We start from the raw sequence: 144,179 nt of genomic DNA on the forward strand, positions 1-144,179 counted from the left end.
AGAAAGGCACTAGATTGAGCAAATTTGAGAAGAAATGTGATGAAGGGTTCTTACTTGGTTATTCCACCACAGGCAAGGCATATAGAGTTTGGAACTTGATAAGTGGCACATAGGAAGAAGTCCATGATGTTGAGTTTGATGAAACCGAAGGATCTCAAAATGAAGCTCAAAATCTTGATGATGTGAGAGGAGATCAATTGGCAAATGCAATGAAGAACATGGATGTTGGTGACATAAGGCCAAGGCAAGTTGATGATAATGGTGACATTCACATGATCAATCAAGAAGTGCAAATTGATGCAAATGAAGCAAGTGCTAGTGGCTCTCATGATGATGATCAAAATCAAAGTCAAGCAAGTGGAAGCAATCAACTCCCAATACTCCAACCTACAAGCATAGCAAGGGATCATCAATTGGATCAAGTCATTGGTGGTATCCAAAGTGGTGTACAAACAAGATCAAGACTAGCATCCTTTTGTGAGCATTATTCATTTGTCTCTTTTGAAGAACCTAAGAGAATAGAAGATGCATTGAAGGATTCTGATTGGGTAAATGCCATGCATGAAGAATTGAACAACTTCACAAGAAATCAAGTGTGGGAGCTGGTTGAGAGGCCAATGAACTACAATGTGATTGGTACAAAGTGGGTCTTTAGAAACAAGCAAGATCAAGATGGTGTAGTTGTGAGAAACAAAGCAAGATTAGTAGCACAAGGCTACACTCAAGTTGAAGGTCTTGACTTTGGAGAAACATATGCACCGGTTGCAAGATTGGAGGCAATTAGAATATTATTAGCCTATGCTTGTGCCCACAACATCAAGCTCTATCAAATGGATGTGAAGAGTGCATTTCTCAATGGATACATCAATGAGTTGGTTTATGTTGAACAACCTCCTGGTTTTGAAGATGACAAGAAACCCAACCATGTGTACAAGCTTAAGAAGGCATTGTATGGTTCGAAGCAAGCACCTAGAGCATGGTATGAGAGATTAAGAGATTTTCTTCTCTCTAAAGGGTTCAAGATGGGAAAGGTTGACACTACCCTCTTCACCAAGAAACTAGGCAATGACTTGTTTGTGTTGCAAATCTATGTTGATGATATCATCATTGGATCAACAAATCAAGACTTTTGTGAAGAGTTTGGGAGAATGATGGCAAATGAGTTTGAGATGTCCATGATAGGAGAGCTTAGTTACTTCCTTGGACTTCAAATCAAGCAAATGAAGGATGACACTTTTATAAGTCAAGGAAAGTATATCAAGGACATGATCAAGAAGTTTGGATTGCAAGAAGCTAAACAAATGAGCACACCTATGGGTATAAATGATCAATTAGGTAGTGATACAAGTGGCAACATGGTAGATGAAAAGCTATATCGGTCCATGATTGAAAGTTTGCTCTATGTCACCGCATCAATGCCGGATGTGATGTTTAGTGTGTGCAAATGTGCAAGATACCAAGCTTCACCTAGAGAGAGTCACTTGAAGGCAACCAAATGAATATTGAGATATCTCAAGGGCACTCATGATGTTGGATTATGGTATCCCAAGGGGTCTAACTATGAATTGATTGGATATTCGGACTCCAACTATGGTGGATGCAGGATTAATGGAATGAGTATAAGTGGCACTTGTCAATTGCTAGGAAGGTCTCTAGTTTTATGGTCATCAAAGAAACAAAAAAGTGTTGTACTATCAACCGCCAAGGCCGAATACATTAGTGCATGTAGTTGTTGTGCACAATTGCTTTGGATGAAAGCTACCTTGAATGACTTTGGATCAAATTCAAAAATGTGCCTTTGCTATGTGACAATGAGAGTGCAATCAAGATGACACAAAATCCGGTTCAACATTCAAGAACCAAGCACATTGACATAAGGCACCATTTCATAAGAGACCATCAACAAAAGGGTGATATTAGCATTAAAAGCATCGGCATCGAAGATCAACTAGCCGACATCTTCACAAAGCCACTTGATGAGAAGAGATTTTGCAAGTTGAGAAATGAATTGAACATACTTGACTTCTCCAACTTGAGATGAGTGCACCCCCACATTTATATATAACATGCCTCTCCTCCAACAAAGCAAGGTAAAGTTGGTTGACATAGCATTCATACTTTGCTAAGGACATGATTAGAACATGGAGACATGTTTGCATGACAATAGGCTCATTCATGAAAATCAAAAGAATTTGATGTATGTATGGTACCACTATTTCTTCTATGTGTGATTGATCTAGTGGTAGCATATGACATGTTTGTAAGCTTGCAAGCCTAGTGTTGAATCTAGAATATGAGCTTATGATGTGTAACTCAACATGGTCAAGATAACCCTTATACTTTATGAGGTGTGAAAAAGCTTGTCCTTGGATCAAACCGAATTACATGTTCTAGGCAAGTGATCTAGATTGAACCATAATTTGACCCTCACATTGATTGACTTAATTCTCATTAAAATTTGAACCTTTGTGGTCATTGATGATAAAGGGGGAGAGAAACAAAGATAAGTCATAAAGGGGTAGAGAAAACTTGAGCACACAAATAGGGGGAGCAAGCTCATGAACCATTTGTTGCATTTGAATGTGCACTAACATAATGAGGTGCTGCATTGCAAGTTTAAATTCACCACTCTTGTTTGATTGGTGCTTGCTAGAAATAGAACTTGAATGATGTTTTGAATTCTAGCATAGAGTATTTATTTACTTGTGGTATCTAGACATATAATGTGATCTCACGAGCTATCTTGAGTTTTTATGTATGTCTAGCTACATTGGTGCTAAGGATGGTATATTGGCAACTCCGATTGGTATCACGCTTCAAAGGTCCATTCTATATACCTTAGCATTTTCTGGTAGTAATAACTCTCCCAAAATTCCAATTCATGCATATGTGCAAGATTGAACCAAACTCATAGAAGCACATATGTAGGGGGAGCTAGTACTACCAAAACCAAAATTGAAGTGTTTGTCCAATCTTGTCTCATGATCAAAATGCTTTGGACAAGCAATTCAAGTTCATTATGATTTCATTTCATATCTTTGTGATGGTTGTCATCAATTACCAAAAAGGGGGAGATTGAAATCTCAAGTTTGGTTTTGGTAATTAGTGACACCAAGTTGCTAATGCCTTGTGTCTAAGTGATTTGAGTTAGGCATAGCAACACATGTGATGAAGGTGCATGGTGGCATGGAAAGGTGGCCACATGATCACAAAGGGATGAAGCATGAAGTGGAGATCATGGTGATAAGTGAGGAGCAAAGTGATCAAGGCAAAGGTATAAACATAGGGTTTTACTTTTGCCGGTCGAAGTTGAGTTGAGAAGTGATTTACTGGGTTTAGGATACATAGCCGACTATCAAGAGGGGAAATCACGGTCATCTCTCGAATCAAGTGCTACTAGGTCCATATCTTGAGCATGTGCATTAGGATCTAGTAAAGTGCTAACCTAACTCCTTTGGGTAAAATGTTTGTGAAAACCTAACACACTGCACTTTGGTGGTATACACTTGTTGGTGTTAGCACATTTACAAAGGAGGTGGAGTTCCTAGGGTTGAGAGGGGTGCGGGTTCCTCTCTCCCTCCCACCGAGCTTGCAAGGCGGGATTCAGCGCTTTTAAGAAAATTAAGTGTATATTTTCTATTGCATCGGTGGGAATTTTGGAGAAGTCGTGGGAGTGTTTCTAACTGAGAAACACTGACCGAACGCAGTGCACGGAGGCACCGAACACTGTCGTGAGCGTCCGGTGTGCTATCAGTGCTTGGCCCTATTAGGGTTGAGCACCAGACTCAAGGTGCTCCCTGTTCATGCATCCAATGTGGCCTGACTTAAGTAGAGGGCGTCTGACAGTGTTGACACCGTTTTTGGACACGTACCCAGGATTGGTAGAGTATAGATCGGCAAGACAGAGCAACGGTAAGTGGTCTGCCGAAGAGTTGCCGATGAGGGTGGTTACCGATGAGGAGACGGCTGGCTGTGGCTAAGTCCATGGGTGGTGACGTGTTTGTGCTGATGACCAGCAATAACCTTTGCCGATGGCTACGATGGAGAGTCTGCCGATGATGCGGAAGGAAGACTTAAAAGGTTGCCGATTGGTCTGTCGTGGCGTCCCAGGTTGTCATCGGGGGATAGTTTTATGTTTTTCCTTAGTTATTTAAATTGTCTTGTATACGGATTCTGTTTAATTTGGAATTCGAGTCCTAGTCATGTATAATTGTAGCTCTTTGAGCAGGGTATAAATGTAGACCCTAGGGCTTTGTAGGGAATCAATCAATCAATCAATCAATCAATCAAAAACAAGTTTTTACTCATATTCCAGCATCTACTTTTTCGACGACTTCGTCACACTTTTTCCTTTTTATTACGAGTTCGTAGGAATTCGTCGACTTAAGTTCGGCGTATTCTCGAGTTCCGCGTGAATACCTCTTGGCCGTGACATCCGGGCGCATCGCCTGTGTCAGGACCAAAGTATTCGAGTTACCACCTTTGTCGATAGTAAGGTCAAATCGGCTGGCACGCCTTGACGTTCAAATCGGGTATTAGCCCTTTGTGTTTGCAGATCCACCTTTGCATCAACACATCTTTTGGCACGCCCAGTGGGACAAGATTCAAGATCAAGATCGACATGTCAACTACTGAGTTTGATCAGAAGAATGTCATCCCTGTGACGGAAGCCAATCTCAAGGATGAGCAGAAGCAAGCTATTGCGAAAGCCATGGAGGATTACAAGCAGCAATGTTTGAGATCCTTCAGTATCAACAGGAGCGGTGAAGTGATCCAGAAGGAAGCACTGCCAATGCCTCGGTAGGTTACCTTTGATGCCAATCCTGGTAAACTTCAAGACATGGTTGATAATGCTATTAATCGTGCCTTGATCAATCAAGCTGGTGTGTTGTCCAATACGGTTTTCAATGCCGTGGCTAGAACTTTCAAAGAAGGACAATTGTCACCAAATTATATGGGCCCTGCCTATCATCAACCAGGATCACCAGTGGTTACGGCTCCATCGGCTGCTACGGCTACTGCAGGCACAGAAACTACTACGCCCCCAAGCACGCTAGGAGTTTCCAATGCGCAATCCATGCTGATGCCGTCTAATCCATCAACGTCAGATGAGTCGATTAGGCTTACTACAGATCTATTGGCATCGGCAATGTCGGGATCTATTCCTCCTAATTGGTGGGGTTTTGGTATGCCCCCGGAATACTCGTTGAGGACACCTGGCACATCTCAGGCAGCTGACATGAGAGGCAAGGCTCCTATGGCATCGGCAGCTCCGAATATGCCAATGAACCAGAGTCCCCAGTATACTACAACTACTACTGCCAGGCCTTACACTGGGAATTCTCAAGCTCCAACATTCCAGATGCCTAATGCATCGGCAGATTCAATGCCGACGCAACAGAGATTTGTGACTCAGCCAGGGTATGTCAACTCAATGATGACGCCCAATTATCAGTCATCGGCAGGGCCTATGTCGATGAATGCTCATGGTGGATGGATAGGACAGCAAGTCTTTCCACAAATGCCCCAACAGAATCATTAGGCTACAGGGTTTCAACAAGGCCAGATCTACCCTGGGTTCCAGAATCAAGGATTGATCAATCAGCCGATGAATCTCGGCCAGCAGATTGGTGGTCAGCAGGTTGGTGGTCAACAGATTGGCGGTCAGCAGATTGGTGGCCAGATGATTAACCCAATGTTCCATGCAGACCGCGCGCCGCACAGACACGTGGAAGCCTATCAGCAGATGACAGATCCGCAACCGCCTCATCGGCAAGATGCCGATGCTTATTGAGCCGATAAGATTGCTGAAGTCATGAGAGACCAATTTGGGATAAAACCCAAAGTCAACACTTACTCTTATCGGACACCGTATCCTCCTGCATATGATTTGATCCCACTCCCAAATCGGTACAAAGTGCCAGATTTTACTAAGTTTTCTGGGCAGGATGATACATCAACCATGGAGCACGTCAACAGGTTCATCATCCAATGCGGAGAAGCTGCTAATAGGGACGAGTTAAAGGTTCGCTTATTCTCGTCATCATTGTCTGGATCGGCTTTCACTTGGTTTATATCATTACCTCCCAACTCCGTGATTACTTGGGCCGATCTGGAGAAACAATTCCACAAATACTTCTTTTCTGGGGTCCATGAGAAGAAGATCACCGATTTGGTCAAATTGAAGCAACGCAATGATGAATCGGTTGAAAGTTTTGTGCAGAGGATACGGGAAGTCAAGAACAAATGCTATAGCCTAGTTCTGGATGATCGGCAGCTAGCCGATTTGGCTTTCCAGGGTTTGTTGCCACACATCAGGGACAAATATGCATCTCAGGATTTCGAAAGCTTAAGTCATTTGGTGTAGAGAATTTCTGATCAAGATATCAAGTTTTTTGAGCCCAAGAGAGCATGGAATAAAAAGGTATCATTTGTGGATGAAGCGGCAAGCTCGGACTCTGATGAAGAACCAGTCATCGGCTTGGCAGAATGGGTGAAAAATAAGAAGCCAATGTCTTGTCCTTTTGGGCATAAAGAGCCAGAGAAGTTCGCGTTTGACATCACTAAGGCCGATAGGATATTTGACTTTCTACTTCAAGAGGGTCAGATCAAGTTGTCACCTAATCATGTAATCCCATCGGCTGAAGAATTAAAAAGGATGAAGTACTGCAAATGGCACAATGCAACTTCTCACAGCACCAACGAGTGCAAAGTTTTTAGACAACAGTTGCAATCGGCTATAGAATCTGGAAGGATCAAATTCGACAGCTCTAAAGCTCAGAAGCCGATGAAGATTGATCAACATCCTTTCCCAACAAACATGCTGGACGCTAAGGGAAAGGCCAAGATCTTGACATCGGAGGCAGCTGAAAGGAGTGCATCGGTGGATCCTCAGCATCAGATCACTACTGCCGATGCCAAGGGAAAAGGCTTAATCCAGGAGGGGACTAATTCAGTAAGGCCACCTCGATCTGGTATTGTGATAACTCACAGAAGGCCTCGGGAGACTTGGCAGCAACGTGAGGATCGGTATCGGCGCCAGCAAGGGGACTATCGTCGGGAAGAAGAAAGACGTCGACAGGAGTGGAATCGGCATAGTGTTAATTTCCCCTCGGGGAAGGAAATATGAGTTCTCCCTGCCGAGTGTTGCTACGTCAACAATTAATCAGGCCGAGTATCAAGCTTTGATAAAGGGGTTAGCATTACTAAAGGAAGTTCATGCTGATGCTGTTGAAATCTTCGGAGATTCTATGCTGGTTATAAATCAATTGGCTGGAAGCTATGAATGCCGAAGTGAGGTTTTGATAACTTATTACGAAAGGAGTATGCAACTGTTAAAGGAATTCAAGGATTTCTGGCTGGAGCATGTTCCTCGACTGCATAATGAAGAAGCCAATCGGTTGGCTTAGCATGCCTCGGGATATCAGCCTATGATTAATGCAATATCGGCAATCGGTGCCAATGATTGGAGAAAAAAAATTATTGATTATTTGAAGGATCCATCCAAGAAAGTTGAGAGACGAATTCGGTTTCAAGCCACCAAGTATGTGCTCCTCAAAAATGAATTGTATTATCGAACTATTGATGGCATTCTTCTCAGATGCTTAGGTGATGATGAAGCTAAGAGTTTGATGGGAGAGATCCATGAGGGAGTGTGTGGAGCGCATCAGTCAGCGTTTAAGATGAAATGGATGATTAGAAGGAACGGGTATTATTGGCTGACCATACTTGAAGATTGCTTTAAATATTTCAAGGGGTGTCAAGGATGTCAGAAATTTGGCAATATTCAAAGAGCACCCGCATCGGCCATGAATCCCATTATTAAACCTTGGCTGTTCTGAGGGTGGGCTGTTGACTTGATCGGCCAGATTTATCCACCATCCAACAAGGGTCATAAGTTCATCTTGGTTGCCACTGATTATTTTACTAAGTGGGTTGAGGCTATTCCTTTGAAGAAAGTTACATCGGCCAATATGATTGATTTTGTGAAAGAGCATATTATCTACCGATTTGGAATTCCTCAAACGATTATTACCGATCAGGGTACTATGTTCACATTGGGGGAGTTTGATGAATTTGCAATCGATATGGGGATTAAAGTATTAAATTCTTCCCCTTACTATGCTCAAGCTAATGGGCAGGCCGAGGCATCTAACAAAGGAATTATTAAGCTTATTAAACGAAAGATTGAGGAAAATCCTAGGAGGTGGCACACATTGTTGAACGAAGCTTTGTGGTCGTACCGGATGGCTTGTCATGGGACGACCAAGGTTTCACCTTATTAGTTGGTGTATGGGCATGATGCAGTGTTATCTTGGGAAATTAAGGTTGGGTCTAGGCGACTATCTTTTCAAGATCAATTGGCTGCCGATGATTATGCTACTTTGATGACAGACGAGTTGGATGATCTAGCAGGACATCGGCTAAGGGCTTTGATGAGAATAGAAGAGAATAAGAAGAGGGTTGCCAGATGGTATGATAATAAAGTGAAAGTTAAGGAGTTTGCTGATGGAGACTTAGTATGGAAATTAATCTTACCGATTGGGACCAAGAGTTCAAAATTTGGGAAGTGGTCTCCCAATTGGGAGGGTCCCTATCGGATAAGTCGATCGGCTCCTGGTAATGCCTATATTTTAGAAACCCTCGAAGGGGTTGAATTTCCCAGAGCATTAAATGGCAAATATCTAAAGAAGTATTACCCAAGTATTTGGGTCGATGCATAAAAGTTTAAGTGCTGATAACACTCCTATCGGCTGGATCAAAATGTGTCTGAGGCCGGACTTAATGTTTTAAAAGGTGCCGATAACAGTCATATCGGCTAGACTAAATATCAGGGAGTTTGGAAAGCAGAAAGGGGCAAGTATATTGCCGATGAAGAGCTCACATGGTCAGCAGCGCCTGGATTGCCGATATAGCGCGCAGGCAGATTTGGTTGGCTGCTTCTATCTCTTGGATGTCTTCATCGGCAAAGCCTTCCACCGGCTTCAACTTCTTCTTCATTTGCAGCGCCGTGCGGGCTTGGACATTTCGCTCTTGCTCAAGACGCTTGATCACCTCAGGCAGCTGGTTCTCCTCTTGTTGAGCCTGGGACAAGGCTTCTTCTACTTGCTTGAGTTCTGCCAACAGGGCCTCTCTCTTTGCTGACAGATTATATTGTTCTTAGTTTATCATAGTTATGTACTTGGCTTAGTTAGATTGGATCTATATACATGCTTAGGATCGTATAGCGTTTATCCATCGGATCCATGGATAAATGATAGATATTGTGTAGGCGTGGTGCTTATACCGTATTTATCTGCGATTGTACCCAATATGCCAGATCGTGGGGTGGTTCGTGATAGTGACAGCTTCATTGATTCTTATATAGTCCCCCTCTCATGTATTGGGCTGGCAGAGCAACATTATTACAGGGGAGTGATTGCTATGTTTCTCATATTCCTTGCTAATATCACTATGCATGGGCGTAGTCTTGTCTCGCAATGATTGCTAAGTATGCTTGCACTAACTATGATAATGCTAGACTATATAGTTGAGAATAACTTAGGGAATATTCTTGTAGTTCGTTCTAATACCATGCTAATGACTTTCTAGAGTATCTAATTGAGGTGCTTATCATATTTATTATGTGGCTAGATCAGACTAGTTATCCTTGTCACTATTATTATTTCATATATCTTTTATGTGACACTTATCCCTGTATGAAGAGTTAGATATAATGTTCTCAATTATACATGCAATGATAGATGCTCAATCTCATATTCTATTCTGTAATCAATATTGATGATTGCTAATCCCTTCCCAGTGGTAAAAATATAAATAACGATACCTGGAATACTTCCCGGTTAAAATGCTACATCGGTATTAATCTGTGCGCTTGCAGATCCCATTCATTATTTATTTAGAAGAGCAATTGCATATTTCAATACCGCGTCTCTTATATCATGCTGGGGATGACAACTTGGCTTAAGTGGTGTGCGGGATAGGTTTGGAATTTTTGGCACCGTTACTAGATTTAGAGAACTTAGTCTACTTTTGGTAATGATGTTAAGAATACCCAACAAGCATTTTTGGCGCCGTTGCCAGGGAAGGTTGATTACTAATCAGGAATGGAATAAAAGATTTTGAGTTATCATTCGCATCACTAATATGATTGAGCTTATCTATTCTCTCATACAGTTTTACCCCGATATTTTTCTATTTTATCTTATGCAGGGGAATGTATGAATAGAAGACATCTTCCACGAAATTTTGTTGACAATCCCGAAGCATTATTCAAGAAGACGAGAGCCAAGCTCAAGAAGAGATCATCAACACTTCAGCAAGAAGCTTCATCCAATCAAGAAGATCACCGGAACTTGTCTTCAGAGTTCGAGGCCATGGCGAACAAATCAATCCGCGAGTTCTCAGCTCCCACTACGGACAACATCCGCACTGGAGCTGCTGCAGAGATCGATGGCAACTTTGAGCTCAAGCCTGGACTTATCAACATGGTGCAATCCAACCAGTTCTGTGGGAAGGCACATGAAGATGCTAGTGCTCATTACAACACTTCCTGGAGATTTGCAACACATTCACCATATCAGGAGTTTCCAAAGATGCTATACTACTTCGCCTCTTCCCATTCTCACTGTTGGGAAGAGCGAAGCAGTGGTTTTACGCTACAAAGGAGAAGAATACTATGTGGGCACTCTGCTCAACAAACTTCCTGGCTAAGTTCTTTCCCATGAGCAAGACCAATACTCTCCGTGGGAAGATTACAAGTTTTCAGCAACAAAATGATGAATCTGTTCCAGAAGCATGGGAGCGCTTTCAAGACTACATCCTAGAATGTCCCCATCATGGAATAGAGAGTTGGCTATTGATGCAGACATTTTATCATGGGCTCGGCAACAGTGCTCGAGAGACCATGGATGCTGCAGCTGGAGGAGCATTCTTATCACTTACAATACCACAAGCCACAGCTCTTGTGGAGAAGATGGCGTCCAACCAAAGCTGGAATGAAGAGAGGACCCAGACACGCAAGAGAGGTGGAGGTATGCATCAGCTAAAGGAGGTAGACATGCTGTCTGCAAAGCTAGACCTGCTCATGAAGAAGCTCGATGATAGAGCTGGAGATAAGAAGGAAGTTATGCACATCTACGACCCTCACATGACTTGTGAGGAGTGTGGAGACACTGGACACTCAGGCAATCACTGCCCTGAGATGCTTGAGGATGTGAACTACATCAACAATAACAACAACAACAACTACAACCGTCCTCAACAAAATCAAGGTTGGAATCAACAGAGGCCTAACTACTCAGGTAATTATCAAGGTAACAATTCTTACAACAATAATAATAATTTTCCACCTTTGAGAGAGTTAGTGTCTAATCAAGGAAAGCTAATGGATAACCTATCTAAGAAATTAGCATCAAATGATAAAATGCTAGAAAATATAAATAATAGAATGGATAATTTCTCTACTGCCATCAAGAATCAAATTAGCTTTAATAAAATGATTGAATCTCAGTTAAATCAAATTGCTGCTGCTGTTCCTACTACTAACCCCGGTATACCATCACAACCGGAAGGATTAGAATCTGCAAATCTTGTAGACATGTTTGATGCAGGTAATTGGAGTAACCCCGTCACAGAATTCTCTACTGACCTTCTGCCGGTCAAGAGAGGCGATCCAGGACGCCCCGTCATCCCGATCTCCATCGGCATGGTGGACGTTCCAGAAGCACTATGTGACTTTGGCTCCAGTGTCAACATTATACCCAGGGTACTCTATGAAAAATTCTTTACATATCCTTTATTAGGAACAACCATGTGTTTGTAGTTTGCAGATCAGACGATAACTTTTCCAAAAGGAATATTGAAGAACCTTTGTGTCCGAGTTGGTACCTTATATGCTCTAGTAGACTTCATAGTAGTAGAGACCGGAAATGATGAGAGAGCACCTATCATCTTAGGGAGGCCATTCTTGAATACCACGGGAGCTATCATCTACGCTAGTGCTGCTAAGATCAGTTTCTACGACAAAGGGAGGAAGGAGACATTTTTCTTCAAGAACAAGACTACACAAATTCCAAATCAATCCAGACGTGAATCAAGGAAGAGGACCAACAGGAGGAACAGGAACAAGCAAGTGTGGACCGAGTCAGCTAAGATGGTCACTGTAGTTCATGGAGGCCAAGATCATCAACTTAAGTCACCGCTTTTGACCAAGAAGGACGACCCAGGAATGCCAAGCATCTACTGCTCCATAAATGGATACAACTTCTACAAGGCAACTTGTGACACTGGATCGGGTGTCAACATAATGTCCACAGTCACCTATCGGCTCTTGTTCGGAACCATGCCACTAAGACCAACATACATTCAGCTCCAGATGGCAGATCAGACATTTCGAGAAGTTAAAGGAACAGTAACTGATGTCCCAGTCAAAATAGACGATCATTTTGTCTACACAGACTTTCAAGTTATTGACTTGGGAGAAGACGAGTACGATCCCCCCATCATCCTTGGAAGACCGTTCCTCAGCACCGTTAAAGCAATTATCTACATTGGAACCGGAGAAGTCCATATGCACTTCCCCTCAGAGAAGGTACGCCGTTATTTTACTGACCCTAACTATATCATTGAAGAATCTAAGCAGGTAAGGAAAAGACGCAACCGCAACCAGAGGAGGCAGATCATCAAGGACGGATGGGCAGACTACGAAGGAGAAGTGATAAGGTCAGAAGACGTAGAGTTTAAACAGAATTATCCAGAGGAGATTGAAGCACCGAGTCAGGTATGGAAAATGAAGATAACTGTACAAGAAGAGGAGGCGCTGCCGGAAGTACCGACTACGCCACCCAACGAACCTCAGGACAATTGAGAAAACAGAGTCCCGTTCGGAGGACTTAAAAACACCGAACGCCTTGCCAAGAGGTAAACTTGGTAGTTATCCTTTCCCTTTCGATTATTTTAAATAGTTTACTTAGTTAATCATGTACATGCTATCCTAAAAAGAAAATAAAAATGTGAAAAACAATAAGCCCCATATGAGTATACGAGTGGCATAAAACCCATAAGTACATTCACTGTGGTGGCATAAAAATAAAATAAAAATTTCTTTTCTGCTTTATAAAATAAAAATATAAAAACAGGGAGTAATAATTATTAAGGAGTCTTAACATGATAAAGGCTAGATATTTATGCTACACTTAATCAGTTCCACAAGCTTTGTTGTCTATTTGAGCTCCACAGAATCTAAGAATCAAGAAGACTAGCAGACGGAGGACATTCTAATCGTTGTCAGAATGCTGCTGACTTTCAAATACACCTCTGCCACCTGCTAGCTACATCAAGAGAAATTACGTCAAAATTCAGCTTGGGGGAGAGCACCCCCATTTATCTCGATAAGTATTTCTATCTATCTTATATTATTTTAGAATATAAATATACATAACTATGAAAAAAACCAAATAAAGATTTCGTGCTTATATATATGTCTTTTGCTTAGTATGTTTAATAAATAAATAAAGTGGCTATGCTAATCTGTATCTTAATAATAAAACTTAAGCATGGATATGATGAATAGTTGCTCTGCCTAATTTACAAATTTTAAGTTCTCTCTCAAGTTTAGACATAACTGTTATAATTTAAAGCTTGCTCTAGACCTAAATTTGTGGGATAAAAACTTGATCTGAAATCTAAGTTGTTAACAGATATGATATGGGAAGGTTGAGCTGCTGTTTATGTGTTCCTAGAAATGCTAGAATTCTGGAGAATTTTATCTTTGAAAATCTTAAAAACGTTGCATGATGAGTTCCTGTATGATGAGAGTTTAAATTCCTACCACAGCCAAATATACATGCTTGCTAGACTTTGAGCCACACATTTACTATTTACTGCTTATGAGCATTGAGTGTGGTCAAGCTGTGTAGACCCTTAGGAGCTTGTCATGTGGTTAAATCAAGATTTCACTTGCACGTTCACTCATATATGCTAATTCTACTCCGGAAGTACCATCCACATATATCCATCCATTTCCATCTCCAGAATCACCCAAAAATATTCTACTCCTAATCCGGGAGAGAATAACCAAAAATATTTCTGTTTTCCCTTGTGAAATAAATGCTCAAGTTATCTTGTTACTACCACTTGCTATATTATCTCAAGAGATGAGTGCTCTAAAAAAAGAGAAGAGAAAAATAAATACGAGGAAATAAAAAGGAGCAAGTGCTCGGAACCTCGAAAGAAAAGAAAAAGTGAGACGAGAGGTAAAAATGGACAAGTGTCCGACAGTAGAATTAGGGGTACAAGATACCCACCTGAGAGGAAAGAAAAAGAAAAAATATAGAGCATCTCATTCTCCTCATAAAGTTTCAAAAGCAAGGAAGGTATGTATCCCTGCAAAGAGCAAAAGTAGAATTAGACTTCCACCACCATTGTTTTCACCATTGTTATCACCATTATCACCATACACCATTCATTCGCCACACATGCACATCTTGATTAAACATATTGATTTGTTTCTTTGGATCCATGGTTTGACTATACAATACATGTCTTGTAAGTATGTATATTTTATCTCCCACCTATGAGCTCTAGATATTAAAGCCTTATTAGAGTAGGGTGAGAGAGAAGACAATGTCACTATGCTTTATACCACAAATACCATATATCTTGAGAGAAGGCATATACCATCACTGCCTTGGTAAGGATCCAGAAATACCACAAAAGAGAGATATGAGAGAATCATACAAGGAATCTCTGAGTTTTATTTGAAAATCTGCAAAAACCTAGAGCTATAGCTGATCAAGAATAAGAGACATGGCACTTGACTAGACTGTTCTATCTTTTAACTACTCAAGACAGAAGTGACGGTTACAAGTCCCATGGTGAAGGTAAAGTAAGTAAGTTTTAAGTCTTGACAGTTTACTCTAACTCAGAGATGAGATCTTATTTAAAAAGCATGTGTACCGTCAATTCTTTTTAAAATATTGCAACAACTTATGATCCATAGCTGAGTCTATCCTTGCTCAGGGACGAGCAAGAGGTAAGCTTGGGGGAGTTTGTTGACGGTCCTTAAGTATCAAATTTAATTATCAAATAAATAAAGAAAAGGATCCAAATGAAATAAAGATCTAGACTTAGGGTTTTATCTGACAGAATTCCACGAGTTTTGGTGTTTGTCTATTTCTGCAGGGAGTTATCAGGAAATATGGAAGAAAGGCCCACGAGACCGAAGCAGAGGCGAAACGGGGCCTGACCCTGGGCGCCCGCCCAGGTGATCAGGGCGCCCGCCCACCTCCTGAGTCCAATCAGGACTCTGCTTCGTGGGAGATCTCCACCGACCTAAAGGATGAATCTAAACCATGCAATCTAAGTCGGTTTGATCCAACGACCCATATTCACTTGAAGGGACTATAAAACCAGACCCCATGGCCCCTGGAGGAGAGAGCCTCTCAACCCTAATTCATTGTTCTTCAAGGGAAAAGAAGCCTCTGATCAAGATTAGAGCCACCACATCAATTAGATATCTAGATTAGCATAGCTACATAGGATTAGAACTAGAAGGAGTCAATCTTCGATTGGTTTCCGGATCTGTCAAGAGGATTCTTGGTAATTCTCTAATTGTGCTTCTAATTGCTTTCTAATTATCTTTGTTCTTCAATATTATGAATATGATTTTGTTCTACTTCAATATATTGCTTATGACTTTGCTCTACTTGTTTATATTCAAGATTATATTGTTCTTAGTTTATCATAGTTATGTACTTGGCTTAGTTAGATTGGATCTATATACATGCTTAGGATCGTATAGCGTTTATCCATCGGATCCATGGATAAATGATAGATATTGTGTAGGCGTGGTGCTTATACCGTATTTATCTGCGATTGTACCCAATATGCCAGATCGTGGGGTGGTTCGTGATAGTGACAGCTTCATTGATTCTTATATAGTCCCCCTCTCGTGTATTGGGCTGGCAGAGCAACATTATTACCGGGGAGTGATTGCTATGTTTCTCATATTCCTTGCTAATATCACTATGCATGGGCGTAGTCTTGTCTCGCAATGATTGCTAAGTATGCTTGCACTAACTATGATAATGCTAGACTATATAGTTGAGAATAACTTAGGGAATATTCTTGTAGTTCGTTCTAATACCATGCTAATGACTTTCTAGAGTATCTAATTGAGGTGCTTATCATATTTATTATGTGGCTAGATCAGACTAGTTATCCTTGTCACTATTATTATTTCATATATCTTTTATGTGACACTTATCCCTGTATGAACAGTTAGATATAATGTTATCAATTATACATGCAATGATAGATGCTCAATCTCATATTCTATTCTGTAATCAATATTGATGATTGCTAATCCCTTGCCAGTGGTAAAAATATAAATAACGATACTTGGAATACTTCCCGGTTAAAATGCTACATCGGTATTAATCTGTGCGCTTGCAGATCCCATTCATTATTTATTTAGAAGAGCAATTGCATATTTCAATACCGCGTCTCTTATATCATGCTGGGGATGACAACTTGGCTTAAGTGGTGTGAGGGATAGGTTTGGCATTTTTGGCACCGTTACTAGATTTAGAGAACTTAGTCTACTTTTGGTAATGATGTTAAGAATACCCAACATCAGCCATGCTCACGGACACGAGCGACCTGGATCCTTTTTGAGATAGATGGTTCTATGGATGGTTTGGGTGATCATTAATCTTGATGATAATTATTATACTTCTCACCTTGGGAGCTTAAGCATAACCTAGCAACATAGGTCTAATAATAAAATATGACCAACTAAAAATGCTTATCGCAGTCAAACCAAGTCAAGCCTTTTGAGCCTTGCATCCCCTCATGTTATACTTGTTGAGTATGGTGCGCTCACACTTGCTTTACATTCAACAATCAAAAATCCCAGATGGGTACCAGATGGTGATACAAAGGCAGAGTTCCCTAAGATGTTCCAAGAGTACTAGGCGAGTGTACCCCCAGTCAACCGTCCCTGTGGAAAATGGAGACCTAAAGTAAAGATTAGGATTAGTTTCCACTATGCTTTGTAACATATGTAAGCCTTGTTGTAACTATGTTCCGATATATAATAAAGCATTGTTCTTGATATTCTCCATATTTGTCGCTATATGTGTCTTGTGGACATCCTAGGCACACATATAGTTAGCGCTTGGTCTTCTTTGGAAAACCGGGTGCGACAGAAATGCTTGTTGATATTTGGTAACACCATCAGGAAATGATCCACAAGCGCACGGATATCGGTGAGCACTTCACCCGGTAGGTTATCCAGAGTATCGTATTTATATTTTTACCACTGGGAGAAAGCGTGCATCTGACTAACCAAATCTATTGCTACTACCCTTTAGGCTACAAAGAATGTTTCTCGATGTGAGCGATGTATAGAGAAGACTACAACCGTAGTGTAACACCCGATTTTAAGGACAAAATCAGATATGCACCATATGTGAGTTTTAGAAGACAAGCCTCACATATAGCTACAAATAAGGGGTAATATCAAAGGACAACGCATAAATTACATAGCGTACTTAGTAAATCAGAAACAACCTTAGGCAGCAAACCACGGAATATAACTCCAAACTTCGGGTGTTAACTTCACTCTACAGGATCCAACTGACTGGTTGATCACAAGCCCAAAACTTCTCCTGTGGTGTGGGGGAGATAGCAAGAGTGAGTTCAAGACGAACTCCGCAAGTATAACAACTAGATTGTATAGATTCAACAATCTCATGATCAATGTGACATAAATAATATAGAGCATTAAACAATAATCAATTAGTTTCTTAACACAAGATTCATCACCCTTAATGTAAGAGTTCCCAAGGCCGCTCGTGACCGTGAGCACGGCTAGTATACCAGTTTTTAACACTCTGGCACTCTGCAGAGGTTGTACATCTTTACCCATGAGTCATGATTTACCCTTTCGCCTGAGGTGATCAGCCTCGTAACCCACTACCAAGGTAGGTCGGCAGGGATCACTATGAAGTCTTTCAAAGGTTCGTCTAACAAGTTAGGGCCGCTTGGTTTCGGTAGTCAGTCCATGTGATTCTACCCCGCAGGGGATCCACGGTCTGCTATCCCCCATTTGCGCCACACGGGTAACCTCTAACAAGCTAGAAAAGTTACTCATACTTGACTAAAGCCAGAGCCAATATAGCCCTCATGGTTGCACTTTCATCCTGGTTATCACTTACGAATAAATCCTCAAGTTGTGAACAAGTCATTATTATCATTTGTTGCTTTATATCAATCTAGTCACAAGATCATGGTCATAGAATTAAAACCCAAATGCTATACTTGCCTTGATCCAATTGCTCCTGCTGGTCCTGCTGATCTTACTTGCTTCCAAGGCTCTGATCTCGATCACCGAAGTAAAGCTCACTGACTACTCTCGATCATCGATCATCAACACACAAACAATCGGAGACAGACATACACGAAGCAAATAAGATTACAATTAGAACAGTACACCAGCAGTAAACAAATGTAAATAAAAGTTTTCCAAAATCATCTACACGCTGCTACGATCACGTCAATGAGAAATTCACAGAAAACGGAGTTACGACGCGAAATCTACGCATTAAACGGGACTGCAAAGGCTATCTACGGACTTGTAATTAACTAGGAAATCTAACAGCGGTAAACCTAAACAACAGTGGTACTAACGCGAAGCTTACGAAATTATGAAACTAACGCAACTTGAACGGATCGAATCGGAGCTAAAACGGAGAAGATATGAATTTTCTAAGATTTTCTTTAGAAAAGTAATGAATTAAATAGGATCACAAAATTAAAAAGTTTCAAACTGATGAACCAAGATTACTAACATGTAGATCTCATGAAAACGAATCTAACGCAATTTAAACGGGTCAAATCGGAGTTAAAATGAATATTTTATGAGCTAAACAAACTTAGTGGCAAAACTGAAAATTTCTGAAAGCGCATTTTGACCTAACCAATGAAATTTATGTTTTCTAAGTGGCAAAGCGTATTTCTAGCAAATACGCTAAGGACGGCGGGCAGAATTTGGAAGAAGGACAGGGTCTCTTTAACAAATTTTCCCCCGAAAGGGTATGAGGCGCTCTGGGCCCTTGGATTAGAATTCAACGGCGCTGGTTAGATGGGGGGGAAGGGAGGTGGCGCTGCTGGCCGGAGTTGGGGGGAATGCGGCGGTGCAGCCATGGCCGGCGATGCGAAGGTCGCGGAGTGGCCTGCTACTGCGCTACGGTGCGCCGTTTCACTAACCGAATGATCCGCGAGAGAGAGGAGGGCGAGGGGAGTTCATTCCCATCCTTTGCGCGGCCGGGGGGCGCCCGAGCGGCACGCTCCATGGCCGGCGGCCATGGAGTTCTCCGGCGAACATGGCCAGGGGGCTAGGGAGCACGCGAGCGCCTAGGAATTGGCCGAGAAGATTGCGGAGAAGGAGGGGAAGCTCACCAATGCGACGGAAACGGAGGGGATGGCTCGAAGCGCCGGGGCGACTCGCGGCCGACGGTGGTGCTCCGGCGGCGGTTCTCTGTGCGCGTGAGCAGTGGCAAAGGCACGGAAGAGTGAGATGGGGAAGGAGGGAGACGGCTCACACGCAGGGCTCTTCAAAACATCCAAGGCGCGGGGCATCGGGTGGAGATCGTGGGGAGCGGGGGTGCGACTTGCGGCTCTGCTGCCGAGAGAGGGAGAGAGAGAGCAGTTGGGGAGGAGGGGGAAGGAACTGACAAGCAGGCCTCGCTTGTCGGTGACAGAGAGGGGAAAGGGGGAGAAAGGCCGGCTGGGCCGCGGCCCAGGAAAGAGAAAGGGGGCGCGGGGGCTGGGAGACTGGGCCGAGCAGGCCGAGAGGAGAAAGGGGAGAAAAAAATCCATTTTTTTTTTCAAATACATTTTCCAAATGCATTTTCCAATTGAATTTTTGAGCACATTGAAATTTTGTTTTTTAAAACAATCATCACCATAAAAATGCAGCAGCATGTATGCATCAAAAAAAATTTCTGAACTTATATTAATTTTTATTATATTTTTTTAATTCTCCGAATTTATTTATTTTTCCTATATTTTGATGCTCACAAAATTTACTATAAAATCAAATTCAACTATTTAAAAACAAGCAAATTTTACCACTTTGTAACACCCGAAGTTTGGAGTTATATTCCGTGGTTTGCTGCCTAAGGTTGTTTCTGATTTACTAAGTACGCTATGTAATTTATGCGTTGTCCTTTGATATTATCCCTTATTTGTAGCTATATGTGAGGCTTGTCTTCTAAAACTCACATATGGTGCATATCTGATTTTGTCCTTAAAATCGGATGTTACAAAGTGGTATCAAAGCAATGCTGACTGTAGGACGCAAGCCTAGCTAGAACCGGACGTTTTAGAATGCTTCTATCTCTGCTTACTTCTTGCTTTCACCTTAACCTTGATAATTGCTAAAATTATGCTTACCTCTGCCCGATTCTATTATAAAACTTTGTCTCTATTCTAAATCCTCCCACCTTGTCTATTTAGACGGCTCATAACAAGGAGACCTTTGGCATGAAGGAACAAAAGGACTCAGAGATGCCACTCATAAAAGCATTTGACAAGGAGAAGCTTCTAGCCATGCAAAAGCAAGTAGTGGAAGGAATGACTCAGAATGGGAACTCTCAGCAGTGCATCTCAGGACCAGTGAAAAGACAAGTAGCAGAAGCTTGGAAAAATATGAGAACTCATGGAGGTGTTGGTAGTAATACATCGGGATATCAGGATCAATGCCATTGCTGTAGGCATTATGGTCTTCCTTGTCTTCGGATTAGGTCATCTAAAAAGGAAGTTAAGGTAAAATCAAATGGTGTGACTAATGAGGATAAGAAGAGGAAGGAAAAATCACTAGAGCCAGCATTGGGAAGTGAACAACATTCAAATCCTAAGTTGTCACATTTAGCTTTGAACCCTGGCTATGAAAATCCAAACCTTGGAGATGAAGAAACTTCTCAAGCTAACCCCACTGCTCATGAGGTATGCATAGATGGATGGACCATCACTTATAAAGAGTTTCAACCTCGAAAGATCAACCAAGTTTGGAAGAAAGCAAGCCAGCCGGAGACAAACCTTCAGAGTCAGCGAGCTGATAACACACCGAGCAACACCTCAGTGGAAAATGACATCACAATGGATCCAGCTAAGAAAAAGTGTTATCACTGCCGACAGGAAGGACACTATGTAAACTCTTGTCCACACAGGAATCAATAGATGCATCATGAAAGCAGCCACACTGATTTTAAGATATAGGAGTTTGTACCCTTCTGTAATAAAAATGCTAGTAGCGAAAGTCGAGTTTGTGTGCCTTGTGAACCTTTACTGCTTGGTTGAATTGTCTTTATGTTTATGTTTGATTTGGATCTTTGTAATGAGTGTAATGATCTTGTGAGTTTCTTCACAATTTCATTTAGTTTACATGTCTAAGGCATAAGGATTAATGACATAAATAGTTGGGTTTTGGTTTTTCTCTTGTTACCTTATCCTGCCTTTCTAGAGTATCACTTCTTTATCAGTTCATAACTTTGATCTGGGATGACCGAAAATCATGAGAAAATTCTGGATGATAATAGACTTCAAGATCTTTCTCTGACCTCAAGAATCACCCCCATAGCTATTATGGTATTGGAGTTATGAAAATCACAAGATGATACAGCGGTGCTGTCAAGAATCTGACCAGTTTCGGTTGCTTACTGTTGGGACAAGTACAATTATAGATTTTGGAAAGGTGTTCTACAGAAAATTTTTAGATAAGTTGTCAAGCTTTCTAACGGTATAAGTTATAACCCTATTGGATTAACAGAACAAGAGTTATGTCCATTTTACTGTGCTGGTGATGTTCTTATCGCGAGGAAATTTCAGGATATTTAAATCTTCCTTGCACATAAGTTCCTTGGGATGTCAAAAGGTCTCAATGCAAAATAACTTGTCAAGAAAAAGTGCACGCTACCTTCCTTGTGACTCCTAGTTGACCTTTCTTAAGGGGGGTAGTACCTTGATATCACGGGTTGATGCATTTTCAACTTATCCTGAAGTGAGAGTTGTCTCTTGAGATATTCTATGGATATGATCATCTCTCCTTCTCGTGTTATTGACGTTGGTAACTTGATGATAGGGAGTGTAGTATCCCATGGATCAGGAGTCCTATATGATGCCTCTTACTGATACGTGGGAAGAGAATGATGATCCTGCCTTTGAAGAATGTGATGAGTATGATTAAACTGTGTACTATCAAAATAATGATACTGAAGAGCAAGTTGGAAGTGAATCAAATCAGAATCCACAATGGCGAAAGAGAAAAAGGAAAAGCCGTAAGAAGCCTGCTCATGGAAGTAGGGTGCAACGTGACTATATCAATGGAAGACTGAGCAATGTGGATAGGCATAACATTCATGGAGCTACCAAAGTGGTTGGTGGCTATATTCAAGTAGACTCAGTGCAAGTTTTTGCTCTGTTTGACCCGAGTGCTTCGTATTCTTTCATTTCTGCTGACTTGGTAAAGACGATCGAGTGGGTGAAGTGTTGAACGAGGAAGCCTTTGCTAGTTCAAACCCAGTGGGAGAAATACAAGCAGATCAGGTGTGCTCAAATATCAATCTGGTCATAAACAAGGAAAACTTCACTGTAAACCTCGTTGTGCTAGAGTCACTTGGTATTCCCTTGGTCCTTGGTAATGGATGGTTGTGTGCACACAAAGGAGTGATCTATGGTACCCAGTACAAAATACTCTTAACAGCACCGTCAGGAAAAAGAATTGAGTATCATGGTGGTCCACTGCTACCTGAGGAGGCAAATGCATATTAAGTTCCATGTCTCTTGGAGTTGTAAGCTAAAGAAATTAGTAGTCAAGATGGACTTTGCTCAAATATGAATAATAGTTATTCAATGGAAATTTTGTTCACGAGATGCGACCTTGAAGTATAAGTGTTTAAGCTTGGTGTGCAAGTTGTGAAGTTGAAAGGATTATCAAGATATTTTCATGTTTCTCTTAAAGGATCTGAGCCTCTTCCGAATCTCGAGGACGAGATTCATTTTAAGGGGGTAGAATTGTAACACCCTAAAATTTGCTTGTTTTTAAATAGTTGAATTTGATTTTATAGTCAATTTTGTGAGCATCAAAATATAGGAAAAATAAATAAATTCGGAGAATTAAAAAAATATAATAAAAATTAATATAAGTTTAGAATTTTTTTTTGATGCATACATGCTGCTGCATTTTTATGGTGATGATTGTTTTAAAAAACAAAATGTCAATGTGCTCAAAAATTCAATTGGAAAATGCATTTGGAAAATGTATTTGAAAAAGAAAATGGATTTTTTTCTCCCCTTTCTCCTCTCGGCCTGCTCGGCCCAGTCTCCCAGCCCCTGCGCCCCTCTTTCTCTTTCCTAGGCCGCGGCCCAGCCAGCCTTTCTCCCCCTTTCCCCTCTCTCTCACCGACAAGCGAGGCCCGCTTGTCAGTTCCTTCCCCCTCCTCCCCAACTGCTCTCTCTCTCTCGGCGGCAGAGCCGCAAGTCGCACCCCCGCTCCCCACGATCTCCACCCGATGCCCCGCGCCTTGGATGTTTTGAAGAGCCCTGCGCGCGAGCCGTCTCCCTCCTTCCCCATCTCACTCTTTCGTGCCTTTGCCATTGCTCACGCGCACAGAGAACCGCCGCCGGAGCACCACCGTCGGCCGCGAGTCGCCCCGGCGCTTCGAGCCATCCCCTCCGTTTCCGTCGCATTGGTGAGCTTCCCCTCCTTCTCTGCAATCTTCTCGGCCAATTCCTAGGCACTCGCATGCTCCCTAGCCCCCTGGCCATGTTCGCCGGAGAACTCCATGGCCGCCGGCCATGGAGCGTGCCGCTCGGGCGCCCCCCGGCCGCGCAAAGGATGGGAATGAACTCCCCTCGCCCTCCTCTCTCTCGCGGATCATTCGGTTAGTGAAACGGCGCACCGTAGCACAGTAGCAGGCCACTCCGGCGACCTTCGCATCGCCGGCCATGGCTGCGGCCCCGCATTCCCCCCAACTCCGGCCAGCAGCGCCACCTCCCTTCCCCCCCATCTAACTAGCGCCGTTGAATTCTAATCCAAGGGCCCAGAGCGCCTCATACCCTTTCGGGGGAAAATTTGTTAAAGAGACCCTATCCTTCTTCCAAATTCTGCCCGCCGTCCTTAGCGTATTCGCTACAAATACACTTTGCCACTTAGAAAACGTAAATTTCATTGGTTAGGTCAAAATGCGCTTTCAGAAATTTACAGTTTTGCCACTGAGTTTGTTTAGCTCATAAAATATTCATTTTAACTCCGATTTGACCCGTTTAAATTGCGTTAGATTCGTTTTCATGAGATCTACATGTTAGTAATCTTGGTTCATCAGTTTGAAACTTTTTAATTTTGTGATCCTATTTAATTCATTACTTTTCTAAAGAAAATCTTAGAAAATTCATATCTTCTCCGTTTTAGCTCCGATTCGATCCGTTCAAGTTGCGTTAGTTTCATAATTTCGTAAGCTTCGCGTTAGTACCTCTGTTGTTTAGGTTTACCGCTGTTAGATTTCCTAGTTAATTACAAGTCTGTAGATAGCCTTTGCAGTCCCGTTTAATGCGTAGATTTCGCGTCGTAACTCCGTTTTCCGTGAATTTCTCGTTGACGTGATCGTAGCAGCGTGTAGATGATTTTGGAAAACTTTTATTTACATTTATTTACTGCTGGTGTACTGTTCTAATTGTAATCTTATTTGCTTCGTGTATGTCTGTCTCCGATTGTTTGTGTGTTGATGATCGATGATCGAGAGTAGTCGGTGAGCTTTACTTCGGTGATCGAGATCAGAGCCTTGGAAGCAAGTAAGATCAGCAGGACCAGCAGGAGTAATTGGATCAAGGCAAGTATAGCATTTGGGTTTTAATTCTATGACCATGATCTTGTGACTAGATTGATATAAAGCAACAAATGATAATAATGACTTGTTAACAACTTGAGGATTTATTCGTAAGTGATAACCGGGATGAAAGTGCAACCATGAGGGCTATAATGGCTCTGGCTTTAGTCAAGTATGAGTAACTTTTCTAGCTTGTTAGAGGTTACCCGTGTGGCGCAAATGGGGGATAGCAGACCGTGGATCCCCTGCGGTGTAGAATCACATGGACTGACTACCGAAACCAAGCGGCCCTAACTTGTTAGACGAAACTTTGAAAGACTTCATAGTGATCCCTGCCGACCTACCTTGGTAGTGGGTTACGAGGCTGATCAGCTCAGGCGAAAGGGTAAATCATGACTCATGGGTAAAGATGTACAACCTCTGCAGAGTGTTAAAAACTGGTATACTAGCCGTGCTCACGGTCACGAGCGGCCTTGGGAACTCTTACATTAAGGATGATGAATCTTGTGTTAAGAAACTCATTGATTATTGTTTATTGCTCTATATTATTTATCTCACATTGATCATGAGATTGTTGAATCTATACAATCTAGTTGTTATACTTGCGGAGTTCGTCTCGAACTCACTCTTGCTATCTCCCCCACACCACAGGAGAAGTTTTGGGCTTGTGATCAACCAGTCAGTTGGATCCTATAGAGTGAAGTTAACACCCGAAGTTTGGAGTTATATTCCGTGGTTTGCTGCCTAAGGTTGTTTCTGATTTACTAAGTACGCTATGTAATTTATGCGTTGTCCTTTGATATTACCCCTTATTTGTAGCTATATGCGAGGCTTGTCTTCTAAAACTCACATATGGTGCATATCTGATTTTTTCCTTAAAATCGGGTGTTACACGTAGTCTCGTTCTAACCTTGGTAAGGATGATCTATTGTTCTATTGGGGAGGCTCACAGAATCTAGACACCACAAAGGATGTTCGACCCGCACCTATAAACCCTACCTGTCCTGCTAACGAGATGTGGGATGCAAAGGTAACTCGGAAATGTCATGTTCCTCGCTACTACAAAGGTCCAGCTAGTTAGGGGATATCTATGAGTACCCTAGCCCAAACACCACGTTTACGCTAGCAATGATTACTCTAAACTCAAACGGAAGAGATTAAAGTAAACTCATAAACCAAAGAACAATAAAACAAGAACTTACTAGAATTTAGAAGTCGAATTACTGAAGAATCCTAGGAGCAAGCCTTAGGTTAGGAGAACTTGATCCCGCAGGTACAACCTCGGAGTAGACACCGACAGACCGGGCTTCCTCCGATCTACACCTCCACTCTATCTCTCTCAATCTAGTAGATCTAGTCTACTCTCACATTGGATGCTAAGCCCTAAGTCTATTTAGAGGAAAGGTTATCCTTCGAGGGCACCTCTCAACTCTATGATGAACTTGTTCTCCTCCAGGGGCCAGGGGGTCTGCTTATATAGTCCCCTCAGGTGAACTTGGGCCGTCGGATCAAACCGGCATTGATTGAACGGTTATCCTTGATCCTTTAGGTCGATGGAGCGTAATCCGCGAGACGGGTCCTGATTGGACTCTGCACCAGGGCGGGCGCCCTGCCCCCGGGCTCGATCACCTTCCCGTTCGTTCCCGTGGCTTCTGCAGTCTTCTAGATGATTGAAAATTGCGCGGCACGTTAATATCTCTATGTAAACCTGTCGTGTGGGCCTTTCTCCCATATTTCGTGATAACCCCCTACAGAAATAGACAAACACCAAAACTCGTGGAATTCTATCAGATAAAACCCTAAGTCTGGGTGTTGGTTGCATTTGGATCCTTTTCTTTATTTATTTGATGATTATATTTGGTACTTAAGGACCGTCAACAACGGGCATCTCAACTTGTTTCTGCTATGTTAGCATCGCTCGTAGAGTCATTCCCAACTGGTTCATCTTGAACTTCTTCAAGATAAACCTTCTGTCCACTTTTCTCCCTTTTGAGAAACTCTTTCTCTAAGAAAACACCGTTTCGAGTAATAAACACTTTGCCCTCTGTCCGGTTATAGACATAATACCCTAAAGTCTCCTTTGGGTATCCCACGAAAAAGCACTTATCTGATTTGGGTGTTAGTTTATCTAATATAAGTCATTTGACATAAACTTCACAACCCCAAATTTTCAGAAAAGACAAACTGGGACACTTACCAGTCCACATCTCATATGGTGTCTTAACTACAGACTTAGATGGTACCCTTAAGTGAAAGCGGCTGTTTCTAGAGCATATCCCCAAAATGATAAAGGTAGGTCTGAATGGCTCATCATAGATCGAACTATGTCCAACAAAGTTCGATTACGTCGCTCGGACACGCCGTTCCTCTGAGGCGTTCCCGGTGGCGTAAGTTGTGGAATGATTCCACAACTCTTTAGATGATTGCTAAATTCATGACTCAAATATTCGCCTCCATGATCAGATCACAAAGCTTTAATTTTCTTGCCACGTTGATTCTCTACTTCATTCTGAAATTCTTTGAACTTTTCAAATGTTTCAGACTCATGTTTCATTAAGTAGACATATCCATATCTACAAAAATCATTAGTGAAAGTTATGAAGTATTGGAATCCACATACATCAGTATGTACAAGTTCCAATAAGTTAGACGCTCTCTCAGGAAAACCTGTGAAAGGTGCCTTGGTCATCTTTCCTAGTAAGCAAGACTCACATGTCTCGTATGATTCAAAATCAAATGAAGTTAAAAGCCCATCATCATGGAGCCTCTTCATGCGATTCTCACTTATATGACCCAAACGACAATGCCACAAATAAGTAGGACTTAACTCATTAAGCCGAGGCCTTTTAGCACTAACATTACAGATAGGTGCATCATCAAGATTTAAAATAAATAACCCATTCACAATGGATGCATAAGCCACAAATATGTCATTCTTAGAGATCACACAACCATTGTATTTGCTCGCAAATGAATAACCATCCTTCATCAAACATGAAGGAGACACAATGCTTCGACTTAAACTAGGAACAAAATAACAATTATTCAATTCCAAAATAAATCCTGATGGTAGATGAAGTTGCATTGTCCCGACGTTCAACGCAGCAACTCTTGCATTATTGCCCACGCGGAAATCAACTTCTCCCTTTTCAACGCTTCTACATCTTATCATTCCCCGCATCGTATTGCAAATATGAGCAACCGATCCGGTATCAAATACCAAAGAATTAATATAAGAGTTAGCGAGGAAAATATCTGTAACATAAACAACAAGTGTATGAGCAGTGGAAGTACCTTTACCGCCGCCATCCTTCTTCAAGGATGCCAAGTACAACTTGCAGTTTCTCTTCTAGTCACCTTTCAACTTACAGTGAAAGCACTGAGCATCAGCATCTGGGCCAACCTTAGGTGCAGGTGGGTTTGGCTTATGGATCTCATCCATAGCCTTGCCCTTTTTCTTCTTCCAAGCGTTGCCCTTCTTTCTCTTAAAGTTCGGCTTGTTTTGGACAGCCAACACTTGGCTACTGCCTGCACTCTTCTTGATATCAGCCTCTGCTGTATTCAACATGCCACACAACTCATTCAAGCTCTTCTCCGCCCCATGCATATGGTAGTTCGAGATGAAGTTTCCATAACTGGGCGGAAGAGACGAGAGAATGAAATCAGTAACCAACTCTTGGCCAATTAGGAAGCCTAGCTTCTCCAACCTCTAAGTGTAACCAACCATCTTGATTACATGTGGGCCAACTGCTGCGCCCGCTGCTAGCTTGCAATCAACAAAAGCTTTTGAGACTTGGAACCTTTCAGTTCTAGCCTCAGCCTAGAACATATCATTAAGCGCTATGCTAATATCATACGCTGCATGATTATTTTCGAACTGCATCTGCAGCTCAGGTTCCATACAAGCAAGCATGAGGCAACTCACTTCAAGATCAGCATCACATGCTTTCTTGTAAGCGTTCTTCTTTTGCAGTAGATGCATTATCCTTAGGTGCTTCTGGTAATGGGGTGTCCAGAATCTCTTCCTTTTTTCAGCCCTGAGAACAATTCTCAGGTTGCGGATCCAATCCGCATAGTTTGTTCCATTCAACTTATCTTTCTCAAGAATTGAGCGTAAAGTAAATGTTTGATTGGTGGGCGCCATTAATCTACAACAAAAGTAATGCAAAATACTAAGACAACATATCCAAGATAGAGTAAATAATATTAAACAAAATCTACTCCCACTAAAATCAATATCCCTCAATTGATACTTAGTGATTCAAGACCCACAACTAACAAGTATACTAGTGAGTTTTAGCATCACCGCTAGTAGACATGGTAGATTGGTAAGCAACTCCTTGCTAATCATATCACATATGACTCTTGTTGTTGGGATGGCATCTCTATGCTTGTGTTACCCAACTACTTATGCTCCAAGGTCCCTAACTGTTAGGATGACCTTGTTCAAGAAAACCAACCCTTCTGCAGTAAGTATCCGACACGAACCTGCCTAGTCAAGGAAAACCAGTGGCACCCTAATTTCATAGACCTACCACCGATTGTACAAGATGCATGACCGTGCAAGGTTTGGGGGAGCATGTAACTTAAACATTGCTGACGGATCGTTCTACTTCACTACCGCGCGCATGTAGGCAAAACATCATCGCATATGAAAGTAGAACATAGTAAGAATGGCATTAACATAGATATGACTTGGTATAGCCCATTATCACTTTGGGGATCTCCATCTCCATCTATCTGTTCATCATAGCGATCTCCATCTCCATGATCCATGTATGCCATCCTCCAGTAATGATTCCACTAAGACTAGCTATCACTAATGCAAGGCAGTGAATTAAAATTACATAGTCGTGGGGTAGGATCATCACAGATTGGTATGCATGCCATTACATCAGGTGGACAATATCTATGTGGCTCCAGCCATATTGTCATTATCGTGACGTGCAAGCCATGAATTTATTACATACATGCATCACATACACATAAGGGTTATACCAGTCATGAATCCCAATAAAATAGAGTTAACCGATTCAGACATCTAAACTTGTTGGGCCAAAAACTCTATTTTTCTGGCCTTTTTTCGCAATTCTAATTTCGCCGAACATAGTTCTACCATGAAGCATCGGATGTAAAATTTTTTCTCTACGATTTTCGTTTATAGATCGTCTCAATTTGAGTTACGGATCAAAAGTTATGGCTGTTTTACCGAACAACACTTTGCCTGGCAATCCGTCGCCCGACAGTAGATCCCATCTACTACCGCCGCGCATCACATGCGCCCAACACTTGACCTAGGGTTCAATTAGATCAATCTGATTGATCTCTATCTCACCATGACTGGGTTTACATGTATCACTTAACTCAGACGGCGGAATTCCGACCAGTACGAGTAGATCGTTACAATACCAGCACAACAAAACCATAAACCAAGATCATGAGACTCATCTAAAACTGCACATATCTCTATATATACCCAATCGAATATATAACAATGTAGTAACGGCTCCGATACCACTGATGGAGTATGAGGACGCTACGCTAGCTAAGAAATAAAATTTCGACCTCATAAACAAGGATCAACTGCAAGTTATAGATCACGGGATTACCACTAGACGCGCAGATGCAGCGAAAGCGACTCGATGTAGTTGTGTGTGTAGTAGCAGTGCCGTGCAGTTGCGTGGTCGTCCACCACGCCAATCTCTCTCCCGCGGTTCGTCCTTGCGCTCCAGATGCAGCACCTTCGAGGTATCCCACACGTGCGGGGAAGAAGCGTTGCGCCTCCATACTGCTAGGTCAGCGAGGAGCAAAAGGCACGAGCATGGGTGAGCGGCGGCTGCTGCCTAATGGCGTGGGATTAACCCTGGCTGTGCCCCCTCCCTCTCTTATATAGGCATCCTCCAATCAGCTCCGAATCGGGGGCCCAATTAGAAACCCTAAGCCTTGTCTAATTTGGATCCAACCCGAATTAGGTTTCCAGCCCCTTAAGCGTGCGACCCTATGGGTTCACGTACATATAGACATGGGTCGAGTACTCCTACTCGCCCAATAGTTGACAGCGGCCTCTAGCAAGGCGTGACAACTCCTATACATACGTAAAGATCATACCAGACGAACCACTACAAACATATACATGTTATTCCCTTGCCACACGATATTTAGTTCAACTCGTGGGTTAACACTTAACCCAAGCACGGCCATGCATTTGTTGATCCAATCACTTGAGTGATCCAGTGATATCTCTCTCACTTAGAGAGGGGCAACTTCCATCTTGATCATCTATGTCATGTTCACCGACAAACCCGAAGACCACCTTTATAACTACCCTGTAACGGAGTAGCGTTTAATAGTCCCTAAGTAGGTCGTTTCACATCTTGAGAACATACGACAATCTCAGGTCTAAGGACATAACGTACATGATGTATAAAGAGATAATAAGAACATCTCATGTTGGGTCAGTCCAGCCCCATGTCATACATGTGCCCACATTATTAGTTTGACATCTCTATGTCTATGACTTGTGAAACAAAGTCATCAACTAATACATGTGCTAATCTAATGTTCATGTGTATCCTCACACGAACTCTGATTAGGGACAACTTTAGAATAACCATACAAGTAAAAGAGTTTCACAAACAATTCACATAATTGTTAATCAATACAAGTTTGTCTATAATGGATATTCACTGAACTCATAATATATGTCATGGATACAATCGTAATATCATGTAACACCCTAAATTTTTGCTTCTTTGAAAATAGAGCTAAAATAATTTAATTTTATATTTTTGTGCTCATGAAAATATAGGAAAAATATTTTTTTATTAAATTAAAATTTATCATAAGGCTTAGCAATATTATTATGCATACATGCTGGTGCATATGTTTTGATGTGATGCTTGTTGCTCCTTTATGTGTTGAGTGAGTAAAGTTTTTAAAATGCGATTAGTAGATCGATCTTCCTTGACCAATAAAGTTTTTAAAATGCGATTAGTAGATCGATCTTCCTTGACCAGTACGTCTTTATCTTTATCAACCAAATTTCTTATTTCTCAGCATAAGTTTTTATTAGAAGCTTCCTAAAATATTTTTTTGTTATCCTCATCCATCAAGCACTCTCTATAAACTTTTCAGGAATTTTTCCAGCTTCTGTTCTCACTTTTCTGTGAGCATGATCTAATTTTTAGATGCTCCAAACAATTTTCTCATGAGCTCCAAAAGTTTTATTTGGATTCCTCATGATCTATAATATCTCTGAGAATTTTTCCCAAATTTTCGGAGCTTTCGGAGTATTTTTCGTCACTTAACTACTAATTCTGGACTTTTCTAGAATTATTTTATTCATGAAAATAATTAGTTTCGAAAATAATAAATCCTTCATTTTACTCTAACCCAACGTCATCATGATTCAAAGGCCAAATGATTTTTTACTAATGGGCTTTAATAATTAATTAGGCCTATTAGTAAAGATGAAGGTTGCAAAAAAATTAGTACCATATCGCTAGTTGACGTGGAGGTGGGGAGTTTCTCTCCCAATATATATGTACCAACCCTTAGGCAAAGCACGCCAAAAACTACCATATGGGAAATCTCTAATTTGAGAATTCCTAAGGTAGTAAAATAAAATTATATTTTTCTCTCTACAACGTGATCGCCATCGTCTCGCCTATACACGACATCTACGATCGGTCGGCTGCTTCGGCGTTGCTGTAGCTCCAAGAAAACGTCACTGCCGGTGAACCTGCTCCCTGTCTACCAACATGGAGAGCAGTTTTTGGTGATCAAAATCAGAGCTTTGACAACAAGTAGGACCAGCAGAGTTAGCAAGATCAGCAAGAGCAATTGGATTAAGGCAAGTATAGCATTTGGATTTTATTTCCGTGACCTGATCCTGTGACCAAATTAATGTTAAGTAATAAATGATAAAAATGACTTTTTAGCAACTTGATGATTTATCTGTAAGTGATAACCGGGACAACAGTGCAACCATGAGGGCTATAATGGCTCGGGCTTTAGCTCAGTATGAAGACCTTTTCTAGCTTGTTAGAGGTTACCCGAAAGGGCGCTAGAGGGGCTGAACCGACACGGGTATAGTGCGAGCCCCTATCCCTATGTGTATAGGCTGCACGTCATTGTGCCATCCGGAAGGAACGTATCTATATCTGCTTGCGAAGGAAACCTTGCGGCCCTAACATTCGTTAAGTGCAATAAGAATAAGAAAAATTCCGCAAGCGCACAGAACATCACATCATCGTAGCATTTTACCGGGAGTATTCTAGGTATCGTTATTTACATTTTACCACTGGGAAGCTAAGGTCAAAGAATCTGATAACTTACTATCATGCATCTACTAATTTAATAAACCAACTAGACTAAAGTAGGGGTAAATGATATATGATAGGTAATAAGATAAAGGTGAGAATTCTATGATAAATGCGTAGATAGCCATAGCGGGAGGACAACGGGAGAGACCTAGGTTCCTGTATACTTCTCTATTACTTCAGTTCTATGATAACAAAGAATGAATAGATATAGCAATCACATATTTGCAATTTGGGACATCAGAACACCAGAAAGAGAACAGGAAGGGGGCTAGGAAGCTCTGACTACTGTCCTACAAACACCGATCCGAACGAGGTGGAATACGTCGACCGTTAGGGCTGTCACTACCCTAGGGCTACCACAACAATCCGCAGGACTGGGTGCAACCTCAGGTCACCTCTAGTATAGACACCACGTCTACACTAACGATTACTACTCTAATTATCATGAATAACTAGAGCACTCGATGCGAACAGAGATCCTATGCCAAAATATAACAACTACACTACTCGATAATAAAGGCATAAAAGTAAATAGAGAAGATAAATATATTAAAGCATAAGTCTTACAATAAAGACATACCAAAACTCTGAAGACTTCTCCAGAACCGGAGCGCAGCTCCGCTCTCCCTAACTCCCGACTAGAACTAATCTACTACATTGGAATGTCTAGCCCTAATTCTCTATAGAGGAAAGGTTATCATTCGAGGGCACCTCTCAACTCTATATTGATGTGTTCTCCTCCAGAGGCCAGGGGCCTTTCTTATATAGTCCTCCTCCTTTGTGCATTTTTGGTTCAGCAGGCGATGTGGTACTAAACTTTCCACCATATCTCATTAAAATGCACATAAGCCTTAATGGACCAAAATCTGATTTGGGCCCAATTAATCCCGCAGCTCTTTTATGTGGAGTCCTTTTTTTTATTAATATCTCTTGATTCCGAACTCCAAATATAGCAAATAATATATGCATTTCGATCACCTCGACGAGATCTTTGTAATGGTGTACTCCATTCTATGATTGGTGCTTGTACCAGGGCGGGCGCCCCGGCCCCAGGCCCGTCTCGGCTCCGCTTTGGTCGAGTTGCTTCTAGAGTCTTCCTGATTATGGAAAATTACCGCACACATTAATTCTCTATGTAAACCCGAGATGTGGGCCTTTCCTTCGTATTTCCTGATAACCCCCTACAGAAATAGACAAACACCAAAACTCGTGGAAATCTGTCAGATGAAACCCTAAGTCTAGGTGTCGGTTGCATTTGGATCCTTTTTCATGATTAGTTGACGGTTAAATGTGAGCATTAAGGACCGTCAACAAGCTCCCCCAAGCTTAACCTTTGCTTGTCCCTGAGCAAAGATGGACTCAAGAGTTTTTGCAGTGGTTTCATGCCTTAAAGGTACACATGCGTTCAAACAAGATCTCATCTCTAGGTTAGGGTAAACTGTTAAGATTTAAACTTACTTATTTTACCTTCCACCATGGGGCCTGCAACCGTCACTTATGTCTTGAGCAGTTAAAAGATAGAACGGTCTAGTCAAGCGCCATGTCTCTTGTTCTTCGATTAACTATAGCTCTGGAGTTTTTGTAGATTTTCAAATAAAACTCAGAGATTCCTTGTATGACTCTCTCTAGTCTCTCTTTTGTGGTATTTCTGGATCCTTACCAAGACAGTAATGGTGTATGCCTTCTCTCAAAGTATGTGGTATTTTTGGTATAAGGCATAGTGGTATTGCCTTCTCTCTCACCCTACTCTAATAAGGTTTTGATATCTGGAGATCATAGGTGGGAGACAGCTAATACATACTTACAAGACACTTATTGCATAGTCAAACCATGGATCTAGAGGAACAAGTCAATAAGTCAAATCAAGATATGCATGTGTGGCGAATGAATGGTGATAATGGTGAAAATAATGGTGAAAGTCTAATTCTCTTTTGCTCTTTTGAGGGGGTACATACCTTTCTTGCACTTGAGGCTTTTGAGGGGAATGAGACGCTCTATATTTTATTTCTCTTTTCTCTCAGGTGGGTATCTTGTACCCCTAATTCTACTATCGGACACTTGTCCATTTTTACCTCTCGTCTCACTTTTTCTCTTTTTTTCGAGGTTTCGGGCACTTGCCCCTTTTTATTTCCTCGTAATCACTTTTTTTCAGAGCACTCACCCTCGTGGAATAATGTAGCAAGTGGTAGTAACCAAAATATCTTGAATATAATATTTTTTTCTATTCTCTCCTAGATAGGAGTAGAATAATTTTGAGTGAATCTAGATATGGAAATGAGTGGATGTATGTGGATGCGTACTTCCGGAGTAGAAGCAGCATGTATGAGTGAACGTGCAAGTGAATCTTGATTTTAACCACATGACACGCTCCTAAGGGTCTACACAGCTTGACCACACTCAATGCTCATAAGCAGTAAAAAGTAAATGTATGGTTCATAGTCTAATAAGCTTGTATATATGGCTATGGTAGGATTTTAAACTCTCATCATACAGGAACTCATCATGCAATATTTTAAAGATTTTTAAAGATAAAATTCTCCAGAATTCTAGCATCTCTAGGAACAGATAAACATCAGCTCAACCTTCCCATTTCATATCTGCTAACGACTTAGACTTTTGATCAGGTACTCTTCCCGCAAATTCAGGTTTAGAGCAAGCTTTAAATTATAACAGTTATGCCTAAACTTGAGAGAGAGCTCAAATTTGGAAACTAGGTACTTGGCAGAGCAACTATTCATCATATCCATGTAAGAATTTATCATTGAAGTTCAGTTTGGCATAGATACTTTATTTATTTATTTAGCAAACTAAGCAAATATATATATAAGCACAAAATGTTTAATTGGGTTTTTATGATTATGCATTTTTTTATTATTTGAGTAAGGTATAAATGTGAGTAGAAACACTTAGCTGGATAAATGGGGGTGCTCTCCCCCAAGCTAGATTTTTAACGTAATTTCTTTTGATGTAGCTAGCAGGTGGCGTAGGTGTATTTGAATGTTGGCAGCACCCTGATAGCGATTAGGATATCCTCCGTCTGCTAGTCTTCCTTGATCCTTGAATTATGTGGAGCTCAAATAGACAACAAAGCTTTGTGGAACTGGTTAAGTGTTAGCATAAAATCTCTTAGCCTTTATCATGTTGAGCTTCCTCTAATAAATATTACTCTCTTTAATAGGATCATAAATTTATTTTTATATTTTCATTTTTACAGGACAAGAATATATTTATTTTATTTTTACGCCACCACAGTGAATGAGTTTTTATGCCACGAGCATACTCACATGGGGCTTACTGTTTTTAACATTTTTATTTTCTTTTCAAGATAGCATGATTAACTAACAAGCTATTTAAGAAAAGTAAATAATTTAAGAAAAAAAGAATGCAAAAAGGATAAATATGGATAACTATCGATTTTACTTTTCGGCGAGGGTTCAATGTTTTAAGTCTTCTGAACAAGACTTCTCACCGTGTTTATTCTTTAGGTGCGTCATTTGAGTTAGGTGTGGACCTTGACATCTGCACCTCTTGATATAGTGTCACCCATGTTTTTCGTTTGCCCAACAGTTCGATATGCGGCGTTGGCAGCATCCTCCTCAGTGTGTTTGTGCTTGTAGATCCAGATCCTTCACTTGGTAGAGTCTGGGAGTTGGTAAACTCCTCCATGTTTTGCTCAAAGTGTATCCTGCTCATAGAGACAAGACAGAGATCAAGTGCATGGGCCCTGTTGGTGAAAACACCAACAAACCAAAAGAGTATTTGTTCTTCTCTAACCTTAAGCATAGTGAGCAAGACAAAGTTGATGGATGATAAGATCATGAGTGTAGCATTTAAAATATTTGTCAGATTAGATCACTCAACCTTATGGAAAGATAATCTATCTAAGTAAATGTTTTTTTTCTTTACATGACTATCATTTTTCAAAGATCGGATGTGCAACATTTTAGCTCATATGGTTAGGAGTGTGGGATCAAGAAGGTAGTACCGGGAACAAAGATTAAAGGACTAAACATGTTGAATCAATTGGGTTGGTTAATTTGGAGTTATAAATCATACATGTTTGTCTTTTTATCCATGTGCATGCCAGAATCAAGGAGAAGCTTATAACAGTGACAGTCACATACCTTAAGATGTTACCTTAATTGAAGAGTGATGGTACAATATCACCTTGTGGAAGCTTTTCTTTCTCAATGGTTGTGCATCTTGTTCGTGGCACTCTTCGTCTCGTTCTATGGATTATCTCTCTATGATGGACGAGCTATGTCTTTCTTGTCAAATTGTTAAACTTCATGTGTCTCCCTCTTTATCTCCATTCTTGTTGTTATTCTTCACACTTTTACTTCAAGCCTGAATCGCGAAGATAACAGGATTGCTTTCCCCCAAGCCGAATGTTGACATAGTCTTTAATCTTGAATCCGCACAACACAGATGTTCTTCAATATTCTTGAGCTTCAAAATGTCAGTGATGATTGCAACGCTTCCAAGTTGATGAAGATATCTTGATCATTGGGAATTCTCTCTTTAAATCATGTTAAATTCAAATAGACAACAAAACTTGTGGCACCGATTAAACATTAGTAGTTCGCCACTTAAGCCTTAGTTGTCCAAGCATTTTAGATTTTTCTTAATTCTTTTTCTAAGCAGAGTTTCAACAAGATCTCTTTCTTAATATATATATATATATATTTGGGTTTTATTATTTTTATGAAGCAAAAGGAAATGGAACAGGATGAATGCATGTTTATTTACTTTTATTTTTTTATTCCACCATGGTGAATATCCGTGTGGCCTTTTACACACCACACAATTTATTCACATGGGGTTTTAGTATTTAAGATGCAATGAGTTATATAAAATATTTTTATTATATTTTCTAATGCAATAATAATGCAGAAAGATAAATATGTTATGGAGAAATAATGATGAAAAATAAATATGCTAAAAACAAATGCAGAAAAGATAAATACAATAAACCTACTAAAGCTAGTGATACATTAAATTAGCAGACATCAAGATCATTATCAAAACCTTCACACCAATTGCTTCCCCGACAACGGCGCCAAAAATACTTGTTGACATTCGTTAAGTGCAATAAGAATAAGAAAAATTCCGCAACCGCACAAAACATCATCGTAGCATTTTACCGGGAATATTTCAGGTATCGTTATTTATATTTTACCACTGGGAAGCTAAGGTCAAAGAATCTGATAACTTACTATCATGCATCAACTAATTTAATAAACCAACTAGACTAAAGTAGGGGTAAATGATATATGATAGGTAATAAGATGAAGGTGAGAATTCTATGATAAATGCGTAGATAGCCATAGCGGGAGGACAACGGGAGAGACCTAGGTTCCTGTATACTTATCTATTACTTCAGTTCTATGATAACAAAGAATGAATAGATATAGCAATCACATATTAACACTTTGGGACATCAGAACACCAACCACAGAAAGAGAATTGGAAGGGGGCTGGGAAGCTCTGACTACGGTCCTACAAACACCGATCCGAACGAGGTGGAATACGTCGACCGTTAGGGCTGTCACTACCCTAGGGCTACCACAACAATCCGCAGGACTGGGTGCAACCTCAGGTAACCTCTAGTGTAGACACCACGTCTACACTAACGATTACTACTCTAATTACCATGAATAACTAGAGCACTCGATGCGAACGGAGATCCTATGCCAAAATATAACAACTACACTACTCGATAATAAAGGCATAAAAGTAAATAGAGAAGATAAATATATTAAAGCATAAGTCTTACAAATAAAGACATACCAAAACTCTGAAGACTTCTCCAGAACCGGAGCGCAGCTCCGCTCTCCCTAACTCCCGACTAGAACTAATCTACTACATTAGAATGTCTAGCCCTAATTCTCTATAGAGGAAAGGTTATCCTTCGAGGGCACCACTCAACTCTATATTGATGTGTTCTCCTCCAGGAGCCAGGGGCCTTGCTTATATAGTCCTCCTCCTTTGTGTGTTTTTGGTTCAGCAGGTGACGTGGTACTAAACTTTCCACCATATCTCATTAAAATGCACATAGGCCTTAATGGACCAAAATCTGATTTGGGCCCAATTAATCCGGCAGCTCTTTTATGTGGAGTCCTTCTTTTATTAATATCTCTTGATTCTGAACTCCAAATATAGCAAATAATATATGCATTTCAATCAGCTCGACGAGATCTTTGTAATGGTGTACTCCATTTTGTGATTGGTGCTTGTACCAGGGCGGGCGCCCTAGGATCAAGGGCGGGCACCCCGGCCCCGGGCCTATCTCGGCTCCACTTCGGTCGAGTTGCTTCTAGAGTCTTCCTAATTATGGAAAATTACCGCACACATTAATTCTCTATGTAAACCTGACATGTGGGCCTTTCCTTCGTATTTCCTGATAACCTCCTGCAGAAATAGATAAACACCAAAACTCGTGGAAATCTGTCAGATGAAACCCTAAGTCTAGGTGTCGGTTGCATTTGGATCCTTTTTCATGATTAGTTGACGGTTAAATGTGAGCATTAAGGACCGTCAACATATACTAGCCGAGTTCACGGTCAGGAGCGGCCTTGGGGATTCTTGCATTAAGGGTGATGAGTCTTGTTGTGTTAATAAGCTCATTTTTATCGTTTAATGCTCTACATTATTTATGTCACATTGATCATGAGATTGTGGGAGCTATACAATCTAGTTGCTATACTTGTGGAGTTCGACATGGACTCACTCTTGCTAATTCCGCCATACATCAAGAGGAGTGTTAGGCTTGTGATCAACCAGTCAGTTGGATCCTGTAGAGAGAAGTTAATACCCGAAGTTTGGAGTTGTCTATCCGCTATTTGCTATCAAAGGTTATATCTTTTATATTAAGTACGTTATATAATTTATGCATTGTCTTTTGATATTACCCTTTATTTGTAGCTATATGTGGGATTTGACTTCTAAAACTCACATATGTCACGTATCTGATTTTGTCCTTAAAATCGGGTATTACAAAGTGGTATCAGAGCAATGCTGGCTGTAGGATGCAAGCCTAGTTAGAAATTGATCGTCTTAAGGTTTTGGAAGTTGTTATAACACCCTTGCTCTATAAACCTTGGTATTTTTTCTATACAATATCTCTATCCTTGCTATTTTTCTCTACCCTGTTGCTTATTTTAAAAAGCCTCGTTCTCACCTTCACTCCTTGATTTGGTATGATTTTAGAACCTTTGCTTATCCTCTTCTTGCGTCATCGAAACATAAGTTTTAGGATCTCTACCCTTACTATGAAGAGAACGATAGTATCGCAAGTTGAGTGAAGTGTGCTTAGTTGGTTTGTTATTATACTTATGCTTGATTTGGATCTTTGTAATGATTGCAATGATCTTGTGGAATTTCTCCACAATTTCATTAGTTTATAGACCTAAGGCATAAGGATTAATGAAATAAGTAGTTGGGTTTGGCTATCTTTTGTTTCTATCCCTTACTGATTTCTGGAGCAGTTTGTAATAATTCTGGTGTATCTCAAGGTCTGATCGTGCAAAGTTTATCAAATTTTTCTAGCAACAACTAGACTTCAAAATCTTTCGCTGACCGCAAGAATCACCCTCATAGCTATTATGGTTTGGAAGTTACAAAAATCACAAGACGATACAGATGTGCTGTCAAGAATCTAGACCAGTTTTGGTTACCTACTGTTTTAGACAAATATAGCTATAGAATTTGGAAAAGTAATCTATAAAAACGTTGTAGAAAATTTTCTAAGCTTTCCAACAGTACAAGCTGGAACTCATTTGGATAAGTAGAACCTGTGATATGACATTTAGACTTGGATGTCTCTGTTCTGTTTCAAGATCTGGACAGATCTGGCATTTCCTATTTTCAGCCAAGTTAAAGACAGAATCTAGGAAAACGTGGTATATGAAAGTTGTAGAGGATTTCCCAAGCCTTTCAAAAATGTAAGGATCATCTCCAGATAAGTTAAGTACCTCAAGATATAATTTCTAGAATTTACTGCACCTTTGCTGAGACATTATCAGGAAGGATATTTTGTTTGGTTGTTTTACCTAAGATTAAAGACAGAATCTAAGGAGGTCTTCTAACAGGAAAGTTGTGGTGAACTTCATAACTTTTCTAACGGTATAAGCTAATGCTCTATTGGATTAACGAATAAGAGTTATGTCAAATTTACTACGCTGGTGTTTTCATATCATGAGAAAATTTCAGGATACATGTTTGTTCGCTTGCACATAAGTTTTTTGGGATGTCAGAAGTTCTCAATATTAGTTAACTTGTCTGGAAAACATGCAAGCTACTTTTCTTGTGCCCCTAGTTGACTTTTCTTAAGGGGGGTAGCATAATTAAAGAAGTTACAAGGAGAAGAGGTGGTTAATGACTGGAACATCTATAAGTACATCAAGTGCTGGGTAAATTGGTTTTTGATTCAAGATATCATACCATTCAGAGAATATTAATGGAGACATATGTCATTGCTGATACTCATGGATTGAGAGTTATGTTTATGACGATCAGATGACACCAAAGTTTATGAAGTTATATGTGGGAGGTGAGAGTGATGCAACTTAACTGTGATAAAGGTACTAATAGTTGGAACTTAGTGAGGAGACTCGGTACAAGCAAATTTAAAAGACTATATGATGTGTAGCGTCTAAAAAGGATATGAAAGCTAGTACCTAGTGTCCCCCAATCAATCTCATCGAAAGGGGGTAGTACCTTGATATTACGGGATGATGCATTTTTAATTTATCTTGAAGTGAGAGTTGTCTCTTGAGATATCCTAAGATTATGATCATCTATCCTTGCTCGTGTTACTGACATGAACTAAAAAATAAAGAGAAGTGGCCTTGTAATTGGAGTTACCTGAGAGTGAGCTTTGTGTACCTGAGTTGTTCACATGACAAAGTTGGAGCCATGTTTGGGTGTACTCCCTGCGTCCCAAAAAGAGTGTCGTTTTAGGTTTTTGTGCCACAAGTTTGACTCGATTTGTAGAAAATACGTTCAATATTTATATCTCTAAATAAATTTGTTAAAAAACTAGACTTAAAGATCTTTCCAATGATATTAATTATGTATTATAATTATTAATATTTTTTACTATATATTTAGTTAAAGTTATTTCTCGGGAAGCAAAAACGACACTTATTTTGGGACGGAGGGAGTACTTAAGAACAAAAAAATACCCTTAGAGAAATAAGTTTAAAGAAGGATCATACCTACTACACTAGGTGTCTCATCAATATTTTAGAAATACTTGAGAGGCTACTTGGAGTAAGGTAGTGGAATCATTGCTATGAAGATATAACTACTCAAGAAAGTGAACAAGATTCAAAATCTACGTCTCTTTGATAACCGTCTTCCGAATCTCGAGGACGAGATTCATCTTAAGGGGGTAGAATTGTAACACCCTAAATTTTTGCTTCTTTGAAAATAGAGCTAAAATAATTTAATTTTATATTTTTGTGCTCATGAAAATATAGGAAAAATATTATTTTTTATTAAATTAAAATTTATCATAAGGCTTAGCAATATTATTATGCATACATGCTGGTGCATATGTTTTGATGTGATGCTTGTTGCTCCTTTATGTGTTGAGTGAGTAAAGTTTTTAAAATGCGTTTAGTAGATCGATCTTCCTTGACCAGTACGTCTTTATCTTTATCAACCAAATTTCTTGTTTCTCAGCTTAAGTTTATGTTAGGAGCTTCCTAAAATATTTTTTTGTTATCCTCGTCCATCAAGCACTCTTTATAAACTTTTCAGGAATTTTTCCAGCTTCTGTTCTCACTTTTCTGTGAGCATGATCTAATTTTTAGATGCTCCAAACAATTTTCTCATGAGCTCCGAAAGTTTTATTTGGATTCCTCATGTTCTATAATATCTCTGAGAAATTTCCCAAATTTTTGGAGCTTTCGAAGTATTTTTCGTGGCTTAACTACTAATTCTGGACTTTTCTAGAATTATTTTATCCATGAAAATAATTAATTTCGAAAATAATAAATCCTTTATTTTACTCTAACCCAACGTCATCATGATTCAAAGGCCAAATGTTTTTTTACTAACAGGCTTTAATAATTAATTAGGCCTATTAGTAAAGATGAAGGTTGCAAATCAATTAGTACCATATCGCTAGTTGGCGTGGAGGTGGGGAGTTTCTCTCCCTATATATATATGTACCAACCCCTTAGGCAAAGCACACCAAAAACTACCATATGGGAAGTCTCTAATTTGAGAATTCCTAAGGTAGTAAAATAAAATTATATTTTTCTCTCTACAACGTGATCGCCATCGTCTCGCCTAGGCACGACATCTACGAACGGTCGGCTCCTCCGGTGTTGCTACAGCTCCAAGAAAACATCACTGCCGGTGAACCTGCTCCCTGTCTACCAACATGGAGAGTAGTTTTTGGTGATCAAGATCAGAGCTTTGGCAACAAGTAGGACCAGCAGAGTTAGCAAGATCAGCAAGAGCAATTGGATTAAGGCAAGTATAGCATTTGGATTTTATTTCTGTGACCATGATCCTGTGACTAAATTAATGTTAAGTAATAAATGATAAAAATGACTTTTTAGCAACTTGATGATTTATCTGTAAGTGATAACCGGGACAACAGTGCAACCATGAGGGCTATAATGGCTCTGGCTTTAGCTCAGTATGAAGACCTTTTCTAGCTTGTTAGAGGTTACCCGAAAGGGCGCTAGAGGGGCTGAACCGACACGGGTATAGTGCGAGCCCCTGTCCCTATGTGTATAGGCTGCGCGTCATTGTGCCATTCGGAAGGGGAGTATCTATATCTACTCACGAAGGAAACCTTGCGGCCCTAACATGTTAGACGAACTTTTGAAAGGCTTCATAGTGATCCCTGCCGACCTTCCTTGGTAGTGGGTTAAGAGGCTGATCACCTCAAGCAAAAGGGTAAATCATGACTCATGGGTAAAGATGTACAACCTCTGTAGAGTGTTAAAAACTGGTATACTAGCCGAGCTCACGGTCAGGAGCGGCCTTGGGGATTCTTGCATTAAGGGTGATGAGTCTTGTTGTGTTAATAAGCTCATTTTTATCGTTTAATGCTCTACATTATTTATGTCACATTGATCATGAGATTGTGGGAGCTATACAATCTAGTTGCTATACTTGTGGAGTTCGACATGGACTCACTCTTGCTAATTCCCCCATACATCAAGAGGAGTGTTAGGCTTGTGATCAACGAGTCAGTTGGATCCTGTAGAGAGAAGTTAATACCCGAAGTTTGGAGTTGTCTATCCGCTGTTTGCTATCAAAGGTTATATCTTTTATATTAAGTACGTTATATAATTTATGCATTGTATTTTGATATTACCCTTGATTTGTAGCTATATGTGGGATTTGACTTCTAAAACTCACATATGTCACGTATCTGATTTTGTCCTTAAAATTGGGTATTACATATCATCATCTCTATGATTACCTCTAGGGCATATTCCCAACATATCTTTATTGACTACATTCGTTTGGGTGCATATGAGTTGATTGAATTGGTTATATATGCAATGTTGCTTGTTATAAGATGTTTGAATGGATTAAATGCTTAGTAATCAAGTTTGGATTGATTTGGGTTGGATAAGTTCATAAGATAACATTTAGTAAGTGGATTGAATGGATTCATATCTTGTGAAAGTATTCAAACGAGTCTATTTCAAGTTTGATTCAATTTGAAGAAGCTGTAACAGAACCGCCCAATTTACAAGAGATCAACTACGAAAAACTCCCGCTAAAGCAGTTGCTTTACCGTAATCGAACTCTCATAAACCCGGTAGTCCGTGAAATCACGAGGGATTTCAAACCAACCAACATACCAGCCAAGATCGTAGTGATTCAACATAACAAGTCACATGTTACATCCATTTCACAAATAGATTGACATACATCTGAGTTCAATATAGTTATTACAACTTAAGTTGAAAAGTAGCGGAAGCAAAGTAATTTGAAACTAATATTGCCCTCATTTCAAATACATGCCAGTATCCAGGTCAACTCCAACAAAAGCAACATAGATGAGGTAACTAAGAAGGATCATGCCCATGATCTTACTCCTCTAATATGGTAGGAGTCATCCAACTCTTGCAGTAGCCATGATACATCACAACCTGCAACAAGTGGGAATAAACCCTGAGTACGAGAAGGTACTCAGCTAGACTTACCCGTCATAAACCAGAAATAATATGACACCAAGGAGTATGCAAGGCTTTATTGGTGGGGCTAGCTTGACAACACTTTTTTTTTTGCATAAAAAGCTTAAGTTGCAACTAAGTAATCCTTCAGGTATTTAGCTCAAGTTAATAATCATTAACCTATCATCTAGATTAGCACCTGTACTAAAGCAATCACTTGATTAAGATTCAACAATAGTACCCATATTTGATGTGGCATTTCCAACATCATCATACCATAACCATCCAAGTGTTCCATAAACATTACTACGAGGACGGGGCTCAAGTCAAGTGCTCACTATCCAGGAGCGATGGCGATTCGAATCGATTTCTGACCAGCTGGCGAGTTATTCCCCACACAAACCACACTCACCGGCCAAAGTGAGCTACAGGTCACCATATTACACTATCCAGGACCAATTCGCGGGTTCGACAGGCACCGCCCGTACCCGAGGACCGTTCCGGCGACCGAGGTATCCAAGGTATACCAAGGTTGCGCGCCGCGCCCTCGTCGTTCTCCTCAACCATCACCAATACAGCGCGTACATCGGGCCGATTCCCGGCCTGGATAGTGTTCAGGCTTCGCGGTCGGAACGACTTATCCTTCCAGCTAAGTGTGGGGCATGCGTTCAACATGACAAGAGGGCCGTCAACGATCGGTCCTTAATCGACACAGGCGGGGATAGATAGGCACCCAAGACCTCCATGTCTTGTTACTTCTCTAGCGTCGTCCCGCCCGGTCTCCAATTATTCATCCTCATCACTTGGTTATTTCCATGATAGCATATATAGCCAACCTTTTCAGGTATCCACCTATCTCGCTCAGGTGATAGGACATCACCTGGCTTCTACCGGTCTAAGCATGACTAAGCATTTAGATTCGATCCTGAATCTACATAGGGTTATAGGTATATTTGCTGGACAAGGAGTGTTATATGCAGCAAGGGTTTCACCCAACTCCTATACTTAATGCAACAATACATATATAACATATATTCTCAACTGCATTCAAAAGTAGTGGGAGACTTATAATGCTCCGGGGCTTGCCTGGGATCAACACTGAGTCAGTTCAGTTAGTTGCTTCGTCTTGGTGGCATCTAAGGTCACAACACTTGCTTAGTCCTTCCACCTTTGGGAGAGGTCCAACAAACACCATCTTTGAGTTTGATTCCACATCATGACCTTCACGTGATTCATCTAGCGCACCTAGATGAGATGCAAGATGCAAGTGCATGAATATAAAGAATAATAACACAACATGCATGACATAAAAGTATGCAAGACACAGGCATCTAAAGTTATTTAGCTAACATCACACAACCAATTATATAGAGAAAATATATCAATCATGACGCAAGTTTAACAAGTTTACAAGTGTATTACTTAAATCACCATTAAAGACATGAATCATACTTAGATCACACAAAGTAAAGCAATCAAGCATTCATGTATTTCAGCAATTCTGGACATACATGCAACAACTCAGTAATTAAATCACAACTGGAGTTACACAACTCCAAAAACTATGCAATAGGACATTCTGGAAAGAATATAAAATTATCTACAATTCATATTTAATCATCTCAGTATGATTAACAAGTTAACCAAGTCAAACATGCATAACCATAGAATCTGGTCCCGGAATTTCCAGAGAACAAGCATTTCAAAGGATGAACTTCATACTACTGTAACTCATAAACCCCTTAGCCAAATGATATGAAACTTTACCACAATATATACTAGTAAATTATCTACATCTTTTCTATATACAAGTTTCACAGCAAACATCATTTATATCATGGAATTAGTTGCATAAATAAAACTGCTCATGCTGTCCAAACAGTAGAGGTACATTTACAAACAGAAAACTGATAGACAATTCAAAGCAGCATAACTGGAGTTGTAGACCTCCAGCAAACATAATTCTTATATTTGTGGAAAGATTATAAAGTTGCCTACAACTTTCTTATTATCATCTAAATATGATTCCACAGTTATCAAGGTCAATTAATCCCATGAAGGCATCTCTGTCCAAAACATAGACAGAATCTGCCATGCTACATTAAACAGCTATAACTTGAAGTTCATATGTCCATAATTTATGATTGTGTACTTTCTCGAAAGCTTACGAAATTGTGAACAACTTTGTTATAAACATCTAGAGCTAAATATACCACTAACAAGGTCTTACATTACAAACAATGCAATTCTGTCTGGGTTTAGACAGAAACTGGAACAGTATTTTAAACCACTATAACTCAACATGTGCTCAACCAAAAATTGTGCTATTTATCTTTTTGGAAAGATCATGAAAAGTACTAAAACTTATATATTTTCATTAAGGCATGATTCACAACTGAACTGAGCCAAACAATACAAACATGCAGATCCACTCAGAATAGGAGCAAAGGAACACAGGGTATTTGTTATTTTTGTAACTCTTAATATATTGTTCCTAAATTCATGAAACTTTTACCAATCGTCAAATATCATATGAAAAGCATGTCATAATATTTTCACATTTGTTTGGGCAATAACACAGCAGTTATGAAAAAGACAAATATAACAAGGAATTAAAACCTAACTGAATAAATCTATTTTTACGACTAAAACTTCAAACTAAACCATGCCATATTATAGATCTACTGCATAGAGCATTTCACAAGGATTCCAAAAAGTCCACATTTGCTATTTTACGACTTTTCTGTGAATTACTATGCATTTGCAAAGTTCATACAAGAAATCTGCAAAAACAAAGAAAAAGAAAACAGATCTTGCACCGGGAATCCTAGCTTTTTCAAGAATCGCGCCACAGCCCAGTAACACTATTCATATGAGTCTTGGCTTCGCATCTGGAATCCTGGGTTATTTCTTATTCTAACCCGAGGTCCCTGCCTTCTTCTTGTTACGGGAGCAGAGGACATGGCCGTTGTCGTCCGGCTTCGGGATCCACCTGAGAGCGGCCGGTGGCAGCAGGAGGCAGCCGGCGGCCTGGCCTCGGCTAGCCATGGCCACGCCCGGCCCTGGCCTTGGCCGGCTGCAGCCAGCAGCAGCAGGAGCTCGAGCTCTGCTTGTTCCATGACCATGGCGGAGCACACACTCAGAAACAAGCTGTGAGGGCGAGGATGGCGAGCAGGGAGTGGAGGAGGATGTGGAGGCGAGTGAGTGAGGGAGTGGTGAGCCCTTCTGGCTGTCCCAAATGCGAAATGGAGCAGCAGCAGAGGTGCAGCAATGGTGGGGCGCGCTCTGGTGCATGGCGACCACGCAGGCATTTCATCGAACATGTGGCGCGCGTCGGAGTAGGCAAGGTGGGAGGCGATTTTGGGCTTGTTCCTGGCCGAATTGGACCTTGGGCCAAAAAGGAAGTTTGCTCACCTCGGCCTGCTCTCCAACTTTGATTAAGGGACCAAGGTCATTAGACCAACAGAATAAGAGATAATTAGATGCCAAGTGATGAGTGTCAACGTATTGACGGTGATTAGCAAAACAAAGAATTGATGATCCAAACCATGTCAAACTTGATGCAACTTTTTACATGACCTTCTCCAAGTAATTGTCCACCACTTTTATTCTTGGACCAACTTTAGTTGCTTAACAAAAACACGACAACACGGCATGCCAACGGGTCGATGTCCGTTTAGCGATAAAATAACTTTTTGCTGTTTTGGGAGCTACTTTTAGATATCCAAATGAGCTCCAAATTTGATAACACTTGATCCATTGGTTTTATCAAGAAGAGTACTCCAACTCATATTAAGGAATCTAATTGAGTTACTATATGAATTTGGATAATAAAATGTCATGAAGGAGCTAACTCACTGCTGTCACTTTCAGGGACTTAGCCAAAATATGGAGGTAGCAAATCAGCACTGAATTGATTCTTGAGAGCTCAATTTGATTAGGATAGGAACCAAACTAGCTCTTGATACTTAAACAAAGTTTGTTCTACAGAAGCAATACTACAACTTTCATTTAGGGTCAAACCTCATAACTGCAACAGAAGTCAATCTTTCACTTTGGTCAATGCAGTATCCTGATAAAGCTCCAAATAGGATTTTAGACCAATTGAAGCATTTTCTTGACATAAGCTCAACATGAACCCTTCATGACTTTTGTTGTATAATTCATCTAGAGTCATATGAGTAAGTTTGCAAGGTTTGGTTGGTGACCCATGAATCCATTTCCTTAATAGAGTCATTCCAACAAGGATATAACTTATCATTTCATGTGACTTCTTGATTCCAAACTTCACCAAACTTTTCCATAGACCAACATAGATTGGGATGGATATAAGACACATGAAAAAGGTTCCATTAGCATCATCCAAGCATACCTTTGAAAAGGGGCCTATATATAAGTAAAGGTGCATCATCCAAATCCAAGTTAGGGCTTACTTTCATAGATTGACTTTGACCTCTTTATTACCACTGAACTTTTCATGTTTGAGCTCAAACCTAGTACTTAGCAAGTGACAAACACCTGGGGTGTTACAGCCTTCCCCCCTTAAAAGAATCTCGTCCCGAGATTCAGTGCAAAAGACTTTCAAGGGAAGAAAACAATGTCACGCATTTTTCCAACATCAGTGATAACAATGGGCTACTTTGCTTGGAACATCAGAGAAGCAAACTTGGTCCAAACATTTCATGATACTTGCTCTTCATAGTAAACCTTTATTTGGAGAATCTCCCTTATTGTTTGACTTTAGTGAAGCATTGTTACTTTGGGAGGAATCCAAGACAAACTGTTCCATGTACTTTGTTTTTGGTTGTTTAGAGCCTAAGGAGCTACTTGTACTAGTAGCTTCTTTAGTGAAACTAATGCAAGCCATATGAACTTCACACCAGGTCACAAGCTTCTAAGGGTTGCGCATTATAGTGATTCCAGGCTCATTCACAAGATTTGAAAAGCAGTCCTCTACCAAAATGGTTGAATTATAACTTCCCACACTTGCAGGTCCCTTCCTCTGATGACAACATTGTACTGACCACCCGATTAAGAGAACAGTGAATGTGATAGCTGACTCTGTTGGTTTCATGCCTTCCATGATCATTTACTTTAATGGGATTCTTGTATCCAAACAACAACAGTTATCTGGGTTGAATCAGATGTAACTTCTTGGGTAACACATAGAAGGTAACCAAGGCGTGTAAGAATTGGATAACCACTACTGACAAAGGATGATAGTGGGGCCTATATGTCTCCAACAGTTGCAAGTGTTCAACCAACTAAAGAAACAGTTTACCACCAAGTAGGTTAAGCATGACCTTTCTTCATGATGCAATTGCATAAGAGTTAGGTTGACTTGTACCATAGAAAAAAAAACCAACCCAAGGGAACTACTTTTCCCTTTATGGCTTCCTTTTTAGGATCAGTCGGTAGCTCTGATATTGAAAATCTATTGACTGACACCTTTCCAAATGTTTCTGGCTCACACTGGCACAAACGGGTACAAAGAATCTTATTTCAGCATATAAGCATTATCTATGCAGCAAGACATTGCCCATACTATAATCCATGGCACTAAAATCAACGCCACTTTATATACGAAGGATGATCGATATCAAAAGGAAGATTGTAGACTTCTACCCCTTTCAGGTTTTAGTTCATATTTCACCAATTACTACTCACATTTCCATGAACTTTGGTAGAAATACAGATCCATGAGTCTTCCAACCTCTGATCAAAATTCAGCTTAAACGGGCACCATTTGTGTAGGCAGAACATATACACACTAAACTTGTTCGGTGCTAAAACGGCAGCATTCCTGACTGACAAGACATCTCTCTACTCCACAGTTTAATTCACTATTTGACGAAATATATCCTTTGCGATTGTCAATCCATCATTGCCTTGCTTAAGATTAGCCTTGTGACTAGCACCCAATCAATTGGCTCTCAGCACTAAAATTTCCATAGCTCCACACTTAACCACAACAATTGCGGTTGACGCTTAACCATTTGTCACCTTCAAAGCCAGGAGATAAGGATTCATGATAAAGATGGTTGACTTTAGTCGTATCACCACGATGCACATAAAGATCAAGACTTAGGAAAACTAGATCATAAGCACAATGGTGATGACTGATGCTTGTTCAACAGATAACTTGTCCAACATTAAGTGTCGTGCGTCCTTTTGGTTCAGCGTGGACGACCCATGTTGCTCATTAAATGGCCATCATCATTGTAGGGATAGTTAAATAATGTCACTTATCTACCATCTCTTGCAGTCCATTAATGTTTATGTCAGTGACCTGTTCTTCAAAGGTTATCCTCATTGTAACTTCATAGGAAGTCCTCTTACTTGCACGTGAAATAAGGATCTTCTGATCAAATCTGGATAGATAATTAAGGACAAACTCATGATGAGATGACACATTGGTGTAGTTCTATAATAGAGCCTGGCTAGCAACAACGATACCAGTGCGTGCCGAGCAGCACAACCATGTGTCGGCCGCCACAAGGGGCTCTCGGTTTCGTCACGGCACCATAAATCATTAACCAAGACACCATTACCGAACATACAATCCAAAAGAAATCTCTCATGGCAAAAATTGGGTTGCATAGCAGCGAGCACTTTGCAAAAGAGGGGGTATCAACTGAGATAGTCATGAGATTAGAGGTTCACAAGGAAGTGATTAAAACATAGTACTAGAGAACATAGATCACATAAGATTAAGATGGATAAATATCCAGAGACTCAAGAGAGTTGGAGATAAAATGATTGAGATTTGAAAGATTGAGTCAATACACAGATTAGGGGATGGATACACAACATTCAAGAGCTAACAACCATGCACAAACTCAAGCTCTTTATCATTGGAATCTACTTGGAGATAACCATGAGATTAAAGTGACATGAGTGTTATTCTAAGATAAGGCTCTTCAACACTCGCATGCTTACTAAGGACAAAAAGGTAACAACTACGACACTACCTGATTAACAACACATCTACTCATGCATCATGGTTTTAAACAAACATGTGAGAACATGAATCACACTATCTCCAACAATCATTACTAAGCACAAAGTTCCGCAGATAACAAGCAGTTATCTAAAGCAACACTAGTACACCTGAACATACAAAACATGATGGTAAAGTGCTTTTATCTTTTACTTTCTTTTACTAGAAAGGTGTATGTCCCTTATCTAGTTGTGAAAACAAATTTTTACTTATGTTTTAAAAGAATGGTCATCTTAGAGATGTGCATCATACTAACAGGGTGCACAGATTGACCACAACACGGGCAAAACAAAGCTAATCACACCCTACCTTCAATTATAGCTATTCAAGCAACATGGAGCAAAACATTTCATCTAACTTCACACAAGCAAGATGACACACATTGATTCACAAGTTATTTATTACTGGAACAAGGGTGAGAGAAGCACAGTTAGACATAAGGAAACAATCATGACGATGCATGCTTCGTCCTATTCGTTCTCACAAAATTGCCAGCCTAAGGTGGCAATCACGTTCTATGTCGGTGGCATAACACGTACACTCTCGACATATAGCTAGTCGTAATATTCAATTTACGCATTCGTGGTTAGCATACCTGCAGAAAACTCATTTCAGCCCACCCACAGTATGAAACATGCAGTACAAGATTAAAAAGCTATGCGCTCCGCACACGTGTATTCCCCATACATGTATGTGTAGTGCTACTACCCACATCATCGTCCTAGTGACGGCATCGTCTCTAAGGACGGAATCACCCATCATGCGATACCTTTTCATAGGCACATGTAAAATGTGCACATGATCCAGTACCAAAAGCACTTCCCTAGATCGGCGGTGTATCCGATCATGCTCTCATAGCTCACACTTACCAAGGCGTAGAGGAAAAATGATCCATACATTACCATTCAAATGAATGGCACTCATACTATTGCATGCCGTATGAGCAACGAAATAGAAATATGATGCATAAACCCCCAAGTCAGTACTTAAATAAGCCACCTAAGGGTCCTTAATTGGGCATAAAGGAAATGACCACTGGCATACTTAGATAAAACCTTTTTAGATTTGAACACACCTTTATCTATAATAGCTATAAGTTGTCAAAAACTAATTTTAGAAAACAAAATCTTTTGTTTTAAATACACATATGACAATTTTAATGTTGAACCTTGCTCTGATACCAGCTGTAACAGAACCGCCCAATTTACAAGAGATCAACTACGAAAAACTCCCGCTAAAGCAGTTGCTTTACCGTAATCGAACTCTCATAAACCCGGTAGTCCGTGAAATCACGAGGGATTTCAAACCAACCAACATACCAGCCAAGATCGTAGTGATTCAACATAACAAGTCACATGTTACATCCATTTCACAAATAGTTTGACATACATCTGAGTTCAATATAGTTATTACAACTTAAGTTGAAAAGTAGCGGAAGCAAAGTAATTTGAAACTAATATTGCCCTCATTTCAAATACATGCCAGTATCCAGGTCAACTCCAACAAAAGCAACATAGATGAGGTAACTAAGAAGGATCATGCCCATGATCTTACTCCTCTAATATGGTAGGAGTCATCCAACTCTTGCAGTAGCCATGATACATCACAACCTGCAACAAGTGGGAATAAACCCTGAGTACGAGAAGGTACTCAGCTAGACTTACCCGTCATAAACCAGAAATAATATGACACCAAGGAGTATGCAAGGCTTTATTGGTGGGGCTAGCTTGACAACACTTTTTTTTTGCATAAAAAGCTTAAGTTGCAACTAAGTAATCCTTCAGGTATTTAGCTCAAGTTAATAATCATTAACCTATCATCTAGATTAGCACCTGTACTAAAGCAATCACTTGATTAAGATTCAACAATAGTACCCATATTTGATGTGGCATTTCCAACATCATCATACCATAACCATCCAAGTGTTCCATAAACATTACTACGAGGACGGGGCTCAAGTCAAGTGCTCACTATCCAGGAGCGATGGCGATTCGAATCGATTTCTGACCAGCTGGCGAGTTATTCCCCACACAAACCACACTCACCGGCCAAAGTGAGCTACAGGTCACCATATTACACTATCCAGGACCAATTCGCGGGTTCGACAGGCACCGCCCGTACCCGAGGACCGTTCCGGCGACCGAGGTATCCAAGGTATACCAAGGTTGCGCGCCGCGCCCTCGTCGTTCTCCTCAACCATCACCAATACAGCGCGTACATCGGGCCGATTCCCGGCCCGGATAGTGTTCAGGCTTCGTGGTCGGAACGACTTATCCTTCCAGCTAAGTGTGGGGCATGCGTTCAACATGACAAGAGGGCCGTCAACGATCGGTCCTTAATCGACACAGGCGGGGATAGATAGGCACCCAAGACCTCCATGTCTTGTTACTTCTCTAGCGTCGTCCCGCCCGGTCTCCAATTATTCATCCTCATCACTTGGTTATTTCCATGATAGCATATATAGCCAACCTTTTCAGGTATCCACCTATCTCGCTCAGGTGATAGGACATCACCTGGCTTCTACCGGTCTAAGCATGACTAAGCATTTAGATTCGATCCTGAATCTACATAGGGTTATAGGTATATTTGCTGGACAAGGAGTGTTATATGCAGCAAGGGTTTCACCCAACTCCTATACTTAATGCAACAATACATATATAACATATATTCTCAACTGCATTCAAAAGTAGTGGGAGACTTATAATGCTCCGGGGCTTGCCTGGGATCAACACTGAGTCAGTTCAGTTAGTTGCTTCGTCTTGGTGGCATCTAAGGTCACAACACTTGCTTAGTCCTTCCACCTTTGGGAGAGGTCCACCAAACACCATCTTTGAGTTTGATTCCACATCATGACCTTCACGTGATTCATCTAGCGCACCTAGATGAGATGCAAGATGCAAGTGCATGAATATAAAGAATAATAACACAACATGCATGACATAAAAGTATGCAAGACACAGGCATCTAAAGTTATTTAGCTAACATCACACAACCAATTATATAGAGAAAATATATCAATCATGACGCAAGTTTAACAAGTTTACAAGTGTATTACTTAAATCACCATTAAAGACATGAATCATACTTAGATCACACAAAGTAAAGCAATCAAGCATTCATGTATTTCAGCAATTCTGGACATACATGCAACAACTCAGTAATTAAATCACAACTGGAGTTACACAACTCCAAAAACTATGCAATAGGACATTCTGGAAAGAATATAAAATTATCTACAATTCATATTTAATCATCTCAGTATGATTAACAAGTTAACCAAGTCAAACATGCATAACCATAGAATCTGGTCCCGGAATTTCCAGAGAACAAGCATTTCAAAGGATGAACTTCATACTACTGTAACTCATAAACCACTTAGCCAAATGATATGAAACTTTACCACAATATATACTAGTAAATTATCTACATCTTTTCTATATACAAGTTTCACAGCAAACATCATTTATATCATGGAATTAGTTGCATAAATAAAACTGCTCATGCTGTACAAACAGTAGAGGTACATTTACAAACAGAAAACTGATAGACAATTCAAAGCAGCATAACTGGAGTTGTAGACCTCCAGCAAACATAATTCTTATATTTGTGGAAAGATTATAAAGTTGCCTACAACTTTCTTATTATCATCTAAATATGATTCCACAGTTATCAAGGTCAATTAATCCCATGAAGGCATCTCTGTCCAAAACATAGACAGAATCTGCCATGCTACATTAAACAGCTATAACTTGAAGTTCATATGTCCATAATTTATGATTGTGTACTTTCTAGAAAGCTTACGAAATTGTGAACAACTTTGTTATAAACATCTAGAGCTAAATATACCACTAACAAGGTCTTACATTACAAACAATGCAATTCTGTCTGGGTTTAGACAGAAACTGGAACAGTACTTTAAACCACTATAACTCAACATGTGCTCAACCAAAAATTGTGCTATTTATCTTTTTGGAAAGCTCATGAAAAGTACTAAAACTTATATATTTTCATTAAGGCATGATTCACAACTGAACTGAGCCAAACAATACAAACATGCAGATCCACTCAGAATAGGAGCAAAGGAACACAGGGTACTTGTTATTTTTGTAACTCTTAATATATTGTTCCTAAATTCATGAAACTTTTACCAGTCATCAAATATCATATGAAAAGCATGTCATAATATTTTCACATTTGTTTGGGCAATAACACAGCAGTTATGAAAAAGACAAATATAACAAGGAATTAAAACCTAACTGAATAAATCTATTTTTACGACTAAAACTTCAAACTAAACCATGCCATATTATAGCTCTACTGCATAGAGCATTTCACAAGGATTCCAAAAAGTCCACATTTGCTATTTTACGACTTTTCTGTGAATTACTATGCATTTGCAAAGTTCATACAAGAAATCTGCAAAAACAAAGAAAAGGAAAACAGATCTTGCACCGGGAACCCTAGCTTTTTCAAGAATCGCGCCACAGCCCAGTAACACTATTCATATGAGTCTTGGCTTCGCATCTGGAACCATGGGTTGTTTCTTATTCTAACCCGAGGTCCCTGCCTTCTTCTTGTTACGGGAGCAGAGGACATGGCCGTTGTCGTCCGGCTTCGGGATCCACCTGAGAGCGGCCGGTGGCAGCAGGAGGCAGCCGGCGGCCTGGCCTCGGCTAGCCATGGCCACGCCCGGCCCTGGCCTTGGCCGGCTGCAGCCAGCAGCAGCAGGAGCTCGAGCTCTGCTTGTTCCATGACCATGGCGGAGCACACACTCAGAAACAAGCTGTGAGGGCGAGGATGGCGAGCAGGGAGTGGAGGAGGATGTGGAGGCGAGTGAGTGAGGGAGTGGTGAGCCCTTCTGGCTGTCCCAAATGCGAAATGGAGCAGCAGCAGAGGTGCAGCAATGGTGGGGCGCGCTCTGGTGCATGGCGACCACGCAGGCATTTCATCGAACAGGTGGCGCGCGTCGGAGTAGGCAAGGTGGGAGGCGATTTTGGGCTTGTTCCTGGCCGAATTGGACCTTTGGCCAAAAAGAAAGTTTGCTCACCTCGGCCTGCTCTCCAACTTTGATTAAGGGACCAAGGTCATTAGACCAACAGAATAAGAGATAATTAGATGCCAAGTGATGAGTGTCAACGTATTGACGGTGATTAGCAAAACAAAGAATTGATGATCCAAACCATGTCAAACTTGATGCAACTTTTTACATGACCTTCTCCAAGTAATTGTCCACCACTTTTATTCTTGGACCAACTTTAGTTGCTTAACAAAAACACGAGAACACGGCATGCCAACGGGTCGATATCCGTTTAGCGATAAAATAACTTTTTGCTGTTTTGGGAGCTACTTTTAGATATCCAAATGAGCTCCAAATTTGATAACACTTGATCCATTGGTTTTATTAAGAAGAGTATTCCAACTCATATTAAGGAATCTAATTGAGTTACTATATGAATTTGGATAATAAAATGTCATGAAGGAGCTAACTCACTGCTGTCACTTTCAGGGACTTAGCCAAAATATGGAGGTAGCAAATCAGCACTGAATTGATTCTTGAGAGCTCAATTTGATTAGGATAGGAACCAAACTAGCTCTTGATACTTAAACAAAGTTTGTTCTACAGAATCAATACTACAACTTTCATTTAGGGTCAAACCTCATAACTGCAACAGAAGTCAATCTTTCACTTTGGTCAATGCAGTATCCTGATAAAGCTCCAAATAGGATTTTAGACCAATTGAAGCATTTTCTTGACATAAGCTCAACATGAACCCTTCATGACTTTTGTTGTATAATTCATCTAGAGTCATATGAGTAAGTTTGCAAGGTTTGGTTGGTGACCCATGAATCCATTTCCTTAATAGAGTCATTCCAACAAGGATATAACTTATCATTTCATGTGACTTCTTGATTCCAAACTTCACCAAACTTTTCCATAGACCAACATAGATTGGGATGGATATAAGACACATGAAAAAGGTTCCATTAGCATCATCCAAGCATACCTTTGAAAAAGGGCCTATATATAAGTAAAGGTGCATCATCCAAATCCAAGTTAGGGCTTACTTTTATAGATTGACTTTGACCTCTTTATTACCACTGAACTTTTCATGTTTGAGCTCAAACCTAGTACTTAGCAAGTGACAAACACCTGGGGTGTTACAAAGCATAGCTCAATTGCTTGAAATTTGGTATGCATGCTGTACAATTATCATAGAAGATGCTGTAGAAATTTCATAAGAATTGGATAAGGGATACTTCGGTTTTGGAGTGGATCTTATCAGCTATAGTGCAGCAGATTTCAGCATGTAGCAGTGGTGGAAGAATTGAAATCTGGTAGCAATCTAGAAGTCAAATGAAGCTCAAATTTTTACAGCTGCTAGATGACTTAGTGAGTCACATCTCCACCAAATTTCGTGGTATTTGGATCTGTACATTGTGAGATATGGATATTTCATTAAAGAGTACAGAATCTGTCAGAAAAGTGATAAATATTGGATTGATCTAGAGTCACTTAAATTGAAAGGTCCTCAAGTTGGAAATATGATTATAAGTGTTTGAGGCACCTAAGTTTGGTTTTAAATTGATCTAGAAGCATGACAAGTAATGAGTACAAGGTCATTTGATTGTGGAATGTACTTGATGTACACATTTTGTACTCAAATTGAAGATCAAGATCAAACTCAAGATGAAGATGAAGTTTAAGTTCTAGTAACTATTCGAAATCATTTGGTAGAAAGAAAAGGACTTAAAAAAAAGGGGATTCATGGTTACTCATCACATTAAGTCCGTTACTTGAATCAATCAATCAAAGCAATTCAAGTGAGTATCAAAAATAGTTCTTTGGAGAGAGGTCACTTCTCCCTATGTGAGGGGCGTGCCGCCCGAGGAGTGGGTAAACCAAGTGTGGTGCTTGGAAGGCTAACATGGAAGTGGTGATCTAAAGGACATTTGAGATGCTTAGTTGAAGCAATCAAAAGGATTGATCAAGAAAGCAAGCAACAACCCAAAAGAGAGCTAGTCATGCTATTTCAAGTGATATTCTTAGTAGTTCTCTCATGCAAGCAATGGTCAAAAGAAGAAGCAAGTCAACCACAACAAGATAGTGCACTTGATCATAAAGTGGTTTTCATTTCATATGGGTGAAGATTTGATCTATCAATTGGCATTTATAATTGGTCTTCACCAAGCTTATAGTTGGACTTCACATTGCTATTTGGAGCTAAATAGGAATCTTAATGACTATCCTCTACTCCAAGATAGCAAAGGTATCATTGTAATGTGCATGATCATTTCATCCCTTACTAGTATGCGGTTAGTGCATATAGTACATGCTTAATAGGATCATGCATGACAAATGAAAAGTTTTCAATTCATAGCCTACTGCTATTGCTTGAATGATTAGTTGATCTAGTGGTATGTATATGAGTTTGTTCATGAGCTAGTGAACCCAAGTACTTGATCTATTTAGGATTGTTAACAAGTGACAAGTACAACATTGGCAAGATAACCCTTAATGTGAGGTGTGAAAAAGCTTGTCATTGGTTCAAACCGGACTTGGAGGCTTAGTCAAATCAACATAGTTCAAGTCAATAATTAGAAGCTCATAGTGATTAGAGTACAAGAACAAGACAACAATGCAAGTGGATATCTAGACTTAAATGTTTCTCCAATTCGTATCCAACAAATGGTACTCATGATGATGATAGCAAATGTTCAAGATAGCAAACAATTGGTTCCATACTAGAAGATCGTTAATTGGTAGAAGATTTCCATTTGGTATCGAACAAGATCTTTTAAATGATATCACATCTCTACAAGTGGTATCTATCATACAAGACGGTGGTTCCACAAGTGATCCTCAACTTTAAGTGATCATCAAGCAAAGAAAGTTCCCTCACCAACAAGATTGACAAGTGAATGACCCATGCTATGACATAGGGGGAGAGCCCCACCAAATGGTATCAAGGTCAAAGATCCTATGTGGTATCTTAAGAGCAATTCAAGTAATGTCATTCCAACACATATGGTGATGTCTATCAAAAATGCAAGATTCAAGCCTCAACCATCTATCCCAATGCAATCCTTTGTCACAATGAGATTCACACTTTTTCAATTGGTATCAAGTGATTTAATTGGTATCACATACCTTTTATGTAAATTGATGACAAAGGGGGAGAAATTGGTACAAAGATATGAAATATGGGAAGTTGGTTTTGAAGTTGGTTTGAACATGGACAAATATGGGAAGTTGGTTTGAACATGGACATGGACCAAGAGGGAGCAACATTGAAGAAAAAGATGGATAAAAATTCTTGAACATGAGAAGCACACAAGTAGGGGGAGCAAGCTCATGAACATTGATTGTTTGCATTTGATTTGTGCATATTCATGTGCTTGCTTACATTGCATAAGTTTCTAAATACAATATGCATGCTTGTGTGGTGTATGCTAGTTATGTTGGTGCAAAAGTAGATCTACAAACACAAAGGGCTAATACCCGATTTGATGTTAAGGCGTGCCAGCCGATTTGACCTTACAATCGACAAAGGTGGTAACTCGAACACTTTGGTCCCGACAACAGCGATGCACCCGGATGTCACAGCCAAGAGGTATTCACGCGGAACTCAAGAACTCGTCGAGATTGACTCGAAGAATCCCTAAGAACTCGTAAGTAAAAGAAAAATATGCAGGGTGACGATGTCGTCGAAAAAGTAGATGCTGGAATAGATGTAAAAACTTGTGTTTGATTGATTTTTTTTACATCGCTACGGGGTCATATATGTAACACCCCAGTGTTATGGTTGCATTAATCATGTGCATAGCATGAGCATCATCATCTACTCAAAGCATATCATGATCATCATCTATCTTGAGCCATGTCATTCTATGCAAAAATGTGATCTAAATTGCTTAAATAGGCTTCCTATGCTTATGTTTGAGTGAACCATGCTTGTGTTTGTGCTCTATGCCTTGGTAATTAGTTTATCTATGCTTAACTTAACCTTGGGAACAATGTTCATGTTGATCACTTCTCCAAAATAATCACTTAAGACATACTTATGCATATAGGCTCTAGAAACCTCTTTTGCTTAGGCTTTTAAAAAGTGTTTCATAAAATGTTTGCATGTCAAAACTTTCTACAGCAAAGTTGTAGAAAATTTTATAAGGAACAAAATTTGTTTTATGGCCATCTCATGAAAATGAACACATCTAGCTCAAAAGTGACCCACAAGGCAAATTTGGGGCTGTTTCCAACACTTAGGAAATTTTCTAAGTCCTCGAGCGAAAACAGTTTGCTTGATCGGTTTTGAAAACTCTATATCTCTCAATCCAGGCCAATCTGGCTTTTGCTCTAGTTGACAATGTTGTAGAACTCGATTGGAACTCCAACTTTGTCAACTGCATCATCTCCTAATTCGCTCTGGTTTGGGAGATAATCACCGTTGAAGTCGCTCTGTCAGTCGGTCATCGTGTTCTCTGAATCAAACGCGAGCTCGCCGACGTGGCCAACCGGCGACAGAGCAACGGCGACATTTGGCGCCCGTACGCTGCTCCTGGCCCCGCTCGTCAGCTCCCAGCGCGCGCATGACCTCCACGGCGACGCCCCGGACGCAGTGGACGCGTCCACTCTCTCCTTCCACTCACTCTCTCGCCAGAGGCGCGGCCGCAGTGAACTCACCGTCGCGAGCTCACTCCGGCGAGCTCGTGCGCGTTCCTTGCTGCGCCATTGCCCACCAAACTTCACCCAAAGCTTTGCCGTGAACCGCTCTCCATTCTCCACCCATCATCTCGCCGTGAAATCCACCGGTGAGCCGCCATTTCCTTCTTCCCGCAAATCGGGTCGCCGTGACCTTCTTTTTCGGCGAACTCAATGCCGAGTCCTGTGAAGCCGCCCGTCTTCTCTGGTTAGGTCCTAGAGGTTGCTTAGGTTCCTAGCAAGCGTTTGCGCCACTTGGTGGATGCTCTACCGAACCCACCGTCGTCGGACACGATGCGCAGCGCCGCCGTGTTTCCGCCGGAGATGGGCGCTCTCGTGGCCAGCGTGTTCCACGATGTTTCAAGCCAAGCCGCGTACCTAGGAAGCTTCGCCATAGTCCGCTGGTGCTGTAGGAAACCCTAGGTCACGCTCTACCGGCCTGAGGACTCCGGCGTAACGCCGAGCACCTCCGCCGAGCCGCCATGATCGACGGCGAGCCCCTTCCGGTGGCTCCGCCGTGGGGAAAAGGGGATCAATCGAGTCGCTAGAGTCTGGGGATCACAATGGTGCCCTTGGTTTGGCCGGAGACCTCGCCGTCGCGGAGAAATCGCCGGCGAGAGTCGCCTCGGCGGTGAGGAAGATGACCCTGACAGGTGGGGTCCACTGTCAGTGTCACCTCACTTCCCTCCTTTTCTTTTATTCAAATCCAGAATTTTGGCTTTCTTGCAAAAATCATATCTCTAGTTCTGGTGATCCAAAAATGGTGCAACCAATTTTGTGGTGTTCCTTGAGATAGCTAGTTTTTAATAAAAATATAAAATGAACCATGTTTTCTGGGAAAATATTTATTAAGGATTTAATCTTGTTATTCATGGATAAATTCATATCTCTGGTTATACTGTTTATTTTGCCATGAAAATTTTATGGTAGTCTCTGTGTGGTATTAGAGTGCTTTGATAAATATTTCATAATTTTTGGAGTACTGCAGCTTTGATATGTAATTTATGTTTGAGATTTGGCTTGTTTCCTTGATTAAATCATATAAAATAATTGGTGCTTATGCTGGTGTTCTACTTGGGTGGTAAACTTGTTTATGGCATTCGTAATATGTAAATAATCTGAAATCTGTTGTTTGACACCATATAAGTCATGTTTCTGAAATTATGAAATAAACGTCTTGTCACATGTTAAATGCATATCTTTAAATTGGTATGTGCAATTGCTCTGAAATTTTTGTGGTGATGCCTTGATGCCCTACTTGTGCTTTTGTAATTTTTATAGATTTTTCTGAGCACTTTGACTAGTATCTTGTAATTATGCTCCTTTCTAGAATTAATTAATAAATGCCTTGTTAAGTAAATGTTTGAGGGTTATCATCTGACGTTCTGGTTGTCTTATGATATGCTTGTGCTCATAAGCCATGTGGTTGGCATGGTTTATGTTTTGGTTATGTCATCAAATAATTAATTAAAGGGTTAAAGGCTGTTCTTGACAGCAAGGGAGTAATATAGTTTTTACTAGTTGATAACTTAGTTTTCTGGGAGGCTTGTCTAAATCAAAGTTTTAGTAAACTTTATGGACTAGCTGTGGGTTAAATATGGGGTCTTTTGGTCTAGTAGTTTTAAAGTTATGGCTGTTCCAAATTGGATTGCAGAAATAGGTGCTCTCTGTTTTTCTGGGACAGAACCTGGAACATTGTTTAAATGGCTTCTTTAACTTATGAATCTTGCTGTGATGTTCAAAGATGATTTGTAGACAATTTCATAAGCTTTCCAGAATGTCCTCACTTAAGTTTGTTGGATCTTTGTGGCAATAGTTATGATCTGTTTACTGAGCTAATCCTGTTGTTTGATGCTTGCTGTTATAGGCTATCATGATAGGTTTTGGGCTAAGTTAACTTGTTAACTTGTGTGAACTTGTTATAACTATTGCTCCGTAAATGAGTGTCCAGTGGGTCACTTATGTTATCAAGCATTCATTCTTTTGTATGCACACCTTCTCATTCACCGAGCATATGCAATAGGTGCATCGGACGTGGCAGCCTCCTTCGATCTGCAAGTGAACCCCGAAGGCCAGGAGGGCAGCCAGGAGGTGGAGGTCCAGCCAGTCGGACTCAAGGAGCCCGAAGAAGAAGTTGAGTGCCCAAATCACGAGCCCGCTTCGTTCGTGAAAGGCAAGCCCCGGAGCATTCTAAGCCTCCCTTTACTTTAGAAAGTTTATTTAATATGTTATATCTATTGATGCGTTAAGTATAGGAGTTGTGATGAAAACCTTTGCTGCACTTTATTCCATCCTTGTCTAGATAATTTACCCTACCTTGGTTGTAGAGTTAGGATCGGGTAGCAGCTTAGCTATGCTTAATCGGTAGAAGTCGGGTGATTTCCTGTCACCTGCGCGATATAGGGTTGTGTCGGATCACGATGGTCTATATGTGCTATCGTGGATGGAACCTGATTAAATTGACTTAAGCCGGGCGGAGTTTTGCAAGGTTGTAGTAACTCCGTCTGTGGCAGCTAAGGACCGACTGTTGTACGTCCTCTTGTCATGTTGAACGCATGCCTAACACTTAGTTGGCCGGATAACTCGTTCCGACCGCGAAGCCGAGTAGTATGACTCAGGCCGGAAGACCGACAAGTATAAAGTGCGCACTACCGGAGGAAGTGCGGTGTGCGGGGGACCATTGGTGTAAGCCCAAATGCAGGTGAGTTAAAATTCCTGACCTCCCTGGCAGAGTGGTAGCCCTGGGAGTGCGGCGCTGATCGGAGCCGCGATTCCTGAGTCGTACCAAAGGTGACCCGTTGGCTCTCCGACGGGGGATGCTTGGGTGAGTGCTAGGAATACACCTCCAGCTGGATAGGAATTCGATTCGAATCGCCGTCTCTCCCGGTTAGTGAGAACTTGACAGAGCAGCGGCAAACGTAGCATTCAGTAATGAACTTGGTTCATGATAATGATGATAGCAAAGAAGAACATATGATGAACTTGATATGGTTATTATTGTTTGTAATAATCAAGTGATGTGTTGTAGTACAGGTGCTAATCTAGTGGTAGGCTGATGATGAATAAATATGATGCTCTCAAAATAATTTAGTTTTAATGTAAGCTTTTGGCAAACGATGAGTCAACCAGCTCCACTTGATATTAGCCTTGCATGATCCTTGGTGTCTTTTATGTTTTACTAGACGGGTAAGTCTAGCTGAGTACATTCTCGTACTCAGGGTTTATTCCCACCTGTTGCAGATGATATCTTTTATGACGGCTTCTGCAAGACCTGTCTCCATCCCGCTGGGGATGAGGACTAACCGTTGGGCACGGTTCTCTAACAAACTCGTACCTGTTGCTTTTGGAAGGATGGTGTAGACTCTGGCAATAACAAAAACTTGTGAACTGAACTTTGAACGAGTGTGTGTAATTATTTTGCTTCCGCTACTTCGAACTTGGGTTGTAATAACTTAATGACTCCGATGTGGTGCCGCTTCGACGGCAATGAATAACTATGTAACATTCGTTGTATTTATGTTGAAGTATTACGATCTTGGTTTGTTGCGAGTTGGTTTGAAATCCTTCATGATTTCAGTTGACTACCGGGATTATATGGGCTCAAGTTTGGAAACTTGATTGCTTGTCGATCGTTTCTACACTTGAACTCTTATAATTTGGTCGGTTCTGTGACAGCTGGCATCGGAGCAAGTTCAGCATTATAAATGCAGCGTTTGTGTATTTGAAAACAAAAGAGTTTTTAAATAAAATGGTGTAAATCAATATTTAAGTTATGCCAGTGGTCGAATCCTCCTTGCCCACATAAGGACTATAGGTGGCTATTTAAGTACTGACTTGGGTGGTTTTATTTATGCAACTCCGGCAGTACTCAGGTATGGATGTGTGATGACCGCACTATGCTACCCTGTGGTCTAATGGTGGAGGTAGCCTTCATATGTGAAGTAGCCACATATGTCGCTAGATTTAAATTATACAACGTCGCACCTACGCCCTGGTAAGTGTGAGCTGTGAGAGCATGATCATCCAAACGGCGGTCTAGGGGAGTGTTCGCGGTGGTTTTCTGGAGTGGGTACATGTCAAAACCATGGAACCGTGAAAGAAACTTAATTAGCGAGCATTTAATTTCTCGGGTAGCTGTGGTGTCATTGTTTGTGCATGTTGGGCATGTCCAAGCAATGTGCACTTAGTTTACTGCTTTCTTGAGTGATATATTGGGAACTGTTAGGCTGAAATGAAGTTTTCTGCAGGTACTCTAACAGCGCACGTGTAAATCGATAGTTATCGTATCGAGAGACGAATGGATGCCACCGTATATCCGTTAGAATATTAATTTTCTAAGTTTGTGAGGACGTACGGTTCGTGCATGCATCATGTCGCATTCATACATACAGTCTGTCTACTCCTTCCCTTACAATTTCGTCTCTTTTAATTAAATAAATGTTGCTTAAACTAATCCTCTTTTACCCATGGTATTCCTATTCCTTTCCACAGATGGACACACCCGCTTCACCCCGTCCCAGTGACACTTTCTTGAGCGAGTTTGGCACTCCTACCCTGCTCTGGAGAGTGTTACGGACTGTCGGGTATACTGAGCCACCTCAGTATTTTTGGTGGGAGTTGGAGAGCACAGGAGGGATACAGTGGTTTGCTGTGCAGGGAGTTGTCCCTCCACATGGGGACAAGCCTGCATGGACAGGCTAGACTTGTAGCTCAGATGGGCAGACTCCTTGGGAGGCAGCTCAGGTTGCAGCCCAGACTATCCTGCTCGATATCTGTCAGAGGTGTGGTGATGAGCTGATGGGAGGACCAGCGGCCTCCATTCCCCGTGCTGACCCAGCAGCAGCGGAGTGGAAACAGGCTGATGGTTGTGCCTTGGTTCGAGGCAGGGGAGAGAGAGCTGAGAGTTCTAGTCCTGCTATGAGTGCTATGATGGCTGTGCTCAAGCTGATCAGTCAGCGAGAGGACACCTATGCACAGGTGATGGTGGCTGTTCGCCAGGCTCAGGAGATGCAACGGAAGGCTGAAAAGCGTGCTCGCAAGTTTCGCAAGCAAGTTAGACTCCTGGAGCAAGCTCAGAAGGACCGCAATGACTGGGAAGACATTGCGGAGTACCGTAGGCAGCAGTGGGTGAAGGCCATTAGAGAGAGAGATCATAAGCAGGACCAGATGAGTTAGTTAGCTAGAGAGAGGGAGACCATACAGGAGCGCTTGGTGCAGATCACTCGTGAGAGGGACACTGCACTCCGCGTGTCGGAGAATAGGCGCCGGGCATGGGAGATGCACCGGGTTCAGTCTCTTGAGCGGAAGAACTATCTGCACGATCAGATTGAGGCTGGTCTTGTGGAGATTCACCGTCTCAACAACTTGCTACACCCTATTCCTCGCCCTATACCCGTGTACCCAGAGGTGGGACCTCAGGTGATTGTGGCCGATGATGATGGTATGGAGGTCGATGGACCAGCAGCGGTTGCACCACCTTTGCACGAGGACGTGGAGGACGAGGAGCTTGATCCAGTTAGCGACGAGGATGGAGAGGCAATCTTCGACGCTGACTCGGGCGACGAGCCTGGAGTGTAGTGGGTTGTGGGTAGTTGTTTATGAGGATCTTTTGTAGTATGCCAGTCAACCGTGGTGCTTTTGTACCCATGTTGTAATCTAGAACTTTGACCTTGACTCATGGCATGTACTGTGATGGTGTAATAACTTTATGGACCCAATGTGTAACCTTAACATGTTCGTTATGTTATGACGATGTTTTCCGTTGTGGTGCATATTGCGGATATCTCTGTCATGTGTTGGATTGGTGATGTTGTTTTGTGGAATTGAATTATTGTGCCTTTCTGTAAAGCTATTCTCTCGAATACTTTCAGGCATAAATATAAGTTTTTCTGCGGCAAATCTTGTCATCATCAATGCTCACTGACTGTGTCTTTACAGATGTCTCGTGGCACCCGAGGTGCGGAACAGCGTGCAAACATGAATCCACCCCCTCCTCCTCCACCACCAAATCCTGCTGAGTTAATGCAAATGATGGTGGAAAATCAGAGGATGCTCACTGAGACCATCAATCGGATGGCGAATCAGGGTGGTCGTAATGCACATGAAGGGCCAGCTCCTAACCAGTACAGTAGCTTCAAGGACTTCATGGATACTAAGCCCCCATCTTTCAGAGAAGCTGAAGAACCCCTTCAAGCTGAGGAATGGCTGAACACGGTGGAACAAAAGTTCCGCTTGCTTCGGTTGACTGAAGGTTTGAAGGCAGAGTATGTAGCTCATCAACTGCAAGGTCCAGCAGGCATCTAGTGGAATCAGTATCGGGAAGCTCTTCCAGCCGACACTGTGCTTGACTGGAATCTTTTCCATGAAGCTTTTAAGGGGCATTTCATTCCTCCTGGTGTCATGGAGATGAAGCATACTGAGTTTATGCAGTTGACTCAGGGCAACAAAACTATGAAGGAGTATTTGCATGCTTTCAATCATTTGTCTAGGTATGCTCCTGAGTTTGTGAACACTGAGGCAAAAAAGATTGCTAGTTTCAAGCGAGGTTTGGGTCCCAAGTTGCTGAAGACTATGGGACGCACTAAGTGTGCAACTTTCAATGAGTTTGTCAGTGATGCTCTCACTCAAGAGAACTATAACACTGTGTACACTGCGACCAAGACTCGCAAGAGGGCTTTTGAGGCCGGGGCAGGGTCATCTCAGTCCAAGGCTCCAGTGGCAGCTAAGCCACCGTTCCGTGCTCCAACGCCTAACCAGCGGTACCGCCCTCCGGTGAAGAAGAATCAGGCGAAGACAGGTTTCCGCAAAGGGTACTCTATTGCCCTTCCTAGGGGCAACACGGGTCCCAACTATGCCAAGACTCCACCTGCCAACCGTCCGTGCTGGAACTGCAATCAGACCGGGCATTGGCAGAGCAACTGTCCTTACCTGCCAAAGAAGGTCAACCAAGGGAACGTCCGTCAGGGGCGTGTTCACTACACCACTGTGGAAGCAATCCCTGCTGGTGAGGTAGTTACGGCTGGTAAGTTTCTGGTTAACCAACGTGACGCACTTGTGCTTTTTGATTCACGAGCATCGCATTCTTTTGTGAGTTCTGAATTTGTGTCTAAGCATAATATCAAGGCATTTACACTTGATAAGGGCAGTTATTGTATTAGTGCTGTGGGAAATGATATTTCCACCAATCAAGTGGTTTTGGGGGCAACTCTGGAAATAGGAGGCCGTCAGTTTCTTGCTGATTTGGTTGTTCTACCCGGTGTGGGCATAGATGTAATTCTGGGGATGAAGTGGATGAGTGGCAATGGAGTTCTTATCGACACCACCACTCGTGTAGTGATGTTGAAAGACCCAAATACCAAGGAGGCATTTCTAGTGCAACTCTCTCATGATATTCAAATCCATAGCACTGTGAATGCAGTTACATCTAAGGCTATTCAGGACATTCCGGTGGTGTGTGAGTTCCCGGATGTATTCCTTGATGATTTGCCCGGGCTTCCTCCGGATCGGGATGTGGAGTTCAAAATTGAGTTGATTCCAGGTACCGCTCCTATCTCTACAAGACCTTATAGAATGCCACCCAATGAATTAGCTGAGTGTTGGTGCAAAAGTTGATCTGCAAACACAAAGGGCTAATACCCGATTCAAACGTTAAGGCGTGCCAGCCGATTTGACCTTACTATCGGCAAAGATGGTAACTCGAATACTTTAGTCCTGACAACAGCGATGCGCCCGGATGTCACGGCTAAGAGGTACTCACGCGGAACTTGAGAACGCGCCGAGCTTAAGTCGACGAATTCCTAAGAACTCGTAATGAAAAAGAAAAGGTATGACGAAGTCGTCGAAAAAGTAGATACTGGAATATGAGTAAAAACGTGTGTTTGATTGATTGATAGATATCTCATTACAAGGTCCTAGGGTCTATATTTATACCCTGCTCAAAGAGCTACAAGCAGACACGATTAGAATTCGAATTCCAAATTACACGGAATCCGTATACAAAATGATTTAAATAACTAAGGAAATAACAAAGCTATTGTTGACGGTCCTTAAGTATCAAATTTAATTATCAAATAAATAAAGAAAAGGATCCAAATGAAATCAAGATCTAGACTTAGGGTTTTATCTGACAAAATTCCACGAGTTTTGGTGTTTGTCTATTTCTGCAGGGGGTTATCAGGAAATATGGAAGAAAGGCCCACATGTCGGGATTACGTAAAGATATTAACATGCTGCGCAATTATCTTACATCTAGAAGACTCCAGAAGCCACGAGACCGAAGCGGAGGCGAAACGGGGCCAGAGACAGGGCGCCCGCCCTGTCCTACTGGTCGCCCGCCCTGCCCCTGAGTCCAATCAGGACTCTGCTTTGCGGGAGATCTCCACCGACCTAAAGGATGAATCTAAACCATACAATCTATGTCGGTTTGATCCAAGGGCCCATATTCACTTGGAGGGACTATAAAACCAGACCCCCTGGCCCCTGGAGGAGAGAGCCTCTCAACCCTAATTCATTGTTCCATCAAGGGAGAAGAAGCCTCTGATCAAGATTAGAGCCACCACATCAATTAGACATCTAGATTAGCATAGCTACATAGGATTAGAACTAGAAGGAGTCAATCTTCGATTGGTTTCCGGATCTGTCAAGAGGATTCTTGGTAATTCTCTAATTGTGCTTCTAATTGCTTTCTAATTATCTTTGTTCTTCAATATTATGAATATGACTTTGTTCTACTTCAATATATTGCTTATGACTTTGCTCTACTTGCTTATATTCAAGATTATATTGTTCTTAGTTTATCATAGTTATGTACTTGGCTTAGTTAGATTCGATCTATATACATGCTTAGGATCGTATAGCGTTTATCCATCGGATCCATGGGTAAATGATAGATATTGTGTAGGCGTGGTGCTTATACTGTATTTATCTACGATTGTACCCAATATGCCAGATCGTGGGGTGGTTCGTGATAGTGACAGCTTCATTGATTCTTATATAGTCCCCCTCTCGTGTATTGGGCTGGCAGAGCAACATTATTACAGGGAAGTGATTGCTATGTTTCTCATATTCCTTGCTAATATCACTATGCATGGGCGTAGTCTTGTCTTGCAATGATTGCTAAGTATGCTTGCACTAATTATGATAATGCTAGACTATATAGTTAAGAATAACTTAGGGAATATTCTTGTAGTTCGTTCTAATACCATGCTAATGACTTTCTAGAGTATCTAAGTGAGGTGCTTATCATATTTATTATGTGGCTAGATCAGATTAGTTATCCTTGTCACTATTATTATTTCATATATCTTTTATGTGACACTTATCCCTGTATGATGAGTTAGATATAATGTTCTCAATTATACATGCAATGATAGATGCTCAATCTCATATTCTATTCTGTAATCAATAGTGATGATTTCTAATCCCTTCCCAGTGGTAAAAATATAAATAACGATACCTGGAATACTTCCCGGTTAAAATGCTGCATCGGTATTAATCTGTGCGCTTGCAGATCCCATTCATTATTTATTTAGAAGAGCAATTGCATATTTCAATACCGCGTCTCTTATATCATGCTGGGGATGACAACTTGGCTTAAGTGGTGTGAGGGATAGGTTTGGCATTTTTGGCACCGTTGCTAGATTTAGAACTTAGTCTACTTTTGGTAATGATGTTAAGAATACCCAACAAGCATTTTTGGCGCCGTTGCCGGGGAAGGTTGATTACTAATCAGGAACGGAATAAAAGATTTTGAGTTATCATTCGCATCACTAATGTGATTGAGCTTATCTATTCTCTCATACAGTTTTACCCCGATATTTTTCTATTTTATCTTATGCAGGGGAATGTATGAATAGAAGACATCTTCCAAGGAATTTTGTTGACAATCCTGAAGCATTATTCAAGAAGACGAGAGCCAAGCTAAAGAGATCATCAACACTTCACGAAGAAGCTTCATCCAATCAAGAAGATCACCGGAACTTGTCTTCAGAGTTCGAAGCCATGGCGAACAAATCAATCCGCGAGTTCTCAGCTCCCACTATGGACAACATCCGCACTGGACCTACTGCAGAGATCGATGGCAACTTTGAGCTTAAGCCTGGACTTATCAACATGGTGCAATCCAACCAGTTCTGTGGGAAGGCACACGAAGATGCTAGTGCTCATTTACAACACTTCCTGGAGATTTGCAACACATTCACCATAGCAGGAGTTTCCAAAGACGCTATACTACTTCGCCTCTTCCCATTCTCACTGTTAGGAAGAGCGAAGCAGTGGTTCTACGCTACAAAGGAGAAGAATACTACGTGGGCACTCTGCTCAACAAACTTCCTCGCTAAGTTCTTTCCCATGGGCAAGACCAATGCTCTCCGTGGGAAGATTACAAGTTTTCAGCAACAAAATGATGAATCTGTTCCAGAAGCATGGGAGCGCTTTCAAGACTACATCCTAGAATGTCCCCATCATGGAATGGAGAGTTGGCTATTGATCCAGACATTCTATCATGGGCTCAGCAACAGTGCCCGAGAGACCATGGATGTTGCAGCTGGAGGAGCATTCTTATCACTTACTATACCACAAGCCACAGCTCTTGTGGAGAAGATGGCGTCCAATCAAAGCTGGAATGAAGAGAGGACCCAGACACGCAAGAGAGGTGGAGGTATGCATCAGCTGAAGGAGGTAGACATGCTGTCTGCAAAGCTAGACCTACTCATGAAAAAGCTCGACGATAGAGCTGGAGACAAGAAAGAAGTTATGCACATCTACGACTCTCACATGACTTGTGAGGAGTGTGGAGACACTGGACACTCAGGCAACCACTGCCCTGAGATGCTTGAGGATGTGAACTACATCAACAACAACAACAACTACTACTACAACCGTCCTCAACAAAATCAAGGTTGGAATCAACAGAGGCCTAACTACTCAGGTAATTATCAAGGTAACAATTCTTACAACAACAATAGTAATTTTCCACCTTTGAGAGAGTTAGTGTCTAATCAAGCAAAGCTAATGGATAACTATCTAAGAAATTGGCATCTAATGATAAAATGCTAGAAAATATAAATAATAGAATGGATAATTTTTCTACTGCCATCAAGAATCAAATTATCTTTAATAAAATGATTGAATCCCAGTTAAATCAAATAGCTGCTGCTGTTCCTACTACTAACCCCGGTATACCATCACAACCGGAAGGATTAGAATCTGCAAATCTTGTAGACATGTTTGATGCAGGTAATTGGAGTAACCCCGTCACTGAATTTTCTACTGACCGTCTGCCGGTCAAGAGAGGCGATCCAGGACACCCCGTCATCCCGATCTCCATCGGCATGGTGGACGTTCCAGAAGCACTCTGCGACTTTGGCTCCAGTGTCAACATCATACCCAGGGTACTCTATGAGAAATTCTTTACATATCCTTTATTAGAGACAACCATGTGTTTGCAGTTTGCAGATCAGACGATAACTTTTCCAAAAGGAATAGTGAAGAACCTTTGTGTCCGAGTTGGTACCTTATATGCCCCAGCAGACTTCGTAGTGGTAGAGACCGGAAATGATGAGAGAGCACCTATCATCCTAGGAAGGCCATTCTTGAACACCACGGGAGCTATCATCTACGCCAGTGCTGCCAAGATCAGTTTCTACGTCAAAGGGAAGAAGGAGATATTTTTCTTCAAGAACAAGACTACACAAATTCAAGATCAATCCAGACGTAAATCAAGGAAGAGGACCAACAGGAGAAACAGGAACAAGCAAGTGTGGACCGAGTCAGCTAAGATGGTCACTGTAGTTCATGGAGGCCAAGATCATCAACTTAAGTCACCGTTTTTGACCAAGAAGGACGACCCAGGAATGCCAAGCATTTACTGCTCCATAAATGGATACAACTTCTACAAGACGATTTGCGACACCGGATCGGGCGTCAACATAATGGCCGCAGTCACCTATCGGCTCTTATTCGGGACCATGCCACTAAGACCAACATACATTCAGCTCCAGATGGCAGATCAGACATTTCGAGAAGTTCAAGGAATAGTATCTGATGTCCCAGTCAAAATAGACGATCACTTTGTCTACACAGACTTTCAAGTTGTTGACATGGGAGAAGACGAGTATGATCCACCCATCATCCTTGGAAGACCGTTCCTCAGCACCGTTAAAGCAATTATCTACATTGGAACCGGAGAAGTCCATATGCACTTCCCCTCAGAGAAGGTACGCCGTTATTTTACTGACCCTAACTATATTGTTGAAGAATCTGAGTAGGTAAGGAAAAGACGTAACCACAACCAGAGGTGGCAGATCATCAAGGATGGATGGGCAGACTATGAAGGAGAAGTTGTAAGGTCAGAAGACGTAGAGTTTAAACAGAATTATCCAGAGGAGATTGAAGCATCGAGTCAGGTATGGAAAATGAAGATAACTATACAAGAAGAGGAGGCGCTGCCGGAAGTACCGACTACGCCACCCAACGAACCTCAGGACGATTAAGAAAATGGAGAGTCCCGTTTGGAGGACTTAAAAACACCGAACGCCTTGCCAAGAGGTAAACTTGGTAGTTATCCTTTCCCTTTCAATTATTTCAAATAGTTTACTTAGTTAATCATATTCATACTATCTTAAAAATAAAAAGAAAATAAAAATGTGAAAAAACTGTAAGCCCCATGTGAGTAGACGAGTGGCATAAAACCCATAAGTACATTCACTGTGGTGGCATAAAAATAAAATAAATATTTTTTTCTGCTTTATAAAAACAAAAATATAAAAACAGGGAGTAATATTTATAAAGGAGTCTCAACATAATAAAGGCTAGATATTTATGCTAACACTTAATCAGTTCCACAAGCTTTGTTGTCTATTTGAGCTCCACAGAATTTAAGAATCAAGAAGACTAGGAGACGGAGGACATTCTAATCGCTGTCAGAATGCTGCTGACTTTCAAATACACCTCTGTCATCTGCTAGCTACATCAAGAGAAATTACGTCAAAATTCAGCTTGGGGGAGAGCACCCCCATTTATTTCGATAAGTATTTCTATCTATCTTTATACTTATATTATTTTAGAATATAAATACATATAAACTATGGAAAACCAAATAAAGATTTCGTGCTTATATATATATATCTTTTGTTAGTGTGTTTAATAAATAAATAAAGTGGCTATGCTAATCTGTATCTAAATAAAACTTAAGCATGGATATGATAAATAGTTGCTCTGCCTAATTTGCAAATTTTAAGTTCTCTCTCAAGTTTAGATATAACTATTATAATTTAAAGCTTACCCTAGACCTAAACTTGTGGGATGAAAATTTGATCTGAAGTCTAAGTTGTTAACGGATATGATATAGGAAGGTTGAGCTTCTGTTTATCTGTTCCTAGAGATGCTAGAATTTTGGAGAATTTTATCTTTGAAAATCTTTAAAATGTTGCATGATGAGTTCCTATATGATGAGAGTTTAAATTCCTACCACAGCCATATATACATGCTTGCTAGACTTTGAGCCATACATTTATTATTTACTGCTTATGAGCATTGAGTGTAGTCAAGCTGTGTTGACCCTTAGAAGCTTGTCATGTGGTTAAATCAAGATTTCACTTGCACGTTCACTCATATATGCTACTTCTACTCCGGAAGTACCATCCACATATATCCACCCATTCCATCTCCAGAATCACCCAAAAATATTCTACTCCTAATCCGGGAGAGAGTAACCAAAAATATCTCTGTTTTCCCCTTGTGAAATAAATGCTCAAGTTATCTTGTTACTACCACTTGCTATATTATCTCAAGAGATGAATGCTCTAAAAAAAAGAGATACGAGGAAATAAAAAGGAGCAAGTGCTCGGAACCTCGAAAAAAAAAGTGAGACGAGAGGTAAAAATGGACAAGTGTCCGACAGTAGAATTAGGGGTGCAAGATACCCATCTGAGAGAAAAGAAAAAGAAGAGCATCTCATTCTCCTCATAAAGTTTCAAAAGCAAGAAAGGTATGTATCCCCTCAAAGAGCAAAGTAGAATTAGACTTCCACCACCATTGTTTTCACCATTGTTATCACCATCATCACCATACATCTTGATTTGGCTTATTGATTTGTTTCTTTGGATCCATGGTTTGACTATGCAATAAATGTCTTGTAAGTATGTATACTTTATCTCCCACCTATGAGCTCCAGATATAAAAGCCTTATTAGAGTAGGGTGAGAGAGAAGGCTATGTCACTATGCCTCATACCACAAATACTACATATCTTGAGAGAAGGCATATACCATCACTGCCTTGGTAAGGATCCAAAAATACCACAAAAGAGAGATCTGAGAGAGTCATACAAGGAATCTCTGAGTTTTATTTGAAAATCTGCAAAAACCCCAGAGCTATAGCTGATCAAGAATAAGAGACATGGCACTTGGCTAGACTGTTCTATCTTTTAACCACTCAAGACAGAAGTGACAGTTACAAGTCCCATGGTGAAGGTAAAGTAAGTAAGTTTTAAGTCTTGACAGTTTACTCTAACTCAGAGATAAGATCTTATTTAAGAGCATGTGTACCGTCAAATTTTTAAAGATATTGCAACAACTTATGATCCATAGTTGAGTCTATCCTTGCTCAGGGACGAGCAAGAGGTAAGCTTGGGGGAGTTTGTTGACGGTCCTTAAGTATCAAATTTAATTATCAAATAAATAAAGAAAAGGATCCAAATGAAATCAAGATCTAGACTTAGGGTTTTATCTGACAGAATTCCACGAGTTTTGGTGTTTGTCTATTTCTGCAGGGGGTTATCAGGAAATATGGAAGAAAGGCCCACATGTCGGGATTACGTAAAGATATTAACATGCTGCGCAATTATCTTACATCTAGAAGACTCCAGAAGCCACGAGACCGAAGCGGAGGCGAAACGGGGCCAGAGACAGGGCGCCCGCCCTGTCCTACTGGGCGCCCGCCCTGCCCCTAAGTCCAATCAGGACTCTGCTTTGCGGGAGATCTCCACCGACCTAAAGGATGAATCTAAACCATACAATCTATGTAGGTTTGATCCAAGGGCCCATATTCACTTGGAGGGACTATAAAACCAGACCCCCTGGCCCCTGGAGGAGAGAGCCTCTCAACCCTAATTCATTGTTCCATCAAGGGAGAAGAAGCCTCTGATCAAGATTAGAGCCACCACATCAATTAGACATCTAGATTAGCATAGCTACATAGGATTAGAACTAGAAGGAGTCAATCTTCGATTGGTTTCCGGATCTGTTAAGAGGATTCTTGGTAATTCTCTAATTGTGCTTCTAATTGCTTTCTAATTATCTTTGTTCTTCAATATTATGAATATGACTTTGTTCTACTTCAATATATTGCTTATGACTTTGCTCTACTTGCTTATATTCAAGATTATATTGTTCTTAGTTTATCATAGTTATGTACTTGGCTTAGTTAGATTCGATCTATATACATGCTTAGGATCGTATAGCGTTTATCCATCGGATCCATGGGTAAATGATAGATATTGTGTAGGCGTGGTGCTTATACTGTATTTATCTACGATTGTACCCAATATGCCAGATCGTGGGGTGGTTCGTGATAGTGACAGCTTCATTGATTCTTATATAGTCCCCCTCTAGTGTATTGGGCTGGCAGAGCAACATTATTACAGGGGAGTGATTGCTATGTTTCTCATATTCCTTGCTAATATCACTATGCATGGGCGTAGTCTTGTCTTGCAATGATTGCTAAGTATGCTTGCACTAATTATGATAATGCTAGACTATATAGTTAAGAATAACTTAGGGAATATTCTTGTAGTTCGTTCTAATACCATGCTAATGACTTTCTAGAGTATCTAAGTGAGGTGCTTATCATATTTATTATGTGGCTAGATCAGATTAGTTATCCTTGTCACTATTATTATTTCATATATCTTTTATGTGACACTTATCCCTGTATGATGAGTTAGATATAATGTTCTCAATTATACATGCAATGATAGATGCTCAATCTCATATTCCATTCTGTAATCAATAGTGATGATTTCTAATCCCTTCCCAGTGGTAAAAATATAAATAACGATACCTGGAATACTTCCCCGTTAAAATGCTGCATCGGTATTAATCTGTGCGCTTGCAGATCCCATTCATTATTTATTTAGAAGAGCAATTGCATATTTCAATACCGCGTCTCTTATATCATGCTGGGGATGACAACTTGGCTTAAGTGGTGTGAGGGATAGGTTTGACATTTTTGGCACCGTTGCTAGATTTAGAACTTAGTCTACTTTTGGTAATGATGTTAAGAATACCCAACAGCTATCCCCCGTGACAAGCTGAAACTCTTCCACAAACCGATCGGCACCTTCCGGACTCTCCCTTCGTATCATCGGCAGACTCCCTTGTCATAGCCATCGGCACAGACACATCACCACCTATAAACTTAGTCACGTTCAACCCCTCCTTCATCGGCAACCATCCTCATCGGCAACTCATCCTGTAGACAAAACACCGCCATCTTACCCTACCGGTCTGGACACGTGCCCAAAAACGGTGTCAACACATGCCCCCCAATTTCGGGGTATGAAATCATTAATGCTCCGAAATTTTCTGCAGTAATGATGCCTTTTCCTGCAATTAATACTCCTAATCTGGTAACCAACAACCTCAATCTGAACAACTCTGATCCTATTCTTTTGCAGATCCCTCGAAATCCTCAACTTCCTAAACGGGCATTTCCTTTTTAGCCGCACATCGGCAATATTACCGTTACAAAGACCTGCCGATGGACTGATCAGAACGTCCGTACAAACGGCTATCTCCACTTTATTCGCCCATCGGCAATATGACCGTTACAAGACGCCGCCGATGGACCGACCAGGAGATCTCGCACAGTAAAATATCTCTGGATAATGACCGCTTCCTGTCAAATCACCTGCACAATCCTTTGATTATCGTGCGAACAGTTACCATATCTACCTGAGCACCCTCGGATTTCTCGGATGCGGCAAAGAGAAAAGTTAGATTTACCCCTGCCCGTTTTGTCTTATAAGTAGTTCCTTCTCGGGTATTCCTTCTCTATCACATCATTCTACAACTCCAACCTCACCTTTCCAGCGGCGGCACTGTTCCAAAAAGCTCCAAGATCTCCGACGAGGCTCCTTCCTCACCAACTCCAAAACTCTCAATCTTCTCCTCTGTGGCAAAATGGCCGTCAACTTCATCATCCCCGAGGTCAGTTCTTCGCACTACCTTTTGTACTTTTCTCACACCCTCATTCATCTGCAATCCGCCGTACTGAATATTTTTTCCCTTCTTTTTCCCTTTTTTTTAATGCCTCCAAAACCATTAGGAGTCGGCTAACAAAATTGTCATCCCCACTGATCGACCACATCTCCAATGCCTTGGCCCGTTAGGGGATCCAGATCCAACCAATCTCATAAACGCAGAAACCAACAGGATCCCTTTCAGGGCAGAGAACTTTTCCTTGGATCTGTGGAAAGACACTTTTCGTTCCTGGCCCAGCCCTACCGTGGGGTGGACAGATTGGTTTCTGAGAGTCAGCAACTCAAATGAAGTCCAATGGGGTGAAAGAAATCTAGCCCAATGCATCAGGTTGTCTATTGCCGATATGCATAGAAATGAGTCACTGCTGATAGCTGCATCATACTTCTGGTCAGATACGCTCAACGCTTTTGTCTTTGGCCATGGCCCTGTTTCTCCCACTCTTGCCGATGTGGCTATGCTCACCAGGTTAGATATTTCTTCTGCCGATAGCACCCACTTCTTCGATACTAAACCCAGTGCTAAGGTAGAAACCCGCGCCATCGGCGGCTGGTCAGGGTATATTCAGAAATACCGCAAAACAGGCCCTGTTGACACAAAAGAGCAGACCTGCTTCTTGAACATGTGGCTAGACAAATTCGTGTTTTGTGGCCGATCGGCAGGACCAACTTCTGTTCATCTAGCAGCAGCGGAAAATCTGGCCAATGGTGGCCGATTTCCCCTTGGCCGATACCTGCTTGGAGCGGCCTATCACCTCCTCCATCAAGTAACTAAGAATCTCTTGCTTGGCCAGTCTATCGGCAACTTGGGAGGCCCCTGGTGGTTTATCAATATGTGGCTCAATCTGCATCTGCACAAGCGCCTTGAATTTAACCTGTTCACACAGCGTTTTCCAAGGGACATAACCGAAAATCATGTATTGGGTGAGGAGGAATCGGCAACATGGGCTCCCTTAAACTTCGGCGAGGCTGTCATAGTTTTGCCTGGTTCAGGGGGTAACCCAGATCAGGTCAGCCAATTCTTCCAAACTCTGTATGAGGGTTTGGCCAGAGATGAGCGAGCATGGTTAGCCTATGATGACCCGAACAGTATGCTTCCCCTGGTTTTCAACCCATTTGATGAAGCTCTTGATCGGGATAATGAAGTGATGATGGCAATAGTGACCCCCAGAGCCATACCAGTGAATTTCTTTGGTAGTGGGAAGACCTCCCCTCAGACTTATGAGTTTTACAACCCATCGGCACTAGCCCGTCAGTTAGCTTTCGGCCAGCTGCCGATCGCACTCTGCTATGCCGATGTGATAAAGCCCAGGGAAACCATCAACAGTCTCCTTGAATGGATCCGAGTAGCCCAACTGCCATCGAGTGCCGATACAGACGTGGATTTATCAGAGTGGGTTCCAGCCACTTTCATCACTCAGGCATACAAACAGTGGTGGGCAGAATGGAAGGAGCATCTGTTCTGCAAATCGGCCCTCACGTACCGCGGCATGATCGACCCCGAGTGTCACAGAACCGACCAAATTATAAGAGTTCAAGTGCAGAAACGATCGCCAAGCAATCAAGTTTCTAAACTTGAGCCCATATAATCCCGGTAGTCAATCGAAATCACGAAGGACTTCAAACCAACTCGCAACAAACCAAGATCGTAATAGTTCAACACAAACACAACGAATGTTACATAGTCATTCATTGCCGTCGAAGCGGCACCACATCGGAGTATTAAGTTATTACAACACTTGTTCGAAGTAGCGGAAGCAAAATAATTACACACACTTGTTCAAAGTTCAGTTCACAAGTTTTGTTACTGCCAGAGTCTATGCCATCCTTCCAAAAGCATCATAGACGAGAAGATTAGAGAACCGTGCCCAACGGTTAGTCCTCATCCCCAGCGGGATGGAGACAGGTCTTGCAGAATCCGTCATAGAAGATATCATCTGCAACAGGTGGGAATAAACCCTGAGTACGAGAATGTACTCAGCTAGACTTACCCGTCTAGTAAAACATAAAATACACCAAGGATCATGCAAGACTAAATATCAGGTGGAGTTGGTTGACTCACTCTTTTGCCAAAAGCTTAAGTTACAACTAAATTATTTTGGGAGCATCATCTTTATTTATCATCAACCTACCACTAGATTAGCACCTGTACTACAACACATCACTTGATTATTACAAGCAATAATAACCATATCAAATTCCTCATATGTTCTTCTTGCTATCAGCATTATCATCATGAACCAATTCATTAGTGAATGCTACGTTTGCCGCTGCTCTGTCAAGTTCTCACTAACCGGGAGAGACGGCGATTCGAATCGAATTCCTATCCAGCTGGAGGATTATTCCTAGCACTCACCCAAGCTTCCCCTGCCGGAGAGCCAACGGGTCACCTTTGGTACAACTCAGGAATCGCGGCTCCGATCAGCGCCGCACTCCTAGGGCTACCACTCTGCCAGGGAGGTCAGGAATTTTAACTCACCTGCCTTTGGACTTACGCCAATGGTCCCCCGCACACCGCACTTCCTCCGGTAGTGCGCACTTTATACTTGCCGGTCTTCCGGCCTGAGTCATACTACTCGGCTTCACGGTCGGAACGAGTTATCCGGCCAACTAAGTGTCAGGCATGCGTTCAACATGACAAGAGGACGTACAACGATCGGTCCTTAGCTGCCACAGACGGAGTTACTACACACTTGCAAAACTCCGCCCGGCTTAAATCAATTTAATGAGGTTCCCTCCACAATAGCACATATAGACCATCTTGATCCGACATAACCCTATATCGCGCGGATGACAGGATATCACCCGACTTCTACCGATTAAAGCATAACTAAGCTGCTACTCGATCCTAACTCTACAACCAGGGAAGGTGAGTTATCTGGACAAGGATAGAGTAGAATGCAGCAACATTTTCATCACAACTCCTATACGTAATGCATCAATAGATATAACATATTAATAAACTTTCGAAAATAAAGGGAGACTTAGAATGCTCCGGGGCTTGCCTTTCACGAACGATGCCGGCTCGTGATTCGGGCACTCAACTTCTTCTTCGGGCTCCTCAAGTCCGACTTGCTGGACCTCCACCTCCTGGCTGCCTTCCTGGCCTTCGGGGTTCGCTTGGAGCTCGAAGGAAACTGCCACGTCCGGTGCACCTATTGCATGCTCGATGAATGAGAAGGTGCACATGCTAACGATGAATGCTTAACAACACAAGCAATTCACTAGACACTCATTTACAGAGCAAGAGTTATACTAACTCACATGAATAAACAAGTTAACACAGCCCAAAACCTATCATGACACTAAAGCAGCAAACAACCCAAAACAAGCATACTCAGTAAATAAATCATAACTAATGACAGACAGATCCAACAAACATGAGTGAAGACATTCTGGAAAGCTTATGAAATTGTCTACAACTCATCTTTAAACAAGACAGCAAGATTCAAACATTAAACTAGTCATTTTAAACAAAGTTCCAGGTTCTGTCCCAGAGAAACAGAGAACCCCTATTTCTGGAACCCAACTTGGAACAGCCATAACTTTTAAACTACTTGGCCAAATGACCTAAAATTTAAACCACAACTAGTTCAACAAATTTAGAACAACTTTGATTTAGACAAGTTCCACAGAAGGTCAAGTTATTATTAAGTAACAGTTAAATTGCTCCCCTTGCTGTCCAGAACAGCATTTAACCCTAAAGTTAATTATTTAATGACATGACCAAGACACAAACCATGCCAACCACATGACTTATGACCCTAAGCATATCATAATACACCCAGAACACCAGATGGAAACTCCCAAACATTTACTTAACAAGGCACTTATTAATTAACTCTAAATAAAGGCATATTTCCAAGATACTAGTTAAACTGCTCAGAAAAATCTACAAAAATTACAGAGGCATAAGTATAACATTAGAGCCTCACCATAAAAATTTCAGAGCCATTGCACATACTAATTTAAAGATATGTATTTAACATGTATTAAGGCATTTATTCCATAAATTCAGAAACATGATTTATATGGTATCAAACAACAGATTTCAGATTATTTATATCATAGGTATACCATAAACATGTTTACTACCAAAGTAGAGCATCAGTAGAAGCACCAAATATTTTATATGATTTAATTAAAGAAACAAACCATATTCAAACTCAAATTACCTATCACCACTGCAGTGCTCCAAAAAATCGTGAAATAATTATCAGAGCACTCCAATGCCATGCAAAGGCTACCATAAAATTTTTAGAGCAAACTAAGCAGTACAACAAGAGATATGCATTTATCCATCAATAAAAAGATTAAATCCTTAATAAATAATTTCTCAGAAAACATGGTTCATTTTATATTTTTATTAAATACTAGCCATCTCAAGAAACACCACAAAATTTTTTTCACAATTTTTGGATCTCAGAAACAGGAGATATGATTTTTGCAAGAAACCAAAAATCAGGATTTTGAATAAAAGAAAAGGAGGGAAGGAGAGAGTCGCTGACAGTGGGTCCCATCTGTCAGGCTCTTCTTCCTCACGGCCGAGGCGACTTTCGCCGGCGTTTTCTCCGCGACGGCGAGGTCTCCGGCCAAACCAAGGGCATCAGCGTGATCCCCGAACCCTAACGACTCGATTAACCCCACTTTTCCCACGGCGGAGCCACCGGAAGGGGCTCACCGTCGACAATGGCGGCTCGGCGGAGGTGCTCGGCATTACGCCGGAGCCCTCAGGCCGGTAGAGCGTGACCTAAGGCCTTCTACAGCACCAGCAGACTAGGGCGAAGCTTCCTAGGTACGCGGCTTGGCATGGATCCTCGCGGAGCACGCTGGCCACGAGAGCATCCAACTCCGGCGGAAGCACGGCGGCGCTGCGCACCGTGTCCGGCGACGGAGAACCCGGTAGAGCGTCCACCAGGTGGCGCAAAAGCTCGCTAAGGACCTAAGCTACCTCTAGGACCTAACCAGAGATGATGAGAAGCTTCACAGCGCTCGGCATTGAGTTCGCCGGAGAAAGCGGTCACGGCGGACCGATTTGGGGGAAGAAGAAAATGTCGGCTCACCGGTGGGTTTCTCAGCGAGATAGAGGGTGGTGATTGGAGAGCGGCTCACGGCGGAGCTTTGGGTGGAGTTTGGTGGACGGAGATGCAGTGAGGAGCGCACACGAGCTCGCCGGAGTGAGCTCGCGGCGGAGGGCTCGCTGCGGGAGCTTTCCTGGCGAGTGGAGGCGAGGAAGAGCGAAGTGGACGCGTCCACTTTGCGCGGGCGACGCCGTGGAGGTCATGCACGCGACGAGAGCTGACAGGCAGGGCCAGGAACGGCGTATGGGCGCCAATTGTCGCCGTTGTGCTGCCGCCGGTCGGCCACGTCGGCGAGCTCCAAGTCGATTCAGAGAAAGCAATGGCCGACTGACAGAGTGACTTTGCCGATGATTATCTCCCAAACCAGAGCGAATTAGGAGATGGCGTAGTTGACAAACTTGGAGTACTAGGCGAGATCTACAACTTTGTCAATTGGAGCAAGAGCTAGATCGGCCTGGATTGAGAGTTGTGAAGTTTTCAAAATCAATCGAGCAAACTGGTTTCGTTCCCAGACTTGGAAAAATTTCTAAGTGTTGGAAACAGCCCCAAATCTGCCTTGTGGGTCACTTTTGGGCTATTTGTGATCATTTTCATGAGATGGCCATAAAACAACTTTTGTTCCTTATAAAATTGGCTACAACTTTGCTGTAGAAATTTTTGACATGCAAACATTTTATGAAACACTTTTTAAAAGCCTAAGCAAAAGAGGTTTCTAGGGCCTATTTGCATAAGTAGAACTTAAAAGCATATTTTGGAAAAGTGGTCAACATGAACATTGTTCCCAAGATTAAGTTAAGCATAGATAAACTAATTACCAAAGCATTAGGCACAAACACAAGCATTGTTCACTCAAACATAAGCATAGGAAGCCTATTTAAGCAATTGAAAACACATTTTTGCATAGAATGACATGGCTCAAGATAGATGATGATCATGGGTGCTTTGAATGAATGATGATGCTCATGCTATGCACATGAATGATGCAACCATAACACTGGGGTGTTACAGCCCTCCCCCCTTATAAAAATCTCGTCCCGAGATTTGAAAGCTTACTGATTTTCGAAGAAGGTTTTGTAAACTTCTTTCAAATATTCCTCCGTCTCCCAAGTGGCATCTTCTTCCCCGTGGTTGCTCCACAACACCTTGTAGAGCTTAACCACACGATTACGCGTTTCCCGTTCCTTGCGATCAAGAATCGCTACGGGTTTCTCCTCATACACCAAGTCAGACTTCAACTTGATATCTCGAATTTCCACTCGCTCCTCCGGTACACGAAGGCACTTCTTCAATTGTGATACGTGGAAGACAGGGAAGATAGCTCGAAGCGCAACTGGGAGTTGAACTTTGTATGCCACATTCCCATTCTTTTCGAGAATCCGATAAGGTCCCACATAGCGAGGTGCAAGCTTTCGCTTGACTCCGAACCTTTGTACACCCTTCATCGGAGACACCTTGATGTACACATGGTCACCAACTGAATACTCAATCGGCTTCCTTCTCTTGTCGGCATAACTTTTCTGATGAGCTTGAGCAGCTTCCAGGTGTTGCTGGATAGTTTGGACTTTCTGCTCTGCTTCGTTCACGAAATCGATGCCGTAAAACCTTCGTTCCCCGGCTTCCACCCAATTCAACGGGGTTCGACACTTTCGACCGTACAAGGCTTCAAATGGAGCCATCTTGATACTCTCCTGATAACTGTTGTTGTAGGAGAACTCAGCTAATGGCAACCACTTAACCCAAGAACCTTTTGATGAGAGAGCACATGCTCTCAACATATCTTCAAGGATTTGGTTAACTCGCTCAGTCTGACCGGCCGTTTGGGGATGATAAGCAGAGCTACGGACTAAGTGAGTACCAATTTGCTCATGCAGACATTCCCAAAAACGAGCAGTGAACTGGGGTCCACGATCAGATATGATTGTCCGAGGCACACCATACTGACGAACAATGTGCTCGAAATACAACTCCGCATACTGATGGGGACGATAATCAGTTCAGACTGGAATAAATCGAGCAACCTTGGTCAAACGATCTACAATCACCCAGATGGAGTCGTAACCCTTAACAGAAATTGGGAGTCCACTGATGAAATCCATGCTGACTTCTTCCCATTTCCAACCAGGAATTGACAAGGGTTGCAGCAAACCAGCTTTCATGTGAACAGCCTTCACACGACAACAATTGTCACAACGAGCGACAAAAGCAGCTATCTCCTTTTTCATCTTTGTCCACCAAAACAACGGTTTTAAATCCTGATACATCTTGCTACTACCAGGATGGATAGACAATTTGGATGAATGAGCTTCAGATAAGATCTGATTTCGCAGCTCGCGGTCTTTTGGGACCACAAGTCGATCCTTGAACCAAAGAATTCCGTTCTCATCGACCCGGAAATGCCTGGTTTCTTCTTCCTTCATTTTCCTCTTTATATGGTGGATGCCTACATCTGTCTGCTGCAATTCGATGATTCGATTGCGAATGGTACTTTCCAGAGAAATCTGGTTGAGCACAAGTGGATGCATAAGATGTGACAACAACGGATCTTCCACTTGGATTGAGTGACAGTGCGCTTTCCGACTCAAGGCATCCGCCACCACGTTTGCCTTGCCCGGATGATAGTGCACTTGGAGATTATAATCTTTAATCAACTCAAGCCACCTTCGCTGCCGCATGTTCAGTTCAGGTTGAGTGAAGATATACTTGAGGCTCTTATGATCGGTGTAGATATTACACAGATTACCCAGCAGATAATGCCTCCAGATTTTCAAAGCATGAACAACTGCTGCCAATTCTAAATCATGAGTAGGGTAATTGACCTCATGTTTTCGAAGTTGGCGTGAGGCATACGCGATAACGCGACCTTCCTGCATCAACACACAGCCTAAACCAATGCCTGATGCGTCACAAAAGACATCGAAGGGCTTCTCGATATCAGGTTGAGCTAGGACAGGAGCTGATGTCAGCAATGTCCTTAACTTGTGGAATGCCTCTTCACACTCAGGTGTCCACACAAACTTTTCATCTTTCTGAAGTAGACGAGTCATAGGCTTGGATATTTTGGAGAATTCCGGAATGAATCGAAGGTAATATCCAGCAAGACCGAGAAAACTCCGAACCTCATGTACGGAAGTTGGAACTTTCCAATCCAGCACTTCCTGCACCTTAGCCGGATCCACCGAGATGCCTTCTTCAGATAAGACGTGGCCCAAGAAAGGTACTTTCTTTAGCCAAAACTCGCATTTGCTAAACTTGGCATAAAGCTGATGTTCACGCAAACGCGACAACACTACACGCAGATGCTCTGCATGCTCCTTTTCATTGCAAGAATATACCAAGATATCATCAATGAAGACCACCACAAACTTGTCCAATTCGGGCATGAACACCGAATTCATAAGATACATGAAGTGAGCAGGTGCATTCGTAAGCCCGAAGGACATGACAAGGTACTCATACAACCCATACCTCATCGAGAAAGCTGTCTTAGGTATATCTTCAGGACGGATCTTGATCTGATGGTACCCAGATCGCAAATCAATCTTGGAGAATACCTTAGCTTTGGACAACTGATCAAACAAAATATCAATGCGAGGAAGAGGATATTTGTTCTTGATAGTCACCGCATTTAGGGGACGGTAGTCCACACACATGCGCAAAGATTGATCCTTCTTCTTCACAAAGATAGCTGGACAACCCCAAGGAGATGAACTAGGACGAATAAGACCCTTCTTCAACAACTCATTAAGTTGGGTCTTAAGCTCAGCTAATTCATTAGGTGGCATCCTATAAGGTCTTCTAGAGATCGGAGCGGTGCCTAGAATCAATTCAATTTTGAACTCCACATCCCGATCCGGAGGAAGCCCGGGTAGATCATCAGGAAAAACATCCGGAAACTCACACACCACCGGAATATCCTGAATAGCCTTAGATGTAACTGCATTCACAGTGCTACGGATTTGAATATCACGAGGGAGTTGCACTAGAAATGCCTCCTTGGTATTTGGGTCTTTTAACATCACTACACGAGTGGTGGTGTCAATAAGAACTCCATTACCACTCATCCACTTCATCCCCAGAATTACATCTATGCCCACACCGGGTAGAACAACCAGATCAGCAAGAAACTGACGGCCTCCTATCTCCAGAGTTGCCCCCAAAACCACTTGATTGGTGGAAATATCATTTCCCGCAGCACTAATACAATAACTGCCCTTATCAAGTGTGATGGTCTTGATGCTATGCTTAGACACAAATTCAGAACTCACAAACGAATGCGATGCTCCAGAATCAAAAAGCACGAGTGCATCATGTTGATTGACCAGAAACTTACCAGCCGTGACTACCTCACCAGCAGGGATTGCCTCCACAGTTGTGTAATGAACACGCCCCTGACGGACGTTCCCCTGGTTGCCCTTCTTTGGCGGGTAAGGACAGTTGCTCTGCCAATGCCCGGTCTGATTGCAGTTCCAGCACGGACGGTTGGCAGGTGGAGTCTTGGCATAGTTGGGACCCGTGTTGCCCCTAGGAAGAGCAATAGAGTACCCCTTGCGAAAACCCGTCTTGGCCTGATTTTTCTTCACTGGAGGGCGATATCGCTGGTTGGGGGTTGGAACACGGAATGGTGGCTTAGCTGCCACTGGAGCCTTGGACTGAGATGATCCTGCCCCGGCCTCGAAAGCCCTCTTGCGAGTCTTGGTCGCAGTGTACACAGCGTTATAGTTCTCTTGAGTGAGAGCATCACTGACAAACTCATTGAAAGTTGCACACTTAGTGCGGCCCATAGTCTTCAGCAATTTGGGACCCAGACCCCGCTTGAAACTAGCGATCTTTTTCGTCTCTGTGTTCACAAACTCAGGAGCATATCAAGACAAGTGATTGAAAGCATGCAAATACTCCTTCAGAGTCTTGTTGCCCTGAGTCAACTGCATGAACTCGGTGTGCTTCATCTCCATAACACCAGGAGGAATGAAATGCCCCTTAAAAGCATCACGGAAAAGATTCCAATCAAGCACGGTGTCAGCTGGAAGAGCTTCCCGATACTGATTCCACCAGATGCCTGTCGGTCCTTGCAGTTGGTGAGCTGCATACTCCGCCTTCAAACCTTCAGTCAACCGAAGTAGGCGAAACTTTTGTTCCACCGTATTCAGCCACTCTTCAGCTTGAAGGGGTTCTTCGGCTTCTCTGAAAGGTGGGGGCTTCATATCCATGAAGTCCTTGAAGCTACTGTACTGGTTAGGAGCTAGCCCTTCCTGTGCATTACGACCACCCAGATTTGCCATCCGATTGATGGTCTCAGTGAGCATCCTCTGATTTTCCACCATCATTTGCATCAGCTCAGCTGGATTTGGTGGTGGAGGAGGAGGTGGTGGATTCATGTTCGCACGCTGTTCCGCACCTCGGGTGCCACGAGACATCTGTAAAGACACAGTCAGTGAGCATTGATGATGACAAGATTTGCCGTAGAAGAACTTATACTCATGCCTGAAAGTATTCGAGAGAATAACTTCACAGAAAGGCACAACAATTCAATTCCACAAAACAACATCACCAATCCAACACATGACATAGATATCCGCAATACGCAGCACAACGGAATACATCGGCATAACATAACGATCATATTAGATTGCACAAGGGGTCCATAAAGTTATTACACCATTACAGTACATGCCATGAGTCAAGGTCAAAGTTTCGGATTACAACATGGTTACAAAAGCACCACGGCCGACTGGCACACTACAAAAGATCCTGGCATCACACTACCCACTACTCCCTACACTCCAGGCTCGTCGTCCGAGTCAGCGTCGAAGATCGCCTCTCCATCCTCGTCGCTAACCGGCTCAAGCTCCTCGTCCTCCACGTCCTCGTGCAAAGGTGGTGCAGCCGCTGCTGGTCCATCGACCTCCATACCATCATCATCGGCCACAATCACTTGAGGTCCCACCTCTGGATACACTGGGATAGGGCGAGGAATAGGGTGTAGCAAGTTGTTGAGACGGTGAATCTCCACAAGACCAGCCTCAATCTGATCCTGCAGATAGTTCTCCCGCTCAAGCGACTGAACTCGGTGCATCTCCCATGCTTGGCGTCTGTTCTCCGACACACAGAGTGCAGTATCCCTCTCACGGGTGAGCTGCACCAAGCGCTCCTGCAAGGTCTCCCTCTCTCTAGCTAACTGGCTCATCTGATCCTGCTTATGATCTCTCTCTCTGATGGCCTTCACCCACTGCTGCCTACGATACTCCGCAATGTCCTCCCAGTCATTGCGGTCCTTCTGAGCTTGCTCTAGGAGTCTAGCTTGCTTGCGAAACTTGCGAGCACGCTTTTCAGCCTTCCGCTGCATCTCCTGGGCCTTGCGAACAGCCACCATCACCTGTGCATAGGTGCCCTCTCGCTGACTGATCAGCTTGAGCACAGCCATCATAGCACTCATAGAAGGACTAGAGCTCTCAGCTCTCTCTCCCCTGCCTCGAACCAAAGCACAACCATCAGCCTGTTTCCACTCCGCGGCTGCTGGGTCAGCACTAGGAATGGAGGCCGCTGGTCCTCCTGTCAGCTCGTCACCACACCTCTGACAGATATCGAGCAGGATAGTCTGGGCTACAACCTGAGCTGCCTCCCAGGGAGTCTGCCCATCTGAGCTGCACGTCCAGCCTGTCCACGCAGGCTTGTCCCCGTGTGGAGGGACAACTCCCTGCACAGCAAACCACTGGATCCCTCCGGTGCTCTCCATCTCCCACCAAGAATACTGAGGCAGCTCAGTATACCCAACAGTCCGTAACACTCACCAGAGCAGGGTAGGAGTGCCAAACTCGTGCAAGAAAGTGTCACTGGGACGGGGTGAAACGGGTGCGTCCATCTGTGGAAAGGAATAGGAATACCATGGGTAAAAGAGGATTAGTTGAAGCAACATTTATTTATTTAAAAGGGACGAAATTATAAGGGAAGGAGTAGACAGAATGTACGTATGAATGCGACATGATGCATGCACGAACCGTACGTCCTCACAAACTTAGAAAATTAATATTCTAACGGATATACGGTGGCATACATTCGTCTCTCGATACGATAACTATCGGTTTACACGTGCGCTGTTAGAGTACCTGCAGAAAACTCCATTTCAGCCCGACAATTCCCAATATATCACTCAAGAAAGCAGTAAACTAAGTGCACATTGCTTGGACATGCCCCCACACGCACAAACAATGACACCACATCTACCCGAGAAATTAAGTACTCCCCAATTAAGTTTCTTTCGTGGTTCCATGGTTTCGACATGTAACCACTCCAGAAAACCACCGCGAACACTCCCCTAGACCACCGTTTGGACGATCATGCTCTCACAGCTCACACTTACCTGAGCGTAGGTGCGACGTTGCATAATTTAAATCTAGCGACATATGTGGCCAATTCACATATGAAGGCTACCTCCACCATTAGACCACAGGGTAGCATAGTGCGGTCATCACACATTCATACCTGAGTACTGCCGGAGATGCATAAATAAAACCCCCCAAGTCAGTACTTAAATAGCCACCTAGAGTCCTTATGTGGGCAAGGAGGATACGACCACTGGCATAACTTAATTATTTGTTTTACACCATATTATTTAAAAACTCTTTTGTTTTAAATACACAAACGCTGCATTTATAATGCTGAACTTGCTCCGATGCCAGCTGTCACAGAACCGACCAAATTATAAGAGTTCAAGTGCAGAAACGATCGCCAAGCAATCAAGTTTCTAAACTTGAGCCCATATAATCCCGGTAGTCAATCGAAATCACGAAGGACTTCAAACCAACTCGCAACAAACCAAGATCGTAATAGTTCAACACAAACACAACGAATGTTACATAGTCATTCATTGCCGTCGAAGCGGCACCACATCGGAGTATTAAGTTATTACAACACTTGTTCGAAGTAGCGGAAGCAAAATAATTACACACACTTGTTCAAAGTTCAGTTCACAAGTTTTGTTACTGCCAGAGTCTATGCCATCCTTCCAAAAGCATCATAGACGAGAAGATTAGAGAACCGTGCCCAACGGTTAGTCCTCATCCCCAGCGGGATGGAGACAGGTCTTGCAGAATCCGTCATAGAAGATATCATCTGCAACAGGTGGGAATAAACCCTGAGTACGAGAATGTACTCAGCTAGACTTACCCGTCTAGTAAAACATAAAAGACACCAAGGATCATGCAAGGCTAAATATCAGGTGGAGTTGGTTGACTCACTCTTTTGCCAAAAGCTTAAGTTACAACTAAATTATTTTGGGAGCATCATCTTTATTTATCATCAACCTACCACTAGATTAGCACCTGTACTACAACACATCACTTGATTATTACAAGCAATAATAACCATATCAAATTCCTCATATGTTCTTCTTGCTATCAGCATTATCATCATGAACCAATTCATTAGTGAATGCTACGTTTGCCGCTGCTCTGTCAAGTTCTCACTAACCGGGAGAGACGGCGATTCGAATCGAATTCCTATCCAGCTGGAGGATTATTCCTAGCACTCACCCAAGCTTCCCCTGCCGGAGAGCCAACGGGTCACCTTTGGTACAACTCAGGAATCGCGGCTCCGATCAGCGCCGCACTCCTAGGGCTACCACTCTGCCAGGGAGGTCAGGAATTTTAACTCACCTGCCTTTGGACTTACGCCAATGGTCCCCCGCACACCGCACTTCCTCCGGTAGTGCGCACTTTATACTTGCCGGTCTTCCGGCCTGAGTCATACTACTCGGCTTCACGGTCGGAACGAGTTATCCGGCCAACTAAGTGTCAGGCATGCGTTCAACATGACAAGAGGACGTACAACGATCGGTCCTTAGCTGCCACAGACGGAGTTACTACACACTTGCAAAACTCCGCCCGGCTTAAATCAATTTAATGAGGTTCCCTCCACAATAGCACATATAGACCATCTTGATCCGACATAACCCTATATCGCGCGGATGACAGGATATCACCCGACTTCTACCGATTAAAGCATAACTAAGCTGCTACTCGATCCTAACTCTACAACCAGGGAAGGTGAGTTATCTGGACAAGGATAGAGTAGAATGCAGCAACATTTTCATCACAACTCCTATACGTAATGCATCAATAGATATAACATATTAATAAACTTTTGAAAATAAAGGGAGACTTAGAATGCTCCGGGGCTTGCCTTTCATGAACGATGCCGACTCGTGATTCGGGCACTCAACTTCTTCTTCGGGCTCCTCGAGTCCAACTTGCTGGACCTCCACCTCCTGGCTGCCTTCCTGGCCTTCGGGGTTCGCTTGGAGCTCGAAGGAAACTGCCACGTCCGGTGCACCTATTGCATGCTCGATGAATGAGAAGGTGCACATGCTAACGATGAATGCTTAACAACACAAGCAATTCACTGGACACTCATTTACGGAGCGAGAGTTATACTAACTCACATGAATAAACAAGTTAACACAGCCCAAAACCTATCATGACACTAAAGCAGCAAACAACCCAAAACAAGCATACTCAGTAAATAAATCATAACTAATGACAGACAGATCCAACAAACATGAGTGAAGACATTCTGGAAAGCTTATGAAATTGTCTACAACTCATCTTTAAACAAGACAGCAAGATTCAAACATTAAACTAGTCATTTTAAACAAAGTTCCAGGTTCTGTCCCAGAGAAACAGAGAACCCCTATTTCTGGAACCCAACTTGGAACAGCCATAACTTTTAAACTACTTGGCCAAATGACCTAAAATTTAAACCACAACTAGTTCAACAAATTTAGAACAACTTTGATTTAGACAAGTTCCACAGAAGGTCAAGTTATTATTAAGTAACAGTTAAATTGCTCCCCTTGCTGTCCAGAACAGCATTTAACCCTAAAGTTAATTATTTAATGACATGACCAAGACACAAACCATGCCAACCACATGACTTATGACCCTAAGCATATCATAATACACCCAGAACACCAGATGGAAACTCCCAAACATTTACTTAACAAGGCACTTATTAATTAACTCTAAATAAAGGCATATTTCCAAGATACTAGTTAAACTGCTCAGAAAAATCTACAAAAATTACAGAGGCATAAGTATAACATCAGAGCCTCACCATAAAAATTTCAGAGCCATTGCACATACTAATTTAAAGATATGTATTTAACATGTATTAAGGCATTTATTCCATAAATTCAGAAACATGATTTATATGGTATCAAACAACAGATTTCAGATTATTTATATCATAGGTATACCATAAACATGTTTACTACCAAAGTAGAGCATCAGTAGAAGCACCAAATATTTTATATGATTTAATTAAAGAAACAAACCATATTCAAACTCAAATTACCTATCACCACTGCAGTGCTCCAAAAAATCGTGAAATAATTATCAGAGCACTCCAATGCCATGCAAAGGCTACCATAAAATTTTTAGAGCAAACTAAGCAGTACAACAAGAGATATGCATTTATCCATCAATAAAAAGATTAAATCCTTAATAAATAATTTCTCAGAAAACATGGTTCATTTTATATTTTTATTAAATACTAGCCATCTCAAGAAACACCACAAAATTTTTTTCACAATTTTTGGATCTCAGAAACAGGAGATATGATTTTTGCAAGAAACCAAAAATCAGGATTTTGAATAAAAGAAAAGGAGGGAAGGAGAGAGTCGCTGACAGTGGGTCCCATCTGTCAGGCTCTTCTTCCTCACGGCCGAGGCGACTTTCGCCGGCGTTTTCTCCGCGACGGCGAGGTCTCCGGCCAAACCAAGGGCATCAGCGTGATCCCCGAACCCTAACGACTCGATTGACCCCACTTTTCCCACGGCGGAGCCACCGGAAGGGGCTCACCGTCGACAATGGCGGCTCGGCGGAGGTGCTCGGCGTTACGCCGGAGCCCTCAGGCCGGTAGAGCGTGACCTAAGGCCTTCTACAGCACCAGCAGACTAGGGCGAAGCTTCCTAGGTACGCGGCTTGGCCTGGATCCTCGCGGAACACGCTGGCCACGAGAGCATCCAACTCCGGCGGAAGCACGGCGGCGCTGCGCACCGTGTCCGGCGACGGAGAACCTGGTAGAGCGTCCACCAGGTGGCGCAAAAGCTCGCTAAGGACCTAAGCTACCTCTAGGACCTAACCAGAGACGATGAGAAGCTTCACAGCGCTCGGCATTGAGTTCGCCGGAGAAAGCGGTCACGGCGGACCGATTTGGGGGAAGAAGAAAATGTCGGCTCACCGGTGGGTTTCTCAGCGAGATAGAGGGTGGAGATTGGAGAGCGGCTCATGGCGGAGCTTTGGGTGGAGTTTGGTGGATGGAGATGCAGTGAGGAGCGCACACGAGCTCGCCGGAGTGAGCTCGCGGCGGAGGGCTCGCTGCGGGAGCTTTCCTGGCGAGTGGAGGCGAGGAAGAGCGAAGTGGACGCGTCCACTCTGCGCGGGCGACGCCGTGGAGGTCATGCACGCGACGAGAGCTGACAGGCGGGGCCAGGAACGGCGTATGGGCGCCAATTGTCGCCGTTGTGCTGCCGCCGGTCGGCCACGTCGGCGAGCTCCAAGTCGATTCAGAGAAAGCAATGGCTGACTGACAGAGTGACTTTGCCGATGATTATCTCCCAAACCAGAGCGAATTAGGAGATGGCGTAGTTGACAAACTTGGAGTACTAGGCGAGATCTACAACTTTGTCAATTGGAGCAAGAGCTAGATCGGCCTGGATTGAGAGTTGTGAAGTTTTCAAAATCAATCGAGCAAACTGGTTTCGTTCCCAGACTTGGAAAAATTTCTAAGTGTTGGAAACAGCCCCAAATCTGCCTTGTGGGTCACTTTTGGGCTATTTGTGATCATTTTCATGAGATGGCCATAAAACAACTTTTGTTCCTTATAAAATTGGCTACAACTTTGCTGTAGAAAGTTTTGACATGCAAACATTTTATGAAACACTTTTTAAAAGCCTAAGCAAAATAGGTTTCTAGGGCCTATTTGCATAAGTAGAACTTAAAAGCATATTTTGGAAAAGTGGTCAACATGAACATTGTTCCCAAGATTAAGTTAAGCATAGATAAACTAATTACCAAAGCATTAGGCACAAACACAAGCATTGTTCACTCAAACATAAGCATAGGAAGCCTATTTAAGCAATTGAAAACACATTTTTGCATAGAATGACATGGCTCAAGATAGATGATGATCATGGGTGCTTTGAATGAATGATGATGCTCATGCTATGCACATGAATGATGCAACCATAACACTGGGGTGTTACAGCCCTCCCCCCTTATAAAAATCTCGTCCCGAGATTTGAAAGCTTACTGATTTTCGAAGAAGGTTTTGTAAACTTCTTTCAAATATTCCTCCGTCTCCCAAGTGGCATCTTCTTCCCCGTGGTTGCTCCACAACACCTTGTAGAGCTTAACCACACGATTACGCGTTTCCCGTTCCTTGCGATCAAGAATCGCTACGGGTTTCTCCTCATACACCAAGTCAGACTTCAACTTGATATCTCGAATTTCCACTCGCTCCTCCGGTACACGAAGGCACTTCTTCAATTGTGATACGTGGAAGACAGGGAAGATAGCTCGAAGCGCAACTGGGAGTTGAACTTTGTATGCCACATTCCCATTCTTTTCGAGAATCCGATAAGGTCCCACATAGCGAGGTGCAAGCTTTCGCTTGACTCCGAACCTTTGTACACCCTTCATCGGAGACACCTTGATGTACACATGGTCACCAACTGAATACTCAATCGGCTTCCTTCTCTTGTCGGCATAACTTTTCTGATGAGCTTGAGCAGCTTCCAGGTGTTGCTGGATAGTTTGGACTTTCTGCTCTGCTTCGTTCACGAAATCGATGCCGTAAAACCTTCGTTCCCCGGCTTCCACCCAATTCAACGGGGTTCGACACTTTCGACCGTACAAGGCTTCAAATGGAGCCATCTTGATACTCTCCTGATAACTGTTGTTGTAGGAGAACTCAGCTAATGGCAACCACTTAACCCAAGAACCTTTTGATGAGAGAGCACATGCTCTCAACATATCTTCAAGGATTTGGTTAACTCGCTCAGTCTGACCGGCCGTTTGGGGATGATAAGCAGAGCTACGGACTAAGTGAGTACCAATTTGCTCATGCAGACATTCCCAAAAACGAGCAGTGAACTGGGGTCCACGATCAGATATGATTGTCCGAGGCACACCATACTGACGAACAATGTGCTCGAAATACAACTCCGCATACTGATGGGGACGATAATCAGTTCAGACTGGAATAAATCGAGCAACCTTGGTCAAACGATCTACAATCACCCAGATGGAGTCGTAACCCTTAACAGAAATTGGGAGTCCACTGATGAAATCCATGCTGACTTCTTCCCATTTCCAACCAGGAATTGACAAGGGTTGCAGCAAACCAGCTTTCATGTGAACAGCCTTCACACGACAACAATTGTCACAACGAGCGACAAAAGCAGCTATCTCCTTTTTCATCTTTGTCCACCAAAACAACGGTTTTAAATCCTGATACATCTTGCTACTACCAGGATGGATAGACAATTTGGATGAATGAGCTTCAGATAAGATCTGATTTCGCAGCTCGCGGTCTTTTGGGACCACAAGTCGATCCTTGAACCAAAGAATTCCGTTCTCATCGACCCGGAAATGCCTGGTTTCTTCTTCCTTCATTTTCCTCTTTATATGGTGGATGCCTACATCTGTCTGCTGCAATTCGATGATTCGATTGCGAATGGTACTTTCCAGAGAAATCTGGTTGAGCACAAGTGGATGCATAAGATGTGACAACAACGGATCTTCCACTTGGATTGAGTGACAGTGCGCTTTCCGACTCAAGGCATCCGCCACCACGTTTGCCTTGCCCGGATGATAGTGCACTTGGAGATTATAATCTTTAATCAACTCAAGCCACCTTCGCTGCCGCATGTTCAGTTCAGGTTGAGTGAAGATATACTTGAGGCTCTTATGATCGGTGTAGATATTACACAGATTACCCAGCAGATAATGCCTCCAGATTTTCAAAGCATGAACAACTGCTGCCAATTCTAAATCATGAGTAGGGTAATTGACCTCATGTTTTCGAAGTTGGCGTGAGGCATACGCGATAACGCGACCTTCCTGCATCAACACACAGCCTAAACCAATGCCTGATGCGTCACAAAAGACATCGAAGGGCTTCTCGATATCAGGTTGAGCTAGGACAGGAGCTGATGTCAGCAATGTCCTTAACTTGTGGAATGCCTCTTCACACTCAGGTGTCCACACAAACTTTTCATCTTTCTGAAGTAGACGAGTCATAGGCTTGGATATTTTGGAGAATTCCGGAATGAATCGAAGGTAATATCCAGCAAGACCGAGAAAACTCCGAACCTCATGTACGGAAGTTGGAACTTTCCAATCCAGCACTTCCTGCACCTTAGCTGGATCCACCGAGATGCCTTCTTCAGATAAGACGTGGCCCAAGAAAGGTACTTTCTTTAGCCAAAACTCGCATTTGCTAAACTTGGCATAAAGCTGATGTTCACGCAAACGCGACAACACTACACGCAGATGCTCTGCATGCTCCTTTTCATTGCAAGAATATACCAAGATATCATCAATGAAGACCACCACAAACTTGTCCAATTCGGGCATGAACACCGAATTCATAAGATACATGAAGTGAGCAGGTGCATTCGTAAGCCCGAAGGACATGACAAGGTACTCATACAACCCATACCTCATCGAGAAAGCTGTCTTAGGTATATCTTCAGGACGGATCTTGATCTGATGGTACCCAGATCGCAAATCAATCTTGGAGAATACCTTAGCTTTGGACAACTGATCAAACAAAATATCAATGCGAGGAAGAGGATATTTGTTCTTGATAGTCACCGCATTTAGGGGACGGTAGTCCACACACATGCGCAAAGATTGATCCTTCTTCTTCACAAAGATAGCTGGACAACCCCAAGGAGATGAACTAGGACGAATAAGACCCTTCTTCAACAACTCATTAAGTTGGGTCTTAAGCTCAGCTAATTCATTAGGTGGCATCCTATAAGGTCTTCTAGAGATCGGAGCGGTGCCTAGAATCAATTCAATTTTGAACTCCACATCCCGATCCGGAGGAAGCCCGGGTAGATCATCAGGAAAAACATCCGGAAACTCACACACCACCGGAATATCCTGAATAGCCTTAGATGTAACTGCATTCACAGTGCTACGGATTTGAATATCACAAGGGAGTTGCACTAGAAATGCCTCCTTGGTATTTGGGTCTTTTAACATCACTACACGAGTGGTGGTGTCAATAAGAACTCCATTACCACTCATCCACTTCATCCCCAGAATTACATCTATGCCCACACCGGGTAGAACAACCAGATCAGCAAGAAACTGACGGCCTCCTATCTCCAGAGTTGCCCCCAAAACCACTTGATTGGTGGAAATATCATTTCCCGCAGCACTAATACAATAACTGCCCTTATCAAGTGTGATGGTCTTGATGCTATGCTTAGACACAAATTCAGAACTCACAAACGAATGCGATGCTCCAGAATCAAAAAGCACGAGTGCATCATGTTGATTGACCAGAAACTTACCAGCCGTGACTACCTCACCAGCAGGGATTGCCTCCACAGTTGTGTAATGAACACGCCCCTGACGGATGTTCCCCTGGTTGCCCTTCTTTGGCGGGTAAGGACAGTTGCTCTGCCAATGCCCGGTCTGATTGCAGTTCCAGCACGGACGGTTGGCAGGTGGAGTCTTGGCATAGTTGGGACCCGTGTTGCCCCTAGGAAGAGCAATAGAGTACCCCTTGCGAAAACCCGTCTTGGCCTGATTTTTCTTCACTGGAGGGCGATATCGCTGGTTGGGGGTTGGAACACGGAATGGTGGCTTAGCTGCCACTGGAGCCTTGGACTGAGATGATCCTGCCCCGGCCTCGAAAGCCCTCTTGCGAGTCTTGGTCGCAGTGTACACAGCGTTATAGTTCTCTTGAGTGAGAGCATCACTGACAAACTCATTGAAAGTTGCACACTTAGTGCGGCCCATAGTCTTCAGCAATTTGGGACCCAGACCCCGCTTGAAACTAGCGATCTTTTTCGTCTCTGTGTTCACAAACTCAGGAGCATATCAAGACAAGTGATTGAAAGCATGCAAATACTCCTTCAGAGTCTTGTTGCCCTGAGTCAACTGCATGAACTCGGTGTGCTTCATCTCCATAACACCAGGAGGAATGAAATGCCCCTTAAAAGCATCACGGAAAAGATTCCAATCAAGCACGGTGTCAGCTGGAAGAGCTTCCCGATACTGATTCCACCAGATGCCTGCCGGTCCTTGCAGTTGGTGAGCTGCATACTCCGCCTTCAAACCTTCAGTCAACCGAAGTAGGCGAAACTTTTGTTCCACCGTATTCAGCCACTCTTCAGCTTGAAGGGGTTCTTCGGCTTCTCTGAAAGGTGGGGGCTTCATATCCATGAAGTCCTTGAAGCTACTGTACTGGTTAGGAGCTAGCCCTTCCTGTGCATTACGACCACCCAGATTTGCCATCCGATTGATGGTCTCAGTGAGCATCCTCTGATTTTCCACCATCATTTGCATCAGCTCAGCTGGATTTGGTGGTGGAGGAGGAGGTGGTGGATTCATGTTCGCACGCTGTTCCGCACCTCGGGTGCCACGAGACATCTGTAAAGACACAGTCAGTGAGCATTGATGATGACAAGATTTGCCGTAGAAGAACTTATACTCATGCCTGAAAGTATTCGAGAGAATAACTTCACAGAAAGGCACAACAATTCAATTCCACAAAACAACATCACCAATCCAACACATGACATAGATATCCGCAATACGCAGCACAACGGAATACATCGGCATAACATAACGATCATATTAGATTGCACAAGGGGTCCATAAAGTTATTACACCATTACAGTACATGCCATGAGTCAAGGTCAAAGTTTCGGATTACAACATGGTTACAAAAGCACCACGGCCGACTGGCACACTACAAAAGATCCTGGCATCACACTACCCACTACTCCCTACACTCCAGGCTCGTCGTCCGAGTCAGCGTCGAAGATCGCCTCTCCATCCTCGTCGCTAACCGGCTCAAGCTCCTCGTCCTCCACGTCCTCGTGCAAAGGTGGTGCAGCCGCTGCTGGTCCATCGACCTCCATACCATCATCATCGGCCACAATCACTTGAGGTCCCACCTCTGGATACACTGGGATAGGGCGAGGAATAGGGTGTAGCAAGTTGTTGAGACGGTGAATCTCCACAAGACCAGCCTCAATCTGATCCTGCAGATAGTTCTCCCGCTCAAGCGACTGAACTCGGTGCATCTCCCATGCTTGGCGTCTGTTCTCCGACACACAGAGTGCAGTATCCCTCTCACGGGTGAGCTGCACCAAGCGCTCCTGCAAGGTCTCCCTCTCTCTAGCTAACTGGCTCATCTGATCCTGCTTATGATCTCTCTCTCTGATGGCCTTCACCCACTGCTGCCTACGATACTCCGCAATGTCCTCCCAGTCATTGCGGTCCTTCTGAGCTTGCTCTAGGAGTCTAGCTTGCTTGCGAAACTTGCGAGCACGCTTTTCAGCCTTCCGCTGCATCTCCTGGGCCTTGCGAACAGCCACCATCACCTGTGCATAGGTGCCCTCTCGCTGACTGATCAGCTTGAGCACAGCCATCATAGCACTCATAGCAGGACTAGAGCTCTCAGCTCTCTCTCCCCTGCCTCGAACCAAAGCACAACCATCAGCCTGTTTCCACTCCGCGGCTGCTGGGTCAGCACTAGGAATGGAGGCCGCTGGTCCTCCTGTCAGCTCGTCACCACACCTCTGACACATATCGAGCAGGATAGTCTGGGCTGCAACCTGAGCTGCCTCCCAGGGAGTCTGCCCATCTGAGCTGCACGTCCAGCCTGTCCACGCAGGCTTGTCCCCGTGTGGAGGGACAACTCCCTGCACAGCAAACCACTGGATCCCTCCGGTGCTCTCCATCTCCCACCAAGAATACTGAGGCAGCTCAGTATACCCAACAGTCCGTAACACTCACCAGAGCAGGGTAGGAGTGCCAAACTCGTGCAAGAAAGTGTCACTGGGACGGGGTGAAACGGGTGCGTCCATCTGTGGAAAGGAATAGGAATACCATGGGTAAAAGAGGATTAGTTGAAGCAACATTTATTTATTTAAAAGGGACGAAATTATAAGGGAAGGAGTAGACAGAATGTACGTATGAATGCGACATGATGCATGCACGAACCGTACGTCCTCACAAACTTAGAAAATTAATATTCTAACGGATATACGGTGGCATACATTCGTCTCTCGATACGATAACTATCGGTTTACACGTGCGCTGTTAGAGTACCTGCAGAAAACTCCATTTCAGCCCGACAATTCCCAATATATCACTCAAGAAAGCAGTAAACTAAGTGCACATTGCTTGGACATGCCCCCACACGCACAAACAATGACACCATATCTACCCGAGAAATTAAGTACTCCCCAATTAAGTTTCTTTCGTGGTTCCATGGTTTCGACATGTAACCACTCCAGAAAACCACCGCGAACACTCCCCTAGACCACCGTTTGGACGATCATGCTCTCACAGCTCACACTTACCTGAGCGTAGGTGCGACGTTGCATAATTTAAATCTAGCGACATATGTGGCCAATTCACATATGAAGGCTACCTCCACCATTAGACCACAGGGTAGCATAGTGCGGTCATCACACATTCATACCTGAGTACTGCCGGAGATGCATAAATAAAACCCCCCAAGTCAGTACTTAAATAGCCACCTAGAGTCCTTATGTGGGCAAGGAGGATACGACCACTGGCATAACTTAATTATTTGTTTTACACCATATTATTTAAAAACTCTTTTGTTTTAAATACACAAACGCTGCATTTATAATGCTGAACTTGCTCCGATGCCAGCTGTCACAGAACCGACCAAATTATAAGAGTTCAAGTGCAGAAACGATCGCCAAGCAATCAAGTTTCTAAACTTGAGCCCATATAATCCCGGTAGTCAATCGAAATCACGAAGGACTTCAAACCAACTCGCAACAAACCAAGATCGTAATAGTTCAACACAAACACAACGAATGTTACATAGTCATTCATTGCCGTCGAAGCGGCACCACATCGGAGTATTAAGTTATTACAACACTTGTTCGAAGTAGCGGAAGCAAAATAATTACACACACTTGTTCAAAGTTCAGTTCACAAGTTTTGTTACTGCCAGAGTCTATGCCATCCTTCCAAAAGCATCATAGACGAGAAGATTAGAGAACCGTGCCCAACGGTTAGTCCTCATCCCCAGCGGGATGGAGACAGGTCTTGCAGAATCCGTCATAGAAGATATCATCTGCAACAGGTGGGAATAAACCCTGAGTACGAGAATGTACTCAGCTAGACTTACCCGTCTAGTAAAACATAAAAGACACCAAGGATCATGCAAGGCTAAATATCAGGTGGAGTTGGTTGACTCACTCTTTTGCCAAAAGCTTAAGTTACAACTAAATTATTTTGGGAGCATCATCTTTATTTATCATCAACCTACCACTAGATTAGCACCTGTACTACAACACATCACTTGATTATTACAAGCAATAATAACCATATCAAATTCCTCATATGTTCTTCTTGCTATCAGCATTATCATCATGAACCAATTCATTAGTGAATGCTACGTTTGCCGCTGCTCTGTCAAGTTCTCACTAACCGGGAGAGACGGCGATTCGAATCGAATTCCTATCCAGCTGGAGGATTATTCCTAGCACTCACCCAAGCTTCCCCTGCCGGAGAGCCAACGGGTCACCTTTGGTACAACTCAGGAATCGCGGCTCCGATCAGCGCCGCACTCCTAGGGCTACCACTCTGCCAGGGAGGTCAGGAATTTTAACTCACCTGCCTTTGGACTTACGCCAATGGTCCCCCGCACACCGCACTTCCTCCGGTAGTGCGCACTTTATACTTGCCGGTCTTCCGGCCTGAGTCATACTACTCGGCTTCACGGTCGGAACGAGTTATCCGGCCAACTAAGTGTCAGGCATGCGTTCAACATGACAAGAGGACGTACAACGATCGGTCCTTAGCTGCCACAGACGGAGTTACTACACACTTGCAAAACTCCGCCCGGCTTAAATCAATTTAATGAGGTTCCCTCCACAATAGCACATATAGACCATCTTGATCCGACATAACCCTATATCGCGCGGATGACAGGATATCACCCGACTTCTACCGATTAAAGCATAACTAAGCTGCTACTCGATCCTAACTCTACAACCAGGGAAGGTGAGTTATCTGGACAAGGATAGAGTAGAATGCAGCAACATTTTCATCACAACTCCTATACGTAATGCATCAATAGATATAACATATTAATAAACTTTTGAAAATAAAGGGAGACTTAGAATGCTCCGGGGCTTGCCTTTCACGAACGATGCCGACTCGTGATTCGGGCACTCAACTTCTTCTTCGGGCTCCTCGAGTCCAACTTGCTGGACCTCCACCTCCTGGCTGCCTTCCTGGCCTTCGGGGTTCGCTTGGAGCTCGAAGGAAACTGCCACGTCCGGTGCACCTATTGCATGCTCGATGAATGAGAAGGTGCACATGCTAACGATGAATGCTTAACAACACAAGCAATTCACTGGACACTCATTTACGGAGCGAGAGTTATACTAACTCACATGAATAAACAAGTTAACACAGCCCAAAACCTATCATGACACTAAAGCAGCAAACAACCCAAAACAAGCATACTCAGTAAATAAATCATAACTAATGACAGACAGATCCAACAAACATGAGTGAAGACATTCTGGAAAGCTTATGAAATTGTCTACAACTCATCTTTAAACAAGACAGCAAGATTCAAACATTAAACTAGTCATTTTAAACAAAGTTCCAGGTTCTGTCCCAGAGAAACAGAGAACCCCTATTTCTGGAACCCAACTTGGAACAGCCATAACTTTTAAACTACTTGGCCAAATGACCTAAAATTTAAACCACAACTAGTTCAACAAATTTAGAACAACTTTGATTTAGACAAGTTCCACAGAAGGTCAAGTTATTATTAAGTAACAGTTAAATTGCTCCCCTTGCTGTCCAGAACAGCATTTAACCCTAAAGTTAATTATTTAATGACATGACCAAGACACAAACCATGCCAACCACATGACTTATGACCCTAAGCATATCATAATACACCCAGAACACCAGATGGAAACTCCCAAACATTTACTTAACAAGGCACTTATTAATTAACTCTAAATAAAGGCATATTTCCAAGATACTAGTTAAACTGCTCAGAAAAATCTACAAAAATTACAGAGGCATAAGTATAACATCAGAGCCTCACCATAAAAATTTCAGAGCCATTGCACATACTAATTTAAAGATATGTATTTAACATGTATTAAGGCATTTATTCCATAAATTCAGAAACATGATTTATATGGTATCAAACAACAGATTTCAGATTATTTATATCATAGGTATACCATAAACATGTTTACTACCAAAGTAGAGCATCAGTAGAAGCACCAAATATTTTATATGATTTAATTAAAGAAACAAACCATATTCAAACTCAAATTACCTATCACCACTGCAGTGCTCCAAAAAATCGTGAAATAATTATCAGAGCACTCCAATGCCATGCAAAGGCTACCATAAAATTTTTAGAGCAAACTAAGCAGTACAACAAGAGATATGCATTTATCCATCAATAAAAAGATTAAATCCTTAATAAATAATTTCTCAGAAAACATGGTTCATTTTATATTTTTATTAAATACTAGCCATCTCAAGAAACACCACAAAATTTTTTTCACAATTTTTGGATCTCAGAAACAGGAGATATGATTTTTGCAAGAAACCAAAAATCAGGATTTTGAATAAAAGAAAAGGAGGGAAGGAGAGAGTCGCTGACAGTGGGTCCCATCTGTCAGGCTCTTCTTCCTCACGGCCGAGGCGACTTTCGCCGGCGTTTTCTCCGCGACGGCGAGGTCTCCGGCCAAACCAAGGGCATCAGCGTGATCCCCGAACCCTAACGACTCGATTGACCCCACTTTTCCCACGGCGGAGCCACCGGAAGGGGCTCACCGTCGACAATGGCGGCTCGGCGGAGGTGCTCGGCGTTACGCCGGAGCCCTCAGGCCGGTAGAGCGTGACCTAAGGCCTTCTACAGCACCAGCAGACTAGGGCGAAGCTTCCTAGGTACGCGGCTTGGCCTGGATCCTCGCGGAACACGCTGGCCACGAGAGCATCCAACTCCGGCGGAAGCACGGCGGCGCTGCGCACCGTGTCCGGCGACGGAGAACCCGGTAGAGCGTCCACCAGGTGGCGCAAAAGCTCGCTAAGGACCTAAGCTACCTCTAGGACCTAACCAGAGACGATGAGAAGCTTCACAGCGCTCGGCATTGAGTTCGTCGGAGAAAGCGGTCACGGCGGACCGATTTGGGGGAAGAAGAAAATGTCGGCTCACCGGTGGGTTTCTCAGCGAGATAGAGGGTGGAGATTGGAGAGCGGCTCATGGCGGAGCTTTGGGTGGAGTTTGGTGGACGGAGATGCAGTGAGGAGCGCACACGAGCTCGCCGGAGTGAGCTCGCGGCGGAGGGCTCGCTGCGGGAGCTTTCCTGGCGAGTGGAGGCGAGGAAGAGCGAAGTGGACGCGTCCACTCTGCGCGGGCGACGCCGTGGAGGTCATGCACGCGACGAGAGCTGACAGGCAGGGCCAGGAACGGCGTATGGGCGCCAATTGTCGCCGTTGTGCTGCCGCCGGTCGGCCACGTCGGCGAGCTCCAAGTCGATTCAGAGAAAGCAATGGCTGACTGACAGAGTGACTTTGCCGATGATTATCTCCCAAACCAGAGCGAATTAGGAGATGGCGTAGTTGACAAACTTGGAGTACTAGGCGAGATCTACAACTTTGTCAATTGGAGCAAGAGCTAGATCGGCCTGGATTGAGAGTGGTGAAGTTTTCAAAATCAATCGAGCAAACTGGTTTCGTTCCCAGACTTAGAAAAATTTCTAAGTGTTGGAAACAGCCCCAAATCTGCCTTGTGGGTCACTTTTGGGCTATTTGTGATCATTTTCATGAGATGGACATAAAACAACTTTTGTTCCTTATAAAATTTGCTACAACTTCGCTTTAGAAAGTTTTGACATGCAAGCATTTTATGAAACACTTTTTAAAAGCCTAAGCAAAAGAGGTTTCTAGGGCCTATTTGCATAAGTAGAACTTAAAAGCATATTTTGGAAAAGTGGTCAACATGAACATTGTTCCCAAGATTAAGTTAAGCATAGATAAACTAATTACCAAAGCATTAGGCACAAACACAAGCATTGTTCACTCAAACATAAGCATAGGAAGCCTATTTAAGCAATTGAAAACACATTTTTGCATAGAATGACATGGCTCAAGATAGATGATGATCATGGGTGCTTTGAATGAATGATGATGCTCATGCTATGCACATGAATGATGCAACCATAACACTGGGGTGTTACACCGAGTACGAAGTCCCCAACGACACTGTAAGTGTTTTCGAACCAATATTTCAATTCTTTCAACCTTGTTTCTATTGGCAATTTACTTTTGAACTTTTCTGCAGGTTGATGATACCCCTCCATCGGTCAGCAAGAGTGGCAGGTCGATTGATTTATTTGCATCAGGCCCGATCTCTTCAATCGGCCACAACGCCCCTACCTTAGCTTCCATCGTGCATCGAGGTATACGCCTGAGGAAGGTCACCACCAGGAAGACCCAGACTTCTCCATCGGTAGCTGCTTCCGCCCTAGCACAAGCTTTTAAGGTAACTGCTAACCCTCTTCATTTATACCGATCTTTACCTTTACATCGGCTACACTTGTATTCACAAATCCCTCTTCGTTGTTACAGCAAACCAGTGCATCGGCAAAAACCAAGAACCAAGGTACGGATGCCCCCCAGTCCAGCCATCAGAAGAGAAAAGGTGCCAAGAGTACGAGGACAGAAACAAAGCGCCAGAAAGCAGCAACTTCTCCTCCTCCTCCTCCTCCGGCATCTCCTATTCCGGTGGAATCTTCTCCTTCCCCTCCAGATGTAGAGATCCAGCAAGCACCATCTCCCCCTCATCCGCAGGAAGCACCAGAAATAGACGAACCCCAGCAGGAAGGATTCCAAGCAGAAGGTACATCAACTGACGTAGGTGAGCAGACAACTGGCCCGGCAGATTCAATCACGTCATCGGCAGTTCCCCCAATTCAGACAAGCATCGTTCCTCCTCAGGGTAACATATTTTTATAATATTGCCACCGATGAACTTATTCTTATTCAACCTCATAACTCTTTCTGTCTCCTTTCAGTTGATGTCATTCCATCGGCAACCCTGACCGATCAACCTACAGCTCCACCGGCATCTTCCAGTCAAAGGCAAGAAATAGCCTTGAAGCAAGTAAGTCGCCCAACCTTCATCAGTATTATTTGCCGATTCTCCGAGTATTAACTCACTTTGTTTTTCTTCCCAGGAACAAGATTCTCCCGACAGCCTATTCTCCTTCGCCATCGACATCTCTGAAGAAGAAGGTGAAGAGGCAAGCTCTTCCCAGACAGTTGGCATCACATCGGCAGAGCTCAGGACCAAGCTGGAAGAACTGTCGGCCCTCCTTCACCAAGACACGGCGCAATTGGTCGATGACTCTGACCCAGCCAAAGTCCTATTCAGAACTCTCAGAGGCCAGATCCCAGCCGATGTCGAAGAAATCCTCTTCCAAGCCGCACATTTGGAGAGTCGTCAGCTGCAGTACCAGAGGGCTTCTCGGCGCCTTGCCGATAGAGCTGCTCAGACTCAGCTCTCTGAAGTAATGAGGAAAGAGAAGCTCCTGACCGATGAGAAGCACAAGAACATCGGTATCTTGAAATCTTCAGGAGACACGCTGAAGCAGAAGATCTCTGACCTATCGGCGAAAAGGGAATCCCTGTTGGCAGAACTCAAGCAAGTGGAGGACGCCTTATCCCAAGCCCAACAGGAAGAGAGTCAACTGCCAGAGACCATCAAGCTTCTTGAGCACGAGCGAAATGTCCACGGTCGCAAGGCACTACAATTGAAGAAGAAGCTGAAGCCGATAGAAGGTTCTGCCGATGACGATATCAAGGAGATAGAAGCAGCCAACCAAATCCGGCTACGCGCTATATCGGCGATCCAGGCGCTACTGAACACATGAAGCTCTCATCGGCGACATATCTATGTTTTCCTGCTCTTTCAGTTTTTAGTCTAGCCGATAGGACTGTTATCGGCATCTTTTGAAACATTAAGTCCTGCCCCCAAACATTTGAATCCAGCCGATAAGAGTGTTATCGGCACTTAAACCTTTATGCATCGACCCATATGCTGGGGTAGTACTTCTTTAAATATTTGCCGTTTAATGCTCTGGGAAATTCAACTCCTTCGAGAGTCTCTAGAATATAGGCATTTCCAGGAGCCGATCGACTTATCCGATAAGGACCTTCCCAATTAGGAGACCACTTCCCAAACTTCGAACTTTTAGTCCCGATCGGTAAAATTAATTTCCATACCAAGTCCCCATCGGCAAACTCCTTAGCTTTTACTTTTTTGTCATACCATCTAGCAACTCTCTTCTTATTCTCTTCTATACTCATTAAAGCTTTTAACCGATGTCCCGCTAGATCATCTAACTCATCGGTCATCAAGGTGACATAATCATCAGCAGCCAGTTGATCTTGAAAAGATAATCGCCTAGATCCAGCCTTAATCTCCCAAGGCAACACTGCATCATGTCCATACACCAATTGATAGGGTGACACCTTGGTTGATCCATGACAGGCCATCCGATAGGACCATAACGCTTCATTTAATAATGTATGCCACCGCTTAGGATTTTCTTCAATCTTTCGTTTGATGAGCTTGATAATCCCTTTGTTAGACGCTTCGGCCTGCCCATTGGCTTGAGCATAATAAGGAGAAGAATTCAACACTTTAACCCCCATACCGATTGCAAATTCATCAAACTCCCCTGATGTAAACATAGTGCCCTGATCGGTAGTAATTGTTTGAGGAATCCCAAATCGGTAAATGATATGCTCCTTCACAAAATCAATCATATTGGCCGATGTGACTTTCTTCAAAGGAATAGCTTCGACCCACTTAGTGAAATAATCAGTGGCAACTAGAATAAACTTATGCCCTTTGCTAGATGGTGGATAAATCTGGCCGATCAGATCAATAGCCCATCCTCGGAACGGCCAAGGCTTTATGATAGGATTCATAGCCGATGCGGGTGCCCTTTGAATATTACCAAACTTCTGACACTCTTGACACCCTTTGAAATACTTAAAGCAATCCTCAAGTATAGTCGGCCAATAATATCCATTCCTCCTAATCATCCACTTCATTTTAAAGGCCGACTGATGTGCTCCACACACCCCTTCATGAATTTCTCCCATCAAACTCCTAGCTTCATCATCACCCAAGCATCGGAGAAGAATTCCATCAATAGTTCGATAGTATAATTCATCTTCGAGGAGCACATACTTGGTCGCTTGAAATCGAACTCGTCTTTCAACTTTCTTAGATGGATCTTTCAAATAATCAATAATTTCTTTCCTCCAATCATCGGCATCGATTGCCGATACTGTATTAATCATAGGCTGATATCCTGAGGCATGCTGAGCTAACCGATTGGCCTCTTCATTATGCAATCGGGGAACATGCTCCAAACGGAAATCTTTGAATTCCTTTAACAATTGCATGCTCTTTTCGTAATAAGTTACGAGAACTTCACTTCGGCACTCATAGCTCCCGGCCAATTGATTTATAACCAGCATAGAATCCCCGAAGATTTCGACAGCGTCAGCACGAACTTCCCTTAACAATTCCAATCCTTTTATTAAAGCCTGATACTCAGCCTGATTATTTGTTGATGTAGCAACAATCGGCAAGGAAAATTCATACTTCCTCCCCTTAGGGGAAACTAATACTATGTCGATTCCTGCCCCCCGGTCACATGTAGATCCATCAAAGAAAAGCGTCCAGGGCACAATTTCCAAAGCCTTCACTGCACCGCAATGTTGAGTCACAAGATCAGCCATAATTTGCCCTTTAACTGCCTTAGCAGATTCATAACGCAGATCGAATTCTGACAGCGCCAAAATCCATTTACCGATCCTGCCACTCATAATCGGCATAGATAGCATGTACCGTACCACATCATCTTTGCAAACAACAGTGCATTCGGCCGACAATAAGTAGTGCCTTAACTTGATACACGAAAAATATAAGCATAGGCATAGATTTTCAATGGTCGAATACCTGGTCTCAGCATCAATCAACCTCCTGCTTAAGTAATAAATTACACGCTCTTTCCCTTCAAATTCTTTAAGCATCATATCGGTCTTGGTCAAATTCTGATCCCCTCTCCCGAGCTTCCGAAATACCGCATACGGCATGATGTTAATAGCAACCCCACCATCAACTAGAATCTTGGTCATCGGCTGCCCATCAACCCTCCCTTTGACGAACAAAGCCTTGAGATGTTGTCTTTCGTCATCGGCAGGTTTCTCGAAAATAGCCGTCATCGGATCCAGAGCCAATTGAGCTATTTGATCGGAAAATTCCAACTCATCATCTCTAGATGGCGCGAGAAACTCCATCGGCAACATAAAGACCATGTTGACATCTGCCGATGGACCTTCCCCCTCGCGACTTGATTGCTGCTGATCTTCAGACTGACCAGAGTTCTTGTTGACGGTCCTTAAGTATCAAATTTAATTATCAAATAAATAAAGAAAAGGATCCAAATGAAATAAAGATCTAGACTTAGGGTTTTATCTGACAGAATTCCACGAGTTTTGGTGTTTGTCTATTTCTACAGGGAGTTATCAGGAAATATGGAAGAAAGGCCCACATGTCAGGATTACGTAAAGATATTAACGTGCTACGCAATTATCTTACATCTAGAAGACTCCAGAAGCCACGAGACCGAAGCGGAGGCGAAACGGGGCCAGACCCTGGGCGGCCGCCCAGTTGGTCAGGGCGCCCGCCCACCTCTGGAGTCCAATCAGGACTCTGCTTTGCGGGAGATCTCCACCGACCTAAAGGATGAATCTAAACCATACAATCTATGTCGGTTTGATCCAAGGGCCCATATTCACTTGAAGGGACTATAAAACCAGACCCCCTGGCCCCTGGAGGAGAGAGCCTCTCAACCCTAATTCATTGTTCCATGAAGGGAGAAGAAGCCTCTGATCAAGATTAGAGCCACCACATCAATTAGATATCTAGATTAGCATAGCTACATAGGATTAGAACTAGAAGGAGTCAATCTTCGATTGGTTTCCGGATCTGTCAGGAGGATTCTTGATAATTCTCTAATTCTGCTTCTAATTGCTTTCTAATTATCTTTGTTCTTCAATATTATGAATATGACTTTGTTCTACTTCAATATATTGCTTATGACTTTGCTCTACTTGCTTATATTCAAGATTATATTGTTCTTAGTTTATCATAGTTATGTACTTGGCTTAGTTAGATACGATCTATATACATGCTTAGGATCGTATAGCGTTTATCCATCGGATCCATGGGTAAATGATAGATATTGTGTAGGCGTGGTGCTTATACCGTATTTATCTGCGATTGTACCCAATATGCCAGATCGTGGGGTAGTTCGTGATAGTGACAGCTTCATTGATTCTTATATAGTCCCCCTCTCGTGTATTGGGCTGGCAGAGCAACATTATTACAGGGGAGTGATTGCTATGTTTCTCATATTCCTTGCTAATATCACTATGCATGGGCGTAGTCTTGTCTCGCAATGATTGCTAAGTATGCTTGCACTAACTATGATATGCTAGACTATATAGTTAAGAATAACTTAGGGAATATTCTTGTAGTTCGTTCTAATACCATGCTAATTACTTTCTAGAGTATCTAATTGAGGTGCTTATCATATTTATTATGTGGCTAGATCAGATTAGTTATCCTTGTCACTATTATCATTTCATATATCTTTTATGTGACACTTATCCCTGTATGAAGAGTTAGATATAATGTTCTCAATTATACATGCAATGATAGATACTCAATCTCATATTCTATTCTGTAATCAATAGTGATGATTGCTAATCCCTTCCCAGTGGTAAAAATATAAATAACGATACCTGGAATACTTCCCGGTTAAAATGCTGCATCGGTATTAATCTGTGCGCTTGCAGATCCCATTCATTATTTATTTAGAAGAGCAATTGCATATTTCAATACCGCGTCTCTTATATCATGCTGGGGATGACAACTTGGCTTAAGTGGTGTGAGGGATAGGTTTGGCATTTTTGGCACCGTTGCTAGATTTAGAGAACTTAGTCTACTTTTAGTAATGATGTTAAGAATACCCAACAAGCATTTTTGGCGCCGTTGCCGGGGAAGGTTGATTACCAATCAGGAATGGAATAAAAGATTTTGAGTTATCATTCACATCACTAATATGATTGAGCTTATCTATTCTCTCATACAGTTTTACCCCGATATTTTTCTATTTTATCTTATGCAGGGGAATGTATGAATAGAAGACATCTTCCAGGAAATTTTGTTGACAATCCCGAAGCATTATTCAAGAAGACGAGAGCCAAGAAGAGATCATCAACACTTCAGCAAGAAGCTTCATCCAATCAAGAAGATCACCGGAACTTGTCTTCAGAGTTCGAAGCCATGGCGAACAAATCAATCCGCGAGTTCTCAGCTCCCACTACGGACAACATCCGCACTGGACCTGCTGCAGAGATCGATGGCAACTTTGAGCTCAAGCCTGGACTTATCAACATGGTGCAATCCAACCAGTTCTGTGGGAAGGCACATGAAGATGCTAGTGCTCATTTACAACACTTCCTGGAGATTTGCAACACATTCACCATAGCAGGAGTTTCCAAAGACGCTATACTACTTCGCCTCTTTCCTTTCTCACTGTTAGGAAGAGCGAAGCAGTGGTTCTACGCTACAAAGGAGAAGAATACTACGTGGGCACTCTGCTCAACAAACTTCCTGGCTAAGTTCTTTCCCATGGGCAAGACCAATGCTCTCCGTGGGAAGATTACAAGTTTTCAGCAACAAAATGATGAATCTGTTCCAGAAGCATGGGAGCGCTTTCCAGACTACATCCTAGAATGTCCCCATCATGGAATGGAGAGTTGGCTATTGATGCAGACATTCTATCATGGGCTCAGCAACAGTGCCCGAGAGACTATGGATGCTGCAGCTGGAGGAGCATTCTTATCACTTAATATACCACAAGCCACAGCTCTTGTGGAGAAGATGGCATCCAATCAAAGCTGGAATGAAGAGAGGACCCAGACACGCAAGAGAGGTGGAGGTATGCATCAGCTGAAGGAGGTAGACATGCTGTCTGCAAAGCTAGACCTGCTCATGAAGAAGCTCGACGATAGAGCTGGAGACAAGAAAGAAGTTATGCACATCTACGATTCTCACATGACTTGTGAGGAGTGTGGAGACACTGGACACTCAGGCAACCACTGCCCTGAGATACTTGAGGATGTGAACTACATCAACAACAACAACTACTACTACTACAACCGTCCTCAACAAAATCAAGGTTGGAATCAACAGAGGCCTAACTACTCAGGTAATTATCAAGGTAACAATTCTTACAACATCAATAATAATTTTCCACCTTTGAGAGAGTTAGTGTCTAATCAAGGAAAGCTAATGGATAATCTATCTAAGAAATTGGCATCTAATGATAAAATGCTAGAAAATATAAATAATAGAATGGATAATTTCTCTACTGCCATCAAGAATCAAATTAGCTTTAATAAAATGATTGAATCTCAGTTAAATCAAATAGCTGCTGCTGTTCCTACTACTAACCCCGGTATACCATCACAACCGGAAGGATTAGAATCTGCAAATCTTGTAGACGTGTTTGATGCAGGTAATTGGAGTAACCCCGTCAATGAATTTTCGACTGACTGTCTGCCGGTCAAGAGAGGCGATCCAGGACGCCCCGTCATCCCGATCTCTATCGGCATGGTGGATGTCCCAGAAGCACTCTGTGACTTTGGCTCCAGTGTCAACATTATACCCAGGGTACTCTATGAAAAATTCTTTACATATCCTTTATTAGAGACAACCATGTGTTTGCAGTTTGCAGATCAGACGATAACTTTTCCAAAAGGAATAGTGAGGAACCTTTGTGTCCGAGTTGGTACCTTGTATGCCCCAGCAGACTTCGTAGTGGTAGAGACTGGAAATGATGAGAGAGCACCTATCATCTTAGGGAGGCCATTCTTGAACACCACGGGAGCTATCATCTACGCCAGTGCTGCCAAGATCAGTTTCTACGTCAAAGGGAACAAGGAGACATTTTTCTTCAAGAACAAGACTACACAAATTCCAAATCAATCCAGACGTGAATCAAGGAAGAGGACCAACAGGAGGAACAGGAACAAGCAAGTGTGGACCGAGTCAGCTAAGATGGTCACTGTAGTCCATGGAGGCCAAGATCACCAACTGAAGTCACCATTTTTGACCAAGAAGGACGACCCAGGAATGCCAAGCATTTACTGCTCCATAAACGGATACAACTTCTACAAGACGATTTGCGACACCGGATCAGGCGTCAACATAATGGCCGCAGTCACCTATCGGCTCTTGTTCGGAACCATGCCACTAAGACCAACATACATTCAACTCCAGATGGCAGATCAGACATTTCGAGAAGTTAAAGGAATAGTATCTGATGTCCCAGTCAAAATAGACGATCACTTTGTCTACACAGACTTTCAAGTTGTTGACATGGGAGAAGATGAATATGATCCACCCATCATCCTTGGAAGACCGTTCCTCAGCACCGTTAAAGCAATTATCTATATTGGAACCGGAGAAGTCCATATGCACTTCCCCTCAGAGAAGGTACGCCGTTATTTTACTGACCCTGACTATATCGTTGAAGAATCTAAGCAGGTCAGAAAGAGACGCAACCGCAACCAGAGGAGGCAGATCATCAAGGACGGATGGGCAGACTATGAAGGAGAAGTTGTAAGGTCAGAAGACGTAGAGTTTAAACAGAATTATCCATAGGAGATTGAAGCACCGAGTCAGGTATGGAAAATGAAGATAACTATACAAGAAGAGGAGGCGCTGCCGGAAGTACCGACTACGCCACCCAACGAACCTCAGGACGATTGAGAAAATGGAGAGTCCCGTTCGGAGGACTTAAAAACACCGAACGCCTTGCCAAGAGGTAAACTTGGTAGTTATCCTTTCCCTTTCAATTATTTTAAATAGTTTACTTAGTTAATCATATTTATACTATCTTAAAAATAAAAGAAAATAAAAATGTGAAAAACAGTAAGCCCCATGTGAGTAGACAAGTGGCATAAAACCCATAAGTACATTCACTGTGGTGGCATAAAAATAAAATAAATATTTTTCTGCTTTATAAAAATAAAAATAAAAATATAAAAACAGAGAGTAATATTTATTAAGGAGTCTCAAGATGATGAAGGCTATATATTTGTGCTAACACTTAATCAGTTCCACAAGCTTTGTTGTCTATTTTGAGCTCCACAGAATTCAAGAAGACTAGCAGACGGAGGACATTCTAATCGCTGTCAGAATGCTGCTGACTTTCAACTACACCTGTGCCACCTGCTAGCTACATCGAGAGAAATTACGTCAAAATTCAGCTTGGGGGAGAGCACCCCCATTTATTCCGATAAGTATTTTTATCTATCTTTATACTTATATTATTTTAGAATATTAAAGTACATAACTATGGAAAAACCAAATAAAGATTTTATGCTTATATATATATGTCTTTTGCTTAGTGTGTTTAATAAATAAATAAAGTGGCTATGCTAATCTATATCTAAATAAAACTTAAGCATGGATATGATGAAAAGTTGCTCTGCCTAATTTGCACATTTTAAGTTCTCTCTCAAGTTTAGATATAACTGTTATAATTTAAAGCTTGCTCTAGACCTAAACTTGTGGGATGAAAACTTGATCTGAAGTCTAAGTTGTTAACGGATACGATATGGAAAGGCTGAGTTGCTGTTTATCTGTTCCTAGAGATGCTAGAATTCTGGAGAATTTTATCTTTGAAAATCTTTAAAATGTTGCATGATGAGTTCCTGTATGATGAGAGTTTAAATTCCTACCACAGCCATATATACATGCTTGCTAGACCTTGAGCCACACATTTATTATTTACTGCTTATGAGCATTGAGTGTGGTCAAGCTGTGTAGACCCTTAGGAGCTTGTCATGTGGTTAAATCAAGATTTCACTTGCACGTTCACTCATATATGCTACTTCTACTCCGGAAGTACCATCCACATATATCCACCCATTCCATCTCCAGAACCACCTGAAAATATTCTACTCCTAATCCAGGAGAGAATAACCAAAAATATTTCTGTTTTTCCCTTGTGAAGTAAATGCTCAAGTTATCTTGTTACTACCACTTGCTATATTATCTCAAGAGATGAATGCTCTAAAAAAAAAGAGAAGGAAAAAAAAAGGAGAAATAATATGAGGAAATAAAAAGGAGCAAGTGCTCGGAACCTCGGAAAAAAAAAGGAAAAGAGTGAGACGAGAGGTAAAAATGGACAAGTGTCCGACAGTAGAATTAGGGGTGCAAGATACCCACCTGAGAGAAAAGAAAAAAGAAGAGCATCTCATTCTCCTCATAAAGTTTCAAAAGCAAGGAAGGTATGTATCCCCTTAAAGAGCAAAAGTAGAATTAGACTTCCATCACCATCATCACCATACACCATTCATTCGCCACACATGCACATCTTGATTAAACTTATTGACTTGTTACTTTGGATCCATGGTTTGACTATGCAATAAATGTCTTGTAAGTATGTATACTTTATCTCCCACCTATGAGCTCCAGATATTAAAGCCTTATTAGAGTAGGGTGAGAGAGAAGATAATGTCATTATGCTTTATACCACAAATACCACATATCTTGAGAGAAGGCATATACCATCAATGCCTTGGTAAGGATCCAAAAATACCACAAAAGAGAGACCTGAGAGAATCATACAAGGAATCTCTGAGTTTTATTTGAAAATCTGCAAAAACCCCAGAGCTATAGCTGATCAAGAATAAGAGACATGGCACTTGGCTAGACTGTTCTATCTTTTAACCACTCAAGACAGAAGTGACAGTTACAAGTCCCATGGTGTAGGTAAAGTAAGTAAGTTTTAAGTCTTGACAGTTTACTCTTACCTAGAGATGAGATCTTATTTAAAAGCATGTGTACCGTCAAATTTTTAAAGATAGTGCAACTACTTATGATCCATAGCTGAGTCTATCCTTGCTCAGGGACGAGCAAGAGGTAAGCTTGGGGGAGTTTGTTGACGGTCCTTAAGTATCAAATTTAATTATCAAATAAATAAAGAAAAGGATCCAAATGAAATAAAGATCTAGACTTAGGGTTTTATCTGACAGAATTCCACGAGTTTTGGTGTTTGTCTATTTCTGCAGGGAGTTATCAGGAAATATGGAAGAAAGGCCCACATGTCAGGATTACGTAAAGATATTAACGTGTTGCGCAATTATCTTACATCTAGAAGACTCCAGAAGCCACGAGACCGAAGCGGAGGCGAAACGGGGCCAGACCCTGGGCGGCCGCCCAGTTGGTCAGGGCGCCCGCCCACCTCTGGAGTCCAATCAGGACTCTGCTTTGCGGGAGATCTCCACCGACCTAAAGGATGAATCTAAACCATACAATCTATGTCGGTTTGATCCAAGGGCCCATATTCACTTGAAGGGACTATAAAACAAGACCCCCTGGCCCCTGGAGGAGAGAGCCTCTCAACCCTAATTCATTGTTCCATGAAGGGAGAAGAAGCCTCTGATCAAGATTAGAGCCACCACATCAATTAGATATCTAGATTAGCATAGCTACATAAGATTAGAACTAGAAGGAGTCAATCTTCGATTGGTTTCCGGATCTGTCAGGAGGATTCTTGGTAATTCTCTAATTGTGCTTCTAATTGCTTTCTAATTATCTTTGTTCTTCAATATTATGAATATGACTTTGTTCTACTTCAATATATTGCTTATGACTTTGCTCTACTTGCTTATATTCAAGATTATATTGTTCTTAGTTTATCATAGTTATGCACTTGGCTTAGTTAGATACGATCTATATACATGCTTAGGATCGTATAGCGTTTATCCATCGGATCCATGGGTAAATGATAGATATTGTGTAGGCGTGGTGCTTATACCGTATTTATCTGCGATTGTACCCAATATGCCAGATCGTGGGGTAGTTCGTGATAGTGACAGCTTCATTGATTCTTATATAGTCCCCCTCTTGTGTATTGGGCTGGCAGAGCAACATTATTACAGGGGAGTGATTGCTATGTTTCTCATATTCCTTGCTAATATCACTATGCATGGGCGTAGTCTTGTCTCGCAATGATTGCTAAGTATGCTTGCACTAACTATGATATGCTAGACTATATAGTTAAGAATAACTTAGGGAATATTCTTGTAGTTCGTTCTAATACCATGCTAATGACTTTCTAGAGTATCTAATTGAGGTGCTTATCACATTTATTATGTGGCTAGATCAGATTAGTTATCCTTGTCACTATTATCATTTCATATATCTTTTATGTGACACTTATCCCTGTATGAAGAGTTAGATATAATGTTCTCAATTATACATGCAATGATAGATACTCAATCTCATATTCTATTCTGTAATCAATAGTGATGATTGCTAATCCCTTCCCAGTGGTAAAAATATAAATAACAATACCTGGAATACTTCCCGGTTAAAATGCTGCATCGGTATTAATCTGTGCGCTTGCAAATCCCATTCATTATTTATTTAGAAGAGCAAATGCATATTTCAATACCGCGTCTCTTATATCATGCTGGGGATGACAACTTGGCTTAAGTGGTGTGAGGGATAGGTTTGGCATTTTTGGCACCGTTGCTAGATTTAGAGAACTTAGTCTACTTTTAGTAATGATGTTAAGAATACCCAACAGTTCTCACCCTTGCTTAGCCCTTCTCGCCTTTCGCGCTGCAACCTCCTTTTCTGTGTCTTGGTCAACCCCTCTGGACACCATGGAGGAAGTGGTCTTTGCCTTGCTGCTGGGCGATGATTTTTCCTTGACTCCATCCGATGCGTATTGGCATCCCTGCAAAATATGAATTCGTCGGGAACCCGTGCATTAGCCATCTCCTCAAGTTCTTCCTGGTTCCTGGGAAAATACTGGATATGATCACCAAGCCTGTCGTGTACACTGAGTCTGCCCCCCAGCCGATCATGGACGGATGCTCTCCCTCTAATCGGCCCATTGAAGCGCCGATCATTATCACGATAGTTCCGATCGGACTTGTCGTACCGATCGTAACCGTTGCATTCAGGGCAATCTCTGACAGTAGGAAGCTTGATATTCTCTTCCTAGCAATGGATGAAGAACGGGCAATTCCAGTGGTCCCTATGCCGATTCCATTCATGTCGGCGTCTTTCCTCTTCCCGACGATAATCTTCTTGCTGGCGCCGGTACCGATCTTCTCATTGCTGCCAAGTTTCCCGAGGTCTTCTATGAGTTATAACGATGCCAGACCGAGGAGGCCTACCTGAACTGGTTCCTTCCTGAACCAAGCCCCTACCTCTTGCATCGGCAGTAGTAACTTGATGCTGAGGGTCTACCGATGCACTTTTCTCGGCTGCTTCCGATGTCAATACCTTGGCCTTTCCCTTGGCATCCAACATGTTTGTCGGGAAAGGATGTTGGTCTATCTTCATCGGCTTCTGGGTCTTGGAACTGTCAAACTTGATCCTCCCAGACTCTATAGCCGATTGCAGCTGCTGTCTGAAAACTTTGCATTCATTGGTGTCATGAGAAGTTGCATTATGCCACTTGCAATATTTCATCCTCTTCAACTCTTCAGCCGATGTGATTACGTGATTAGGAGACAGCTTGATCTGACCTTCCTGAAGTAAAAAATCAAATATCCTATCGACCTTAGCGGTGTCAAAAGCGAACTTCTCTGGTTCTTTCTGCCCAAAAGGACAAGACATCAGCTTCTTGTTCTTTACCCACTCTGCCAAGCCAATGACTGGTTCCTCATCAGAATCTGAGCTTGTTGCTTCATCAACAAATGATACCTTCTTGTTCCATGCTCTTTTGGGCTCGAAAGGCTTGATGTCTTGATCAGAGATCCTCTGCACCAGATGACTTAAGCTTTCAAACTCCTGAGAGGCATACTTATCCCTGATGTGTGGCAATAAACCTTGGAAAGCCAAATCGGCTAGCTGCCGACCATCTAGAACCAGGCTATAACATTTATTTTTGACTTCCCGTATCCTCTGCACAAAACCTTCAACCGATTCATCATTGCGTTGTCTCAATTTGACCAAATCGGTGATCTTCTTCTCATGAACCCCAGAAAAGAAGTATTTGTGGAATTGCTTTTCCAGATCGGCCCAAGTAATCATTGAGTTAGGAGGTAGTGATATGAACCAGGTAAAGGCCGATCCAGACAATGACGATGAAAATAGACGAACCCTCAATTCATCCCTGTTACCGGCTTCTCCGCATTGAATGATGAACCTGTTGACATGCTCCATGGTTGACGTGTCGTCTTGCCCAGAGAACTTAGTAAAATCTGGCACCTTGTACCGATGTGGAAGTGGGATCAAATCATATGCGGGAGGATACGGTGTCCGATAAGAGTAAGTGTTGACTTTGGGTTTTATCCCAAATTGGTCTCTCATTACTTCAGCAATCTTATCGGCCCAGTACGCATCGGCCTCCTGCCGATGAGGAGGTTGCGGATCCGGCATCTGATGGTGAGCCTCCACGTGTCTGTTCGGTGTGCGATCTACACGGAACACTGGGTTGATCATCTGGCCTCCAACCTGTGGACCACCAAGCTGTTGCCCGCCAATCTGCTGTCCGACGAGCTGCTGCCCGAGATTCATTGGCTGGTTAGGGATCCCCTGATTCTGGAACCCGGGATAGATCTGTCCTTGCTAGAACCCTGTAGCCTGGTGACTCTGTTGGGGTGTTTGCGGAAAGACTTGCTGCCCAAGCCATCCATTATTAGCGTTCATCGGCATAGGCCCTGCCGATGACTAGTAATTGGGCATCATCATTGAATTGACATACCCTGATTGAGCCATAGATCTCTGTTGCATCAGCATCGAGTCTGCCGATGCGTTAGGCATCTGGAACATTGGAGCTTGAGAATTGCCAGTGTGAGGTCTTGCAGTAGTAGTTGTAGTATACTGGGGACTCTGGTTCATCGGCATATTGGGAGGTGACGATGCTATAGGAGTCTTGCCTCTCATATCAGTCGTCTGCGATGTACCCGGCGTTAACTCTGGAGGCATGCCATAACCCCACCAGTTGGGAGGAGGGGTTAACCCTGTCATTGCCGATGCTAACAGATCTGTGGCAAGTTTAATCTGCCCATCCGAAGTCTGAGGATTAGTTGTCATCGGCATGGACTGTCCACTGGTGACTCCTAACGTACTTGGTGGAACAGGAATCTCCATACCCGCAGCGGCCGTAGCAGCCGATGGAGCTGTGACCACTGGTGACTTTGGCTGGTGATAAGTGGGGCCCACATAATCTGGTGGGATTTGTCCTTCCTTGAAAGTTCTTGCCACGGCATTGAAAACCGTATTAGACAGTACACCAGCTTGATTGATTAAAGCGCGGTTGATCGCGCTGTCAACCATCTCTTGAAGCTTGCCAGGATTGGACTCAAAAGTAACCTGCCGAGGAGCCGGCAGTGCATCCTTCTGAATCACCTCACCGCTCCTGTTCATGCTGAAGGACCTCAGGCATTGCTGCTTGTAATCCTCCATGGCTTTAGCAATAGCTTGCTTCTGCTCATCCTTGAGATTGGCTTCCGTCACGGGGATGACGTTCTCTTGATCAAACTCAGAGGTCGACATGTTGATCTTGATCTTGAATCGGTCCCACCAGGCGTGCCAAAAGATGTGTTGGTGCAAAAGTTGATCTGCAAACACAAAGGGCTAATACCCGATTCAAACGTTAAGGCGTGCCAGCCGATTTGACCTTACTATCGGCAAAGATGGTAACTCGAATACTTTAGTCCTGACAACAGCGATGCGCCCAGATGTCACGGCTAAGATGTACTCACGCGGAACTTGAGAACGCGCTGAGCTTAAGTCAACGAATTCCTAAGAACTCGTAATGAAAAAGAAAAGGTATGACGAAGTCGTCGAAAAAGTAGATACTGGAATATGAGTAAAAACGTGTGTTTGATTGATTGATAGATATCTCATTACAAGGTCCTAGGGTCTATATTTATACCCTGCTCAAAGAGCTACAAGCAGACACGATTAGAATTCGAATTCCAAATTACACGGAATCCGTATACAAAACGATTTAAATAACTAAGGAAATAACAAAGCTATCCCCCGTGACAAGCTGAAACTCTTCCACAAACCGATCGGCAGCTTCCGGACTCTCCCTTCGTATCATCGGCAGACTCCCTTGTCATAGCCATCGGCACAGACACATCACCACCTATAAACTTAGTCACGTTCAACCCCTCCTTCATCGGCAACCATCCTCATCGGCAACTCATCCTGTAGACAAAACACCGCCGTCTTACCCTGCCGGTCTGGACACGTGCCCAAAAACGGTGTCAACACTGAGCTTAAGACCCAACTAAATGAGTTGTTGAAGAAGGGTCTTATCCGTCCTAGTTCTTCTCCATGGGGTTGTCCGGCTATCTTTGTGAAGAAGAAGGATCAATCTTTGCGCATGTGTGTGGACTATCGTCCCCTAAATGCGGTGACCATCAAGAATAAATACCCTCTTCCTCACATTGATATCTTGTTTGATCAGTTGTCTAAAGCCAAGGTATTCTCCAAGATCGATTTGCGATCTGGGTACCATCAGATCAAGATCCGTCTTGAAGATGTACCTAAGACAGCTTTCTCGACAAGGTACGGGTTGTATGAGTATCTCGTCATGTCCTTCGGTCTTACAAATGCACCTGCTCACTTCATGTATCTCATGAATTCGGTGTTCATGCCTGAATTGGACAAGTTTGTGGTGGTCTTCATTGATGATATCTTGGTATATTCCTGCAATGAAGAGGAGCATGCAGAGCATCTGCGTATAGTGTTGTCGCGTTTGCGCGAACATCAGCTTTATGCCAAGTTTAGCAAATGTGAGTTTTGGCTGAGGAAAGTACCTTTCTTGGGCCATGTCTTATCTGAAGAAGGCATATCGGTGGACCCAGCCAAGGTGCAAGAAGTGCTGGATTGGAAACTTCCAACTTCGGTGCACGAGGTTCGGAGTTTTCTTGGTCTGGCTGGATATTATCGTCGATTCATTCCAGAATTTTCAAAAATATCCAAGCCTATGACCCATCTTCTTCAGAAAGATGAGAAGTTTGTGCGGACGCCTGAGTGTGAAGAGGCATTCCACAAGTTGAGGACATTGCTGACATCAGCTCCTGTCCTAGCTCAACCTGATATCGAAAAGCCCTTCAACGTCTTTTGTGACGCGTCAGGCATCAGTCTAGGCTGCGTGTTGATGCAGGAAGGTCGAGCTATCACGTATGCCTCACGCCAACTTCGAAAGCATGAGGTCAATTACCCTACTCATGACTTAGAATTGGCAGCAGTTGTTCATGCTTTGAAAATCTGGAGGCATTATTTGCTGGGTAATCTGTGTAATATCTACACCGATCATAAGAGCCTCAAGTATATCTTCACTCAACCTGGACTGAACATGCGGCAGCGAAGGTGGCTTGAGTTGATTAAAGATTATAATCTACAAGTGCACTATCATCCGGGCAAGGCGAACGTGGTGGCGGATGCCTTGAGTCGGAAAGCGCACTGTCACTCAATCCAAGTGGAAGATCCGTTGTTGTCACATCTTATGCATCCACTTGTGCTCAACCAGATTTCTCTGGAGAGTACTCTTTGCAATCGAGTCATCGAATTGCAGCAAACAGATGTAGGCATCCACCATATAAAGAGGAAAATGAAGGAAGAAGAAACCAAGCATTTCTGGGTCGATGAGAACGGGATTCTTTGGTTCAAAGATCGGCTAGTTGTTCCAAAAGACCGTGAACTATGAAATCAGATCTTGTCGGAAGCTCATTCATCCAAATTGTCTATCCATCCTGGTAGCAGCAAGATGTATCAGGATTTGAAACCTCTGTTTTGGTGGACAAAGATGAAAAAGGAGATTGCTGCTTTTGTCGCTCGTTGTGACAATTGTTGTCGTGTGAAGGCTGTTCACATGAAAGCTGGTTTACTTCAACCCTTGTCAATTCCTGGTTGGAAATGGGAAGAAGTCAGCATGGATTTCATCGTTGGACTCCCAACTTCTGTTAAGGGTTACGACTCCATCTGGGTGATTGTAGATCGTTTGACCAAGGTTGCTCGATTTATTCTAGTTCGAACTAACTATCGTCCACATCAATATGCAGAATTGTATTTCGAGCACATTATTCGTCAGTATGGTGTGCCTCGAACTATTGTATCAGATCGTGGACCACAGTTCACTGCTCGTTTTTAGGAATGTCTGCATGAGCAGATTGGTACTCATTTAGTCCGTAGCTCTGCTTATCATCTCCAAACGGCTGGTCAAACTGAACGGGTTAACCAAATCCTAGAAGACATGTTGAGGGCATGTGCTCTCTCTTCAAAAGGTTCTTGGGTTAAGTGGTTGCCACTAGCTGAGTTTTCCTACAACAATAGTTATCAGGAGAGTATCAAGATGGCTCCATTTGAAGCCCTGTACGGTCGAAAGTGTCGAACCCCATTGAATTGGGTAGAAGCCGGAGAGCGAAGGTATTATGGTATCGATTTCGTGAACGAAGCAGAGCAGAAGTTCGTACCATCCAGCAACATCTAGAAGCTGCTCAAGCTCGTCAGAAAAGTTATGCCGACAAAAGAAGGAAGCCGATTGAGTTTTCATTTGGTGACCATGTGTATATCAAGGTGTCTCCGATGAAGGGTGTACAAAGGTTCGGAGTCAAGCGAAAGCTTGCACCTCGTTATGTGGGACCTTATCGGATTCTCGAAAGGAAAGGGGAGGTGGCGTACAAAGTTCAACTCCTAGTTGGACTTCGGGCTATTTTCCCTGTCTTCCACATATCACAATTGAAGAAGTGCCTTCGTGTACCAGAGGAACGAGTGGAAGTTCGAGATATCAAGTTGAAGTCAGACTTGGTGTATGAAGAAACACCTATAGCGGTTCTTGACCGCAAGGAATGGGTGACTCGTAATCGTGTGGTTAAATTCTACAAAGTGTTGTGGAGTAACCACGGGGAAGAAGATGCCACTTGGGAGACGGAGGATTATTTAAAAGAAGTTTACAAAACCTTCTTCGAAAATCAGTAAGCTTTCAAATCTCGGGACGAGATTTTTGTAAGGGGGGAAGGCTGTAACACCCCAGTGTTATGGTTGCATTAATCATGTGCATAGCATGAGCATCATCATCTACTCAAAGCATATCATGATCATCATCTATCTTGAGCCATGTCATTCTATGCAAAAATGTGATCTAAATTGCTTAAATAGGCTTCCTATGCTTATGTTTGAGTGAACCATGCTTGTGTTTGTGCTCTATGCCTTGGTAATTAGTTTATCTATGCTTAACTTAACCTTGGGAACAATGTTCATGTTGATCACTTCTCCAAAATAATCACTTAAGACATACTTATGCATATAGGCTCTAGAAACCTCTTTTGCTTAGGCTTTTAAAAAGTGTTTCATAAAATGTTTGCATGTCAAAACTTTCTACAGCAAAGTTGTAGCAAATTTTATAAGGAACAAAAGTTGTTTTATGGCCATCTCATGAAAATGATCACATCTAGCTCAAAAGTGACCCACAAGGCAAATTTGGGGCTGTTTCCAACACTTAGGAAATTTTCTAAGTCCTGGAGCGAAAACAGTTTGCTTGATCGGTTTTGAAAACTCTATATCTCTCAATCCAGGCCAATCTGGCTTTTGCTCTAGTTGACAATGTTGTAGAACTCGATTGGAACTCCAACTTTGTCAACTGCATCATCTCCTAATTCGCTCTAGTTTGGGAGATAATCACCGTCGAAGTCACTCTGTCAGTCGGTCATCGTGTTCTCTGAATCAAACGCGAGCTCGCCGACGTGGCCAACCGGCGATAGAGCAACGGCGACATTTGGCACCCGTACGCCGCTCCTGGCCCCGCTCGTCAGCTCCCAGCGCGCGCATGACCTCCACGGCGACGCCCCGGACGCAGTGGACGCGTCCACTCTCTCCTTCCACTCACTCTCTCGCGAGAGGCGCGGCCGCAGTGAACTCACCGTCGCGAGCTCACTCCGGCGAGCTCGTGCGCGTTCCTTGCTGCGCCATTGCCCACCAAACTTCACCCAAAGCTTCGCCGTGAACCGCCCTCCATTCTCCACCCATCATCTCACCGTGAAATCCACCGGTGAGCCGCCATTTCCTTCTTCCCCCAAATCGGGTCGTCGTGACCTTCTTTTCCGGTGAACTCAATGCCGAGCCCTGTGAAGCCGCCTGTCTTCTCTGGTTAGGTCCTAGAGGTTGCTTAGGTTCCTAGCAAGCGTTTGCGCCACTTGGTGGACGCTCTACCGAACCCACCGTCGCCGGACACGATGCGCAGCGCCGCCGTGTTTCCGCCGGAGATGGGCGTTCTCGTGGCCAGCGTGTTCCACGATGTTTCAAGCCAAGCCGCGTACCTAGAAAGCTTCGCCGTAGTCCGCTGGTGCTGTAGGAAACCCTAGGTCACGCTCTACCGGCCTGAGGACTCCGGCGTAACGCCGAGCACCTCCGCCGAGCCGCCATGATCGACGGCGAGCCCCTTCCGGTGGCTCCGCCGTGAGGGAAAGGGGATCAATCGAGTCGCTAGAGTCTGGAGATCACAATGGTGCCCTTGGTTTGGCCGGAGACCTCGCCGTCGCGAAGAAATCGCCGGCGAGAGTCGCCTCGGCGGTGAGGAAGATGACCCTGACAGGCGGGGTCCACTGTCAGTGTCACCTCACTTCCCTCCTTTTCTTTTATTCAAATCCAGATTTTTGGCTTTCTTGCAAAAATCATATCTCTAGTTCTGGTGATCCAAAAATGGTGAAACCAATTTTGTGGTGTTCCTTGAGATGGCTAGTTTTTAACAAAAATATAAAATGAACCATGTTTTCTGGGAAAATATTTATTAAGGATTTAATCTTGGTATTCATGGATAAATTCATATCTCTGATTATACTGTTTAGTTTGCCATGAAAATTTTATGGTAGTCTCTGTGTGGTATTAGAGTGCTTTGATAAATATTTCATAATTTTTGGAGTACTGCAGCTTTGATATGTAATTTATGTTTGAGATTTGGCTTGTTTCTTTGATTAAATCATATAAAATAATTGGTGCTTATGCTGGTGTTCTACTTAGGTGGTAAACTTGTTTATGGAATTCGTAATATGTAAATAATCTGAAATCTATTGTTTGACACCATATAAGTCATGTTTCTGAAATTATGAAATAAACGCCTTGTCAGATGTTAAATGCATATCTTTAAATTGGTATGTGCAATTTCTCTGAAATTTTTATGGTGATGCCTTGATGCCCTAATTGTGCTTCTGTAATTTTTGTAGATTTTTCTGAGCACTTTGACTAGTATCTTGTAATTATGCTCCTTTCTAGAATTAATTAATAAATGCCTTGTTAAGTAAATGTTTGAGGGTTATCATCTGATGTTCTGGTTGTCTTATGATATGCTTGTGCTCATAAGCCATGTGGTTGGCATGGTTTATGTTTTGGTTATGTCATCAAATAATTAATTAAAGGGTTAAAGGCTGTTCTGAACAGCAAGGGAGTAATATAGTTTTTACTAGTTGATAACTTAGTTTTCTGGGAGGCTTGTCTAAATCAAAGTTTTAGTAAACTTTATTGACTAGCTGTGGGTTAAATTTGGGGTCTTTTGGTCTAGTAGTTTAAAAGTTATGGCTGTTCCAAGTTGGATTCCAGAAATAGGTGCTCTCTGTTTTTCTGGGACAGAACCTGGAACTTTGTTTAAATGGCTTCTTTAACTTATGAATCTTACTGTGATGTTCAAAGATGATTTGTAGACAATTTCATAATCTTTCCAGAATGTCCTCACTTAAGTTCGTTGGATCTTTGTGGCAACAGTTATGATCTGTTTACTGAGCTAATCCTGCTGTTTGATGCTTGCTGTTATAGGCTATCATGATAGGTTTTGGGCTAAGTTAACTTGTTAACTTGTGTGAACTTGTTATAACTATTGCTCCGTAAATGAGTGTCCAGTGGGTCACTTATGTTATCAAGCATTCATTCTTTTGTATGCACACCTTCTCATTCACCGAGCATGCAATAGGTGCATCGGACGTGGCAGCCTCCTTCGATCTGCAAGTGAACCCCGAAGGCCAGGAGGGCAGCCAGGAGGTGGAGGTCTAGCCAGTCGGACTCGAGGAGCCCGAAGAAGAAGTTGAGTGCCCAAATCACGAGCCCGCTTCGTTCGTGAAAGGCAAGCTCCGGAGCATTCTAAGCCTCCCTTTACTTTCGAAAGTTTATTTAATATGTTATATCTATTGATGCATTAAGTATAGGAGTTGTGATGAAAACCTTTGCTGCACTTTATTCCATCCTTGTCTAGATAATTTACCCTACCTTGGTTGTAGAGTTAGGATCGGGTAGCAGCTTAGCCATGCTTAATCGGTAGAAGTCGGGTGATTTCCTGTCACCTGCGCGATATAGGGTTGTGTCGGATCACGATGGTCTATATGTGCTATCGTGGATGGAACCTGATTAAATTGACTTAAGCCGGGCGGAGTTTTGCAAGGTTGTAGTAACTCCGTCTGTGGCAGCTAAGGACCGACCGTTGTACGTCCTCTTGTCATGTTGAACGCATGCCTAACACTTAGTTGGCCGGATAACTCGTTCCGACCGCGAAGCCGAGTAGTATGACTCAGGCCGGAAGACCGGCAAGTATAAAGTGCGCACTACCGGAGGAAGTGCGGTGTGCGGGGGACCATTGGCGTAAGCCCAAAGGCAGGTGAGTTAAAATTCCTGACCTCCCTGGCAGAGTGGTAGCCCTGGGAGTGCGGCGCTGATCGGAGCCGCGATTCCTGAGTTGTACCAAAGGTGACCCGTTGGCTCTCCGACGGGGGATGCTTGGGTGAGTGCTAGGAATACACCTCCAGCTGGATAGGAATTCGATTCGAATCGCCGTCTCTCCTGGTTAGTGAGAACTTGACAGAGCAGCGGCAAACGTAGCATTCACTAATGAACTTGGTTCATGATAATGATGATAGCAAAGAAGAACATATGATGAACTTGATATGGTTATTATTGTTTGTAATAATCAAGTGATGTGTTGTAGTACAGGTGCTAATCTAGTGGTAGGCTGATGATGAATAAATATGATGCTCTCAAAATAATTTAGTTTTAATGTAAGCTTTTGGCAAACGATGAGTCAACCAGCTCCACTTGATATTAGCCTTGCATGATCCTTGGTGTCTTTTATGTTTTACTAGACAGGTAAGTCTAGCTGAGTACATTCTCATACTCAGGGTTTATTCCCACCTGTTGCAGATGATATCTTTTATGACGACTTCTGCAAGACCTGTCTCCATCTCGCTAGGGATGAGGACTAACCGTTGGGCACGGTTCTCTAAAAAACTCGTACCTGTTGCTTTTGGAAGGATGGTGTAGACTCTGGCAATAACAAAAACTTGTGAACTGAACTTTGAACGAGTGTGTGTAATTATTTTGCTTCCGCTACTTCGAACTTGGGTTGTAATAACTTAATGACTCTGATGTGGTGCTACTTCGACGGCAATGAATAACTATGTAACATTCGTTGTATTTACGTTGAACTATTACGATCTTGGTTTGTTGCGAGTTGGTTTGAAATCCTTCGTGATTTCAGTTGACTACCGGGATTATATGGGCTCAAGTTTGGAAACTTGATTGCTTGTCGATCGTTTCTACACTTGAACTCTTATAATTTGGTCGGTTCTATGACATTATATTTATACCCTACCCAAAAGGGTTACAATCAGACACGACCAGGACTCGAATTCTAAATTAAATAGAATCCGTATATAAAGCAAACTCTAATAACTATGGAAAACTTTAAATCATCTTCCACAACTGATCGGTACACCACCATGAGTCGATCAGCAACCCCTGCGTCCTTTTCCATGACCATCGGCAAACCACCTCTCATAGCCATCGGCAACCATCAGCACCAGTCATTGGCACGAATCCATCACCACTCCTGGACTTGGTCATATCCTGTCGTTTTCTCATCAGCACCAACCCTTATCGGCAACTCTTCTTTAGACTAGTCACCACTTTTCTACCTGCCGATCTACACCTCATTAACTTTAGATACGTGTTGACACTTGCTAACACCACTTGAATACTAGGTTGTCATCCCCAGCATGGCACTAGAGTGTACTATGGTATTTATACGCACACAGATAAATCCGCAAGCGCACGAATACCGTTGTAGCTTTTACCCGATTAAAGGTTTTATCGTATCCACAGGGAAACGGTAGAACTGATCTACGCTCTAACTTAACCTAGATAGATAGGTAGGTGTAAATAGGAAAGATGGTAGAGAACAACATTGAAGGTAAGATAACAATGGGTGATAATATGGGAATAGAGAGTAGAGCAATCTAATATATGAGCCATGGTAGGATAATAGAGAGGATAACTATGGTTTCTTTACTTCAGAGGGGTATGTCTATGTCTGGGACGAACCACGTGATAAGAATACACCACAAAGGATGCTTATCCATAGGCCAATAAACCCTACCAGTCCTCCTAACGGTAGGTGGACTACAGGGGACCAACGTAACTGTCACCTACGCGGCCTACCACACGATCCGGCTGGACAGGGGACATCCACAAGTAATCTAGGTCTAAGCACCACGCTTACACCTATACTACAACTCTAACCTATAGGGTCCTATAGATTAAAAGTACTCAAAAGAGTTGTGAACCAGAACATACATGAATAGTAATTGCATAATGAAATAGAAGTAGATTACCAGAGTCATCCCATGAGCAAGCTTGATTAGAGCTTGATCATGGCGAAGTACAACCGGAGGAAGAACCGACAGGCCGGCCTCTCCTCCAATCCTCCCTCGCTCTCCATCTCGCTACTATCTAGATCTACTCTAGTTTACCAAACCCTAGCTGTTGCTCTATCTATGAATAATGAATAAGGATCAAGGGGTGTCTCCTCCAGGGGCCAGGGGGTCTGCTTATATAGTCCCTCCAAATGAATATGGATCGTCGGATCAAACCGACATTAATCGCACGGTTTTCCTTGATCCTTTAGGTCGGTGGAGCATAATCCGCGAGGTTGGTTCTGATTGGTCCTTAGACTAGGGCGGGCGCCCAAGGGGGGAGGGCGGGCGCCCTGCCCCCGGGCCTGTTCGGTCTCCCATTCTTTCCCATGGCTTCTGGAGTCTTCTAGATGATAGAAAATTGCGTGGCATGTTAATATCTCTTTGTAAACCCGACATGTGGGACTTTCCTCCATATTTCCTGATAACCCCTTGCAGAAATAGACAAACACCAAAACTCATGGAATTCTGTCAGATAAAACCCTAAGTCTAGGTGTTGGTTGCATTTGGATCCTTTTCTTTATTTATTTGATGGTTAAATTTGATACTTAAGGACCGTCAACAAAATCCCCCAAGCTTACCTCTTGCTCGTCCCTAAGCAAGGATGGAGTCAAGAGTTTCTGCAGTGGTTTCATGCCTTAAAGGTACACATGCGTTCAAACAATATCTCATCTCTGGGTTAGGGTAAACTATTAAGACTTAAAACTTATTCATTTTACCTTTCACCATGGGGCTTGCAACCGTCACTTATGTCTTGAGCAGTTAAAAGATAGAATGGTCAAGTCAAGCGCCCTGTCTCTTGTTCTTTGATCAACTATAGCTCTGGAGTTTTTGCATATTTTTAAAATAAAACTCAGAGATTCCTTGTATGACTCTCTTAATTCTCTCTTTTGTGGTATTTCTGGATCCTTACCAAGGCAGTAATGGTGTATGCCTTCTCTCAAAGTATGTGATATTTGTGGTATGAGACATAGTGACATTGTCTTCTCTCTCATCCTACTCTAATAAGGCTTTGATATCTGGAGCTCATAGGTGGGAGATAAAGTATACATACTTACAAGACATTTATTGCATAGTCAAACCATGGATCCAGAAGAACAAGTCAATAAGTCAAATCAAGATGTGCATGTGTGGCGAATGAATGGTGTATGGTGATGACGATGGTGAAAGTCTAATTCTACTTTTGCTCTTTTACGGGGATACATACCTTCCTTGCACTTTGAAGCTTTTTGAGGAGAATGAGATGCTCTATATTTTTTTCTTTTCTCTCAGGTGGGTATCTTGTACCCCTAATTCTACTGTCGGACACTTGTCCATTTTTACCTCTCATCTCACTTTTTTCTTTTCTTCGAGGTTCCGGGCACTTGCCCTTTTTATTTCCTCGTATTTTTTCCTCTCTTTTTTTAGAGCACTCACCCTCCTAGAATAATGTAGCAAGTGGTAGTAACCAAAATATCTCGAGCATTTATTTCACGGGGAATAACAGGGATAGGATAATGCTTTTGTCTATTCTCTCCTGGATAGGAGTAGAATAATTTTGGGTGAATCTGGAGATGGAAAGGAGTGGATGTATGTGGATGCGTACTTCCAGAGTAGAAGCAGCATGTATGAGTGAACGTGCACGTTAATCTTGATTTTAACCGCACGACAAGCTCCTAAGGGTCTACACAGCTTAACCACACTCAATGCTCATAAGTAGTAAAAAGTTAATGTATGGTTCATAGCTAGTCTAATAAGCATGTATATATGGTTGTGGTAGGATTTTAAACACTCATCATACAGGAACTCATCATGCAACATTTTAAAGATTTTCAAAGATAAAATTCTCCAGAATTCTAGCATCTCTAGGAACAGATAAACAGCAGCTCAACCTTCCCATATTGTATCCATTAACAACTTAGACTTTAGATCAAGTACTCTTCCCACAAGTTCAGGTTTAGAGCAAATCTTAATTCATAACAGTCATGCCTAAACTTGAGAGAGATTTTAATTTTGAGAACTAGTCATGGGAAAGCAACTATTCATCATTTCCATGTGAGAGCTTATCATGAGGGTTCATAGCAAACTTTATTTATTTAGCAAACTAAGCAAAGATATATATATATATATAAGCACAAAATCTTTATTTGGGTTTTTATGATTATGCATCTTTGTATTATTTGAGTAAAGTATAAATGCGAGCAGAAACACTTAGCTGGATGAATGGGGGTGCTCTCCCCCAAGCTGGATTTTGACATAATTTCTTCTGGTGTAGCTAGCAGGTGGCGGAGGTGTATTTGAATGTCGGCAGCACCCTGACAGCGATTAGGATGTCCTCCATCTGCTAGTCTTCTTTGTTCCTTGAATTCTGTGGAGCTCAAATAGACAACAAAGCTTTGTGGAACTGGTTAAGTGTTAGCATAAAATCTCTTTGCCTTTATCATGTTGAGCTTCCTCTAATAAATATTACTCTCTTTGGTAGGATCATAAATTTATTTTTATATTTCCGGGAATATTTTTATTTTTACGCTACCATAGTGAATGTACTTATGGGTTTTATGCCACGAGCATACTCACATGGGGCTTACTATTATTAACATTTTTAATTTCTTTTCAAGATAGCATGATTAACTAAAAAGCTATTTAAGGAAAGTAAATAATTTAAGGAAAAAGGGAATGCACAAAGGATAAATATGGATAACTACGGATTTTACCTTTCGGCGAGGGTTCAATGTTTTAAGTCTTCTGAACAAGACTTCTCACCATGTTCATTCTTTAGGTGTGTCATTTGATTTAGGTGTTGACCTTGACGTCTGCACCTCTTGATACGGTGTCACCCATGTTCTTTGTTTGCCTAGCAGTTCGAAGTGCGGTATTGGCAACATCCTGCTCAGTGTGTTTGTGCTCGTAGATCCAGGTCCTTCACTTGGTGGAGTCTAGGAGTTGTAAAACTCCTCCATGTTTTGCTCGAAGTGTAGCTGCTCATAGAGACAAGGTAGAGATCAAGTGCATGGGCCCTGTTGGTGGAAAACACTAACATAACCAAAAGTGTATTTGTTCTTCTCTAACCTTAAGCATAGTTAGCAAGACAAAGTTGATGGATATAAGATCATGAGTGTAGCATTTAGAACATTTTTCAGATCAGATCGCTCAATCCTTATGGAAAGATAATCTATCTATGTATATGTCTTTTTCTTTATATCTTCTCAAGGATTGAATGTGCAACATGTTAGCTCATATGATTAGGAGTGTGGGATCACAAAGGTGGAAGGACTAAACATGTTGAATCGATTGGGTTGGTTAACCTAGAGTTGTAAATCATACATGTTTGTCTCTTTTATTCATATGAACGCCAGAACCAAGGAGAAGCATATAAAAGTGATAGTCAAGTACCTTAAGATGTTACCTTACTTGAAGAGTGATGGTACAGTATCACCTTGTGGAAGCTTTCCTTTCTTAGCGGTTGTGCATCGTGTTTGTGGCACCCTCCATGGATCATCTCTTATGAGCTACGTCTTCCTTGTGTAAATTGTTAAACTTGATGTGTCTCTCTCTTTGTCTCCAATGTGAGTTTATCTCAGGACTTCTAGGTCGATATTGAAAGTTTTCCTGCAGGAGTTAGTCCAACAAAATACCCAATATCTACTATAGCATACTATCGGCTCAAAAATCAACCTAGACACCATGTCTAATTTGATTTAGGAGGGCATTTTAACCTAAGCACCATGCTTAATTTAAAATCCTTGGAAGTAAGATCATCATTCCTAAACTAAGCACCATGCTTATTTAAGAGATAAATGAAACTACTCCAAACCTAGACATATACTAAAGCAAATAAAGGTAGCATGAGAGCATTTATAGAGATCTACTCAAGTGGAGATGAAGTAGTGTGATTAGTATTTAACAAATTGAGCATGTCTCAAAGGTAGGGACAACCAACATAGCAACATGGCAAAGGATGTTTTTATGTAAAGTACTCCCCCAAGCTTGAATTTTGCAAAATTCAAGTTTGGATTGAATTCAATGTTGTATGATGATTGGTTGGACATACCTTGTGCTTGTCATTCATCCGATCTTCTTGCTCCAATCCTGGAAAGGTTATTGACAAGAATACCCAAAGGAATATTTTTACAATTATCCTTATATGCTCAATACATAAGGTAATGTTGTAAATAATGAAAAGCTCATGTTACGATCTGATCAGTGCTTATTTTAGGACACTAAGCTTGTCCTTGGGAAACCATCGATTTATATCGGTGAAGTGGTTTCCCTTCCAACGCTGACCTATATCAAGATCAACTCAACGAGATCTGCAATATTTATTATAGATATATGCATCGACAACTGCCCTTTTAAAGTTTTTATAAATAGAAAGGAAGAGGGGTTGGAGATCTCAAATGTGGTGATGTTGGAGAGACCAATAGATTGGGAAGATGTTGCATATGAGCATGGAGTAAACGAAGTGGCTATGAAATAAATTCCATGCTCATTAATGTTATCTTCGTCTCCAATCTGAATGTTCGGAGTTTCTCCTAGATTGGTCTCACCTATGTCCTCTTCTGTAGTTGGACGAATCTCATCTTCAAAGGGAGTCAAGAACTCACTATTTCAAATTGAGCCAAAGTCAGAATCCATTAAGGCTTCTTCCTTATCCATCCATTCTACACATTCTAGCCATTTAGAACTTGTGATCACGAAAGGGGAGGTGTTAGAATTTTCTATATGGCTTAGCTCTCCTTCTATGACATTACTTGACATGTCATCCTCATGGTCTTTATGACTCCTATGGTTTGATCGTCTTGATGCATTGTTAGGATCATCATGAGACTTAAAAGGAGAGGGATAAGAGGGGTCTCTAAGGTCAAGGATGGATTTAGAATTTGTGAACATGGAAGGGGAGCAGATAGAATCTTCTATATGGTTTAGCTTTCCTTCACTTGATATGTCATCCTCGACTTCTTCATAACAGGAACCAGGACATTCTCTAAGAGAACCATCATTGCAAGGATTTGAATTATCTATGCTTGAAGGTCTCTTATGGAACCAGAAGTCTAAACCATCAGCATCTGAAAGATTTAAGGTCGGAATTCCTTCCTCCCTTGGAGAATTTTGGGGTATTGATGGTTTAGGATCGATAGATAAAGTTTGGGATTGAAGTGGTTGTGATCTGGCTATCGAAACTTCTTCTTCTTGTCTAGGAACTAGTTCTTTCTCTTTCTCAGGGATATAAATGCTAGGAAACTTTCCACTCAATGAATCAATTAAATCCTTAGCTTCACTAGTAGGTAGGTGATAGAAGGATCCTCTAGAGGTTGTATTCAAGGTTTGCTTATTTTCCCTACTAAGGCCCTCAAAAAAGTGAATTAGAAGAACTTCTTCTGGAATAGAAAGCTTTGGTCTAGTGAGAGTAAGGTTAGTAAAGCGGTCCCATGATTTGCCAAGAGATTCTTCTTCCAGTTGTCTAAAAGAAATAATCTCACGCCGAAGTTGCGCCACTTTGGAGATTGGAAAATATTTAAAAAGAAAACTATTATATAACTCCTTCCAATCTCCATGAACACTCCCTACTTTCAGTTTGTTCCAATGTCTAGCTTTTCCTGTTAAAGAGAACGGAAAGAGCTTCCATTTAAGGGTCTCATCAGACATGCCTTCTATGCGAAGGAGGTCACTGACTCGATAAAACTCTCTTAGGTGTGTGTATGGGTTTTCCTCACCTTCTCCTGAGAAAGGTTGTTTTTGAACAAAATCTATGTATTCGGGGTCTTTCTCAAAACTAGATGCTATGATAGGCTTTGAAGATTTTGGTGGTTCGAGATGTGTGCCTGTAGGTCTATGAAATTCATAGATAGACATGTTTGAATTCATGATAGACCAGAGATCAAGGATTAGATAAGAAGAAAGAATAGCAAATATAAGGCAAAGGATAAAAGGAAAAAATATTTTTTTTATTTTTTTAGAAAATGATTAAGCTAGTTCGTAGTCAACTCAGCAACCGTCTCCCCGGCAACGACACCAAAAATGCTTGTTGACACTTGCTAACAGCACTTGAATACTAGGTTGTCATCCCCAGCATGGCATTAGAGTGTACTATGGTATTTATACACACACAGATAAATCCGCAAGCGCACGGATACCGTTGTAGCTTTTACCCGGTTAAAGGTTTTATCGTATCCACAGGGAAACGGTAGAACTGATCTACGCTCTAACTTAACCTAGATAGATAGGTAGGTGTAAATAGGAAAGATGGTAGAATTGAATAAGAACAATATTAAAGGTAAGATAACAATGGGTGATAATATGGGAATAGAGAGTAGAGCCATCTAATATATGAGCGATGGTAGGAGAATAGAGAGGATAACTATGGTTTCTCTACTTCAAAGGGGTATGTCTATATCTGGGACGAACCACGTGATAAGAATACTCCACAAAAGATGCTTATCCATAGGCCGATAAACCCTACCAGTCCTGCTAACGGGAGGTGGACTACAGGGGACCAACGTAACTGTCACCTACACGGCCTACCACACGATCCGGCTAGACAGGGGATATCCACAAGTAATCTAGGTCTAAGCACCACGCTTACACCTATACTACAACTCTAACCTATAGGGTCCTATAGATTAAAAGTACTCAAAAGAGTTGTGAACCAGAACATACATGAATAGTAATTGCATAATGAAATAGAAGTAGATTACCAGAGTCATCCCATGAGCAAGCTTGATTAGAGCTTGATCATGGCGAAGTACAACCGGAGGAAGAACCGATAGGCCGGCCTCTCCTCCAATCCTCCCTCGCTCTCCATCTCGCTACTATCTAGATCTACTCTAGTTTAGAGATGAGAGGAGAGCTCTCATCTCCAAACCCTAGCTTTTGCTCTGTCTGTGAATAATGAATAAGGACCAAGGGGTGTCTCCTCCAGGGGTCAGGGGGTCTGCTTATATAGTCCCTCCAAATGAATATGGACCGTCGGATCAAACTGACATTAATCGCACGGTTTTCCTTGATCCTTTAGGTCGGTGGAGCATAATCCGTGAGGTTGGTTCTGATTGGTCCTTAGACCAGGGCGGGCGCCCTGCCCCTAGGCCCGTTCAGTCTCCTGTTCGTTCCCGTGGCTTCTGTTGTCTTCTAGATAATAGAAAATTGTGTGGCACGTTAATATCTCTATGTAAACCCGACATGTGGGCCTTTCCTCTATATTTCCTGATAACTCCTGCAGAAATAGACAAACACCAAAACTCGTGGAATTCTGTCAGATAAAACCCTAAGTTTGGGTGTTGGTTGCATTTGGATCCTTTTCTTTATTTATTTGATGGTTAAATTTGATACTTAAGGACCGTCAACAATACGCGCCCAAAGATACGTGTCCAAAAATAGTGTCAACACATGCCCCCCAATTTCAGAGTATAAAATCATTAATGCTTCGAAATTCTCCTCAGTAATGATGCCTTTCCGCAATTAACCCTTTCTGTTAGTAATTAATTACCAAATCCAAACAACCTTAGCCCGGTTCTCCAACATGCTCCTCGAATCTCTCAACTTCTCGAACCGAATCTCCCAAACATACGTTCATCGGCAATATTTCCGTTAGAGAAAACTGCCGATGAACCGACCAGGAGATCTTGCACAGTAAGATATCTCCAAAATCATGACCGCTTGCTGTCAAATCACCTGCGCAATCCCTTGATTACCGTGCGAACAGCTACCATATCCACCTAAACACCCTCGGATTTCACGGATACGGCGAAGAGATAACTCAGATTTGCCCCTGTCCTATAAATACTTCCTTCTCCGGTACTCTTCCTCCATCTTGTCGTTCTACATCCTCAATCCCACTTCCCTGGCGGCGGCACTGTTTGAGAACTTCAAGAACTCTGGCAAGGATCTCCTCTACAATCTTCCGAGTCTTCGATCCTTTCCTCCTCTCAGGAAGAAATGGCCATCAACTTTGTCATCCCTGAGGTCAACTCAACATCCCCTTTCTTCTTTTTACCATATTCTTGATCTTTCGCAAAATTATTTACTTGGTATTTTCTCTCTTTCTTTTCCCTGTCTTTGTAACCTTCAAACCTTTAGGAGTTGGCTGAGAAAATTGTTATTCCCACCGATCAACCCCACTTCCAATGCCTTGGTCCATTGGGAAACCCAGATCCTACCGATTTGATAAATGCAGAGACAAATAGAATCCCCTTTAGAGCTGAGAACTTCTCTTTAGATCTGTGGAAAGACACTTTTCGTTCATGGCCCAGTTCTACCAAGGAGTGGAAAGATTGGTTCCTGAGAATCGGCAACTCGAATGAGGTTCAATGGGGTGAGCGCAAACTAGACCAGTGCATTAGGCTATCCATTGCCGATATGGAAAGAAACGAATCACTATTGATAGCAGCTTCGTACTTCTGGTCAGACACCCTTAATGCTTTCATATTCGGCCATGGCCCCGCTTCTCCTACCCTTGCCGATGTACTTATGGTCACTGGTCTGGAAATAGCAACTGCCGATGATAGCCACCTGTTCGATAGTAAGCCTGAACGTAAGGTGGAAACTCGTAGCATCGGTGGCTGGTCAGGGTACATTCAGAAGTACCGAAAAACAGGACCAGTTGGTCAAAGGGAACACGCTATCTTTCTGAATATGTGGCTAGATAAATTATTTTGCGGCCGTTCGGCAGGACCAACTTCTGTTTATCTATCGGTAGCAGAGAAACTAGCCAACGGTGGTCGTCTTCCCCTTGGCCGATACTTGTTAGGCTCTGTTTATCATCTCCTTCATCAAGTAGCCGAGAAGCTTTTGTTAGGACAACCCATCGGCAACTTAGGAGGACCTTGGTGGTTCATTAACATGTGGCTCAGTGTTCACATGCACAAACGCCTTGGATTTGACCTCTTCGCACAGCGCTTTCCCAGAGATATCGCCAAAGATCATGAATTGGCTGATGAAGAATCAGCAACTTGCCCACCTTTGAACTATGGTGAGGCTGCCATAGTTTTACCTGGTACGGGTGGCAACGAAGACCAGGTCAGCCGATTCTTCCAAACTCTCTATGAGGGTCTTGCCAAAGATCAGTGGGCATGGATGCCTTATGAGGATCCAGAAACCCGATTCTCGCTCACTTTCCACACTTTTGACGACGCCCTCAATAAGGACCATGACCTGATGATGGCAATTATTACTCCAAGAACCATACCAGTGAATTTCTTTGGCAGTGGGAAGACTTCCAACCCCACCTATGAATTCTATAACCCATCGGCACTGGCTCGTCAACTGGCCTTTGGACAGCTGCCGATTGGACTCTGCTATGCCGATGTGGTGAAGCCAAGGGAGACTATAACCAGCGGTCTTGAGTGGATAAGAATAGCTCAGCTTCAGCCAAATGCCGATACGTTGGACATTGATTTATCGGCATGGATCCCAGCCCTTTTCATCACTCAGATGTATAAGCAGTGGTGGGAAGAGTGGAAGGAACACATGTTCTGCACATCGGCTCTGACATACCGCGGCATGATCGACCCCAAGTATAAGGTTCCTGAAAACATTGTAAGTTCCCAACCGATACCTCAATTATTTTGTTACTTTTACCCCTTTAGGTAACTCACCCTCTCCTTTCTTGAACAGGTTGACAACTCACCACCGACAGTCAGCAGGAGTGGAAGACCGATCGAACTCCTTCCATCGGGCCCAATCTCTCTGATCGGTCATAACGCGCCAAGTCTAGCAGCTCTAGCACATCGAAATGTGCACTTCAAGAAAACGACCACTAGGTGGTCGAAGACTTCCCCATCGGTTGCCGCTGCCACTCTAGCACAGGCTTTCAAGGTAGATTCTCAATTTCCTTGGCTTCTACCGATTTCATCCCATACTTACATAATCTTTTCAGGGCATATTGTTGACGGTCCTTAATGCTCACATTTAACCGTCAGCTAATCATAGAAAAGGATCCAAATGCAACCAACACCCAGACTTAGGGTTTTATCTGACAGAATTTCATGATTTTTGGTGTTTGTCTATTTCTGCAGGGGGTTATCAGGAAATACGGAGGAAAGGTCCACACGTCGAGTTTACATAGAGATATTAACGTGTCGCGCAATTTTTTATCATCTAGAAGACTTCAGAAGCCACGGGAACGAACGGGAAGCCGAGAGGGCTCAGGGACAGGGCGCCCGCCCACCTTCTGTGTCCAATTCGGACCCGTTTCGAGGATCACGCTCCACCGACCTAAAGGATCAAGGAAAACCATGCGATTAATGTCAGTTTGATCCGACGGCCCAGATTCATCTGAAAAGACTATATAAGCAAGGCCCCCTGACCCCGGGAGATCATACCTCTTCTACAGAATCAAAGTTAGGGTTTCAATTCTTCATCCAAGTAGAGAGGATCCCTCTAGTTCATCTAGTTCTAGTTCTAGTTCTAGTTCATCTAGTTCTAGTTCATCTATTTCTAGTTCTAGTTAGTTCTAGTTGTAATCTAGAAAATAGGGAGAGAGAAGAGGAGAGCGGAGGAGGAGCCGGTTCTGTCGAATCTTCCTCAACATTGTACTTTTGCAGCAACTGGTTCGTTCTTCATCGTTCTCCAAGTTCTTCAATTCATAATTCCTGAGTTCATTAATTACTTTTATTTACATTCAAGTTATTTATTGGATTCCCGCTTGCATCAAGTGCTCTAGTCTTTATAACGCTAGAGTAGTAATTAATAGATTAGACGTGGTATTTAGTCTTGCAATTACCTGGAATTGCACCCAATCCAATGCATTGTTGTGGTAGCCCTAGGGTAGTGACAGCCCTAACGGTCGACGTATTCCACCTCGTTCGGATCGGTGTTTGTAGGACCGTAGTCAGAGCCTCCTAGCCCCCTTCTCATCTCTTTATGTGGTTAGTGTTCTGATGTCCCGAAATAAATAATCTTTGAAGTAATTCTTGATTCTTAGATCAACTAGAGAACTCTCAAGAAACTTCCTCTCTTCCCACTAAAAATAATTATATAGTTATCCTTGGGCGATCTTGAATCTTAATTAGTACACTCACTTTCCTTGTGGAAAATCGATACTCTGGAATACTCCAAGGTGAAGGCTACATTGGTATCTGTGCGCTTGCAGATTTTTCTGTTTGCGTTTAAAATACCCAACACATATCAACTGCTACGGGGACCTCATCGGTAACTTTATTGTTTAACAAAAATTTCATCAATATCCTTTTGTGTTTCTTCTGATAATATCTTTGGTTATTACAACAACAAACTGGCAAATCGGCAAAGACCAGAAGCGCCCAAACAAGTACCGATGCCCCCAGCCCAGCAAGGCCAAGAGAAAAGGTCCTAAGAGCACCAAGTCGCAGCCAAAGCGTCAGAGGACAACACCATCTTCTCCTCCTCGTCCAGTATCACCGATTCATGTAGAATTGAGCCTGGACGAAAAACTCGAAACTCGGTGGCTCGCTCGACTCGCTCGTTAATGGCTCGACTCGTGCTCGACTCGTTTTATAACAAGCCAGCTCGATTTAAAACGAGCTAGCTCGATTTATAACGAGCCAGCTCGAGCCAGCTCGCGAGCTGCTCGTTAGCTCGAACGAGCCAGAAAAATCACAAGCCAAACACAACTCGGCCCATTTCTCGTTTAATCGTTTGCCTCGGGCCACCCCAGCCCAAAGTCATCTCGGCCCATCCGC

The sequence above is a fragment of the Sorghum bicolor genome, chromosome 4 (assembly GCF_000003195.3).
Source record: "Sorghum bicolor cultivar BTx623 chromosome 4, Sorghum_bicolor_NCBIv3, whole genome shotgun sequence".
In the NCBI taxonomy this organism is placed as follows: domain Eukaryota; kingdom Viridiplantae; phylum Streptophyta; class Magnoliopsida; order Poales; family Poaceae; genus Sorghum; species Sorghum bicolor.